The sequence below is a fragment of the Bacillus rossius genome, chromosome 1, assembly GCF_032445375.1.
Source record: "Bacillus rossius redtenbacheri isolate Brsri chromosome 1, Brsri_v3, whole genome shotgun sequence".
Classification (NCBI taxonomy): domain Eukaryota; kingdom Metazoa; phylum Arthropoda; class Insecta; order Phasmatodea; family Bacillidae; genus Bacillus; species Bacillus rossius.
Genome location: NC_086330.1, coordinates 134,159,626 through 134,303,804, shown reverse-complemented (window position 1 = coordinate 134,303,804; position 144,179 = coordinate 134,159,626). Strand labels below are relative to the sequence as shown.

Sequence of the window (144,179 nt, the reverse complement as noted above, 5' to 3'; positions counted from 1 at the left end):
CTCTCACATGCACACCATTACCCCTCCTCCATTCCTGTTTCTGTCCCTTCTAAATATTTCAAAGTGTGCTCTCTTCAGTTCCCCATCTCTAATTTCCTCGTCCAACCATGTCTCCACCGCTACAATGATATCCGCCCCATAGGCTTCCACCCTGCCCCAGAACTCCTCCACCTTCTTATATATACTTCTACAGTTTATAACTGCGACTTTTACATATTGGCATTTTCCCCCTTGCGCCTCTGTCCCTTCCGCCCTGATACGAGTACCCCTTCCCCTTAGAACCCCGATTTCCAGCACTCTTGCAGCCCTATCCAACTCCACCCCCCTCTTTCCTCCTTCCTCGCTCCCCGTCCAACCAATCTGAGTTTTGTTGACTTTAGCTGTCACCTCCTCCCTAGCATTGCTATCAGCACTATATTCACAATCACCCCCCTTCTCTCCACCTTCCTCACTATCTAGTTGCTATCTTCTTCCCTGCTGCTCAAACCTTGCCCTTTCCAAATGGCCAGAAGTCTCCCTTCCTAGCAGGTCTCCTAGCATCCATTTTCCCCTCTCTGTTAGGTGAACCTGATCCCTGCCCACATGTATGGCTAGTATTTCCATTATTGTTAGCTCCATGCATCAAACGACTGCTTTGAGTGCCGCTTGTAATAAAATACAACACATAAAACAGTATAAAACACAATAATATTATTTGAATAGCATCATCACAAAATCTCCATTTTACGTTTAGGTTACGCACGTCATGGGTTATGTGATGAACAAAAACAATTTGGCCAACTTATCTCACTTAATCGGAATTTCCATTGTATACGTGAACCTTTTTCTATTATTTTTTATTATGATTGATGTCGCTGTAATAACGAGAAGTCTTCTTTACTTTTTATTTTTACCGTATATTAACAAATATTTAACCAGGAATAAAAGTTCACGATTGCGATAGTTGGTGGTCGGTTGTAGGAATATTTCTCTTTGCGAACAAAATTAACTTTTCGAATATTGGTAATGTCTGTGTTAGTGAAGACGACTCGGCGACTGTATATTGTTTTATTGTTTAACTAATGCTAAGGTTAATTCTACTACAGGTTGGGAAGATCAATGTTATAAGTTTGGCACACTATTTGGTTTCTCCGCCAGGTAGCAGTAGTGTTCCATGAGGTGGTCACTTTCATCTATTTCAATGTATTTAAATGGGCCGTTTGCATTTTTCAAAGTGAAATAACAATATATGTAAAACTTGTCAGTTCGTTTTGAATTTAAAATTAGGATAGCTTAACTTTCATCTCTAAGTAGTTTTTAATTTAGTTTTTCAATATGCCTAAGTGTTGTTTTGTGCCCGGTTGCAAAACTGGATGTTGTAGAAAGTACGACGCAAGCATTAAAAAGTATTTAAGGCTCCTGCAGACGAAAAAATAAGAGAATTATGGAACAGAAAGATCCCAATGAGTGATAGAGACTTGAGGAAAGCTGATTATGTTTGTGAAATTAATTTCGAGGTTCGTGAAAATAAATAGTATATCCTAACCAATTCCATCCCGACTTCCAGCTTGATAGTCACGTTAGGCTCTGTAGTAGAGAGGATGAGTTCGTTGGTATCAAACCAGATATAAAAATGGTATTACAACATGCATTTGATATTTTTGTTTATGTTAAGGTTCGTGTTCGTTTCTGTATCATTATTAAAAAAAACTTCAGGTTATATCTTTTGTATGCCAATAACCCCAAAATTAAAAAAAAAAAAAAAATTGGCATTCATATTTTCAGTACGTTTTGGGCTGTTGTTAATTGTAATAGGTACTTTAAATATCAACATTTATTCACCTATTAATTAATTAAAAAATTTTCAAATAGCCTTCTAGTTTGCTATAATACTACTTACCATAAGTAATATTTCTTTCGTTTCAATTTTCATTCAGGTTATCATTTTGCTCAAGGATTCCAATCTGTTGACTATATTTAACACATTTTTTTAGATAACCAATTAGATCAAAATATTCCAATTGAAAAAGTTTTCACCAGAACTGCATGTGTGTTAATTTAAATTTAAATGCAATTGCACTTACTAGAGAAAGTTAACAGCACTTTGAAACTTTGTTGGCATTAATAACAATTCAGTCTAAATTGTTGCTCAATCTTCCAATAGACACAACACAGAGAACATACACTGTGTATTAAGGAACGTAAAAAAACACATTGTGGAAGCCAGATGTCCCAAGATGATATATTTATAGACCTGTACAATTTCATTTCACAACTAGGAAAATCTAAATGCACGTGACTTAGTACACAAGATCCTCAGTTTAATATAAAGTAGGAAAAATAGATTTAACGAGTGAGGTCATATAAAATAGTAATTGGGTAGAGGGGCTGGGGAAATCCGGGAGATAGGCTGACCCGAGGGGTGTACAGAGGGAGCAGGGATCACCAGTGCAAGACCCAGAGGGAGTGGAGACGAACTGAACCAGGAAAGCAGGTGTTTCTGGTGAGGACAGGGCGAGAGTGGAATGGGCTTGAGGGAAGGGTACTGAATGGGAGAGGAGGGACGGACTTCAGAAATTGGTAGAGTGAGCTAGAGGGGAGCTCCTTGCCAACAGGTGAAAGCCCAACCACAAGTGTATAAAGATAATAATATAATACCCAACTACCCTGAGTTTGCTCCAACCAACTGAAAAGTATATCAATGTGTGCTGTAAGTACATTATTTAATATTTAAATTCTAATGAAGCCAATGACTATTTGAAGCTCATTCAAAATCCCTTTCTTATTACCTTAATTGCATTTTGATTTTAAATATTATTTGGGTTTAAATAAATTCATGCGAAAAATATTGATGAACAAAAAGCACAGTTGATTTACAGAAAACACACATATATATATATATATATATATATATGAATGAAGTGATTTGAATAGTTCCAAACTTACAATACAAAATGAGATAACTGTTTAATTTTTGTTAGGGTGACTGTAATGTTACTCAACATTTATAGTTTTACTTATATTTTAACACAAATGAGGGCTTATTATTGTGGATTGTGTTGAAAACGAGAAAATCCATTAAAAACCACTTAGCTCGAACAATAATGTGCTCAAATTCAAAGATGCACAGTTTTTAAAGAGCACAAAGTGTTACAGGACATGAAGTGGCATGTGGCATACATGTTGAACACAGCTGTTATTACAGCTGCAATGTCAAGTAATTAGCAACTATGTATACACATTTCAGGAACAAATGATATTAAGAAATTATGTTCACAAAGTTAAAGGTGATACCATCAAGATACCAAGAGGTAAAATAACTTTAACATAATCTGCAGTGCCAACTATTTTTCCAAACTTGCCTCCATACTTGACACAGCGCAAGACATACAGAAGAAAACTAGAGATGAGTGCAAGTTCATTTTTGAATCAAACACAATACTTGCTGCAGTTATGACCATTTAAATTTAAAATTTCAAAGTAACCAAAATCTCATTTAAAACCATTTACAGTTGATGGCATTTTTACTTTTAATGAAATTTTTTTACCACACAGTACTCAGTGGTTTTCAAGATACCTAATTACTTGATTTTATGCTATAGCATAGCTGTGAATTTTGTGTGTGTGTGTTATGATAGTTTTATTGCATTAAGTCCTACAAAATATTTTTTTCTCTTCATGGCAGGGGAAATTAACTTACCTTTTTTTTTATTTCTCCACAATTTTTTGGCTCTTCAGGAACATTGGATCTGCTGTAAAACAATTATGGCAGCAAAGTGCTCTTTCATATCTTTTAAGTAAAACATAAAATTGAAAGAAATACATTTAAGTTTTATTATTAAAGGTATAGAATTGAGAATCGTAACATGAAATTCAGTTGTTCACTTAAAGACTTGACTATAATTGTCTGTTTAAAATTACCTTATTGCAGTATAATTTGCAATGTTTATTAAAACTTGGGCACCAGCGCAATTCAGAAGGAAAAAAAAATGATGAAATTCTTTAAAGATTTTGAGTGCATTACAATAGGAATAATAATAATTTTCAAAGTATTTGCTTTTCTATAAAACAAAACCTATTTGAGTTAATTTAATCACTGTTAAGTAAAACTTTAAGGGAATTTTAATTTCAATCTGAAAAATTAATTTACACTGGGCTTAGAAAATCCTATTTTATCACACAATGGTTTACACATACATACACACATCTTTAAAGAATACGCAAATGTAAATGAAGTCAAAACAATCTTCATTGGAATCTGTAATAGATCCAGTAGTTCGTAAAAGAAGGGATCATATTAAAAACTGTAGGTAAGTGTGATTAAAAAAAAATCATCTTGTGTTTTTATTAACTACTCAATTACCACCTCTGATTTGTTACTAATTGGAATACATTAGTTTTTGGCAATAATTTAAGTTATATCAGAAGCATAAAACAATGTATGAAACTAGGTAAACAGTGTACTATTATATTATTTTTTATTTATTTATTTGTATTCCATTGAGCCTTCTTTTTGGTAGAAACCATAAGGCTATGGAGCATGTCATTTACATATTTACAGTTATACATATACATACAGTTTTACATGTACACAGTTTTAAATACACATACATACTTAGTTTTACATACATATAACTTTGAAGTAAAACAAATAGTTATAAAAATTTTTCAGAATATTTATTGTTAGAAATATATAGCAAAATAATAATCATGTTTGAACATTCTTGTTAACAGAACATTGATAACAAAAATTCTGTCAATATTGCTCGCTTAGAGCCACGAAGTGCCAGCTCCCCAAGCACCACAAAAAACGAAAATGTGTGGCAGTGGCTAATATCAAGGTCTCTTGATAATGGTTGGGGCAGAAAAACAGAAAACGATGCTTCACTGACATATTTCTACTACCGAAAATCTGAGCAGAACAATGCAGATTTGTTAATTAAAGTTGTTTGGGAACGTGACAGTGCTCAGCCAAGTTTGTACATTTGCAATTGTAAAATAAATATGAGGAGGTTAAATTTTAACTATGTCCATACTACAGACAGCATTTTGTTACTTCTCAGAAAGTTGGAAATAATAGAGTTTTGCAAAGGGGTACATATCAAAGAAATAACCAGCATGAACTCACCTCAAGTGTCATTAAAAATATTAAGTAATGCAACAATATGCAATGGAATTTTGTTTAGTCCAAAATGTTGCTTTGTTTCAAATGAAGTTTTCCTACACTGCAAATGCTTCAAAACACGACTAATAAGTAAATCTAAAGTTCCACGAAGATGCTTTCTAACTAGAAATGTGAAGCGTTCGGTACTAAAAGAAAGATCTGCCATTACAATGATAAAACACTTACAAGGAAAAAACAAACAGCTTTCTACTACTGCTTTACAAGAGGCCATAAACAATTTGCCAGAAAAACAGCAAGAAGCTGTAAAACAGTGCTTTCATTCCTGTACGTTGCAGAAAAATTCTTTTAGTAAGAAATGGATACTGGAATGTATTCTTATGCGATGTAAGAGCCCTTCTTTGTACAAGCATATTCAAGAACAAAAAATTCTTTTTGTTCCCACAGTATGCACTATCAACACACACATCTGAGGTATAAAGGCAGAATGTGGCATTTCAGATTATATTCTGCAGTGCATTAAATGTAAACTGTAATCCTTGCTTATAAGAAAAGACACTATTGAACATCATGGTGTACTGCCGTTTGACGAAATAAGTTTAACACAACATTTGGATTTAAATTCAGTGTCTGGTACAATCACAGGGTTAGTGGATGTAGGTTCTAATACAACAGACACACAGTTCTCTCAGTATGCTGACCATGGTTTGGTCCTATTCTTTCGGCCATTTATTTGTAACTGGGGCCAGGTTGTTGGTCTGTATCTCACCAAAAATGCAGCCCCTGGCAATGTCCTTACAAATTTGGTTCTGGATGCTATTGTGAAACTAGATGCAGCTGGTCTGTTTGTAGACTGCGTAGTGTGTGATGGAGCAACAACAAACCGTTCAATGTGGAAAAAGTTTGGTATTGGCATAAAATATGAGAAGAACGTTTGTAATTCAGTTACCCACCCATGTAGTGACACAGGCGACAAAAAGTTATATTTCATTTCTGATGGTCCACACTTGTTTAAATGCATAAGAAACAGATGGCTTAAATCACGTGTATTTAAGGTTAGTTTTCAAATGTAAAAAAAAAATTGCTGACATTTCAATATGATTATTTGATTGTTAAAATCTGTTACGGAATTTGTTTCATTTAAGATCGGGATGGAAGCAGCATGCATGAACCACTTGGAACTTCTATTGAAGTATGACAGTAAAGCGGCAGGCCTAAGAATGGCCCCAAATTTAACATATAAACATGTGCAGCCAAAAAATTTCCAGAAAATGAGTGTTACTCTCATGAAGCAGGTAACTAAAAATTGCTGTACAAATTATGTAATTTCCATAATGCAGTTATTCATAATAAAATTTCCACACATCAAAATTTAAGCGATAATGGTACTTGTCATTGTTTTCTTTACCGACTAACTACCAGAGGCACTAATGAATTTATGAACACAATTTTCTTTTGCTTCCAAGAGCATTTTTGGGAATGAAATGGGAAATATGGGCTCGGCCAATTTATTCACATCCTGTGCACACAACACATTAAAAATTATTTTGTAAATTAAATATATATACTTGTTTTATTAAATAAGTACACAAAAATAATTTTATAGACAGCTTCTATTCATAAACTGCACTTAACAAAAATAAAGATTTTCCTGTATTGAAACATTAAAAATACTTAATGATTCTTTATTTCTTATGTAGACACTTCTTGGTTTCTTGGAGTATATTGACACGTGGGAATTATCCACCAAATATCAGCCAGAATTGTTTCTTTCACCATCAACAGCCTGTGGAATAAGAGTAATGATAACATCAATCATTGAGTTGTCACATACACTTAATTCTATTGGCTTTCGTTACCTTCTCACATCAAAGGTCAACCAAAACATATTGGAGGTATGTATTATTTAAAAAAAACATTCATTGCTGATTTTTTAAAGCAAATAATAGCTAATTAACTAATCCTTATGTGATGTCTATAGGAAAAGTTCAATATTGCAATTGGAATTTAATTTTTTTGCCTTATAAAATTTTCAATAACTATTTTTAAGACCTCAGAAAAAAATGTTATGAAATGCAGGAAAGTAATCAGTGTTGAAAATGAAAAATAGGGACAAATTTATGGACATATCAATTGTGGCATTCCTGCCTCTGAGCACCTGGCGACGACAGAGAGGGCAGGAGCAAGAGACACTACATGCCAAGGGACAAATTAATTCTAGTGCAGGCTTAGTAATACAAATACACATATTATTTCACTGATTTTTCAGCACAATTTGATATATTTAAAAACAATCAGCTAGTAATTTTAAAACGTGATAGTTACAATTGCTTATATTACTTCTCTAAAACATGTGTTTTGACTTCAGTGAAATTCCATTGAAACATAAAAAATACAGCTTTGGTACTTCATTATAAAAGTTCACAATTTTAAAACATATTACATGGATATAGAATTATATGTTTCAATTAAGTGTGGTACTTTGCAATGAGATTTCAATTTAATAAACAAATAATTAAATTGAGGCCATCACTTACAGCATAATAAATAAGTAAATTAAATATAAAAAATCCAACTTAAAACCTTTACACATATCTACATGGTGTATTCTCCACTCTTATGAAGGCAACCATGTGGTTGAAAATTTGAATTATTTTGTTTGTCCCGTTTCCATTTTAATAACTAATAGTTCTGCAACATACACATAAAACTAACCTAACCAATCATTCACTCCATTTCACAGTAATTTTAATGTAGCTAACCTAACGTTTCTACATGTTAAAACAGTATACTACAATAACATAATTTTTAAAAAATATGTCAAGAATTTTGATACTGTGAAAATGGTTGGTTAGGTTATATTTAGTAAGCTGCGTTTAAAATACTTAAATAGTGGGTGTGGACAGTTGGTTAGGTTGGTTACATTACAACGATTGAGATATTAAAATAGTCAGTTGAGTTAGGCTAACTACAAAAAAAAATAGTAAAATCGTTTAGTTAAGAACCGCCCCTTTAAACTACACATCCAATGGCATTGATCTAATTATTTAATTTTTTTAATTGAATATATTTTCCATCCTGCTTCACATAGTGCTTGAAGATTAAGCACAAAAGGAACAACCATTTACCTACCACATTTTATCCCTATTTCAAATTTCTAAACAAGCACAAATGCTGCAAGTAGATGGGTGCACCATACAAGCTCACTACACTCATAGTTTTGAAAACCAAATTTCACAGTGAAGCGATGAAAAGTTGAAAAAACAATTATTTTTCTCTTAAATATCTTAGTAAATCACCAACGTTTTGTGTCCGTAAATTTTAAATTCGGACTTGCTGTAACTGATAATGGAATATGGTATGTAAATTGTATTAGTGGCATGAATCAAAATTACGTTAAGCTTGGAAAGACTGTCGCATATCCCGAGAAATCAGTCGAATAATAACCAAGTGAAAGGTTGTTTATGTTATGCTTGCTATATTAACAAGTAAATCTGTAATTGAAGTACAAAGCTTACCTGCAGGTAAACTGAAGTAAGGTAAAGTGAGGTCATGACCTCAACTTCACTTTAGTTATTATTCGCCTAATTTCCATTAATCCGAGAATCAACAACGTTCAAAAACTAAATAGTATAGATACTGTGACATCAAACCGATAAAAACACAAACAAGCACATCTTTTTTTCATCCAGACATAACTTACCTCAAATATTTGCTTACCTTCATATGCAGATTGCTCGCGGCGAAACATAAACGCAGTATAGCTTTTATTTACGTACCCAAAAGGCACAAAGTTGTGAAATTTACACGTTCTTAACGGAAGACTTGTTCAATATAATTCTTGCAAACAAAAGGCACATAACTAAATACCATACCGACTATTTTATTTGACTTCAATGCGGTTTTCTCACGTTCACCCTCATGGCAGTGTGTAAAATGTTACCCTTTCGCTACGCCAGCGCACCTAGCGGCAGAATTTTTCCCTGTGCCAAACTCGCCCATAAGAAAACCCGTTTTCTTCCTAACCTGTAGTAGAATTAACCTTACTAATGCACGTCCATACATTACGTAAACGGAGTGACGAATTCTTTGATCAAATATTACAGTATATTTTGCTAAGTTTTCTATTTGTTGGCATTTACCAAAATAAATATTTGTTAAGAGCTGTTATACAGTGCATTCACTATTTAATGTTGCATAATAATCATGGGTATGCTAGTCGCAGTGCTGTGTGGAAATATTTTTTTTTAGGATCCGGGCCGGACGATAAAAATGCAGTGTGTAAATATTGTTCTCAAAAAATTATCGCGTGGTGGAGTACATGGAAACAAAACGTCTTTCACTACAAGTAATATGTGGAGCCACACAAAGTCAATCAGCTTGTATTTCTTCACAAAAATCTAAAAGCTATAAACTATAGCTATTAATGTTATGTGCAATGCCTTAGCTAGCTTACCAAAATCTTAAATATTTATGTAAATAAAGATTATTTTGTCTGCATTCTATACATATGTATGTACACTTATGGTCCATGCCTCCATTACATCAATTTTAATCACAATGTTGTTCTCTTTGCTTTCTTTTTTAATTTATGTATGTAATAATCGGGCAAATATAATCGGTATTCTTAATCGGTTTGGAACATCGGCTGAATTTGAATTTTTTAGTGAATCGTTAATCGTAATCGGTAACCGGTTTTTCAATATCGGTACATTCCTAATCGTGAAGAATATTAAAAACGTAGTTAAATGGCTTATGTAAATAAAACAGCTAAATATCAGAAACTATTATAAAAATATTAACGACAATAAAATAATATACAATTACAAAACTTAAGTTACTGTGACCTTGAACCTATGTACTGTATTTACCTGCTTACGGAACACACATTTTGTACTGATTTTTAGTTTAAATAAATGTAGTTCTATCCTCATGCGAGTTATTCACTTTGGGTTAAAAAATATATACGTATTGCATTATATGGTTGAATGTATGTACATAAATAACTAACTTATGGTTGGTTTTTAATATAACCCTACGAGTAAGTATAATTTGTTAAATCAAAATATCTCAGCAGTAGTGTGAAGCTCTGTGAAGGGTGCAGTTATTGTAGGTCTGCCTTCTGCCCAGTCGGCATGGGTATCCTGCGCAGGGATGGCCTGGCAGGGCGGGAGAGGGTGGGGGGGTTCTAAACATAGACCCGCCAGAGAGTGTGCATGTGTGTGAGGCCATGTGGCAGTGTTGACAGTTCTCCCTCCCTCTCATTGTTGCAAATGTCCCGTGAACTGGCACCTTAAGCAATTAACATTTCTATATTGACAGGTGTTAATGATGCAATTGTGCTCAGACATTATTGTTTTTGCATGATATTTCCCATGCTTCCAAATGAACATTCCATGACAAAACTGCATCCATCGTTGGTGTTTATAGTAGAACACCTTTTGTATTCCTCCAGCTCCGCAAAAGTTTGCCTGTAATTAAAGTGCTAGTTTTTATAGAAGGAACTGTCAAAGAGTAGCTTGCCGCCTCTTCTCTCTCTGTGGCAAAGGAATGTGTTAAAAAAAAACAGCAGACAAAATGGAAACAAGGGTATTAAAAAAAGCAGTCTTCTCCTTTGTCTTTTTGTTAGGTAGAGCGGGAATTGGTGGGTTGGTAAATATTGTGAAGGAAGGGTGTGAGATGTGGGGTATCAAACACCCTCATGTAGTAAACAGACAAAGAAGAACAGAGGATCAACACCAGTGCTGTATTTCTTACACACCAATAATTTGAGACACGGAATAAAAAGACTTCACTTGTATCCATGGAACTCTAGTGAAGACAGGTCAGTGGTGCAACCTTTATTAGAGGGTAACCCTTACAATGAAATTTTTTTTTTTCTTTGCCCAAAATTATAAAGTCGACCCATACACAGGGGCGACCTTTCTGCAGGTGAATACAGGTAAACATTATGTCATAAAAATACCCTGTAAAATTTGCGTAGGGATTGGCCTGTAAAGCCACACACTGCCTGTACTATATTGTGCATTATTACTTGTACAGTAAAAGCATTTACTTTTAAAACAGTCTGATTGTTGCAAAATAATGGAACATTCAGTACTTTTTTTTTTCCATCAAACTATACAATGCTCCGACCTAATCATCTGTACCTATTTTGGTTTTTTTAAGTTTTTCAGCTATCTTAATATGTTAATTTTTCCAGAAGCATGCTCAAGTTATTACATAAATTATTTCATTTTTTTTCTAGCATTTGTTGTAAAATCAGGTATTCATAATCTTTCTATGAGATAGTTGGATCTTAAATATTAATTTCATAAAGTATTGTGGGCCACAGGCTGCCATCAAGGAGTTCCAGGTTTGGATCCCAGTGGCATCAAACTTGTAATTTGAGCCAATAGGAAATTTGGGACAGTTGCTTTGAACCTGTGAGTTTTCTTGGGGTATTTCCACATGCTCCACCAATGCATTTGGTTGCTGCACCCTATTGCACACTTTGAGAACCATCAGACTAGATGAATGGAAGTGGAATGTCTCTTCAGTCAAACTTATAATCTACCTAATTGTTGAATGATGTAATGCAGAATGGTGTTTCGTGCTTACAGAACTTTGTGTTGCCCATCATCGATGCAGGCACCGTGGAGGCAGCTGTGCAAGTGTTTGAGAAGTGCACTCAGTTGCTCACGCTTCTGCCAGCTACGAAAGACGAGTCGACAGTGCTACAGTTCTCCAACGTCCTTGCGAAGATCATCTCGGTCGTGATGTGCTCCAATGATACATACGCACAAAGACTTACGGGAGCAATCGACAAGCTGCATGACGGAGAGTTGAAACAAGTTCTGACCATGAAACTGCAAGTGCGTCACGTAGACTCGGACATCTCGGATGTGGATTAAGTTTTGTGATTTTGAAAAGTTTGCAAGAACTAGTATCATTTGTGGTAAGATCAAATTTGGTAAAAATTTGGTTACATTATGGATTCAAACTAAACTATAATGAATTCAAAAATATTTTGTTGTTCAAGTTAAGGCCGTGTCCGAATTCAAGTACACTGTTACTAGTACTTGCAACCCCTCATACTTATCTTGCTCTGTGATGTACGAAAGCATCCTACTTTAATTTCTAGCCTCTACAAACTATATTAGATATTAGCCCGTTAACAAGTTATCATTAACATTTTTTCAACAAATAAATTTCTTTCCAACAAAAATTTTAACTTATGTTCATAATTTTGTACCAATTAAGAACCTCCTTTAAAAATATATTTTTTTTTCTTAAGTTATTATTTATTTTATATACACACACACACTCTCTCTCTCTCTCTCTCTCTCTCTCTCTCTCTCCCTCTCCCTCCTATCCTCTCCTCTCTCTCTCCTCTCTCTCTCTCTCTCTTCTCTCTCTCTCCTCTCTCTCTCCTCTCTCCTGTCTCCTCTCCTCTCTCCTCTCTCCTCTCTCCTCTCTCCTCTCTAATTATTCATTTCAGTCAATTTGTTGGTACCAGTAAAATATAAATTTAAAAGTCTTTAGATTAAATCAGAAGGCAAACAAAGAGGTTAGTTAGGATGGAGCATCAGATAATGTTTGGGGTGGGATGATGGGGAAAGTTGGGGCAAGGGGGAAGAGGGGGGGAAGTCTAGATGCAGAAAGGAGAACTAAGGAATATTTTTTTTCAAAGAGGAGAACAGTTCAGGGTATAAACTGACTGGTTATGAGAATGGAATAATGAAGTTTAGGAGAGAGTTAGTAACGAATGTGGTACAATGTGGGTGGAGGGTAAGAGAAAAGTAGGGTAGACTACTTGCCAACAGTCTTGTGGCCAGCAAGCAGAATCCAAATTCATCAAATATAATCTATAAAACACTTTTCAAAACAGCGATGATTCTTTTCCTGTAAGTACTTGAGAAATACACAGATACCTTTACTTGCATACCTGAATACTTTTTTTCTAGTTTGGAGAGCCCTTGTGATGTCACTTGCAGGGACAAGTACATATAAATAAGTACATATTTACTTCAGGTGAATTGGGACACGGCCTAATGTCTTGGCTGCTAACCCACCTAGTTGCCTGCTCGTTGATCATTATCATAATTAACATTACTAAAATAGTTGCTGATGATTGTCTTAAAAGGTTACTAAAGTGATACGTGCACTTCATAACAAATTTTGGTTTGACAAGAGAGATGGTGCAGGGAGTAAAATTTGCTCCTTGAGTTAGAAGATAGTAAGAAGGCATCTAGGTAGTAAGCAATGTAAATGTAATGAATGTAATGATATATTGTTCTGCAGTGGACAAATAAAACAAAGGAGTAGCACCTGCAACAGCCAGCCAGTGCTAGTGATGGAAAGAGATGAGGTGGCAGAATGGTACAGTGTTTATAGTATTAACTCAGCTTAAGTAGCAGGAAGGAAATAAATATTGTACGACTTAAAGCTGTTCTGAAACTTTTTCCAACACAATTAGAAAAAGTATGAAGAATGGTTTACAGCCTGATTTTTATAAATCTTTCTTGTGCATGTCATAATTTTATTACTTGTATTTATATTAATAAATTGTATACAAACTACAAAGGGAATATTGTATATCTGTACTCTTTAAAATTGTTGTGTTTCCTATTTGTAGTTGTACATTAATCAAATTGGAATTTTTCTTTCCCCTATGGTTCTTCAGTGAATGTAAGATATAAATTTTTTTCGCTAAACTGATATGTACTAGTAACTAGCTTAATCTGGAAAATATATATATAAAATACATACTATTCACAATTGCTGCATATAACGTAAATAATATTTTCTGCCTCTCTTTTCAAAATTTATTGAATGTTATAAATCTTTTTTTTTTGTTCATTGTAGCTTTTTTATGTAAAAATAATTATAGTCAATTGCATAAAATAATAAAATCTGACACTGTGGTCTCCACCCTAGCAGCTGTAAAGAAGTTTCACTTAAAAAAAATATGTAGTAACATACACCAGTACTTAACCGTAACTAATCAGGATATTGTACAACCTCAGCATACTATTAGTCTATAAGTTGGCAGTATTTTTTTTTCCTTCAAAATTTCTCCAAGTAGAGTTAAAATGTTGAACAAGTTTTTTTCATCCTAGGCATTGTTACTACCTATTTCTAACATAGGTATACCATCATGACTAGAATGCTCCAAAGTTAGGCTAGCCTAATTCTTTAAGATACTAGATCACTGTGGAAGTAGTGGTGTATTATATAAATTAAGAACTATGTAATGAGACTGCATTAAATGCATTTGTTATGAAGTTATGATTAACAGTGAGAAATGCATGTAAATACCAATATGTACTCTAGTGCACAAAATATTTATAAGATGGATGCAAAAATTCATTCAAACAAAAGTTAGTTAAATTCATGGTGCTAGAAACCTAATTATGAGACTGTTAGATTTTTACATAAAACTTTTCTGATAAATTTGTTTATAATGAAAACCATAAAAACTTGGTTTGAAAAATATTATATCATTTTGTTTATTATGTATGGTGAGTGTGCGATTAGGACCATTGACATAATACAACTCAACACACAGATAACTCTAAAAAAACTATCTACTATTTTGTCAACTCTTTCAAGTAACAATTAGAACTTACTTAAAATTTTATTCATTACACCATAAGCACAGACAATTTGAATATTTTATTTATTTATTTATTTATAAATTGTGACATGCACACCAACACTCTGAGGTCGGAGAAAAGATTACAGGGGTGTACACGGTGCAAAATCAAACAAAATACACAACGGACACCACAGACAAAGGACACAAAACAAAAAAATTAAAAAAAAAAAATTAATAAATTGAAAAATACAGAAAATTAGTGAATTTAGAATAATAGGAAATTTAGAATGCCAACAAACAAAGATACACAGTTTATTGAGTTGACTGCAAGTGCTACTAAATTAATTTACTAATTGGTTAAGCTTGTTACTATTAGGTCTAATCTATTATAATTGCTTATTAATTTAAAATTAATATAATTTTTTTTCTTGATTGTACAGAAAGTAGACGTAGGTCGACTATGATACTGGGGAACTCTTAAACCAGTATTATCTAAGATGTATTTACAATTGATTTTAGATGAATAAAAATTGGAAATAAAAAGATGGTCAAGGAGGGCACACCGATAAAAATGTGATGTTAATTCAGAAGGGGGAAATGATTTTTGAGTAATAAGTTTAATACATTTGTTTTGAATATTTTAAATTTTATCAATATCAGATGAATTAAGGTTGTTCCATATTACTGAATAATATTCTAATTTTGACCTATAAATGCTAAGAAAAGAGAAATAATGGAATCTGAATTAATGGCATTGTAAGTAATATATTTAATTAGGGCAAGTGTTCTTTGAGAACTAGAAATTAAAAATCTACATGTTGATGGAAAAAAATTTAGAATCAAGAAAAATTCCAAGATCTTTTAAAGCAGTCGTTTTTGGAATTAAATTATTTAATTTGTACTCATAGTTTATAGGAAAATATTTCCTAGTAAAGGAAATTATTTTTGTTTTATCATGATTAAGACGGACAAGATTTGATTTGCACCAAAGATTAACTGCCTTGATGTCGGATTGCAATAAAATGCAATCATTGACCGAGATGATTTTTGTACAGATTTTAAGATCATCTGCAAACAGAACACCAGTAGAGTGGGACAAGACATGTGTGATATTATCGATATATAGATTAAAAAGTAAAGGAGATAAAGTACCGCCCTGAGGAACACCTGAACAGGTATTGTGAAGAGTTGAATTACTGTTATTAATAGAGACAAAGAAACTTCTGTTACTGAAGTAACTCGAAAACCAATTAACAAAGTTGTCAGATAAACCAAAATTGGATAGTTTAACAAGTAGAAGTGGATGACTAATAGAATCAAAAGCTTTGGCTAGATCAAAGTAACAGGCATCAACCTGACCCCTGTTAGTGACTTCATAGTAGATAGGATTGAGGAAGGTAATTAAGTTTGTAACAGTAGACATTCCAATTCTAAAGCCATGTTGATTTACAGAAAGTCTATTTTTTAAGGGAAAGTTGATAATTTTGAATATAATTTTTTCAAGGATTTTAGAAAAGCCATTTAATACAGATATAGGTCGATAGTTTGAGACCTTTAATTTAGAACCACTTTTGTGAATCAGGATAACTTTGGCTATTTTCCATTCATCAGGAAATACTTGAGTTTTTAAACTCATGTTAAATAAGTGACTTAAAAGAGGAACTAAAAGATGAGAACAGCCTTCAATATGAAATTTGGTATCCCGTCCAGACCCATTGACATTGATGTTTTTAAAGTCTTAATGCCCCAAAGTACTAGACTTTCAGATATTGTAGGAACATAAATTGTGTTATGTTATAAAGATGGACAGGAAACATTGCGGGGAACACACGCGGACAAGTTTAGTACATAATCGCACGTTGAACAATTACATTAATGAGTAGAAATGTTTGAAGAATTAAATGTTACATAGTTTATGTCTGTGGGATAAAACATGTAGGTACCCTTGAATGCTATAGTCCGGCGGAAGCACATTGCCACACCCGGCGGAGTGCTTCCGCAGATGTGGCCGGTGTGGAAAGGAACTGACCAGGTGCGCTGAGTGGAATGTATGATACATAGTCCGGCATTGTGGTGGGCGAAATTTTTGCCAGAAAACTGTGACTGGCAGCGGTAATCAATTGAACCTCCATTTTGGCACACCATACATGCCATGCATTAAAAGTTCCCACTCTTAGTGTGCATGCTAATCTGTGTAGTCGTAATGCCAGAGTCTGGTACACCCTTCTCAATGGACTACATTTGATTTTTTCTGAGACACAAAGAACACACGCCACACATTGTCATGCCGTATTCACGATAATCGTAACAATTACCACACTTGTAATTTTGTAAATAATTCAGCCTTGGGTTCTCACCTGGGAATATGTCATTCAGTCCATGTCATAGAGACTTCTCCTCGCAACACTATCATTAGCTCCCAAGGGAATCTATAACAAATCATGGCTGCTGGACCATCTTGTCAGTCTGCAGTTAACTTTTTGTGGGTTCAGAATATGGGGCATGGGGCACACATAGTCGCATCATCTACGAATGCTTACACAAGGTAAGATTTCCAGTGTTCACTTGTATCATGTCACACATACATCGCCATCGAAACACGTGGCATGTTGCTTAACAACATGGGACCGAGCTAACCGACGAGACACAGCGATGATCGAAGTTGACTGGGTAAGGGCAGTTTTGATACTTGGGAGGGGGGGGAGTGGAGTAATGATAAGAAGTAGCGACAGGAGGAGAACCCCACAATGGGTGAAATTTGAGATATCTGGGGTTCGAGACAACAGCGAATGTTATCAGTGAATACATGCTGCCATCACTCGTGGTTTCGGGGTCGAAACCCACAGTGAACCTAGTGAATGCTGGTGAGAGTTGGTAAATATTAATGATCCAGAAGGGCACCAGGTTTGCTCGTGGTGTCTGAACAAAGGTGGTTGTGTGGGTCTTCAGCCTCAGTGTGGTTCACTAGGTACCTACGTAGGTGATAATTTGCACTGCAAGGATACTACTAACAAGGCTATGGTGCACTCCCTAGTCAGCATAGTCGCATAGTGCATTTTATTCTAAAAACTGAGAATTAATTACAGGTGTTTTACGACATGTATCTACTAGGGCACGTTGTCACAAATTAAACAACAGGGGCTTGAGCCTACAAAATTACATGGAAACTCAAACATGTTGCACTTTATGTTATGTAATGTTTCAGTTCTAATGGCAGGGATAAGGCCTACATCACTTGACCGACCCGGGGACACAAGGGGAGTTAAAAAGAAAGGTGTTTACGTGCGATTAATATAATTACCAGAATGAACATGCTCATTTGAAAACAAAGTTGAAGACTCTCCATAAAACATGTCCATCCCAGGCTATGAACTGATGAAGACTGCTTTTAGGGGGTGGTGCAATCACCACGTGCCAAAATCCACAACGAAAATGTAAATAGAATAAGCTACAATTCACTAAAATGGAGATGTGTCACTGGCTTATGCTGGGATGGCTGCTTGTTTTGCCGTCACCCGGCCTCTGTACAGGGCCCGGGAAGTACCTGACGGGCGCTACGGGCGTCGCGGTGCTGCTGTTGTCCGGGGGGGGGGGGGGGGGGGGGGGGCCGCCAGGCTAGTGAGACACTAGGACGTTGATGGTGGGTCGTGGGTACTCTGCCCCCGCGTGCCCCACCAGGTACGCGACTTGAAGTCTACCCTGAAATCCCCTGAGGCCGCTTGGCCGTGTGGAGGACGGGGGTGGCGCAAAATAATTGCAAGCGACACTGCTTCTGTTGATTTACGTTTAATTAACGTACTTCTCCGGTGGTATGCATGGATACGCGGTACTCCCTATGCGTACTCTATGCGGTGGCAGAACCGCTACAAACACTACGCGAAACAGTTACGTGAACATACGTTGCCGTTGTCCGGGTTCTCGTGTTCGAGATCCGGTGTGATTCCTAGCGGGAAGGCTGGTTTTTTAATGAAAGTGTATCCGGAGGGCGCCAGGCTAGCTCTGTGTCTAACCAAGAGTTGGGTCGTTGGGTGCGAATGCCCCTGCGTGGCCCGCTAGGACCGTCGGTGTAGGTCGTTGTTGGAGGGGTCCCTGGCTATTGACACGTTACAGGACATGCACAGCATAACACGCTGATTCCTGACTGGGTTAGGGAAATTCACACAATAACATACACGGGTTCAATTTTGCACTTTCGTATACACGTCGCGCACGGAGTGTGCGGAGTGGTCATTTAATTGAATCGAACAGTTACACTTGCATTTTACAGTTACACGATGCAGATTGAATTTCCCTTCAATAATTACACTAAATTGACACTGGGCGCTCTGATGCGCCGTCACTAATCTTAAATCCTCACGCCAGTCGAGGTTGAGGGGGAGTTTGATTGGAGGTGCCCAATCCCGAAAATTGCAAAACGGCGATAATTGGGTCCACCTGTGTGGACCGCGGCTTGCTATTAAATTTATCACAAGTCTTTACGTCGTCGTTGCCGGTGCCTGAGCACTCGGCGATTATCCAAAATTCATTGATGGCGGGAGTCGGCCCGTGCCGTATGCTGCACTGCCCCACATAATGCTTTGTGCGGGGAGTTTATGTTTAAGCGGCTGGGTTAGGCCCTACACCGTAAAAAGGACCGGGTGCGCACGGGGAGTTAAAGTACAAAAAGGATTTGAAGCATGACTATAATTACCAGTAGTGAATTTCAGTTGAGACAAAAGATGAGGACTCCCCGTGGGACGCACATTCGCCCCGGTCCGCGAGTCGCTCGGTACTGGCGTCTGGCTTTGCGCGAGGGGAGGCCTCAGCGTTCTCTCGCGCCAAGGTTTCTAAAGTTCCGTTATTCGGAAATTATTTTATTAACAAGAGATTGAAAGTGGCTCAAAATTCATACATGAAATAATAAAGATTAACCTAATTTGCACATATTCTCTAAGAATTAGATTTAACATCTTTACATTAATAATGTTTAAATAATACGAGGCACACTGGAGACTGTTCGTCACTTTTTGACTGCTCCGGTGGCAAGTGATGCACAAAAAACGGGGAGGTCATATTTACGTTACACAAAACTCTAATTAATTTAGGCAGAAGTAGAGGTGGGTCGAAAAGTATCAACCTGATACTTTGGCACTGATACGCGCCTGTATCAGGAACGGCAAACGAGTACACTTGAAACGTATCAGGTACTTTAGTATCAGTTCAGAATTCGCCTGGAACAACACCACGGCCAATGTGCGCAGAACCCGATCGCAGATGACGGTCACTTGGGCGGAGCTTGTGAAAGGGGAGGGAGCAGGAACGACGAATAAGGGATAAAGAAGGGAAATAATGTAGGGGAGGAAGCGCAGGGGAAGGCGTTGAAGGAAAGGCGCAAAGCGAAATTGTTAAGAGTCGTTTGGTTATTGATATTGTCCCACATCAAAGTACGCTCAGAGCGCAGTGCGTGCACAGACTCGTTCAATAATAAAACTAATGAAATTTTAATATTAAAAAGTACATTAATACAAGATATAATATTTATATTTGTGCACCTAACAGCTATGAAAATGCAAATAAATTCTCAGTTGACACTAATAACAGATGTAATCAACATTGGACTTTTTTTCCGAAAACAATTAGTAACTAGTGTTTTCATACATTAAAAGATTACGATATTATAAAAAATTAAAAATTAAAAAAAAAAAACAGATATGTACATTAGTGAGCATACTATATCAATGTTTACGTTTCAAATGTTTCTTTAGATTAGTCGATGATGATTTATAACTCAGTTTTTGTTTACACAAATTACAATTAGCAAACTCATAATTTTCCGTAAAAAAATTCCACACAAATGAAGTCTTTTTCCTGCACTTATCCATTCCTTATTTCACTATAAAGATACTAACTACAAAGCATGACAGCCCGCAACAATGTACATGGTGGTAATTAATACACTGCCAGGACGAACTGCAGTGAATGTTGAACTGATTGATACTGGCTGTATCAGGCGGGCATGAGAGTAATAGAGGTAGAGAATTACCGGGCGTGATAAATAATGTATCAGATTCTCCTTCCGGTCGCACGGTCTGCGTACGCGGAGCTTTGTTGCTTCCTGGGACCGTCTGATACAGAAGTATCAGAAACTTATAACTAGGTACATTACTGTATCAGTCTCAGGTAGGAACAGATACCGAAAATTGCTGTAACAACCCACCTCTAGGCAGAAGTCCGCAAGGGGAAAACTCATAAATGTATTGACGTAAATTCACATGTGAGTGACCCGGGCACTCCTACGTCGCACTTTCCTTGAACGGGGTTTTTAATAAAAAGTTACGTTACCATTAATTTGCGTCTGATTTATCATGAACTGGGGTCGAGGTGGCTGATTTATTAGGGCATGGTCCTTGATTCTACCTGTTGCACCGTTGCTCGCCTGACTCGGGTGGGCCATGCTTAGGGGTGCGTTCCGTTAGCGGGGTCGAATACTGGCGGTTGCAGGTCGAGCTTTGGGGTGGCCTTCGGTCGTACGATGTCAACGTTACTTACCGAACAAAACACGACACTAATATCACACTATGAATTCGCCGTGGCAGTTTCGTGGGATGCAGTTGCGAGTGTTCTGGAGACGGCCAGTACCGAAAGTCTTAGGGTGGCTCAGTGAGCATGAACTTAAATTACACTTACTTGTGGTTGCAGCCGGCAGGCGTATATGTGGCGGTTTATCGAAAGCGTTGCAGCCAAACGCCGGAAAACTGCAGTTTGGCTACTAGTGCCTCGATTACAAAGAACAAGAATGAGATATTAAAATCCCTTAGCATGGGCCAATTGTTGTGTGTATAACTAAATCTTGTTTATATGGTGCTTCAATAATACATGCGTCTATCATCAATATAAGTTTATTTATTTTTACAACCATTATCAGCATCGTACTAAGTACGAATGTTGTACATATTTGATTAACACTTTACATTTTACGGCACAAGGCAATAGTAACTGCTCTTTAATGTCTTCCTTTACGACAAGAATAAGCAAATCTATGTCCGCCTATGTGTAGAACCAATGCTATATGCATATTGCCTTATGATTTTACGTAACATGTTGCGGAAACGTTCCTAACGTACATAGGGATTGGTTACAGTGTTCTCGTAAATATGTAAGCGTATATTTTACCTACACCGGCTACGCGCTAACGTCTGAGTAATAACGAAATAGCAAACTAAATTAAATAGTGCTGGCGCACAACACGCAGTTGTAGAAAGCCGAACTAACAATATAAATAGCATACAAATAATGGCGGGCCCAACACTCAGCGATCGCCGTCACTATTACCAGCATTGACTTTGCAAAATGTTATGCCGCGGATTTACGGTTTCAAGATTTACGTAACGCGAATCTAGGTTCATGACGATCAGTACGTATTCGGGCAGCATGACGACGCTGAGTGTAGACGTAACTCGTTAGCGCTAACCGGCGGACTGTCCCCTTAGACCTACTGGGCAGACAGCAACTATAGCGAGCTGAGAGCCCGCTTAAATACTCTAAAACGAACTAAAATCACAGATGTCGCTAGTGTTGAATCTAGAGGGAAAAGAGGGGAAGGATGAGGGGCGGCAGAGGGGGAACAAGACACCTAGAGTGGGAGTAGGGGAAATGAAAGGAGGTGGCGCTGCATCGCGACTGGCGGCGACTGAGCGCAGCAACTGCTGCAATCTCCCCTCCCTTAAGACCGCGCCTATCTGATAGTCCGCCTTGGTAATTTCAACTTGCAGTAAAACCATCCTCTTCATACCAATCATCATATACGGGTAGGTCCACTCATGGACACGACTCTAACACTGTTACGTCAATGTACTCATACATAGTGCGTAGACAATAAAAAATAACAAGCACAAGGAACGCTTCTTGCAGCAGGGCTCTGGCTGGTGGCAGACAGTCCTGCGTGTCCCGCTCTTGAGGCCTCAAAGAGCCGGACACTGGAATGGGCCGCCGATGGTTATGCAGCCGTCCTATACGAAGTAGCGCCAGGATAAGCGCCCAGTCGTCCTCTGGGAGCCTAATCACGTAGCTCGTCCTCGGCGAGCTCGCAGAGCTGAGGCGTAGACTCCTTAGGCGGTCTCGCTCAGACAGGGGTCAGGGAGGGGAAGCGACGAGAAGAGCCTCGCTAGGACGTCTCCTTGCGAGGTCGGCATGGGGCCGTCGATGCAGATGCAATCAGCAGATGCAGCGGGGGGGGGGGGGGGGGGGGGTAGAGGGAAGGAAGGAGAGGCGCGCCTAGCTGTAAAAAGAATGGAAGCGACAAACACCGAACACACATAAAACACGAACACTCCTACAGTGGGGACAATCAACGAATAAATAAATTATAAATCTCACACTTTATAGCCTATAATATGTTGATATATATATATATATATATATATATATATATATATATATATATAAACTAATTACACAGAGTCTTAACTCACAAAAGGTTTTACTTGACTAACATGGCACTTTTTATATTTATTTTTAAATTTACATGAGCGTAGCAATAATGTGTTGGTGCCAAGTATCCTATCGACCACAAAGGGTCCATCGTACAATGGTAATAATTTCGAACCTACTTGGGCAGCTAAGTTGGGTAAGCGATATGAGCGACATAAAACGAGCTCACCAACCTTATAATTAGCCACCGTTCTGTTTTTGTTATAGACCTCGGCTACTGTACTGCGTGCCCATTTCAGATTACATTCAACAGAATTTAAAATTTTATCAAGCTGTTGGGCTGTGAGACTGGAGTCAATGGCAGGCAGGCCCCACTGATTTAGTAAAGGATGAATTAAATCTCGACCCAAAAATGGAAGACAAGGGGGGAAGCCAGTGGAAGAGTGATGGGCTGAATTTAAACCAACATTAATAAAGGCGATATCAGCGTCCCACATGGTCTGATCATCCCTGTAAAATGATATGAGGATGCTCTTTAAGACTTTATTTACTCGCTCCACCATATTCCCTTGGGGAAAATATGGTGAGCTAAACACGGGTTTTACCGACCACTCAAAAAGCGCATTTTTGTATATTATGGACTGAAAGTATGGAGCATTATCAGAGACTATGATATTTGGAGGTCCAAATACTTTAAAAACCTGCTCAGACAGAACCTTAACTATCGTTTCGGCCTTCATATTTCTCATTGGAGACAAAATTACAAATTTTGTAAATATATCCATAATGACCAACAAACATATGTTACCCTTTTTTGATCGTGTTAGGGGTCCATAAATGTCAATATGTATGGTATGCCAAGGGGCAACTGGCGGGTCTGCCGCATACAAGCCCACATTAGCATTACGTGGTGGTTTTGATACTTGACAATCTATGCACGAACGTACGAATTTACGGACATCATCGCGTAAATCCGGCCAAAATAGATATTTACCAATACGTTGATATGTTTTCTCAATGCCCAAATGACAACCTATGACCGACGAGTGAAAGTATGTAAGAACCATGGGACGTAAAATGCTAGGCACAACTGCTCGTCGTAATTTACCATTTATTCCTGTATAGTACAGTATACCTTGCTCTACAATGTACGGAATTGGTTTCTTTAACTTCAACTCTTTTACAATTTCACAACACGATAGGTCTTGTTGTTGACATTGCTTTATATTAAAATAGGATTCTGGAATAAATTTGAAGGCCAGTGCGTGTTCTATTTGTAATTGATTGTCAATGTCGTTCTGTTCAAACTCATCCGGGTTGTACATGCGGGAGAGTGAGTCAGCTATCAAATTTTCCTTACCGGGCACGTGATGTATAACAAATCTAAAACGTGAAAGACGTAAAATCCACCTACCTAATTTTCCCAGCTGGTGTGGATGTTTAAATAACCAGCTCAATGCTTGGTTATCTGTGTACAGATCAAATTCACGTGAATCTAAATAGCTCTCAAATTTTTCTACGGCAAACAAACAGGCAAGGGCCTCCTTTTCGTATACACCCAGTCGGCGTTCGGATTCAGATAGGCAACGACTAGCATACGCTATAGGGCGGATTGTCTTTCCTTCTTTGTGTCCGAGTACGGCGCCCAGGGCCAAACTAGATGCATCAACCTGTACAGCAAATCTGTCTTCAAAATTAGGAAGGATAAGAATTGGGGGTGTGGTCATTGCTCTTTTTAAGTTTTGAAAAGCCTTTTCCTGATCTGGCCCCCAATTAAAAACTACATCCTTTTTACGAAGTACGTTCAGGGGGGCGCATTTTGTAGCAAAGTCTTCAATAAAACGTGAATAATATCCTATCATGCCCAGAAATCGCTGTACCCCTTTTAGATTAATAGGTCGAGGAAATTGAACAACTGCAGCTATTTTTTCTGGATCAATTGTAAGTCGCCCCTGGGAAAGTTGGTAACCTAAGAATTTTACTGAGTTTTTACAAAATTCAAATTTTTCCGGATTAACTGTTAAGTGGGCTTTTCTTAAGCGTTCCAAAACCTCTTTAACATGACTTATGTGTTCTTGCAAGGTTTGACTATAAATAATAATATCGTCTATGTAATTAAATACGTATTTATACTTAAGGTCGGACAAAATATGATCTAAAATTCGGCACATGGCCTGGCTACCAAAGGTGACTCCCATCGGGATCCTGTTAAACTCATAATGGCCGAATGGCGTGGAAAAGGCAGTGAATTTACGACAATCTGGATGTAATAAACAGTGATGAAAACTGTTATTCAAATCTATAACAGAAAAATATTTTGCCTTTCCTAAATGTTGCAGAGCGGACTCCACAGTGGGCAGGGGATACACGTCCTGATAAGCTATTTTTTTTATTCAAAGGAATATAATTATGAGCTAGTCGCCAGCTTACGCCGTCTTTCTTACGAACAAGAAAGGTAGGCGTACTAAAGTCCGAAGTCGAGGGCGCTATAACTCCTGCAGCTAACAGTTTATCCACAATCTGTCGCATTGCTTGCAATTTAGGCGGAGATGCCTGATAAGGTTTACTATACACTGGCGTTTCGTCACGTAAATAGAATTTATAGGGAAGAATATCACATTTACCAATTTTCTTAGTTATGGTGTCTGCAAATTGTGACTTTAAAGATCGTAAGGTTTGCTCACGCGTAGACTCATTCACATCGCTACCAGCTACGACAATGTTACTACATACGTCGTAACGTAAGGGAATCTTAACGTTAGGAGCAAAGTCAAACCGTAATTCATGGTTACCCAAATCTACAACACTACGTGACTGACCTAAAAAATCTAAACCAATAATAAACTCAGGGGAAATTCCCGCCACTATGGCAAACTTCCACGACCATGAGAAATGTTTGATTTTAAAGTGCAGTATTACAGATTGGTCAGAGGGAACACAACTCCCATTTGCCACACACAGCTTTATAGATTCACTAACAAATGATGAGGCAGAAAATAATTTAGGAAATTTAAGCTGAAGGCTCTTTACAAAATGCTCACTCATTATAGATCGTGTGGCTCCAGTATCCACCAGTGCCGGATAGAACTTATCTTTTATCTGTATGGGCATGAAATGTAGAAAATTTCTGTAAGAGGATTTCACCAAAAAACGACGGTAACGCCCTCTTTTACGTCCCGTCACTTGTAGTTTTCCGGGCAATTCGCACGGTAGTGACCCTTTCCCTGGCATCTAAAACACTTACGCTCTTGCGCCTCAACACGCGGCCCTTTACACTTAAATGCTATGTGGCCAAATTTACTACAATTAGCGCATCGTAGGTGAGTATTTTGCGTGTCGCCCTGTAGTTGCTGGGCAGTGCGGGCGATGTGAAGCGGCCGCGACGGTGTCTGTTCACCCGGATCACTTACACAAGGCGGAGTTACCTTGTGAGGCCCCTGTTGGGTGGTCATATGATACATACTTGGACGAGAAGTTTTAGTGCCTGTAATCTTTTGGCTTTGAGCACCTTGAAATTGCCGTTGATTATATTTATAATTACTGCTTGACTGCTGCGGAAGAACCGCAGGCTGCTTATATCCTGCTGTAAGTGTATCTGGAACGAGCCGCGTATTATCGGACAAATGCCCGTGTAACCCTGTGCCGTGTAAACCTGTCTGTTTACTAAAAGTTGCTTCATACTTTGACACCGCAGCTAATCGAGCGTCCACATCCGTAGCCCAACTACGTAAATCATCCACGTCTTTGGGTGGTGACAGCATGCTAGCCATGCTAATGACGTGGGGTGCCACATTCCCTAACATTAAAGAAATTAATTCGTTGTCACCAGTGTCCAATTCTAATACCGATGCGTATGATAGAACACTATCAACGAATTGGGACACGCTCTCATCGGGTCGTTGTAATCGCAGAACGTAACTACGTTTACATGAATCCAACACATGGGGTGGGCATACAGCACGTATAACAGAGGTCTTAAAGGCCTGGTATTCCACGCCTTGAATAATTGCCTCTGTCAATCTATTGACATACACCCCTGCGCATTTAGTTAGAAGCCCCTTCATAAGGGAGGCGGAAGGGACTAATTTAAGTTTACTCAGGTGATCAGCCTCTAAAAAAAATTTCAATACTACCCCAGGGTCGGAGCTATCAAGGGTTGGTAGTGCCTTAAGCACTGAAAAATAAAGTTTTTGGGAGAATGAGTCTGGAGGTACACTTACATTAGCGGCTGCCTGCCCGCCCACTGCTCCAGCTCCGTCGCCCTCACTGGGTTCAGCCACAGACTCACGCAAATGATGCAGCAGACGTGCGCGTAAGACTGCGACGGTATCACTGGAATCTGTAGGTAGGTTGTTTTCTTCACAATATTGGACGAGGTCGGCTCGGTGCAGTTGGTAGACCCAACCGACCCCGACCGAAGACGCAGTCGAAGCCATGGAAGAAAACATACAAAAAACAACAATTAAGCTGCCGCTTCAGCAGAGTTGCGCAGAACTTGCAGCCAAACGCCGGAAAACTGCAGTTTGGCTACTAGTGCCTCGATTACAAAGAACAAGAATGAGATATTAAAATCCCTTAGCATGGGCCAATTGTTGTGTGTATAACTAAATCTTGTTTATATGGTGCTTCAATAATACATGCGTCTATCATCAATATAAGTTTATTTATTTTTACAACCATTATCAGCATCGTACTAAGTACGAATGTTGTACATATTTGATTAACACTTTACATTTTACGGCACAAGGCAATAGTAACTGCTCTTTAATGTCTTCCTTTACGACAAGAATAAGCAAATCTATGTCCGCCTATGTGTAGAACCAATGCTATATGCATATTGCCTTATGATTTTACGTAACATGTTGCGGAAACGTTCCTAACGTACATAGGGATTGGTTACAGTGTTCTCGTAAATATGTAAGCGTATATTTTACCTACACCGGCTACGCGCTAACGTCTGAGTAATAACGAAATAGCAAACTAAATTAAATAGTGCTGGCGCACAACACGCAGTTGTAGAAAGCCGAACTAACAATATAAATAGCATACAAATAATGGCGGGCCCAACACTCAGCGATCGCCGTCACTATTACCAGCATTGACTTTGCAAAATGTTATGCCGCGGATTTACGGTTTCAAGATTTACGTAACGCGAATCTAGGTTCATGACGATCAGTACGTATTCGGGCAGCATGACGACGCTGAGTGTAGACGTAACTCGTTAGCGCTAACCGGCGGACTGTCCCCTTAGACCTACTGGGCAGACAGCAACTATAGCGAGCTGAGAGCCCGTTTAAATACTCTAAAACGAACTAAAATCACAGATGTCGCTAGTGTTGAATCTAGAGGGAAAAGAGGGGAAGGATGAGGGGCGGCAGAGGGGGAACAAGACACCTAGAGTGGGAGTAGGGGAAATGAAAGGAGGTGGCGCTGCATCGCGACTGGCGGCGACTGAGCGCAGCAACTGCTGCAGCGTGTTGGCTGGAGTCAGCCAGTGCCGTACGTGGTGTGGTCCGCGACGCAGTGCGGAACCACGAACGAAGGCGGTCTGGATAAGCCCGGGCCTGCAAAATACACGCCGAGTCGACGTGAGCAGCTGTGAAATAAAAGAAAATGTTTAAGTATTAAGATAACTGCAGAATGACCGATCGGTGAAACAATGTGAAAGGCTGCTCACGGACACACGTCTTGACCCGGCGTGGAGTGGTTAGAGACTGCCAAACATGGCTGCTTCGCAGGGGAGGGAAAGATTTACCTCCTTTGTGAGTCGGCACCAAAAACTTACATTAACTTAATTTGCACTATTATAAGCTAAAAATACATTCCAGGTGCCCAATTAAAGGGTAGCGCTTGGTAATTGGGTGCTTAAGGCTTAACAATTGTTTCAGAGTATTTAATTATTCGAATTGTGGCATCAAGTTGGCGACTGTAAATTTATTAACATATTGTCTCACTGTGAATTTTTTTAGTGGGATTTCTCCTAATCCGACTTGATCATTGTCACGGGCACTTTAATTAAGGCCAGTGGCCGCGGTGAATGTTAATGAGGTTTGTTGTCTGCTCCGTGCGTGCGGTGCTCGCACGGAGTGGCTACGACGCACTTGTTTAATGCCTGTGAATTAATAATTGTTTCCTAGTGTCTCGTTCCTTAATTGTTTTATGGGGTCGAGCCCCCAGGGTTTCGTGCCCTTAAATTTATTTGAGTCTAGTGGGGTCATGCCCGAGGCGCTCGTCTGACTGGGCTAGGGGTGCTTTCCGAAAAAGGGACCTGGCACTAGCGGTGCAGAGCACGGGCTTAGAGGCCATGCTCGGGACGACGTCAACGTTTGCCCTGACTTCTCGATTCCTCTTGCTTGTCACATTAAATTCTATTCTTGACCACTGGATCCTTTTTTTTTTTTTGTTCCAGTGAGGTTCAAGAGGTGGTGCAAGAGTGCAGGGTTTTCTCCGTCTCAAGCCCATCCCGGAATTCAACTAAATTTACGCCTTTCCCTCTGGAATATATTCTACGAATATCTCTCGTTTGTAGTCACCGCCAGTAAACAGTGAACGATCAGATATTGTTAAATCAAATTATATATAGTCCCACACTGGTTGGGCTTACAAACATTTCAACTTAATCAAATTATTTATATTAGTTCTCTTGTAAAAGCTTGTTTATGTCAAAGGTGAATGTTAAATGCATATTCCAAGTAAAAGTAATTATCCATTTGTAATCCATACGTTTTAACGGCCAAGGCCCCATTAATTCTGATCTGTGTAATTTTGTAATTTCTGAAACTATCAAAAGAAAATAATGAAAACCATAACTAACAATAAAAAGTGTAAGCTTTGTGAGAACTTCTTCATTTATTTATTATTTTAATTACGATCCATTTTCTACTTCCTATTGTAATATGTTAGTTCCTTTTATATATATATATATATATATATATATATATATATATATACACATATATATATATATATAATTATATATATACACACACACACACACACACATACTTCTGTGTACTTCTGAGTATACTGTGACGCCATCCCCGCTGCCCGATTCCTGATTTAATGAATTTAAAATGTGGAATTTTAACTCGAGGGCAGGGTTCTTTGCCTCGTGGCTTCAGGCAGGTATGCGTCGACAAAGTGTCGTAGGCTGGTCGACTAGTCCCTGACAATGCTGCTGTTCTGCCGGCTACTCAGGGTTCGGTAGAGGGGGGTTCGGGCCGCGTGGCCGAGGGACTTAGTCTCCAGAGATGAAATGAGAACAACTCGACTAAAGTTTGATGGTCCTTTATACTCAAGACGCTGAACACTTTACATGGGGCTGCCGTGTTTCCGCCTGTGACTATTTCTATGTGGGTCGAAACCCGGTTCCGCGCACTAATCTGGTTAAGAAAATTACGGGACGTACCGCCCGTGACGACTATTACTTCCACAGTAAGGAACAGAATTCTTATGACCCGCGCGCGATAGGATGTCTGCCTGACTGTACTCCACACTGTCCAGAAAGAAATGAACAGCACAGAACCTATGACGGCGAATGACCAGTTTGGAAAAATGAACCGCGACTCGCCAAAATAGAGAGCAAAACACACGTGTGTAAAAATTATATGATGAGAGCTCGCGACTGAATAGCAAATTAACAAGCTCGACTGCAAAGTTGAAAAAACGTCTCCGAACGGTAAAAGTCTAAGACCACTGCTAATACCGCGCCCGCTTTTCTCACCGTCCCAGAGCGGCGTCACCAACACGTCCGTCGCCTCTCGTGCCGGGTCCATGACTGCCCTCACACTAGCGCGGAGCGGTGATAATCGCGTGACCGCTGTCTGCCGAGTCCTGGCGACGACTAACTCCCTCCCCCGCCAGGCGTGCAGGAGCGCCCGCGTCTCCCCCCCTACGCGAGCCCGCGGAACACGCTGATTGGTCACAGGCGGAAGCCACGGCCTTGGCGCCCGGTGAACAATTAAAACTTACACGAAAAACATAAGCCTTCAATACAAAATTAATTATAATAAAATATAAGCAAAATATATACAAAAAACATAAAACAAAATATATTTACAATAAAATAATAAGTCATATCCTGTAAAGAAACACAACATCTCATGTCACCGTCACTTGCGTCGCACAACACATGCAAGAGATGGCGCTGGCGAGGCATAACAGCCTGAAGGAGCCGGGGAGACACTTGGGTCGACGTCAAAAGGACCCCCGGGCTGTTTAGGCCGCCCAGGACTACATGATGATTAAGAGAAAACACTTGAATGAATTTAAAACACGTCATATGGTACATGGCGCTGTCACGCAACTGGCCGTATCATTGTCTACCTATTAATCACCGCACACGCAGCCCTCGAATGGCGGCACTGATTAACGTCTTGCGGAAAACAGCCAACTACCCAACAAAAGTTGCAGGGTGTCCTGAGACTATTGATGCGAAAGGTAGCGGCGCGTGACGCGTCTGGAGGCTAATGTTAAGAAATCGCCGGACGGCGGAGCAGATGAGTACACAAGACTAAATAATTAAAAATGCCTATAAATTAACCTAGAGAATCATAAAGTTGCAAAGTACACGTGGCGGATGCTTCCACACTTAGCTTGCCCTTGGTACAGGCGGACACTGTAAGATGTTATGTTGGCGACATGTTAACCAACATCCGGGCGGCCATGTTGTGTGGCAGGAACAATGAAAACATGTAAGCTTGTACAGACGTGCAATTAAAGACTCAAGATGATAAAACTGCAGTGAACTTCTTATTTATAACAGACACGATATGCGGCTGATGGCCGAAACTAACACTAGAATTACCTCTGTATGACTAAGCCTGACATGGAAGCGTTCTGAAGGGCGAAATGAATCCGTTAAGACCTACAGTTTAGGTTGAATTGGAAATAGTGACCAGAGATCCATCCTCGCTGTGGTGTAGCGGACACGAATGCTGGGCGCGGACACGGCGGTATCGGTGGCACGGAAAACTCACACGCGGCCACTGCACATCCCAGAAACTGAGTCGTTAATAAATGTCGCTGAAAGTGTTTAGCTACAAAGCAGCCCCGCATGGTCAAAGTCCAGACTCCTAGCGGGTTTACTACAGCGTGAAGCGCGGGTCCATCGGTGTGATACCCTTAACAAAGAGAAATTACGTAACAAAAGAAAATGCTCATGTCTGAACCACAGTCAATTATTTAAGAACCGCGTGAAATATCGCATGGTCGGTTTGGGTTCCCCGTGGAGCGGATGAAAACTGATTCAGAAAAATTACCTATTGAACACTACATGTCGGTTTTGGCGAGAAAATTATTTATCCACACGCACAGGGCTACTGGCCCTGATGAGTGCTTGACTGCAACTGCCGCTCCCTGGCGCTCCGGCCAATGTAGGGCTCGACCTCCCGTGGAAGGATACAGAGCGCTGGAAGATGGTGACGACCAGCGTTATGACGAAAATGCGCCCGAATTAACATTACTTTATTAATTAAAGTTTTTAAGAATATAAAAAGTTTTAGTTTTGTGTTTGACATAAAATTACGTGGGCACTATGTTATGATAGCGCAACGCCACTCCCGGCCGGGCGCGTCACACAACACCGCAAGCCGGTATTACTTCCCGGCATTTTGCGCACTGCCCTAACTCATTCTACACGACACGCGCGGGTACGTTCGTTTCAAACGTCCTAGTCGGGTGTTGAGGACACACAACGGCCTGTGCGACCAGAGGGAGCACCGACGGGCGGCGTCAACTGTTGTGTCTTTCGCCCACTTAAAGCATCTTACGGAGTTTTTATAACAAAATTAATATTAAGGTTTCATTAACTACACAATGGCAGTAACTACTACACACACTAATTTGTATCGAAGCACTATATCATGCCTGTGTCCGATGGCATCTTGTCCCAGAAGATAGTTGTTTCCGTACATATTCAAATGTTTCAAGAATTAAAAGAAATAATCTGATTGGTTGGCTGTGTTAAAACCATGTGATGGCAAATACAGAAATGTATAAAACCACACTTGAATTTATGCAAAAATAATATATATTAACATCCAATTTAACATCAAAATAGTTTAAATCATTAATATATCAAAATAGGTGTTCATTTTAAAAATAACATAATTTAAATACCTCCTAGAGAATGTGTACTATTGTTATATTGCATAGAACATACAGGGTATCTCTAGCATGTATAGTGTCCCTTAGTTTGTAGACAGGTACTCTGTTAACATGTTATACATTAATACATATTGATGTTTAAAAATAAATAAACAGTTTTGAATTACCCGCTGTGGCTCGCTTCGTCACACCGAAAATATTGATTCCTTTAGTTGGTATAGCAGTTTCAAGAATTGACATTTAGCCGTCTATCTTTTTTTTTCCTAACCTAACTAATTACTAAGTGTGTTTTGGAGGGGTCTAGGTAGGGAAGACTCTAAGTGCGTCTCAGGCCGAAGCCTATACGCTCTAGGCATGCAGGTTATGAACCATGCAGGAGAGGGAGCATGCATCATGTGCTAGGAGGGCATTGGCCAGCCATGGCAAAGTTTTAGCCATGACTAACTCCCCTCACTGACTATTCTAAGTTAAAACTAGATAAGTTGGGCCCAGGTAAAACCTGCATAGACACAGAGAAAACCCTGGGCACTGACATGCGGGATGCAAAATTTCATGCATTAATTACAAGAAGGTTGGTTACAGGAAACAGAAGGTTGGTTCTGGAAGAAGAGTTGGACAGAGTGCTGTCTATCAGAATGAAATTCCCTTATAATTCCGCTAAAAGAATCATTCCGACAGCGTCAAGTAAAGGCCCCCGAACTCTGGTGGTGGCTAGGGCGGTATTTGTGACCTGGATTGCCGTCGTCCGGGGTCTCGGGCTCGAGTCCCGGTGCGGCTCCTAGCGGGAGTGGCTGTTGTGAATGTAATGTGTCCGGGTGGGCGCCAGACTAGCTCTGATTCTAGTCGATAGGTGGGTCGTGGGGTCGATTGCCCTGCGTGGCCCACTAGGACCGTCGGTGATGTTGCGTGGGTCTGAGGAATTCCCTACTTGGCGGTGGTTGGGAGTCGTAGGGTTAAGTAATCATACGCTGAAGTGATGCAACAAATGACATGCGTCATTTATTCATGCGACTGTGGTTTAGGTGTAACGCCGTTGGTTACACGCCACGTCGTACAACAGGTGACGTCACACAATACAGAAATACACAATTACACAAGGGTAGTTTGAAAGTTACGTAATAAGACGTGGCACAAGTTCATAAAAAATGTTACGCGGAGACGCGTCGCACAAGTTCACAAAAGAAAACGTTTTATATTCAAGGCATCGCACAAAGTTACTAATTATTACGTATTAGTGTGGCACTAGGCGTTTCTGAGCCTGGTTGCTCAAAAGAGGGGTGAGGGCGATTGAAGGCGGCCAATCCCGTATAACGTCTCGAGGTGGTGTTCGTGTCCACTGTAGTGGAGCGCGGACCGCTTCTAAATTCGCTCAAAGTTCCCTTACGGGTTGGGGTCAGCGCCGGAGCGGCTGGTTTTAATTAAAGTTCTGTTCTTCGGGAGGCGGCCCGTGCCGTATGCTGAAACTACCCTGCAGACCAATTGTGGTGCAGGGGATTTTAAAAGTAATGCGGCCGGATTAAGTCCTGGACCGAAAATTGGACCGGGTACGCACGGAGAGATAATTAAAAAGGGGTTTCGAAGAACTGACTATAATTACCAGAAGTGAGTTCAATGCAGTCAAAGGATGATGTCTCTCCGTGGGACGTGCGTCCGCCCCGGTCCACGAGTCGCGCTGTACTGGCATCATGTCATGGCGCCCGGCCGAGGCTCGGTGGCCCTCGCGCCAGGGTTGACCTCATTATGTTAATTTCTGATGTGACGTGTTAATAAGAGAATTTAAGGGCGTTAAATTCTTGCATTAATTATTAAGGCTGGATTAAGGTGACTCGTCCCTTCTACAAATTGCCGTTCGTATGTTCAAAAATTTTTTCATTTAAATTTTACGTCACACCAGCGACTGTTCGTCTCTTGCCAGACTGCTCTGGTGGGGGTAATAACGCAATACAAGGGTTTAATAATTATGTCACATGGGTTAATTGAGTAATTCGGGCAGAAGGCCGCCAGGGGGACACTCACACACGTATCGACGTACTTACACACGTGAGTGCCCGGGCACTCCTACGTCGCACTTTCGTTAATCAACTTTGAATGTATGCATAATATTGTTTAATATTCTGTGTTTGTTTTTACACCGTGGTCGGCTGTAATGTCGGTCTGTTTTTTAGGGGGGCCGGGTTCTACCTTGGTTTCTGGTGGCTCGCCTGACTCGGGTGGGCCATGGCAAGGGGCGCGTTCCGTTAGCGGGGTTTTAATCTGGCGGTTGCAGGTCGGGCTTTAGGGTGGCCTTCGGTCGGACGACGTCAGGATGCTGTGACACCGCTTCTTTGTGGCTTTATGTACACAACTGAGCAAAGACTATATAAGAGGGTTTACTGCATTCAAGGCTGGGGCAGGACCTTTAATTAAGTACATTAGTTTTAAAAAAATTTATTGTTGACAAAAAAGAAATCGACCTCTAAGCATCTCTGTTCTTAGGGCGGTATTCCAAGACGTTTGAGTAAGGTAGCAAACATGCACTGCCTTGTTGGGCAACTGCTGTACCCTAACTCTCGGGTCATATTCCAAAACGTGTTCTAACTGAACCCCTGTAATGTATCAGATCGGCAGCCGTTTTAATAAACGAGGACTTGTGCGAGGCTATAAATAGTTGTACTTCGTGGAATCCATCGTAATTTTAGCTTATTTTTTAAAACTATGGAATTATAATGTGAAATAATATATTTAATTTTGGTTGTACAAGAATAAACGATGAATTTTTGGCCGTATTTATTTTTGCTGTTTTTTAAGTTATTTCAGGGGGGGGGGGGGAATTGTAATCGTAAAAGTTCCGTTAAAGTTCATTAAAAAGGAATATATATATATATAAAGTTAAGGATCAAATCGGCAACAGATAGGACACCAAAAATAGTGACCTAAAAATAAGGGACTGGCCGTGTCCTTTCGTGCACCTGGAATATGGTTAGGGTACAGGTATTGCATATTCAAACCTAAACCCTTATTTTTTTGTCTTGGAATACGGCCCTTAGATATAATGAAATTGAATAAGAGGTTTGGGAAAAAATGGATAGACATAATTTTTAATGTCGTTTCAATAAAAGTCCTCGAACCTTTTTATAGTTTTTAATGAATACTTTTTTAAATATTCGAAATCGAGGATGTTAGTTCGTTTGCAGTTTATGTTTTTCGTTTATTTGATATTTTAGTATGGATCCGTTTGGGACTTAATTAAACATCGGTCATCAAAGCGCATCAGAACACAATACAATTGTCTTAAGAATTCATTTTGACTGATCATTTTAAAATGTAATACTTTTATTTTGAAGTAAATGATTGTGATTGCTGTTTTTTTTTAGCTTTCATTTCAATGTTTTCAATTTTATTCTAGCTATATTGTATTAGTCCTTGTATATTTGGTAGGCTTGTCTCATTAATAGTATTTGTGTTTTCTTTGACGATGATCAAAAACATTTTGTGATTTGTGTAGTTGATGTCATTACTGAGGTAAGTTATATTTTCCACTTATTTAGTAATTCGTGGTATTTCTGAAATTAAGAAAGGAGTATGAATATGTTACTTATTCAGTGGACATTTTTGATGTGTATTTTTGTTGACAACTGTGTGACCTTTGCAGTCCTCATAGTTTTGAAAAAGGTTTTGGTAACATTATATTGGGTAATTGAGATCTGATAATTGTTTTTTTGTTTACGGTATTGTTGTTTAGTTCTTAGGTTATCTCATATTTTATTCTGTCATTCATTCCAAAGAGTTTAAAACATAATTTTTGTATAGGTTATGTGGGCAGCCTTGACATCTATGTGGGTAATAGAGGCAACACTTTTGAAGGAATAATAATAGGATAGCGAAATTACAATGCTTTAAATGGGCTATGAGAATAAATTACTGTGAGATATCTCAACTGTAAGCTACATGTTAATGTACAAATAATATGTAAACTTGCCTCTATTAACTTCTAAGAATCTGCCAATAAACTTAAAAATAATAGGTATTCACTCTACGCTTGTGTTTTATTTTCGTTTATTGTATGTTGTGGATTTTTTTAAAATTCTTAACATGTTGGCAAAGATATATTTGATAAGTTTTGTTATTCAAGCAGCTTTAAAAAAAATGTTATTATGTATAAGAGGATACATGCACTAAATAGTTAATATACATTTTTTAAATGTTAAAACTTAATATAATATATATCACATACAGTCCTTGAGAAAAAACCTCGTACCTTTTTAGAAATATAATATGATACCATGTGTAGTGTTTCGGAAGGTATTGACTTTGAATTTGTCATTTAATTAAAATAATGTTATAGTGTTTGGTCTGCCAGTTTTGACCAGATGTACAAGGCAATGATGATGAAATAAAAGATTAAAAATAATACTAAAATATCAACATTTGGGTAATTAATGGACGTAGTGGCTTTTTAGAGTTTAAAGAAAAAAATCTGTTAAAAAATTTTGTTTTCACACACACACCACACGTCCCCTAAATTTACTCGCAATAGGCCAGCCAACAAGAGGCTGCAAAGAAAGCACTTTTTACCAGCAGATCTGAAAACTTGAAATAAGGGTAATTCGAGGACGCTAAATCGAATGGTGCTAATTTTTTTGAAATCGGACGTCAAGTTTTTGGAGAAAAAGGCCAAAAATTGGTTTGACTCAGTTTTTCTCAGAATCTAGGTTTTTAAGCAAAAAATGTTTCAAACAAAAGTTGTGAAGAGTTAAAAATTACATAGAAAAGGTTCTTAGGTCCATCTTCCTATTTGCAAACATGAGCGAGATATATTGGAGAGAATGTAGTAAAGCGTAATTAAAAGTAGGGCTAGTGTGCGTGCGAGTGTATGTGTGAACTAAACACAAACGCAGGGTCTTCGGCTATTCTCGGGCCTCTCCGTCATGACTAGGGAGTGCGAGTGAGACGAAACCGTTTGTTCTTATGCGAAATCTAGATGCTCGTCGACTATGTAATGGAACGAGGCTTCGGATCAAACCCTTGGGGCAGAATATAAATGGTGCCACTATTTTAACAGGTGTCGGTAATGGGGAAAGTGTTATCATACCTCGAATCCCAATTATCCCCACTGATCTACCGTTCCAATTAGAAAGAGTTCAGTTTCCCGTCATACTTAGTTTTGCTGTTACCATCAACAAAGCGCAAGGGCAAACATTGCAGGTAGCAGGGGTACATTTGGAAAAGCCATGCTTTTCTCATGGCCAACTATATTTAGCAAGTTTGCGTGTGTCCAATGCCCGAAATCTAGGCATATTTGCACCAGACAGAAAAACATCTAACAGGAGCATCTTAGAATAAAAATACTCTGATTTAAACTTTTTTAAAAAAAATTAAATTAATAGACGTTAATACTTTGAACTTTTAAAATGTTAGTATTTAAAATAAGTTATTTTTTTATAATAGTACATATTTCAATAAAACATGTTTTCAGTTTTTTAAGCTAAATTGTATGTTGGAATTTTTAAATACTGATGATTCGTCATGCAAAAAAAATTAAAATGTTTTTTTTTTACTTTGCAATGATCTTTGATACTTATTTAAGGACATTAACGCGAGAGAAGCCGCTTGTAAAAGCTAGTTATTTAATAATTGTTGATGAATTTACTATTTATTAATATATTATTGTTTAATAATTTATTATTTAAAATAATTATAATTACAATAAATTATATTAAAATTTTCGGTTGTAAGGAATGAATTTTTCTTTACAAAATTAGCACGAAGTTGAACGTTCTATGAGCTATTTTTTGTTAATATTTTGGGAACATGGATACATTTTGCTCTGCTTCTATTTTACACGTGGTTGACACGTGGTTCTCAAAACAATTGCTGTACGCACATGTTTTTATATTGTAGGTGGGACCTTTGAAAATTCTGTTATGTCTACAATATTCTAGCCTACACATTTTAATATTCCATTTTCTTTTATTTTAGAAATCTTAAAGTTTCAAAAAAAAAACTTTTAATGATATGTTGAAATGTTTGGATAAATCTTTTTTTTATGTATAAGCAAACTTATTAAGCGAACATTTAGATACAGTTGCGCTTATCTAAGCGAGTATAGTATGAAACTATTAAAATATTATGTCTTAATTCTATTCTATGTAAATAGTAATAGAAAACACATTAAAAATAATTAACAATATTTTAAGGAAAGACTTGCCCAAATATTAGTAAACGCTTTCAACAAAAATAAAAGAATAACGTTAATTATTTGAACACTAAGATAACTATAAACAAACTCTAATGAGTTTTAATTAACAAAATTTAAGTCAAAGTTGATGACTGATTACAAATTTTAAAATAATAAAATATATGTTATTTAAAATTATTATTAAACAATTATTAATTCATCAATAGTAATTTGATTAACCATTTTTGAACAATTAAAGATTAATTACTTGAATTCATTAACCAATAATAAGGTAAATGTACCAGTAGTCGTCATGCTAAGAAGAGTTTTAGAAAAAAAAAAAAATTGTGTACATAACCTCGTAGGTGTATTACTGCCCCTACATGTTTGTTTTTAACCTCAAACTTTACTCTACAATGCTATCCAACACTCTTCGATAAACACAAATAATTTTTGTAGATTTATAATTTTGAAAAAAGTGTGATTTCGAGCCAGTAGTCGTCATGCAAATTTTTGTGTTTGCCAGTGTTCGTCACATGTTTGTGCCAGTAGTAGTCATGTGCGATTTCGGCTGCATTAGTTTTAATTCATGGATCCAGAATGATAGTATTGTACTATTTGGGCTTCAAATTTTATTTGGTAGTATATTTTAAACATCGAAATGGCAATTCATAAAGATAGTTTAGTAATATAATGAATAATCCTCATTAAATTTTGAATTTACTTGCAGCACTCACGGAACAAAGAGGGTCAGCACAACTAACATGAAAATATATAGAGCTGTAACAAACCGTATGTATTCGTTACTGAGTAATGGGTGTGCCGTCTAGTAACGAGTAACGAAACGTTACACACGGCTGCATTTTGTTACTCGCATTTCTAGTATATTTTACGCATTCGCGCGCATATTCGATGAATTTACGGTACAAATAACGATGTTTGTTTATTAATTAAAGTATAATTTGGAAATTCCTCGTCTAAGTTTTTTTACTGTTTATTAAAGGTATTATGTGTGTAGACAAAGTTTGAGATTGGAACAGAAACAACGTAACAAAGTATTTTTTTACAAATTAGAAATATGTATGTTTTTGTTTTTCACTATTGCGTATTTTCACGTTTTTTTGTTCTTATTTTAAAAGAGATATAATAAAGCCGCTCTAATGAGATTTAATTGTTTCTTGGTTAACAAAAACTGTTTAATTATCAAATATTGTTAATTGTTTATATTCTATTTATTATTATTATTTATGCGACGTCATACTGTACGCGTACGCAATACGACTCAATTCGTTGCTGCAACATAACATAGCATGTTATGCGGTATCATAAGTAAAATTTAAAAATGAATCAGGGCCCATCTTCCTACCCAAGGGCGATTTGCCTTTGTGTTTATCGGACAATGTGTTTCTTGGCACACATTTTTTTTCCGCTGCTCGTTTTATACTCATACCATTCGCTACATCTTTAAGAGCAGCTTCCATGCCTGACTTCATACAACAGTATTTTCCGTTTTGGCATTTTGCCCTGTAATTAAAGAACGAGACACATTACAATGTTTAATTTACTTATTAATGTCAAAATATATATCGAATGACCCCTAAATTAATGTAAACAGCAATGCCTACACAATTTCTGCAATCAGTAAAGTAAAGTAATTTCCGACCTAGAAGTCGTCATACACATGCATCGGAAGTTGTCATAGGTGACGACTACTGGATCTGATCATAATAATGTACTTTGTCTATCAACAACAAAGAACCAATATTATTTAAGAACTCTAGGGTGTAACTTAGCACAACTTTAAATAAAATATTAGATGTACCAGTGCTCGTCAGGTATGACGAACACTAGCAATACAAGGTTTTTATTGATCCAGTTTTCGTCACCCTAACTAAATCATACAAAGAAAACAATTTTTTTTAAATAAACACTTTCACCTCTTCAAGAACATTTTACTAACACATTCAGCACAAAACATCACGAATAAACATGAAAAATTACAGAATTAGAAGTAAAAATGTGCACTAACGTCCTTAGTGTTTTAGTATAGGAATTCCCCTATTTATCTTCACTGCTCTACGAACTTTTGATGCACGGACTTTTTTGATTGAAAATAGTGTTTGTTCCGAAAACTATTGTGGTAATTTCACAGCTAGAACGTCGACCAAATTTTTGTCAATATTTAAGTTGGCGATATATTGAGCTACTTCTCTATTATTTACATTTGAAGTTGCTAGTGACGACCATTGGAGCAGTGATGAGTACCGGTGCACTTACCTTAAATACTAATTGAAACAGAATTATTAATAAAGAATAATAATAAATTATTAAACAATAATGAATTAATCGATAACCGAAAATTTATGGAAATTCTAAGCGAGTCTAATATGTCAGAGTTCTTTCGATTACAATTATAATTGTATATAAAAATAATATATAACTTAAAATATATCTTACCTAGACATAATTTTTTGAAAAAAAAAAAAGTTTGAAGTGTGTAGATGCAGCATACAAAACTCACACAGCACAAGACTTTCGCAAACCGAGATATGTAACGTTGAAACAAATTTTCTGCTCCGAAGCATCCTACCGCTCAATACACAATTCCACAAAAAAGAAAAAAAAATGTAACAATTACGACAGTAATAACAATTTATACACGAAACGAACAGAATACAATACACAAATACGGAGTGCCCCGTTTTCGATCGGTCACCTTGTTCATTGGACTATCACTTTTTTTAAATTTATAATATTGTCAATAATTTAATTCTTAAATTAAAATTATGTATACAATTTAATGTCCCGAATTGTAATGTGAGCATTAAAATTATCTATATAATTTTATTAGAATTATAATTCTGTACATAATTTTAATTTATGAACAAAATTTCGTGGAATTAAAAAAATGCACTTAATTTAAATTTTTAATATTTGAATTATGCACATAGTGAAAATTGGCAATGAATATTTTTTGCGCGCACAATACAGATTCCGTGTGATACAACATGTATTTAAATTAATTGAATTATTATAATTGTGGTATTTAAATTTAAATTTGGAATAGCACACAGTCGTAGTATAATTTTAATTCATCACATTTAAATTCCAATTATTTTGTGTCCCATTAAATTTTTTCCTGTAATTTTAACGACTTTGAAGCTGTAAAAAATGCATTAATGTTTTCTTACATACCATTATAAAAATTAACTAAAATTATGTTGAGAAAAACAAACCGATTCCAGGTTTTTAGTATCCTTTCCTGTATATTTTGAATTTATTTTATGTTTAGACATAAAATTCTTCTTTTGAAAATATGTATTCAATTTGATATACAAATAAATATTTTATGAGGCAAAAAAACTGTAATTTAAAATTTTATTAAATGCATAATTTAATAGGAATAATATTTAAAATTTAAATTTCATCTTAAAAAGAATATGTATTCAATTTGATGTACAAATAAATTTTCTTGAGAGAAAAAATGTATATAAATAATTATATCAATTAATTTTATGTCCAGACACAAAATTAATTCATTATTTTTACTCTTGACAGCAGAAAAGTGGTTTCGGAAACTATTTGTTTCTGTTAAAAAGAAATATTTTTATTTTTTTATCATTCACTATTTTTGACAATAAATAAGAAAACGATGTGCCATAAGCATCACGATTCGATTTAAAAACAGTGCGCTTATACGCTAATATATATATAGATATATAGAACGCTCGACATTCCACGGTCAAAGACAAAAAATACTCGCTAACACATGAGAAAATAGAAAGATACAACAAACGGTTTCGTCTCATTCGCACTCCCTAGTCATGACGGAGAGGCCCGAGAATAGCTGAAGACCCTTCGTTTGTGTTTAGTTCACACATACGCTCGCACGCAAACTAGCCCCACTTTTACAATTATGCTTTACTGCTTTCTCTCCAATATTTCTCGCTCCTGTTTGCTCCTGAGAACCTTTTTTTATGTATTTTTTAATTCTCCACAACTTTTGTTAGAAACATTTTCCGCTTAAATGCCTAGATTCTGAGAAAAACGGAGTCAAACCGATTTTTAACCATTTTCTCCAAAAACTTGATGTCTGATTTCAAAAAAACTAACACCATTCGATTCAGCGTCTTAAAATTATCCTTATATCAAGTTTTCAGGTCTGCTGGTAAAAAGTGCTTATTTTGCCTCTTGTTAACTGACCTACAAGGAATGGTTTTGTTATTCCTACTAGTTTGTAAAAAAAAATAAAATACAATTATTTTATATCTTACATTACAATACCTGTGCTTTTACGCTGTTGTAGCCATTCATTATTTACCCGCAATAAATAGGATTGTATGTTTTCGATGTACTAGAGATGTTCCCCGAATTAACAATGCAAGGAAGGTTTCGTAATTGTTACTGGTTTGTGAAAAAATAACAATTTACAGCTTATATTACAATACCTGTGTATTCACACAATTGCCGACATTCATAGTTTATGATTACCTGTGTTTTTTTTCTTTTTCTTTTTCTTTTTTAAATTTTTTGGAGAAATTTAGTCAATGTAGGTGTTTGTAACACTGAAATTTGTTTAAATAACAATTGTATTGCAGTTATAAGGAATTTTTAATGCATTTATTTAGTGTGTGGTGTTTTATTAAAATTAGTATGTAATTGTATTACAAAATGTTTCTTTTGTTACATTGCATTTCAAGTACGTATTATTTTGAGTGTGGTAAACAACGAGTCTAATGGGATCCTAAAAATTGAATTGAATTGTTAACGTCATTCATTTGCTGTGAGGAATACGTACTGTTGTGCAAAGAAGTAGCTGACACATTGAATTTTGCAGTCTTTCCAGGGAATTTTTTTGATTACAGCCGTCATCTATTCTGTGCTCGTTATGGCTTGTGTTTCATGTTTCCAAGTTTATCCCTGGATCCTGAAGGCTTGATCCTGATGGCATGATCCTGGTGGCTTGATCTGATCCTGTGGTACATGATGCTTGTTGTTTTAGTTCAGTACATCGGAAGAACCTGCACATAAAATAAATTACAACATAAGAAAGAATTATGATTGTAGGTTGAAAAAAAATCCTTTTTATTCAACTTACGATCATAGATCATTATTATAGGACTTTTTTAATGTACAACAGCTTCTGACATACTGAATTAAAACAGCAAGCATCATGTACCACAGGATCCAGCCAACAGAATCATGCCATCAGGATCTTTTGACGTACTGAACTAAAACAGCAAGCATCATGTACCACAGGATCAAGCCAGCAGGATCATGCCATCAGAATCCAGGGATAAACTATAATATATGAAATGGAAGAAATAGCTTATTTTTAGTTCTTTATAGTTGGCTACAGTTGTGCTAAACAAATAAATACACAATCACAGGTAAACAAAAATGGCGGTGGCAGTTTGAAAACACAGGTATTGTTATGTAGGTTTTAAACTGTTATTTTTCACAAACCAGTAGGAATTAAGAAACCATGTTTAGAGGGCAAATTTAGGGAGGTATCAAGTACTTGAAAAACATATCTTCCTTTTTTATTTACTTCTCATTCCGCGAAGCTGCAACGTCCAATGCTGGTTTAATAATATAAGCTATAAAATATTTTATTTTTTACGAACTAGTAGGAATTAAGAAACCATCCCTTCGGGGTAAATTTAGGGACATGTGTACTGTATGGAAACCATGTTTTCTGATTTTTTTCTTTCCGTTTTAAAAAGCCACGACGTCCACTAATCACCCTGAAGTTAAGCATTGTATTCGGTTGACCTGAGGCAAGGTAACATTATTTTCACTAAGATTTCAATATGATCAAAACAATCCAATGGTCAGTCCAAAAGAGAGATAGCTGTGCACAATACTGATTACTCTGCCCTGGGAAGTTTGCAATACGAGCCAAAGCTCCCACTACGAATGTCCCATTGTGTAACAGAAGCTACTTCTGGCTTGGACAAAGCATGAGCTCACACGCGGTCATGCCGCTGGCTGATGAAGTTAGTAAGGTCCCAGTATGGGGCTGGTAAGCTATCTCAGCATACAGTGCAACCATATAATAAAATGCTGTAAAAGGTAAGAAAATGAAATTTTATATGCGGGAATTACATGTTCAAAACATATTTTAACGAAAACATTTTTTATCATTATATAGACAGTAAGCCTGTGTAAGATTATTTCATTGTGGCAATGTAGAAGCATTAATTTTACATAGCAACAATGTGATAAACTAACAGTTAATTGAAAAAATGTGAGGTGAAATAATCTTTTGTTGGAGCATAATTTCCAGGTTTTCCAAAATAGAACTACACAATTGTTTTTTTCTCTCTCGTGAATATGATACTTAATGAATATGATACTTCCATTAGTATCAAAATTATAAATTTTACTATTTTGTTTAGGAAAAAAATATCAAAATATGAAATATTTGCAGCAAATGTGCGGCTTCTTTTTATGGGGAAAAAAATGGTTGAACTTCAAAAATGGGCTACATGTAAAAAGTTTGAAAGATAAAACTAATTTCATTATAAATATTTGTTATTTTGAGCGACAGCAGTGACTGGTGCTGGGTTGCAAGTCTCACGTTTGCTCACAGCTGTACTGTCATGAACAATTAACCATTATGAACAGGTATTGTGATTAGGTCTATTTAGATTTTAAATAATGTAAAAATTCCTAGTAACTAAACTTGTGTTGCAGTAGTGAATGTGAAATACAAGAAGGTACAGAAAATATTTAAATCGTATTTTAAAGGGACAAAGAAAATTGCTCTGTCCACAACCCATAAACTCATGCTATTCCACTTGGACAGCTGACAAACCCCCTGCTGTCGGCACTGAAAGTCTTAGGTACACTTGCTACTCACACTTTTCAATCCATCAGATGCTTTTTAACTCTATAATTTAGGGTACAGATGTTATGTGTTTATTATTATTATTATTATTATTATTATTATTATTATTATTATTATTTAACCTTTTATGGTAAGCATCTATCTAGAAAAGGATCTTCAGATAAAAATTTAATAAAAATTACAAATAAACATATACTTTCTAGTATTTTTAATTATCATACCTATTGAATATTTTTATTATCATTCTTGTTTTGCCAAGCTAAAAAGTTATTTTGTTGTGAAAATGATTGTTTCTGCAAAGTTAAAAAAAAAATTTTTACTTGAATTTTAATACTTTTTTAAAAATGGAATTCAATTTGTACCAGTCATAACAAATCTTTGCGTGTTCTGCAACGCTAGCAGATGCACTGCTGGGTTTTCCTTTAACTTTCAGATATATTTATCTAGGCTGAGTCAGTTAGAGTAGAAGCTCGGCCATTCCATGCCAAAAAGGACCAAATTGTGTACAACTAAAACATGACATAAAATGTTTTTATAAGACTATAACTACCCAACATATCCTTAATTAACCAGAAATGTATACATTTTTAGATTATTTTTTATTTTAAAATAGGTACCTAATAATTACCATGTATTATGATATTGACAAGTCAAGTTGGCGCTCCTTTTAACATTGGCTATATATGTTTTTCTCTAACAGCTGTTTTTTTGGAGGGAAAAGACCAGTTCATTTAGTTTTTATCTGTATGGTGTTAATATTAATCAAGTAATTGTTTATCATACATGACTAGATACTACAACTAGATGTTAACAGATCCTCAAAGTTTAATGTTGATTATTAATTTTCTTGACTAATAAAACACTTTTTTAAGATTTGTCCTGTCCGTAACGTTTTTAAGATTTACTATAATATAAACTCATTTTGTTGTTTTTTGTAAATTATTGCGAATTTACCTAAACATGTGCTAATAACCAACATTCACATGAGAATTTCTATAATGATATTAACAAATTTAGAAGCATGTAATGTACAAAAATCTTAACTTTGAGAGTTGAAGCCAAGGAACAGAATTCCATATTATCGTAAAGTGTACACTGATTCGGAGACAGATGAATAGTGTGTTGTGCAGAAGCTTACCAAGAACAATGTTCAAGGAGGGCAGTACCTACTCATTGAGCAAGTAGGGCAGAGTAAACATAAATATGTGGTGTTGAGCCAGGGAGGAGTAAAAGATGGCAGCATTGAGATTTTCCACATGGAGCAGGTTGTACGCGATGGATGCCAGAATATTCTTTTTAAAACTGATACGAGGAAGAAATATGTTGTGAACTTTTCAGAAGTGGTAGGTTTACTTCCAGAACCTGAGTTAAAACAGCTTGGAGATAGGATTTTTTACAAATTAGAAAAGATAATTCCTGCGATTATGTAGAATCTGCTTTTCTGAACTTAAAAAAATATTTACGATACTGAAAAAATAACTGATAATGTTAGAATTTTTGCTGTTGTGTTCATTAAGGAGTAACTTTTAAACCAAATTGTTATGTTCAGTAAGGTGGTATTGTAAATTATATTTTGTCCCAGGTCATGTCCCGTCCGTACAGGTCACTCACTAACAAACATTTTAACTGTTGCTTAAAACTTAATTTTTTATGTCAGTATATAGTATACTTTTAACTTCTCGTTATCTAGATACTAAATAGTAAATTAATTGGATAAAAACCACTTAATGATTTTCAGAAAATATTTAGTATTCCTCTTTGATTCAGAGGCCAAAAGTAACTTTAAAATGGACAATTAATAGCATCATATATGCTGATATTATTAAATGTAATTATGTTCTGTTCATTAAGAAAATTATTTAAGCCAAAGTACTAAATTAAGAGTGTTATTGTCATTCAGACTTTTGTCCCATCTGTAACGTCCCGTCCGTAACGTGTCACTCTCTCAAAAACATTTTATTGATGGTTATTAAAATTAATTTTTGATTTCAGGAGATTATTCATGTTTGAACTAACTACTACTATACCATGTATCGTAATAATTGTATGTAAATCACTTTATAATTCACAGAAAATATTCGGTGAAAAACTCACCTTTGCCGTCCTGTCCAAATTGTGTCCCGTCTGTAACAATACCTAAAAGATGTATAATTGCAGGGTCAAAATTAATAATTATCTCGTACATCGACAATTAGAAGTTGTATAATACGTACTAAGGGTGACAAACTGCAGATATTGATAAAAATGTTATAATAATGTATTTGAGACAGTGTGCAACATTACTTTTAAGGTCTAAATGTCCCGTCCGTAACAATGGAATGGCTGAGCTGCTAACCTAACCTAGCTAAATAGAAAACAAAAAATTTGTAAATATATTTGGTGAGGTAGGAATAAAGTGTCTGATGTACCACCTGCACTTGTTTTGTTGCAACTAAAGCTAAAAACAAGTATATGTAATTCAAAAGAGAACAGAAAACCAATTTTATTATTTGGGCTGTATCATTTGTTAAGTTAACTCTGTATGTAATTTTTGTTTCAATATAGTAACTACTTTACCAGTTCTTTATTCTCAAAACTAAATTTATAGCTTTTTAAGTGCTTCATGGAACTAACAGTAAATTTTTAAAGTAGTGGCTTTGGAAAATAAAGGGAATGATAGCAAAAATGATAGATTAGGTTAATAACATGTAATGTATTTTAACCAAAAAAATTACTTGTTTTTCCTCTCTTAAAACCTTTCACGTAAGTTATTATTCACCATAATTCTCATTAGCCACTACTTCCAATATCTACTGTCACTATTTTAACAACTAGGTTTACCTTTTGTATTAATGTTGTTTTAAAGTTATTTTACATTTTCACTCATTTAAAACATATTGATTTTATTCTGTTTTCTTTCTATGTATACCATAGATACTGTCATATTTTCTGGAATGATTTCTATATTTTTATGTAAGATGTTTTGATGAAGAGGTTGTTCAATTTATATTTTTGAATCTTTTCTCAGGTTAGAATGGTTATCAACAAGCTGAAAGAGGTGGTGTCACTTCGTGCTCCCGACAGAGTGAAGAAGTGCTTGATTAGTGAATGTTTACGAAACAACGAACTGAACTCGAGTGAATGCCAGACCGTGTTGGAATGGGCTTTTAGGTTCGTTATAAACCTAATTGCAGTGTTGTGAACAATAGTTTTTATGGACTGATATGCTTAAATCAGATTATCATTACATGAACCTACTTTTCGTGTTTTCATTAATGAATGAAATTGTAACAAAATACACATGTACTTACAAAATATTTAAATATGTGTTTTAGTGACCAAGTGCTTTGTTACTAATGTTTTTGTATAATTCTTTTCTGGGAAAATATTGCATGAGAGTAATTTTGTGCGCTTGTAATCACATTTATAACTTTTGACAGTCTTTCAGGTCTTGAAAGCAAAACAGGAAAGAGCACAGGGTTGAGTGGGAGGAGAGAAGAATATGACACATGTCACATTTGCCTAGCTAACTTTTCTCCTGCGACACATGAAATGTCTAATCGGCAATAGTGCTTCTAATGTTAAGTGTTACGGGTGTTAATATGAGGTGCGACCACAAAGTAGGTTTTCCTGGGGCTGTTTACACATTCAGAAAACAGTTTCATGAAATTATTTATTGCAACAGATACTGCAAGTGTTCAGCTATTTTTCAACGTATTCACCATCGGAATTGAGACATTTGTAATACAGTGGGACCAACATTTAAATGCTGGTATCAGAAGTCTGCCACCTGGGGTTGGAACCACTGTGTGCCAACCATCTCTGCCTTTCTGTTATTTTCAAAAAAGCTGATGCTAACTAGACATGAATTTCTGGAGGTGAAGGAGAAGTTGAAAACCACTGGGAACGAGGTCCAGACTGTAAGGAAGATGATCAACACATCCCAGTTAAATTCTTGCAGGAGCCTTACTATTGGTTGAGCTGTGCACAGGCTAGCGTTGTTGCGCAGGAAGACAATACCGGCACTAAGCAGCCCACTTCACTTGTTCTGAATGGCCTCTCAATTTCTTTACCACTGACCTCACTTAACAGTTGACGGCAGCTGGAATAGAGCCTCCATCTTCAACAACTGCGATGACGCTATTGTGAGAATGCGAGAAGTATCATTAGTGTATGCACCATTCTACTTCATTGCTCTATCATGTACGCCAGTCTCTTCATGAATAATTGTAGCTTTGACATGAGTGGCAAACTTACTTTGTGGACGCGCCTCGTACTTACTGTCCGTAGCAAATGTCTTAGTGAAAATATTGGTTTGAAAAGAGTATCACAGAAGAAAACTGTTATGTTTTTTAGTGAAAGTTTTTGCAACAGTCTGTATAGCCTGGCCATCACAAATTTCAACTACAGCGAACCATGCCTTTGTGAGAATCAGTGAGCTAGTAGTTAGGGATGTACCCACCAAGACGTTTGGCTTGTACATTTGACATTCTTGTCCTATTGCTGATTACATAAGTTTTTATATATTTTTAATTTTATATTCACAGTGATATGGAGTTAATTTGCATTATGATCATGGTTTCCTGTCTTTCTGTACTCTTGTTTGTGCAATGAGACCCTGTAAAAAAAGACAAGGTAATGTTTCACGTTTAGTAGCACAAAAGCTATTCCATTAAAAGAGTCTTACTTGCACCCACAGAAATGAGTGGTACCAATTTGTTTTGAAAATGATAAATTATTTTGAAACAAGTACTGTTTTAACTTTGATGAAGTGTTCTGCCACCACATTTTGATGCTGATTGTTGATGCTGGTTTTCGCATGTTACTGTGCAGATCCTTATGTACTCTACCTATATAGGCTCTGTGGTCAAGATGGTGCCAGCAGGAGCATACACAAGAAAGGGGAGATGGATAAGAGTTATTCATCCTTCCCCCTTAAAAAAATTCTTTGAAAAGTATCAAAATCATTCCCTATCAAAATCATTCCCAATCAAAGGAAGGAATTTGTTAGCAAAAAGTGGTCTGTTCTCTCTCTTTCTCTCCACTCCACCTTCCCCAACCCTTTTGAAATGAAATTGTGTGCATGCTCTTGGGGACAGGGATTTTTCACTCAAAAAATGTATTTTGTCTTTGCTTCCTTTATACTGCAGTAGGCATAGTGAGACCTCTGCAGGATCATCATGCCAATTGTATCTTGGTTGTTTACCTGCTTTCAAGCTCAGTCAGTCATCCATAAAACAGTAATCCGAGAGTTGCCGACATTACGGGGTTCTGGTATCTGCAGGTGTGTGGTGAGCAGTGACTCCCTGTCCGTGGTCGCCATGGGCTGGGAGACGCTCAAGTCCCTGGAGGGCCGGGAGGACGTGCGACTGGACGTCATGATCACATGCGACCTGGTCGACCAGTTGTTCCAGGGGATATGGCCCAACAGGGCTGAGGTGCCAGCCCTGCTCACGTGGTGTGTCGAGCACAACACCAGCGAAGGTACTTCCCTGCTCTGCTGGGTGTTTGACAGTGACAGTGTTCATACGGTAGAGTCCCACTATCCCAGACTAGATGGAGCACTGTCCGGATCAAAGAAAGTCTGAATTAAACAGAATTGGCCTTAAAATGCACGTAATACAAGTTTTAAATAGCTAAAATCATTAAAAAAATCTTCATTAATACATTTCCTATAGCCCTAGCGTAATTGTAGGTTTAATAGTACAGCACAAGTAGACGTAGGTTTTTAACCTATGAACGTGTAAAAAGTTAAAAAAACAATTTTTTTTAATCACATCCGGATTATGTGCAGACAAGCGAGATTCAGATTAGTAGAACTCTAATCTATTACAAAAGTGAAAAAACAATTCTTTGTCATCCGTGACATGTGTTAATGTAAGGACTCTTAAAGTCGAGAACAATCTACATTTACTGCTAAATATGTGAAAACATTTAACTGTGCTTGGAGTTATCGTTTTGTTGAAAATACAGTAGAGATCATTAACTCATGAAGACGTAGACCAGAGATGTTGTCGGAAAAATTGGTAATAGCCTATTTTAAGGAACCACGGGTAACCAAAAGATGGCCAACCCCGGGTTCTATGGAATGAGAGTCCAGTGTTTTAAAAAATTTAAGGATGCTCAGCTTACGTGGAAGGAACTTGAACAATTTTCAAAGTAATTCTTCTACATCTTAATTTAACCTTCAGATTATATTTCACTCAAGTTTATAATGAAAACACGCAGGACAGGTGAAAAATGCTGTTATGTGATCCACACCAACTCGCCGGCTCAGCACAGACTGATCGTGGGAGTGTCGTTGCTGGATGGCAGGTGGCTGGTCCTCAGGTGACTTGCCCCATCACCACTGAATGTTTTCCAGGGACTAATGCAGTGTGTTGTTTGTGTCTTGCATGTTGACCCGTCTGTGTTACATAAACAGAACTAAATAAAATATACATTTTATCTTTCTTTACAACCTAATGTCTCACTTATAATTTTTGAGAGTTGGGTAGAATCAAAAGAATTTGGTTAAAAAAAAGTACCTACCAAACTGCAGAAATTAATGTATAATGTCAACCTACTTAAATTACAAAACCTATGTTGGTAATGGGAAAAAGGAAAATTTTCTGGGAGAATTTGTGGTTATATTTTTTCATTTTCCAAATGGAAAATTTCAGATCCTTAATACAAACACAGGTGTTAAAAAAAATAGCTGTGCACAGTTAAATTAAATCATTCAATATAACTTACTATTGGGAATGATCTTGTCAAAAATATAAAACTCACAGTTTTTAAATTAATTTTATCAGGTACCTTGAACGAACATTTTATTTGTCGTAATATTTTATATCAGCGACGGCCACCTGGATTCGGTCCGCGACTTTATATTGTGTGGCCTGTGAAGCTATGATCTTCTCACAGAACTATTGATAAATTTTTTATATATTGCATTGTTTCATTGTTTATTCTTAGTTTGGATTGATTTATTTTTTGTAAATATTGTTTCTAAGATTTATTTTTTGTTTCGTGATCACGTGCCACATATTGTGTTAATTGGTTAATAACCTAACTAATAAGACATTTAAAAAATTGTACTAGTAAGTAACTTAATATTAATTCATATGTCTCATATGATATCTGGCCTCGAAAAGAGTGGATTGACCATCACTGTTTTATGTTTTTTTTTGCTCGTAGTTGTGTGATGGTCAGTACTCGAGGCATGGAAGGAGCTATACCGGATAGTGCGTTGTTTGGCACGCAGAGCTGCTGAAGCTGATGAGGAAGCGTGCGGTGAACATGGTGATCCTGTGCACGGGCTGCAGCGCCGGCACGGTGCTGACAGTCCTCGAGTTGCTGGACAAGTTCTGCGCTCTGCCCTCGGACCCCACGCAGCTGGCTGCCCTCACGGAGGCCGTGTCATACTGCCTGGCCATGATGCCCATGCCCGCGACCAGGCCCTTGGAGGTGCAGGAGTTCTTCAGCCAGGCAGGCCGGATCACGGCCTTCCTCAGGGGTGTGTGGGCCAAGTGCAGCCAGCAGGTCTACCGGCAGATGGCCAGGACGGCGCTCAAGGTCATCTACTCTGCCATCTCCAACACAGGCAAGGGTAGCTCGTATGCAGCCCCTGCATTTCTATTGTAAATTACCTATTGCATGTTATAATTGACAAGGGCATCTTTACTTCTTCAACCAACAGATTTATACTCTTTAAATTTTGCTATCACATGAACAATGTAATAAGGTATTAATTTGTTATCAAGTTTGAAACTAAGTTAAAATTTACAAAGAATACATGTTAAACTTTGCAGTCTTACTCAATTTATATTGTTGTGAAGCAACTGAATTGGTCTTTATTTGTGTACGGTAGATATTGACATAAAAATTAGCATAGTAGACTTTTTTTTCATTACTAGCATGGGCATTTCTTGTTAGGCTGATAAGTGAGTTTTGATGCAGAATAAAGGCACTCTTAAAAAGTTTTTCTGGTTGATAGAAATTCTTAACCAGTGTCTGAATTTTGACAATTATTTACTTTTTTTTTCCCTGCTGAAATTTATTATTATAAGTTTATAATTGAATTTTTTTTTTCTAAAAAAATAGAGATTACAACTGTATTGGCCTAAAAGCATCCAGTGTGGATGGAGCACACTGAGAAAATAAAAAACTATGTGAGCTCAACCATGCACAGTACTTAAGTTGTGTGTGTGCCAGATAGTGCAGTCCATCTGCACCTTCCCATCCACCCATATCAGTTCACTAAAAATCTGAGCAAATTTTATATGCATCTTACAAAAATTTTTTTTGAAAAAGTATAACCACCTAATTTTAGCTGGAAAATAACTTTTAGAAATACTTTTTGCAAGTGATTCTGCCAGTAAAAAACAGCCTATGGTGGTGCCCAGGCACCTATGTCATGTTCGGTGCTCATGCCTATGAATATGAGTGCTGCGATCTCACATACTCTGACAGTCACATTTTTAATAACCAGCCTTAACCATTGTCATAGAAAATATTTATGTAAGTTGAAAATGAGGACATGCTTGTACCTCCACTGTAACTGCACCCTAACTGTTCCTGTTCCAACGTGATGTTCTGCCTGCAGTGTGCACAGGGGAGAACTGGCGAAACGTATTCACAGCCCTGAAGGAGAGCGGCTGCTACGTGTCCCCCGCCCTGGCCTGCCTGCTGGAGCTGGTGGGGCCCGAGGTGATGCCTGGTGTGGAGCGCGCCATGGTGCAGGGTGGGGCCCGTGACGAGGACCTGGTGCAGATGGTGACCGTGCTGTGCACCTGGCTACTGCAGGCCCCCCGCTGCTCATCGGTGCCTCGCTGGGTGCTGGCGCTCGTCGCAGCCTTGGAGGCTGAGTGCAGGCAAGCCTTGCTACTTGTTTCCGGCAGCGCTCCGTCTCTATGACGCTACTTTGATCTGAAACAGTGGTTCTCAAAGTGTGGATCAAGGTGCACTGGTGCGTTCTACAATATTTATGGATGTGCCCTGTGGTATTCCAGAAAAATATATGTGTCCAGATATAAAAATTAACATAGTTACTCAATTATACCATTTCATTACGGATATACCGCTCTTGTTGTTAACGTATTATTATTTTGTGTTATTTTAACAACTCTACAGGTTCAGTATAGTGCTTTAGTCACTCTTTACTATTTATAAACAACCTTGAGTTGACCATCAGTATATAGCTATGAGGTGTTTATTGTTATCATATTTCTCAGTGTTAAAAAGTTTGAGAACCACTGCTCAAAGGAATGTTTATATATTATAAATATATATAAATAAATAAATATATATATTTATATATATATTTATATCAAAATAGCTGTTTTGCATATTACGTAGGGATGGGCCAGTCAATGCCTCAAATCTCACCGAATCTCCAGTATTCAAAAGATTTAGGATTCGAGAAAAAGATTCTAAGAAAAAATTGGTATAAAAATAGTAAAAAAAAAAAAATTAACACTGGCAAACTCTTAAGTTTACTAGTCTTATTTATGTTTATCTTTGTACTTGTATTTATAGCGTTCTCCAAAATATTATTCTTGTTATGTATATGTATTAAGTAAATTAAATACACATCATGTACTCATCTGGAAAACTTAGTTCACAGCATGAATATAAATATATAGGTTGCCATATTTAGGAACCCAAAAATATGGTGAAGTGCGCAATTTGCGGCAAACAACAAAATTCTTCCCGTTTTTAAAGTTTTTCCCGAAATAATTGTTAATGGTATGTAAAAACATGTTACAGTGTGTTTAACGTATGTTTAGTCCTGTTCCCATGTTTTCATTTACTTAAGTTATTACAACATCTAGAAATATTCATATTGTTAGAGTTATGCCAACAGATAGAGTTGTGCTGCTTCATTTAGTACCCACCACATGTTTTAATGATTCAACAGTTAATTATTTTAATTTTTTGGTTGAATTTAAGATTGTTATGTAGATGATCTCATGTATTTTTTTTTAGTTAGTTGACTCTTGAAAACTAGATTCGGATTCGAGGGGTGGATTCAAGGCACTAAGTTTTACACCCCCATTCATTTCACCATTCCTCCATTCTCGTATCATCACCCTTCATTGTCTCTTATAATCCTAATGTCGTTTAAATGTTAAGATTTTGGGCTTTTGGAACATATTCTGACTTTATTTCTTCAGTAGAAGTTCCAAACCTGTTGAATGAGACACGTGCACATTGCAAAACCGAAAATATAGGATCCCTTCAAGTAGGGATATCTGGAAACAGAATTATGAATGAAGAGTTAACCAGCTGATTCACAGGGCAAAGCAAACTTTATTGACACATGAACAACATTTATTCAAATTTTAGGGCACGAAACATTATTTTGAAGATTAACAACGTAAAACTTGCAAAACTCGTGACATACGTGTGCAAATACATGCATACGAGGCAGGTAAAGCTTGAGAAACCTCATGCAAAAGCCCGCACGTCAGACAATGGGCAAGCTAATTTATTTAGATGAAGTTATCCATTTTGAAAACAGGATGTACCGTGTTTTCTCACATAATTGTTGCACATTTTATACTAAAATCAAGTTTGAAAAGTAGCGGTGTGACGCTTATGTAAAAAAAAAAATTTGTTAAGTAAAGTTATTCATAAAAACAAAACCCATTCATGGAAAGAACGTTTATTTAAAAAAAATTGGAGTATTCAAGACCTTGCAGAACAATTTATATTAATACTTCATGCAACAAAAACCTTTCTCAACTGTAAAAAGAAAAACAAAATCTCTGACCCGAACGCAAGCCACTTGAATCTGTGATGTGAACTAACGCGTAACTATCGTTGTAGTACACACCACGAAAGAGTGCGGGCTATCAAATGTAGTTAACAGAGAGTGCGCGTTGCATGAATCGGTGAGATACCGATATTCGACTACGTGTGCGCGCTCTATATGGGAAGCAACATAACCAAACATAAATGGTGCCAACTAGCGCTGGCTACATTATTATAAGCGGTACACCGTGGTGACGCAAACAGATAAAGGTTATAACGTTTAAAGTCTTTAAAAGAAAATTTACACATCAGACAACTTTGTATTTCCGTTAATTAAATAATTAAATGGTAATGTCAGAATAAATATTAGATTTCTACTTTAAAATGCATAGTTTTATACAGAAAAGATACCTACACAAAGTGCTCGGAATCTAATAGCGGGACCAAAAACATCATGCAACGTTTACGTAAGAGTTTATTTTTATCCAAATTTTTATGCCCTCAAATATGGGTGCGATAATTATGCGCGTGCGACTATTATGCGATAAAACAGGGTAATAAGGTTATGCAGTGAATAATTACTGAACATACAATAAGATTACTAAATCTATTTAAATAAGTCCAACAAATTTACTCAGTCAAAGGGGAAAAAATTACAAAAAAAAACTAGTATATACAGTAGAATCCCGCCGATGCGACCCCCCTCTGATGCTTCCATTCCGTTTATACGACAATTTTTTGAGGAACCGTGAAAAATTTGAGCAGAGAAAGTCGAAAATTTGAGTAAAATCAGCTGAAAAACCAGTCTGTTACACTTTGTTGGGCGCTATGTGTTCACGTTTATCTTGGCGAGCTCTGTACTGTAAGCAGGCAGGCATACAAAAGACGGCTAAAAATAGATACCACCCCTCTAGACTGTCCACGCTAGCCAATACCGTAAACTGCGCGCATCACCTGATAGCATCTACGCGCGCGTCTATTGCCGTCCCGGTCCCGTGCCGACGTATTAGGGGCTTCAAGTGTGCGTGAGAGATAGAGATAAGATAAAGAAGGTGAAGAGGGCGAGACCTGCCAGCCAATATATTTGTGGGAGGGGGAGACATAAAAGAGAGCGAGCCCTGCAGCAAGCGGAGTGGTCAAGGTCGACATTTACCGTCACTCTCTCGCTAGCTAACGATGCTGCTGGTCGCCAGCCCCCCCCCCCCCCCCCCCCCCCCCCGCCCCCCAAACCCCTTTTTCACACTCTCTTTCTCTCTCTCACACACACGTGCACACACACACGCGCTTACCCTACTTCTCGCATTCCTGCACGTCAGCTGGACGGACCAGAGCGATAAGCGCCGCCAGACCACCTGTTGTGTCAGGGGACACAACCTTTCAAACACCACACTAATACAGCCCGCAAGAGACACAATAAACCTTTAATAAAAAGTTATCATTTCAACACTAAATCGTCTGATTTTTCTATACAAAGATGGCGAAAATGGACACGCTGCACTGTGTTGAATTTTTTTTTCTCCGCAACGGGAGTTCCAATATTGCTTTTTAGGGTATCGTTTTTTTTCGGGAGACATCATGCTATTTAAATACTGTAATATGAATTTAAAAAGTTGTCTTTTTTACACCATAGACTATTTGAATTTGAAATCTATCTGAACAAATGCAATTTTTTATGTTTTTTTTTTGTTTGGTGGGGGGGGGGGGGGGGGGGGGGTTGGCCCGAATTCTCTATTGCGACCCTTCCGTTTATAAGTCCGTTTTTCCGGGAACCGTGAGGGGTCGCATCAGCGGGATTCTACTGTAGTTAAAATCCCATGACACTGCATTATCCATGGACTCCCAACAAAATGAGTTACCTTGGCCATTAAGACAAGATCAAGAGATCCGACGAGTGCAAGCAGAGGTTCTGATCATCAAAGAAACTTAATCACTGTTAATTATTTCCTTTGAGACCTTCTTGCATACAAGGACAAGCAATGTGCTGTGCCAGAAAAATATAAATGGCTCATTAAAGTTAAACTGCACATGCGCCAGGCTATCCCTGCCCATGGGAGGGGTGAATATAAGCAGATCATGATTGTTCAGGAGAGGGTTTAGATATTGTTATCAATAAACAAGTAAACACTGGATTTGAACTCAATATTGTACATTACTTGTCTTCCGACCACTTCCCAGTGCACTTAAAATTCGATGACGTCATACAATACATGAAGTTTGTTAAAATACAATTTTATGCAATATACTGAAGGTACACAATGTTCATAGTTACGTGTCAGTTGGCACCCTTAGTCAACTCTTCTCTTCCTTGCCATTCCAGTGGGTATTCAGATGCACGTACATAGTCCTACGATATTTAAGTTGCCAACCATTGAGCGAGGGCATGAGAAGGCATAATGCAGCGCCATAGCCGAACAAGTTCGATGATTGCTGAAGCATCAACACTCAGCGCAAGTACATATTGATACTGATTTCTGCCTCTGCATGATAGAGGCAAGGTTTAATGGTTTTGTTTCACATTAAAATAAATTTTGATGGATTGAAAATAATATAAATTAATTTACTAGGGATTTTCTGATATGAATTACAGGTTTATGAAAGCAGCTACCAGTATCCTTAAATTTAATTGGTGTGACTAATTATTTATGTAGTTTATCAAACGGCATGTATATACGTATAATGACTTCGCGGTTGGAATAATGTTTTAACCAAAAATAATTTACAAACTAAAAAATGCTGTTCATAGCACCAAATGAAAGCTCAAAATACAGGAAAGCTTCACTATAAAGAACATGAAGGGACCAAAAAATAGTTGAGTTTGTTATACTGAAGTTCTTTATACTGAAACATAAGCATTGTTATAAATATGTATACGATAAACACATGAAACACCTAAGTGTTTTAAGGTTCAGTATCTCAGTCATTAGTCTATGGCCGCTTGAAGAACCTGTTCACATACTCTCTGCTGATGCTTTGTCTATGGTCAGGAGACACATTGTAGGCAGAGCTGCCAACCTCAAATCACACCCATCAGTAATGACAATTATATTAAAAAAGTACGCGTAAATCATGCACAATAAATTTTTCCTGAGGAATTATGACACACACAAGAGAAAACAAAGGACAATAATATGCAAAAAAAATTAAAAATGTAGGCCTATGTATATGAATACAATGAAAATTAATGAATCGAAGAAAAAAACTATTTGAACAATACAATCATCTGAATATGTAAGAAATGTCATTAATTTTACAGGATATTTTCAACCTTCAATTCAAAGTATTCAAAGTTATACTTTTGAACAATTATATTTTTATTTGCTTCTTTTATCCTGGTTGGATAAGAACTGTCTTATAAACAAACAACAGAAGACAAACAAAAGAACTTGTAAACAATAACTCTGCGTTCGTTACTTTCGTTTTTTCAGATGTAGCGAAAAAACTACGATATGGATTTATTGCTCGTCATGACTATAAAATGTTCCGCCTGTTTCTTTAATTCAATGTGCCCTCTACAGTCATCCCTTCCACCATGTGCAATCGAAAAGTCAAACGTGCATACATTACAAAACGCGTGGTGTTCCAAAACATTTGAAGACAAGCATGGCCATTCTTTTGAATAGTTAGGTCTTAGGTCGAAAGTTTTGAAGAATTGCGTTCTTTTTTTTATCCCCCAGATACACGCTTCATTTCTACAACCGGCCGGTAGCCTACAACTCACGTAGTTTCGGTTTCCTACCACGTTCGTGCAACTTTGGATTTCACTCAAAAATTGAAATTAAAAAAATCGAAGGGTTGGGTTAGGTTAGTCACAACATGCTTGTTTTCATTGATTTAGCGGCTGAAGTGGCGTTAATACCGAAACGCAAAACTTCGGAAATCTTCGGAAATTCTTGCAGGGAACCGAAACTACGTGAGTTGTAGGCTTCCCACAACCGGCACTGAAGAACACAACACTATTGAAAAAAGGAAAAAAATTTCACGTCTGTAGACACGACAAAAACAATATGGTGAAAAAAATGAATTTCAAGAAATAAATTAAAACAGCACAGGTTAGCCAAAGTACCGTACAAAAATTATCGTGATGTAAGTAGCCAACAAACGAAAAGTCCGAGAATATGTACTATTTGTATCGTACAACGGACGTAATACCATCCCATTATTATTTCAAAACACGAGAATTAATCTACTCATGTCGACAGTACATGCGCACACATACTAGTTCCGTTATTGTTTTTGTTTACGTACACGCTGTTACGTTTGAATAAGAAAATTAAAAATAAAGTACAAGTTTTTGGATGGTAATTTTTTTCAAAATTTGCCTCAAGGTTGTTCGTTCAAGTGAATATTTTTGTTTCAGGAAGAAACGGACCGTCGTAAAATTCGTTAAGATGAAATAAAATTCAAGGTTATTATATACGTTTTTGGCGGGACCAAACAATGAGTTCGGTTAAGTGAAGTGTTCGTTTAACTGAAGTTCGTTGTACTGGTGCTTTCCTGTATATACATATTGGTGTTTATTTGTTCTCATTATATCTCTATATGTTTTGCTATCATTTTTTCACAGTATATTATGTTTATTGGTGATGATTTTTTATTTAAATTTAAATGAATGCATATACGACTATGTATGCTTTAATAATCTACAGTAAATGTTGTATAACAGAAGTGCTGGGTGAAGTGTGGATGTTGCGTGGGCTTAATACAGATTAAAGAGGCTTCTTTTATGTTTAGGGGTAGTTTTTTTCAGAATTTTGGGCAGACAGTAATTTTATTCTTATTTTGAAAAAGTTTATTTGTTACTAAGGCTACATAGTTAATGGTTAGGATGTTTAAACTGCTGGAAGAAACATAAAATAGGCCCTGGCACTGAAAGGTTTAAGGTTCAGGAAAGGGAACGGGTGATGAAGGTGGTTTTTCAAAGTCTCATGTATACAGCAACTATCCTCTTGTTGAGAAGGTGTAGTGTGCGAAATTTCGTGAAGCTCAGGTTGAATAAAACTGTACATTTGTATATGTTTTGAAGTGTTGAGTTGTGACCATTGTACATGTTGTGCACGTTACGACAGCGTCCTGTCTGGTGTGCTGGCAGGTATGAGGTACTGCTGAAGGTGGTCAGCGGCAACATCACGGAGCAGCTATTCCGGGCCTTGCAGCTACCAGCGGTACGGCCAGGCGTGGCGCCGGTGCTGTGGCACTTCCTTGCCGCCAGCCGGCGCCAGGACATCTTCGTACGGGTGGCAGGGCTGGTGCCCATGGTGGCGCAAGCCCTGCTCCGCGAGGGCTCAGAGGCCAGCCACCAGTGCCTACACACGACCCTGGACATGTGCCGTGCCTACATGGACTTGTTCCCAGGACATGATGAGCTCTACCGCCCCATCCTCGCCTTCCTGAAGGTAAGAACATACGAACAAAGACCAGGCATGTGTTGCAATGCCCTATTCAATTTTTTTGTATTTTTTTAAGGAGGTACACATACACAAAGCATCTCTCTTATGTCTCTATCTCTCTGTCTGTTTCTCTCTCTTTCTCTTTCTCTCTTTCTCTCTTTCTCTCTCTATATATATACACACACACATACATACATACATACATACATATACAATATTTCTTTATACACACACAATATATACCTATATATATATCTGTTTATATTTCGTTCTCCATACCTGTCTATCTCCCTTTGTATATTCTTATATCTCTGTGTCCCTTTAACTGTGTTTTATCACATAATTGTTGCACATTTTATACTAAAATAAAGTTTGAAAAGTAAGGGTGCGACTATTATGCATAAAAAGCATTTTTTTTTTTTTTTTAATTATTTGTAAAAACAAAACCTATGCATGATGGAAAGTACTTTTATTTAAAAAGTAGAGTATACAAATGCACACCATACAATTTAAATTAATAAGCCATGCAACAAAAACATTTTGTTCAATTTTAAATAGAAAAACCAAAACTGTAACACAAACGTAAGTCAGAATGCATACTAACTATCGTTGTAGTACACATCACGAGAAAGCGCGGGCTATCAAATGTAGTTAACCCGGCACTGGATAAAGAGCGCACAAAGCATGCAATCGATGAGCTAACTGAATCAATATTGGACTACGTGCGTGTGCTCTATGTGCAAATCAACATAACCAAACATGAATTATGCCAACTAGCGCTGACTGCATTTTTATAAGCGGTACACAGCGGCGAAGAAGATGAAAAAATAAAGGTTATAACTAGGGATGGGACGAATCCACATTTAGGTCGAATCCGAATCCTCAGTGTTTGTCATCGAATCTCGAATCCCAGTCCCACACTAAACTTCACCACATGTTATTAAAAAAAAATCACACATTTATTTTAAAAAATTACATAGGCCTATGTATTAAAAAAAATCACACGTGTATTTATAAAATTATAAAATAAGTGCATAGTGTATACACCTGATATAAAATAGAGACAAATAACCTCAAAAGCCACACACGTAAGTTTGCATCTGTCTAATTCTCTGTTAAATTAATCCTTCCTATGTTTTCAATAAAATATGTTTGTATAACAGACACCATTTAAAAAAAGTTACGTTTTTTCTGCAATGTTATATTATTGAAGATTGGAAATGATCGAGTAGTTATGCTAATTGACAAAATGCAGCGTAGTTTATCTTATGTTTGTGCTATTTCAGTTACCTTAATAATATAGTTTAGGTATACAATTTTCAATTACTACAGTATTTACTTGTATATAGCGCGCCCTCGTGTATAGTGCGCACCACGATTTTTGCAACAAATTCCAAAGAAAAAATTTATAATTTTTTTCCCCATAAATAAATTTTACTAACATTTTGTGGTACCTGTTAAGTAATTACTTATGAAACAAATGATTATTTACATTGATGTGTGGTGATGTGTCAGGAAAATACTTAAATTAAATACTCTTCCACCTGAAAGCTAAACTCTGCTGTGTAGACGGAAGATAATGAAGCGCTGTATCGTCACAACTAGTACGAGGTGGGATGGGAGGGGGAGGCAGGCAGGCAGGCAGGCAGGCAGGCAGGCAGGCAGGCAGGCAGGCAGGCAGGAACGGGACTATGACCATCAAGTAACCTTGACAGTTGACAGGACTAAACACCACCACTCCCGTCACCGTTGCTAAGCTGGCGCGGAGGACTAGATGACTCACAGGTAGCTGCTGGGATGAGGAAGCGAAGAAAGTGGGCGGGGGACTGGTGACAACATGCTTTCTCTCTCCCTCCCTCCCCCTCCCCCCCTTGCTCGCTCGCTGGAGGCGACAAGTGACGAAGTGGCATTTCTCCACCCAGCACTGTTACTAGCTGCTGTGCTGGCTTTCTCTAGAGAGGGCAGTCTAAAAATAAACATGACAGACCATGATGTGCGAGCTTGCGCGCGCACGTGTGTGTGTGTGTGTGTGTTAGCAGAGTGATTTACAGCAGAGGGGGAGGGCCATACTAAAAGGGAATGGAGAAAGAGATAGAGAGAGAAAATGAAGAGAGTGATGGAAGAGTGAGTGTTGAGAAATGCACTCTCCTGCAATTTTTCCCTTTAAACGCCACCCATCACCCGGCAGTTAACGCCTCCCCGCCTTCCCCCTCATCTTATTTTCCCCGTGTATAGCACGCATCCTTAATTTTTTCCCCTTTACTTGAGGGGAAAAACGGGCGCGCTATACACGAGTATATTCGGTAAAACTCTTAAAAACCCACTACGAATCCTTGAATCCCTAGGATTCGGTATATTCAACGAATCCAAGATTCGAAAATCCCATTTCTAGTTATAACATTTTAATACGTCTTTAAAAGAAAATTTACACATCAGACAACTTCGTATTTCTGTTAATTAAATAATTAAGCGGTATGTAATATCCGAATGAATATTAGATTTCAACTTTAAAATATATTGTTTTTTACGGGAAAACTACCTACACAAAGCACCCGGAATCTAAATAATTATGCAATGTTTATGTGAGAAATTTTTGTCTCCAAATTTTGATGTCCTAAAATAACAGTGCGACGATTATACGCTTGCGACGACTATGTGATAAAACACAGTATATTTAATTCAATACAATTATGTCATACTATAGGACTATAAAACTGAGAAATCACAACATATTTCTGTATTTTCTTCTTGTGTTAACAAAAGTGAAAAGGAAAATACCGCTTTCGTTGATGTTTAGGCGCCTTAATAATTCAGAAATGTTTAATCATGTGATTATAATTTGTTTAGGTATGCATAAATTTTAATATGAAAACGGGACATTTGAATGGCACATACAACCGTCTTTTCCTGCAGAAAAACCATCAACATCAATCAAGTGGTGCTACAGGATTGTTCGTGTCTGAAAGGTCAGGGAAATAAGTCATTTCAGCCCTGGAAAACCTGGAAAAGTCAAGGAATTATGGAATTCCAAGCTTGTAGCAACCATGAACAAAAAAAACATGAACTGCTGCTAATCTATATGAAATACGCACATTTTTTTAATCGACTCACATGTCACCTATTGTTTGTCACATACAACCTGAAATGACACTTTTATTTGATTCAATTCAATTCTGGGTATTGTTGCTGTTTGTATTTTATTAATTTCAATTCTGTCATGAGTGCACACTCTACACAGAAAACACACAAAATGCCACTAAACGGTATGAATAAACACATTTGTTGAAACGACTCGCGTGCTACGTTACTTTAATGTGTGGCAAATCATAGTTGTAGGGAGCGGAGAGAATTGGAACTTAACTCACAAAATGCAGCGATGTCTCAAGGTGTTGAGGGATCATGACTGCCTCAAAGTCCAACAGCAAAGTTGACCGCAAACTAGTGGTGCACCGATGCGGATACCGATGAATCGTAATCGGCGATAATGGGTACTTACCGATTAATCGTAATCGGCGATTATCTTAACGATTACTTTGCCGATTATTTACGTCCCGGCGTAATTAAGTAGGTTTTTACCGTGTAATATTTTGTTACAGATTTTAGGACGAAATACCGTAATATTTGTATATATTACATAATTCATCTAACTCCGTCATATCATAATTACAGATATTTCGTTAAGTTTAATAAATCTCATTGCCTCGAACAATAAAAAATACATTTTTCCTACACGTTTATTTACGTTTCGTCTTTTGTTTGTTTGGTGGCCTTGTTCATTACCTATAGCCAGAGACGTAAAATAGATGTCACGCAATCAAAATACCACAAACAGTTGCAGTGGATTCTATGACAATCAATCTCTTCGAGTCGTAGTAGCGGTTCAAAATCGTGGTCCCGATACCTTCTAGAGTTTATCACTGCATTTTACCAACTCGTTATGGGCGTCTTTGGTAACATTATCCGTTGTGTTATTTGTATGTGACGTGAAAAGTGAAAAAGTATTTATAATTTTATATTTTCAGTCAACATAAATAAAATAACTAGGGGTGTGCAAATATTCGAAATTGCAAATATTCGTGCAAATCAAATATTTGATTCGATTCAAATTCGAAACCAAATTAGGTATTTGAAAATTTCAAATATTCGAAAGTTTTCGAATGTATTAAAATATTACTTTTGTTTGACAAAACGTGTGATACAATATTATGTCAAACCTCGAGAAATCATTTTCCCGAGAGACTTAATAGAAGAAATAAAAACTGTAAGCAGACCTTTACTTGCATCAAATTTTAGGTTAGGTAAATGAGCATGCTGAGAACAGTTAAAGACAATGTAGCGTGAAAATTATCATAAATGCTTACGATTTAAATACAAACTTTACGTGATGTGTAGCATAATTTATTTATTATATCCAGTTGTCCTTAGCACAATTTTTGGGTGAGCCATGTGCCATATAAAAGTGTAAAACTATTTTAAACAATGCCAGCGCATCAGCTTTCAATAATAACCTTTAAAAACTAATGCACACATACTCTTTGATCACCATTCTATTAATTTTACTAATACAAATCTAGAGAATTTTTTTTAACGATAGAAAAGTAAACACAGCTGCCATCATGGCTACAGCAAAAAAGAAAACGTGTCCGTTTGTGGTTATGGCCAGCAGAGCGGCCCATGGCCAGAGAATTGTGTTGCTAGAATTGCTCCAGCGTAATCGCTTTTTAAACTACCGAAAATGTTACGTAAATAATTAGATAAAATTAAAAAGACACAATAAACAAAATTCATTAAAAATTATTTTGTCTTGACACGTTTGATTCCAAAAGACTCTGAGAACGGAGTATTGACCATGCTTAGGAGCAGTTTTAATAAACAACTCTTCGATATATCGATTGGTAATCGCTTGACTATTTATTGCGGAAAATAAAACTGATATTCGAACATCTGTTTACTTTCATAAACTTTTTTTTCCGTTTTTAATTTTCAGAAGAATAAGTGAAGTTCAGAACGTTGTTTTTCTGCTTCTGGGAACATTGTCACTTCCAAGAGGCAATGCCTGGATCCAGAACATGTAAAGGAATTGGTCTTTTTGCACTGCAATTTACGTAATGTTGATGGCAAGGTGTAGGCTTGGCTTTTGATGAAGACATTTCTATACCACTGATTGTGTTTTATTACTAAAACATTAGAAGAGACATAAAAATTTACATGTTACTTGAGCAATAAAAATGTATATAAAGCTAAAGAACATTACTCTTTTAAACAACAATTTATAATATGCCAAATTTTTACTGTAATTATTCAGATTTATACTTAGAACTTAATTAGAAAATATTCACAAATTATTCGCTATTCGCAAATATTTGCAATTATTTTATTCGCATTTGATTTGCATTGAAAAAGTCACATTCGCACAGCCCTAAAAATAACATGTTCTAGAATTGGTTTTTAGTCATTTTTATATAATTATAGTGAGATGGCGAGTAGGGAGGAAAAAAATGAAGTGTGGAAACATTTTTCTATAAACTCAAGTGAACAAAATAAAGCAGCATGTTTACATTGTTAAACGGTAATTTCTTGATGCAACCTTATGTGATAGTCAATAATAATGCTAGTTTTCCGCAACAAAAACTTACCCATTGTAAATTACAATTATTAGACTGTAGTACAAATTTTTTACCATAACAAATATTTAAATAGAAGTTAATTTAATTTACACTTTGCAATGACTTAATAGTGTATTTTATATATTTTTATACAGTTATTATAACTGTATTCTCAATTTTACCTAATCTTGTTATTAAATTCACATGGGAATAAAAATTTTTGTGTGCATTATTACACTTAAAAAAAAATTTGTTCATTATAATCGGTAACTGAATCGGTATCTGCCGATTATTGCTCTCATAATCAGTAATCGAATCGGTAATCGGTAAAGTCTTATCGGTGCACCACTACCGCAAACACAAGCACTCAAACGTCTTCCAGCTAAATGTTTTTTTTTTTTAAGTGTCTATACCTTATAAACATAAATTGCTACTATGATAATTTTTTAAATTGAGATTAAATAAAAAGAAATAACTTACATTTTTAACAGGTTAACATGTAGCTATTGAATGGTTCATAATAGAAGCTTAGTGCAGTAAATAAATACATACATATTGAAAGAGATGATCATAAATAAAAGTCTACATAAAATTAGTTTGATCATGATCAAAGTAAATCAAAAATAGAAACACAAAAGCTTATGTTACAGGCGGTGGTAAATGCCTCGGGTTTTATGTTTTCTCAGTGTGTGTCGTACTGTATGTTGTCATTTCTGTACTGTTTTTTTCTGTTTTCCTATATTGACATTCACTAATAATATGGTTTTGAATATGCCAAATTTAAGACCTTTTACTCTACTGTAAATTGAAGATATCAGTGATTTACGTTATCCACTGACCTTGTTTTTGCTGTTTTGCATTTAAATAGAGGTACTCTCTAAAAGTTAATCATTATTGCTAATTGTAGTTTGATAGTATAATGTAATGTCAGTGTCTTTTTTCAGGAGTTGCCTCAGTACCCTTCAAAACCTTTCCTGAAGGCGGAGTGTCCGGTCTGGTTTGTGAATCCCACCCCCATCATGTGGCAGTCACAGGGCTGCGTGGAGTCTGAGAGCCACACGCGAAGGATTGGCCTTGTAAATCTGGGAAATACCTGCTATATGAACAGTGTACTGCAGGCACTCTTCAAGACTAAAAGGTTTTAACATCTTTTTAGACATTGTAATGACTCCTTTGTATACTGCCAACTTTAGAAAATAAATCCTGAACTAAATATTATTTGAAAGCACAAAGCAACTTGTGTACCACTCTGAGTTAATCACTTTCTGTGTAAATAATTGACTGTGTTCATGAAAGATTCATTACAAATTTATAAATTTATTAGTGCATGTGGATGGTAATTTCATCTTGCTTCATTTTTTTATTGATTAAGTGCTAATAAAGACATTTTATTCTAATTAATCAAATGTAATTATCTAATTATCACATGCTGATTCTTGAATCAGTATCATGTTTCCTTGCAATATAGTTTTGGTTTTTACAATTATTGTATAAATGTTAGGCCCTTATGCACGCGAGAAAAATAAAGGTAATCTTTATTAAAAATCAAATAACCAAGTTGAGTACAAGCTTTCTTATAAAGTTTTAGTTGAGCTCAACTAAAAAAAAAAGGAAAACTTATCCCACCAAACTCTGTGAACATACAGTAAGATTATGTTAAACCATTTTTTAAGTGGATTAAAAATACATATACAATGATAACCCTTGTTTTCAATTTTTAAGAGACTGAAAGAAGATATGAAATTGAAAAAAGTATCTTTTGCAGCTTCTAAATCATTACATGCATTCAGATTTTTTTTATGCAATGAAAATAGTAGTGTGGTGATATTTTAATACAGGAGAATCCTGTTATAGCGAGCACGGTAATAGCAAGAACACGGCTATAAGGAGGTCTTTTTGAGGAATTTATGGCGTGATCGCGTGAAGCACGCCTTGGTTATTTGTCTGCTTTATCTCCACTCCTCTCGCTCGCCACTAGACATCTTGCCGTTGACACCTGTCACATTCTTCAGCCTTGCAGTCGCCACCTAAGTGCGTGGCTTTAAAAATAGAATCCCGTCCTTTCTTTCTTTTATCAAACTTCCGCTTGGCTTCAAGGCCAAGGTATGCTCTACTCGAATAAACCAAGCCTTTGAATATACATATACTTGTACGCATTTCTTATTATTTAGAAATTAGACAATCTATTTTTTCCTGCCATTAAACATAATGCGCACTTTTTTTAAAAAATATAAATGCTCTTAATTAATATGTTAGGACATTTTCATTAACGAATAATAACATTGTTTATAACTATGTTAGGGCAAAAAAGTCAGAGCCGTCTTTATACTTGTTGCTAATTGATCGCGTTAATAATACACAAATATTTATAAACTTGTTTGGAATTATTTGTCGTGACACGTTTACAAACATGTCACGTTATTTATTTTACTATCTGACAAATAGTAGGAACTACTGTATTTATTTCCGAATCGCTAGGACAGTTTTCTTGTAACTTTTGTTTCGGTCAGTTGTTGGGGTATCTGTCCGGGAAGGGGGTGGTGATGGTTTGAGTTTAATCCCAAATTTATTTTCAAAAAAAGTTTACAGGTTTCTTTAAATGAAAAAAAGTATAGTTTTCCAGCGACTATTTTTTTTGAGGCGTATGTGCCGCGGGCCAAGCAGAGTAATCGATTGCGGGCTGAGATGCTATACTTACGTGGCGTGGTAGGGTATTCTGGTTATTTTGACGCAATCGGTGATCGCATCTGTACTTGTGAGGTATCGTTTTAAAGAGAATTCACACATCTGCTCACAGAAATTAATATTCCGTTAATAAAACCTGTTATTTTCCAATTATACAGGTTCAAACACAATTTTTATGCTATTTTCTGTTAATTTTTATTTTTGGGGGGCCAAAATCTGTCCAATTCGGTTATGGCGAGGACACGGTTATAGCGAGGATCAAACCCGGAACCGTGACTTCTCGCTATAACGGGACTCTAGTGTATTTGCAATGTTGTCCTTATTAAATTAAGCTATTCGACCCTAATTTTTTGAATGCCATTTAATGGATAAGTTAAAAAAACTCTACATGAACTTTATTTTGTGCAACATGTGAAGACCTGAATGTGCTACCATTTTATTTTGCTTTCATTACAAAACTTCTATGTCAGCATCTTTATCCATGCAAAACATTAATAAATCACACCTTGAAAAATTACTTCCAGGTGTAAACTATGCAATTACCGAAAAACAAAGTGTAAACAAACTAGTAAAGTGTTTCAATCAGATTTTTATACATACAATATAAATATGCAGGGTCAATGGAAAATGATAAATAAAAATGGTCAATTTCAGTGAATAAAATGAGTTATTCTGGTGCAAAATTATGGTGGAAAAAAAAATTGTTTCATTAAAAAATATAAAAATTTGTCATAATTTTACGCGTATATATTTATTTGATGAAAATTATTGTTCTATTAGGTCAAGATTTATCAGTAGTAATGGTTTTAAGTACAACTATGGCACTTTACAGTTAAATATGGCGAAGATTAGTAACTCAAGATAATTAGAAAATCAGTTTTTATTTACCTGCTCTAAACTAGTCCCCTCCAAAATTCATTGCTATCATTACCTCCATGTTTCCCACCCCCAAATATATTAGTTTGTCACTCATTATATTTCTGTATGTTGAAGGCTCGTTCACACCATGTTTTTAAATTTTGTGATTTTGTCATAACGAAATTTGACTACCCCTAGGTATATTTACATTGTTACATTCCAGGTTGGCCTGACAAAACAACTCAGAAAAATAAGACACTTTAAAACTTTCTGTTGTTGGTAGTTACTTAAAGATTATTTTTAAGTTGCGTCTTTTATCCAAAATTAGTTATTTGGTAAATGTTTTATTTCGAAAAATTAAAGTGTTTTCAAGCTTTTTTGATTTTTACTTTCTCGAGAAAAAAAAAGAAGAAGAAAAAAAAGCAACTTGAACTTGCACACAGTACCAATCTTAGTTCAGTCCTCCGATCAAAGTTTGTTAATTGGAAAAGTTTTTATACTGGTCAGATTACTTTATAATAAAAAAAAATTACAATACCTACCAATTCAGTTTCAGTTGGACTTCGCAGCTTCCTGTCGCTTGATATTAAAAAAAAATGAATTAATTAATTAATGTCAGAAAAAAAATTTTAAAAAGTTGCAACTCGGCCTGGCGCTGACCAGCAGGCGTTAAATTGTCACTTAGTACATTCTCTCCATGAGTTCATGAGTTGCGGATATAGCAAACGTACGCGGCGACAATCGAGCAACAACTGCCTTGCACCACACAGTTACCTTTCTTTACAAAGTTGGAAACAAAGTGAGAAAATCCTGTGGGCCAACTGACCAATCAAAACACAGTATTCAATACCTGACCATATTGGGAAATTGTGTTGACAAATTTTTATTCTATGAAAATAAAGAAGTGCACATCACTCTACTGCATGGCTCGCCCTGATTGGCTGGCGAGGCAGCGCCCAGCAAAAGTTCCAGTCTATTGCTGTGCAGTCATGCGCCCATGTGCTGGGTTTTTCCAACAACACACTAACTTGAGGCATGAAAAATAACTTGCTGGTGGCAGTGTGTCGTGCCTGTCTTCCTTTCTTTTACAATCTTCTAGAATGTTCTAGAACGTTAGTCTTATTGCCCATAGTGTGATTGATAATTGTAGAAATGTAATTAATAGATATATTAATTCTGACTAACTAAACAAATTAGAGTGAAAGAATAATAATAAAATATATTACATTCAGCTTTATGTAAAACTAACCCAAATAATAATATTTAAGCACAAAGAAAATACTTCAAATGCCTATGCATTATAAAATAATCATGAGTATAAATTAATTATGAAGGAAAAATGCTATGCAAATTAGTTAAATGTTATTAACATAGAGCAGGAGTTATGCTATGTCACAACATATGTGGTTGGATTTTCTCCCCTTAAAAACTGAGAACACTTAAGAAATTTCAAAAGTGACATAATTTACTTTGAACGTAATTTTCGTAAAACAAGATTTAAATTAAAAAAGAGTATTGGTGTAGTTGTATAAACATGGTGCAGAGTGAGATGTGTGGTGCGCAGGTTCTGCCACGCCCTGCTCAGCGCCAGCTGCACCAGCTCCCAGACGCTGCTGGAGAAGCTGCAGGACCTGTTCACGCTGCTCATGTGCTCCCAGCGGCCGTCGTTGTCCCCGGACCAGGTGTTCAAGGTGTGCCGCCCCGTCGACTTCCAGACCGGCCACCAGCAGGACAGCTCCGAGTTCCTCACGTCAGTGCCTTCAGTCACCCGTCCTTCTCTGCGCGAATATTACTACATTTCAAACACAGAAACAGTTTAATTAAAATACTAAAACTTTGAAATATAGAATATTACTTTGTACTTGAAGTTTAGTAGACCTGTTTTGATTTACCTCGCGTAACAAATCAACTTTTAGGTCTTGGGTATTTCACTGTATGAATGTGTTAAAATCGGTTTTAATACATTAATAGGCCCTGATATAACTAACCAGCGTTTATTTCAACATGGGCATACTAAATGGCAGAACTGTGGACTGGGTTCAAACTGTAATCCAGTACCTGAAATTTATTTTAAAGTTGAAAATGAGGCAAGCAAACACAAGCTGTTTGCAACCACTTGGAAATTTGATAGTAGTGGTGCACCGATGCGAATACCGATGAATCGTAATCGGCGATTATGGGTACTTACCGATTAATCGTAATCGGCGATTATCTTAACGATTGTAACCCTTCTTCCTCCTTAATTGGAAGAGGGGTTGCGTCCCCGACTCACTCTGGGCGCGAAGGGAAAAAATAAATATTAAAACCAGGCATAAAAAAGCTAAACAATATAAATTCCCCACACCACTGCCCAGGGGTCAGGCCAAAAAATTTAAAGGATATAATAGCAGAGTAACCATTAAACAAACAAGAGGCAAGACTTTGGACGTATGTTATTAAAAAATAGAAATTTGCAAAAATAATTTTTACTATACATAACCATACAAGCTTAGTTACAAAAGCTGACGTTAATAATGGCAGCATCTTATCCCCATTTGCGATACTAACAATAACCTTTAAAAAATCGTAAAAATATAAATACTGATAACAACAAGTATAAAAATATATAAGGGCGTGAGGCGTGGCCACTATAAAATATCAAAATTTACTGACTGCCCTAATACCAAAAATCAAACAAGACAATCAATACAAATATATAAAAATATAAAAAAATATTACAATAATAAAACTGAAGTACAAAAAAATTTATTTAAATAAAGTTCTTAAACTCTCAATCAACGGTTTAGTCTTTCTTCAGATGTTCGTTGCTAAAGACTTGCCAAAAAAACAAAGTTAATATCCTAGGCGTGCGCTGGCTTCCTGACCTTCCTCACCAACTCCAGAGTCTAATGCCACGCCGGGCCATAGGTACGAATTCACAAAGGCGTGAACGATGACCAAAAAAAAATTATCTTATTTTTTTTTTTTTTTTTTTTTAAGGGAAATGTAGCAAAAACTCTTCACGTAACATAACTATGTTACCACCGAAGTTTTTATCATATACTTCAAACAAAGTCTTACTTCTTTATTAACTTGCCAATGATTTCATAAAAACGTAGAATGGCCGCACCAACCAACATCAGGCTGCGCATGTAGTCCAATACCGATCACATACTTTTAATAATACTGCACAAGCTGATATATTAGCTAAATGCAACTTTAAGTATGCCAATTCCGAAGACAAACTCTCAAAAACAAATTGCAAAATGTTCGTTTCTTCCAAACTTATACTTTTATTACAACTACAGGCAAACGGGCAACCTTATTAAAAAATCCCACACTGGAACAACGTGTGAAACAAATGGGCCTCTTCACCAAACAGGCTAATAAAAGTTCCGTCCAAATAAAATTTAGTATGGGAAAATACACAGTTCACTAGGTTTGCCAAAAACCAGTGCAGCACCACGAGGGTAAAAATCAAAATCGCGGCCTCTCTTTACCTTGATTTCTTCTGTACCACAGGGCAATCCATTTGCCCTGTCACCCATCGTGGAGCCTCCAACCCAATACTCTTCGTCGCCCGTTGCCGTCCGGCATACCAGTCCGCGCCGTCACATGGCTCTGTCCTCGACGGTCGCTCGGCACAAACTCTCTGCTGATTTTTTCTTCCCGGCAAGCCGAATGTCTGACGTCATCAGCCAACCGCCGGGCGCTCGCCAAGTGGTATTTACGTGAAACACAATCGATGTTCTTAAACTCATAATCGATAGCTACCAAACGGCGTATAACTAATTAACAGAAATAAATATAATTAAAAAAATGTACAGATAAATTAACATTAATTAAAAAAGGCGTAAAAATACGTGAAATAAAAAACCATATAAAACTAGAGACCAGCAACAAAAATAAATTACAAGTAAAAATGTGGCCCTGCCGGCCACAACCTCCGCCTTGAACAAAAAAAAAATTTAAACAGCAAAGAAAATTTTAAAAATAACCACAACTACAAATTATAAAAAAAAAAACATACCAGAGTAAGTTCCAAATAAAATAAAAATAAAAATATTTAGCCATATTCACCCTAAAAGGGTCATCCACATTCATTTTAGGAACTCCGCCTTACAAACATTTTCAAATGACTAACATGGGCCTTTTTTACCTTATTATTTCTTTCAACTTCTTCCAACAAGACAGTAACCGGCCCTAAAATCTTTACAATCTTATACGGTCCATCATACTTATTCTCTAACTTAGAGCTCTGATACCCTACTTTGTCACTCAAAACAAATTGCCTGCATAGCACTTCATCACCAATTTTAAATACATTATCCACTCGCCCCTTATTATAAAACTTACTCATTTTCTTTCTAACCTTTTGCAGATTTTCGGCTGCTTCTTCCCACATTTTTTCCAACAAACGGGGGCTTCGGGTTTCCAAAAGGGCTGGACGCAAACCCCAACAATTTAGTAAAGGATGGGGTACATTTCTTCCCAAAAAAATTTCCGATGGTGTGAATTTAGTACCACTGTGTATGGTCATGTTAAAAGCTAAATTTAATACGTGGATAACACTGTCCCACTTCCGTTGGTTACGTTGATGAAAAATCGTGAGGGCCACTTTGACATTTTTATTCACCCTTTCAACCAAATTAGGGTTGGGATAATAGGGGCTGGTAGTAATATGTTTTATACCCCAATCTAAACACATCACTTCAAAACACTTACTCTTAAAATATGTAGCATTATCTGATACTACTTGCTCCGGGCTACCAAACAAACCCCACACTTTAGTTTCTAAAGCCTTAATAATATTCTCGCTTTTCATATTACGCAAAGGCAAAAAAAAACAAAATTTAGAAAAACCATCTACCGCTATAAGTAAGCAATTATTCCCCCCTAATGATCTAGGTAGGGGCCCAAAAATGTCCAAATAAACCCTTTCCCAAGGTCTAGTCAGAGCTTCAACAGAGTATTTACCTATCTTACTATGTCTAGATTGCTTAGCGCGCTGGCAATCTTCACAGCTTAAAACATGATCTTTTACGTCTTTTTTCAAACCTGGCCAAAAAAATTCTTTAGAGATTTTATCTATAGTTTTTTCGATTCCGCCATGCGCGCCTATATTAGAATCATGGTAATACCGCATTATCATTTTCCTTACCCCCTTAGGAACAAAAACTTTATGTTCTCCATCTTTCATCCAACACAAAAGCCCGTCTTTCATTCCTAAGTCTATAGTAGTATCCTGTCCCAAACGCGTTATTAAATCTTTAGTCTCAGGATCCTCTTTTTGTATTTCGCGCAAATCAATAAATCCTTGAGGGAATTCCCTCAGGATGTTACATTCTTCCTTGTCTTCAGTTCTCATTTCGTCTTTACACTGAAACTCATGTTCATCAAACATGCGCGATAAGGCATCGGCCACTACATTATCCTGTCCTTTCATATGTTTGAGGTCAAAACGAAAACGCGTCAACCGCATGATCCACCGCCCTATTTTCCCTAGTTGCCGCGGGTGGGAAAAAAGCCATGTCAAAGCCTGGTTGTCAGTCCATAATTCAAATTTCTCATGTTCAAGAAAACTCTCAAATCTCTCCAACGCAAATATGCACGCTAATGCTTCCTTCTCATATACACTGTATTTTAACTCGTGCTTATTTAGGGATTTACTAGCATACATAACCGGTTTTAAACCTCCCTCACGTTCTTGCAACAAAACCGCCCCCAGACCTACTCCCGAAGCGTCCACTTGCACAATAAATTTTTGCTCAAAATCCGGAAGTATTAAAATGGGGGGTTGAGCTATGGCTTTCTTTAAATTCCTAAAGGCCTGTTCTTCCTCTTCCCCCCATACAAACTTAACATCTTTCCTTTTCAAATTATTTAAAGGCGCGCATAGGTTAGCGTAATTCGGTATAAAACGGGAAAAATAACCAAGCATTCCTAAAAAGCGCATCACTCCCTTAACATTACGGGGGGCCGGGAAATTAACTATGGGGTTTATCTTATCTTGGTCCATGACCAATTCACCTTCTCGGATTATGTATCCTAAAAATTTTATCTCGCTACGGGCCCAAACTATTTTTTCCGGATTTACGGTAAAGCCGGCTCCCTTTAGTTTCTCAAGTACTTTTCTTATATGTTCTATATGTTCTTCAAAACTATTTGAAAAAACACAAATATCATCCAAGAAACTTATTACAAATTTATACTGATATTCTTGTAATATGTGCCCTAAAATTCGTGACAAACATTGGGCCCCAAAATTCACCCCAAAAGGCACTCTAGTCCATTCAAAGTGCCCCCAAGGAGTGACAAACCCGGTAAATTTCTGACTACTTGCTTCTAATTCACATTGATGAAACGCCGAGTTCAAATCAAGCACCGTAAAAAACTTGGCTTTTCCCAAATATTGCAAAACAATTTCAACTTTAGGCATGGGAAACGGATCTAGTTTTACCCTGTCATTAAGGAGGCGATAGTCAAGGACCAAACGATATTTGCCCTTATTTTTCTTATCTACTAAAAAGGCAGGTGAGGCAAAATTGGATTTAGAAGGGACTATTACCTTATTATCAAGTAAATCATTAATAATTTCTCGAAAGGCTTTCATTTTAGGCGGGGCACATTGATACGGCACACATTTAATAGGGGTTTCATCTACCAGCACGATCTTGTATGGCATTAGCGTACATTTGCCAATTTTAGTAGTGATAACATCCTTATATTCCTCGCTTAATTGCTGTATCTGCAATTTTTCCTTCTCATCCAACCTTTGCTCTAACCCTTCGATACCACCACAAACCACCTTTCTTTTTTTTTTATTCTCCCACAATTTTATCTTAATTTTATCATTAAAATCGAACCTCATTACTTTCTCGCCACACACTATTATAGCCTTACTATCATTTAAAAAATCCATTCCCAAAACTACTTCATGGATCAAATCGGGCATTACCCAGAATTCACGTGTCCAAGATAAATGTTCCAATTTAAAATGTAAAAATACTTTTACCTTTACCTGAACCTTTTGCCCGTCCGCCATGGCCACATTAATGCCTTGACTACTTACGATCTTAGTTTTCAAAAATTTATGATCGCGCACCAAATTACTCAAAAATTTCTGCTGGATGAAACTACAACTAGCCCCCGTATCAAGTAAAGCTTCTATCTCACGATCATACAACCAAACTTTGACACATAAACCTCTTTTTGCCTGAATGACCGCCAAACTATGCTTATTGTTAAATCGATATTTCTTAACTTCCTTACGGAAATTACATTTCCCGCTATTATGACCATCTTTATTACAAAAACCACAAACTAATTTTTTCTTGCGATTACATTTTTTTATCAAATGGTCCATGCTGCTACACCTAAAACATGTCTTGTGTCTTTCCTGCTCCGGTTTCTTTTTAAAGCAAAATTTTTCTAAATGACCATATTTGCCACAAAAACCACAAACAAATTTATTAACCTCCGAAACCGAGCAATCCTTAGCAAAATGCCCTACCTTATTACACTTAAAACAAGTCTTATCAATTATTTCATTACCCGGCGTTTTAAAACAAACCGGTTTAAAATTGATTTTGCCTTTACACTTATCGAATTCACATTTAGCGTAAAAAATATTATCTACCTGGATAGCCCAAGTGTTGAGTTCCTCCACACTATTAGGTCTGCCAATAAATGCGCATTCGTGTCTGATGGCAGGATTTAGATTTTCCAAAATAATAGCTACAAAACGGTGATCATCTAACTGCAGACCAAATACATTAACGTGATTTCTAATATCCTGTATAAATTCTAAGGTGCTTTCATTTTCCCGTTGAAAACGGAAAATCAATTCCTTAATTAGATCGTCCTTCACCCTCTTAGGGCACAAATATTCCCACAAATTCTCTTTCACTACCGACCATCCAACAGACTTATTTATACCTGACGTAATCACGTCTCTAGCGATCCCGCTACATTTAGTCGAAATACACCTTAACAATTCTTGCTCATTTTGTAAACAACAATTAGTTTTCAAACTATCTACTCCCAAGCAAAACTTTATTAAATCTCTTGGCCCACCGGAACATAAAGATGGCAACCTATCCAGTTCTTTGAAAAGTAATTTACTTTGCATAGCAGTATTCAATGAATTTACTTGGCTGATCTCCGAATTCTCCACATTTTCCTCAACAGGTTTTTTCCTCCCTTCTTTAATGTGGGTACTTAATTTCCTGCGTAAGGTATCAATGTCATCCTCCAGACCACTCTCTACTCCCGCTGCTTGCAAATTAGCGTAAACCTGTTCTTTGGGAAGTTTATAAATCCAAGAAACTGCCATTATTAAAAAAATCAAAAAGGTCAGCAAAATCGCAAAAGTCCAAAGTCTCTGCCGAGCAGAGTGGCGCAGGTTGTAACCCTTCTTCCTCCTTAATTGGAAGAGGGGTTGCGTCCCCGACTCACTCTGGGCGCGAAGGGAAAAAATAAATATTAAAACCAGGCATAAAAAAAAGCTAAACAATATAAATTCCCCACACCACTGCCCAGGGGTCAGGCCAAAAAATTTAAAGGATATAATAGCAGAGTAACCATTAAACAAACAAGAGGCAAGACTTTGGACGTATGTTATTAAAAAATAGAAATTTGCAAAAATAATTTTTACTATACATAACCATACAAGCTTAGTTACAAAAGCTGACGTTAATAATGGCAGCATCTTATCCCCATTTGCGATACTAACAATAACCTTTAAAAAATCGTAAAAATATAAATACTGATAACAACAAGTATAAAAATATATAAGGGCGTGAGGCGTGGCCACTATAAAATATCAAAATTTACTGACTGCCCTAATACCAAAAATCAAACAAGACAATCAATACAAATATATAAAAATATAAAAAAATATTACAATAATAAAACTGAAGTACAAAAAAATTTATTTAAATAAAGTTCTTAAACTCTCAATCAACGGTTTAGTCTTTCTTCAGATGTTCGTTGCTAAAGACTTGCCAAAAAAACAAAGTTAATATCCTAGGCGTGCGCTGGCTTCCTGACCTTCCTCACCAACTCCAGAGTCTAATGCCACGCCGGGCCATAGGTACGAATTCACAAAGGCGTGAACGATGACCAAAAAAAAATTATCTTATTTTTTTTTTTTTTTTTTTTAAGGGAAATGTAGCAAAAACTCTTCACGTAACATAACTATGTTACCACCGAAGTTTTTATCATATACTTCAAACAAAGTCTTACTTCTTTATTAACTTGCCAATGATTTCATAAAAACGTAGAATGGCCGCACCAACCAACATCAGGCTGCGCATGTAGTCCAATACCGATCACATATTTTAATAATACTGCACAAGCTGATATATTAGCTAAATGCAACTTTAAGTATGCCAATTCCGAAGACAAACTCTCAAAAACAAATTGCAAAATGTTCGTTTCTTCCAAACTTATACTTTTATTACAACTACAGGCAAACGGGCGACCTTATTAAAAAATCCCACACTGGAACAACGTGTGAAACAAATGGGCCTCTTCACCAAACAGGCTAATAAAAGTTCCGTCCAAATAAAATTTAGTATGGGAAAATACACAGTTCACTAGGTTTGCCAAAAACCAGTGCAGCACCACGAGGGTAAAAATCAAAATCGCGGCCTCTCTTTACCTTGATTTCTTCTGTACCACAGGGCAATCCATTTGCCCTGTCACCCATCGTGGAGCCTCCAACCCAATACTCTTCGTCGCCCGTTGCCGTCCGGCATACCAGTCCGCGCCGTCACATGGCTCTGTCCTCGACGGTCGCTCGGCACAAACTCTCTGCTGATTTTTTCTTCCCGGCAAGCCGAATGTCTGACGTCATCAGCCAACCGCCGGGCGCTCGCCAAGTGGTATTTACGTGAAACACAATCGATGTTCTTAAACTCATAATCGATAGCTACCAAACGGCGTATAACTAATTAACAGAAATAAATATAATTAAAAAAATGTACAGATAAATTAACATTAATTAAAAAAGGCGTAAAAATACGTGAAATAAAAAACCATATAAAACTAGAGACCAGCAACAAAAATAAATTACAAGTAAAAATGTGGCCCTGCCGGCCACACGATTACTTTGCCGATTATTTACATCCCGGGCGTAATTAAGTAGGTTTTTACCGTGTAATATTTTGTTACACATTTTAGGACGAAATACTGTAATATTTGTAGGGTTGTGCGAATGTTCGGTATACCGATACCGAAATCGAAATTTTGCTACTTTCATTTTCGATTTCGGTAAGAATTTCATCTGTCGAAGTTCGTTTTTAGCGAAATATTTCGAGCCAAACGAAAGTTCAATAGCTTACCGAAGTTCGTTTGTTCTAGTTGAAAAAGAAATCGTAATTTAATAAAAATGTACAGTATAATACCTGTACAATAACGTTCCTTATTATAAAGTATATTTCACTTAACAAATTTTTTTTTAAGTCCCCGCCAAAAATTGTATCTTAGCCATGCAAAACGGTTTCAGTTTAAAGTATCATTTTCACTATAACGTATAAATTCTACTAGTAGCGTGGCATTACTACACCAAAATTTACTTAAACTGGTAAATAAATTTCCAGCTAAATGATTAATGTAGTAGAACAAAGATACACAAATACCAACGCAACGTATTTTCTAACCTCTAAATTCTCAAAACAAAGTTAACAAACAGTTGCGCGCACAACCATAGATTATACCGTACGTAGTATGCGACGTGAGCAACACAACACCATTCGATATATCGAAAGACGGAGGTTTGAGAGAAGTATTAATTATTTAGACAAAAGTGTTACGCTACGCTAAAAATACTGTTTGATGTCTGTGCCGGGATTGTTTATTGTTATTGTTAAGTTTATTTTCAGGTTACGTTATTTAAACACCGCATTGTATTTGCGCTACAATATGAATGATCCTGGAGATAAAAAGAAACGAAAGCAATTCACGCTTAAGGAAAAAGTGGATATACTCAGAGAACTAGACAAGGGGAAAAAAGCAAGTCGCAGTTGCGAATACATATGGCATTGCGGCTCTCCTGTAGCTATTTTTTTATATATTTTTTTCTCTTTGTAAAGATATGTATGCATGTTTCAGTGCTAAGTACAAAAACTTGAGGTACCTGTAAGTACTTAGCACTGAGATTCTATTGTAATGTCTTTATATGATTTGCTTGTTATTTCTAATAATGTAATAACATATGCAAATCATATAAAGACATTAATTAGAAAAAAGATTTCCATTAAGATTAATTTACGTGGTGATGAAAAAAACTTACGTTAATAAATATACGGTCTGCTTTATTTAAATTTTTAATACTCTGACTGGCATATAAAATCCTCATAATATACAGCCAATTAGACAAAAAGGTCAACAAGTCACTGCATGTAATGACCACTTGGCAGCAACCATTTGTTATGTTTTGTTTTGACCATGTCCATTGCCTAGTTTACAGCTTCCTGAGCTAGCCATGTGTGACAGTGGTGCAAGATGGCGGCCGTTCCGCAGTATTCACGTATTTTTTCATCAGTGCCATGCACGTGATAAATATATTATCATAGACTGTGACATTACGACTGTAAAGGAAATAGTCTGTGCGCTGAAAGATCTGGATTGATTCTTGAAATTTACGAGTGAGATGGGGCTGTGTTGTGTGGTCTAGGGCGGATGTTGATTTTATTAAATAGTAATATTTATATATACATCAAAAGGTACCAAAATGATTTATGTAATAGAATTTATTACTGAAGAGCAAATTTTGGGGCACTTTTTTCCTTTGTTAATTAAAAAATTTCGCTTAACTTTCGTTAAGAATATATTTATCTCATAGAAAAATTCATTTTCGTTTCACTTTCGCGAAACTTGATAAATTTTCTTTCACTTTCATTTCATGTGGATAAAGTCACTTTCGCACATCCCTAAATATTTGTATATATTACAAAATTCATCTAACTCCGTCATATCATGATTACAGATATTTCGTTGAGTTTAATAAATCTCATTGCCTCGAACAATAAAAAACACATTTTTCCTACACGTTTGTTTACGTTTCGTCTTTTGTTCTGTCTTTTGTCTAGTGGCCTTGTACATTACCTATTAGCCAGAGACGTAAAATAGATGGCACACAAAATACCACAAGCAGTTTCAGTCGATTCTAAGACAATCGATCTTTTCGAGTCATAGCTGTTCAAAATCGTGATCCCGATACCTTCTAGAGTTTTATCACTGCATTTTACCAACTCGTATGGGTGTCTTTGGTAACATTATCCGTTGCTGTGTTATTTGTATGTGACGTGAAAAGTGAAAAAGTATTTATAATTTTATATATTTAGTCAACATAAATAAAATCACATGTGCTAGAATTGGTTTTGAGTTTTATATATATAATTATAGTGAGATGGCGAGTAGGGAGAAAAAAGTGAAGTGTGGAAACATTTTTCTATAAACTCAAGTGAACAAAATAAAGCAACATGTTTACATTGCTAAACGGTAATTTCTCGATGCAACCTTATGTGATAGTCGATAATAATGCTAGTTTTCCGCAACAAAAACTTACCCATTGTAAATTACAATTATTAGACTGTAGTTCAAGTTCTTTACAATAACAAATATAAATAGAAGTGAATTAAATTTACACTTTGCAATGACTAAATAGTGTATATTATATATTTTTATACTGTTATTATAACTGTATTCTCAATTTTACCTAATCTTTTTAAATTCACGTGGGAATAAAAAATTTTGTGTGCATTATTACACTTAAAAAAAATTTGTTTATTATAATCGGTAACTGAATCGGTATCGCCGATTATTGCTCTCATAATCGGTAATCGAATCGGTAATCGGTAAAGTCATATCGGTGCACCACTATTTGATAGCATACTTATTTTATGATTGTGTTGTTGTATTTATAACCATTAACGTGAAATAACATACAATTATTTTTTTAAAATAGGGCATTAAATCGATTATAAAAAAGTAAAAATTTTTCCTTTTATATTTGGAGTTCTATATTTTTATTCGTATGCATTTTGATATTTGTATTCAATTTTTATTCCAACTTAAAAAAAATATTCGCACAGCCCTAGTTACTATGAGGGTGGTGGTGTTCTATTGCTCATTGTTGAGTGCATTGTCTTTGTAAAATGTTGTGTTAGCTATTCTGTAAGTTTTTTTATAAAATTATTAATTTGTTTTTTCCTACAATCTCTGTTGATAATGAAGTTCAAAGGACTAACACATCTAGTTCTGTATCCTGTGAAGGAAATATTTCAACTCTCGATCCAGCTAGGATTCAAACCCAGGATCGTTTTTACCACTGGTTAGAAATGCACTGCATGTTCTTACTTACCATTTTTTTTCTAGCTGTTATTTGTGTGCTTTATCAAAAACTCATAATTACAGTGTCTGGATTCTTTTTAGGCCGTGCGAATATCACTTTTTTAGTTTGAATCAAGTACGAATATTTAATTCGAATAGTAGGAATGTGAATTAGAATCCCATGAAAACCTTTTTCTCAGCATGTAACAAAATACATAGGTATAGAAAAAGTCAATGTGTAGTGTAGTGGCTTGTGGGAAATGAGACAAATGATACTCAAGTGAAAAAGGTTGGTTATGTTAACTCAGTTACAATAATTATATTTAAAATGTTTGTTAAAAGATTTATATTATGAATCAAAAAATTGTATTTATAATTATGCAGCTAACACAACTTAACCTAACAGAATCAACTAACCTTTCATTTCAGTTCCTGTTCTCCTTATTTTTGAAAACCTGCTACTCTACATTTTGATCTAGAAAATTTTTGCAAACTGCAAAATATGTGAAATCTAATGCAATCCATTGCATGAAAAACATAATTCTTTTTTTTTTTTTTTTTTAATGTTGTATTAGTGATTAAGTGAGCTCATATTTACATATTTAAACCCCAGTTATTCATCAATTTTTTTATTACCAGCAGCCAGCTAAACTTTAAATTAGTTCAGTAATATTATAAACACAATTTCTGCCAATTTCATCTGGGATCTGAAACCATCATTTCTATTTTTTTATATAGATTTTTTGAGTCTGAAGGTCTGTTTTGTCATAGTTAAAGACAACACGTAAGCTGCTAGTGTGTCGCATGGTGTTGGATTGATTGTGACTATCAATCATTACACTATTGAAACTATTGCATTTACTTTTAATGCCATAGCAATGGAGTGTTCGTGTTTTGTGGTATTTTAGTCCATGCTTGTTGACGTTCATTTATTTTTTCCCGCTTATGGTGTCTTACAAAATATATACAAATTGTAGTATTTTTTTTTCAAGTTTGAACTGACAAATATGCCATTTTTTGAATGTTTTGTGCAATTTTTCCATCACTGTTTAGCGAGACAGTACTAAAAAAAAACTGAATACTTGGTGCATGCTTAAAAGTCACTTTTTAATGCTTTTGATTATTAAGTCCCATTAAAACATCAAAATAAGGTATTTATATCTCAAAAATAACAAGCTCAACTGTGAAAGTTGGTATTCTACAAACTCAGGAGGTATGCTATGTCATATATTCATTAGCAAACCAATATTAATTATTTTGAAATGTTGGTATTGAAGGTCGAATGAAATACAAATAATTTATTATTTGTATTTGTATTCTAAAATTGTGGTATTTGTACAGGCCTAGTATTTTTTATTTGGGCTTAAAGTCTAGTACTCAGCAAATTTATTAGAGATAGTAACATAATGTGATATTGACCAAGGATATTGGGGAAGAAATTAGCCATAACCTATAGTAAGTAGGGTTGTGTTGTTCTGGTTTTGATTGATAGTTTCAATTCAGGTTTGGTTTTACATAAAGAACTTTGATTCTCTATGTCGGTTTCAGTCATTATAAAGTAAGAAAAAGTGCTATGCTGAATTTATGAAGTTTGCTGGCTCATTATTCAGAAATGCAGAAAAGATACACTCTTGGCACTAGCCTAGAGCTTTATTTTGTTTAAGTATTTTTAAGCCTACCTCAAACCATGAAATAATACAACACATTTTTGTGCATTATTGCATTATTGCATCACAAGACTGTGGTAGCATTGAAAGAATGTTTTTTTTTTTTTTTACCTTGCTCTTAATATGTATGTATAATTTTTTTTTTAAACGTTGCAGATTGTGAAGTAACAGAAATAAATGTTTTTTTAAAAAATAAGTTTTGTGTCACGTATTTTGAAGGAACCAAAATTTAAACCAATTAATCAGAGAATCTCAAACGTCTAGTTTGTTGTACAGCACCATCCCAGCATTTGCCAGGAGTGATATTGGGAAACCATGTAAAACATAACCTGAGTTTTCTAGAATGCGAATCAAGTGTCTCACCGCTGCACCTCCACGCTTCATTTTTCTTAGTGGAAAAAACAGCTGGTAAATGTAATGAACGTTGCCTGCAGACACTTGCTTGATGCCCTCCACGAAGAGGAGCTTCGTCAGGTTCGGGCGACCCAGCCCGTGCCGAGCAAGCTGTCTGCATTGTCGAGGAAGACTGCCGTGCCAGAGAGAATGGCAGATGAGGAAGATGCCGCGAAGAGCGAAGAGGAGGGCAGTGCTGGCACCATCACTCGCTGGACCACGGAGGAGGATCTGTCTGACTCGTCTGCTTTGCAGAAGAAGTCACGCTCCATTGCAGATTTCTCCAGTGGTAGGTTGTTCATGGCACCACACATATTGTGTTGTATGCATTGTCAGTCAGTCTTGTGTCATGTGAGTTAGTAATGTTCTTTGTGATGACTATTGGCTAGGCCTATGCGAGTATTCAAATTTTTGAATATCAAAAGAATAGTTTTTTATTCATAATTGATATGATTTCTAATAATAACACTTTGAAAAAATGAATATTCAGTTGATTATGAATACGGCTGTTCAGGAATTTCGAAAGCCTGGAAAATTTTCAGGATCACAGATTTTATCATTGTACAGGGACAAAATTTTCACAGGATATTTGTAATGTTTTAGGGTTATTTATGTGGAGATTTTTACTACATCTCGCCACGTAAATTTTAAAAAGACTAATATAGTAAAGCCGATTTAACACAGTAATTTGGAACCATTACTAACACCCACATTATCAGCTAACGTATTTTACAGAGAATACAGTCAGGTAGGTCGTTAAAAATAAATTAGAACTGACAGCATATGGATGAGAATAAATACATGTCCATAAAAATAAAAATGCTGTGCAGGTGTTAAAGTTGACAGAAACACGTCATTCCAGCTCTGTGTTTAGTTTTGTTCAGATTGGGGCGGAAAAGAAAAAAACTCTTATAGATCTCTTGTAAAACATCTGGTTGCATACTCACAGAAAAGATTCCTAAAGCCTAACAACCTATGACAATGTTTTTCTGGTGTATAATACACAATGAACGATGACCGGATACAGGCCCACACACTCACTTCTAGCATAGTGACAGCTTAAGTAATTATCTAATCCTGCGTGTCCCAAAAAACAAAAAGTCACGCTACGAAGGGGAGGGGGGGGGGGAAGATTACCTCTTGTACCCAAGCACACACACATACTGGATGGCAAGAAAATACTTGCCTATACCTGCCACACAAGTGAGCAGTGAGAGACGTTTTTCACCAGCTGGCAATATTAGGACTTGTAGAAGAGCTTCTACTCAACAAAAATTTAGAGCAGATTATGTTTCTCCACAAAAATTGAAAAACCTTAAATTTTGAGTGCTAAAATTTTTATAATTCTACATAGATAGTATCACTATGTAAATATTGTTACGAACTTATGTGGGAAGAACTGGGTTTGTAAAGGGATAGCCCAAGTAATTTTTATTACAGTTTTATTAATTATTATAGTAAATTTTGTTTAAGATGTTCCTGCATAATACGTTTTCTTGTTTATAACATTAAAATAATTATTCCCTTGATCACTTCCATATATCCCTATATTAATTTTTCCCATTCAAAAGTTTGCATTTATAGATGCTTATAGATGCTTCCCACATAAAACATTCATCATTTCAGGAATAAAATAATGTAATAAATGTAGGGATGAGTCGGGTCGGTTCTTCGGTTCCTCAGTTCCCCGGTTCAAGGCCCCCGGACCGGAACCGTTTTTGGGTACTGAAAAGACCGGTTTTTTTTATAGTTACGGGGTTAAGGTTCATTTTCAGTATTTTCACTACACTTCAAATTTAAAGCACAACCGTTCGGCATAATTATTGTTAAGACGTGTTACAATGATTTACTTAATGGTGTTTTCCATTACGTATAATCGTATAAATAATAAATAGGTTGCTGTTAGAAGTACATATTTTTCTTTATTTTTTGGTTTGAAATAAAACATTCCACATATCTAACACAGACAGACGTTACCGTACGTACATACCTCAGGCGTGACTCAATGCGCTTAAGAAAATTGATGCAATCACAGCCATAACTATGTTCTATATTACATTTAGTGCCGGGATAACTTTATTCTGTATGTAAATGTAGCACAATACAGATGATTGGAAAATTTTCCGAAATTTCCATCTTGGTCATGTTATTTTCATTTATTTACAGTAATATGCCGCGGCTGCGCTACAATGTTTTTGTGAACATAGTGACCAACTTGCCATGGATTACACAACTTATACGTTTTAACTTATAAACGGTAAACGTTATTTTACCATTCCAGAATTAAACCATATGGGTTTAAATGTAGGTATGTGAAAATTTTAGGGTTGTGCGAATGTTCGGTATACCGATACCGAAATCGAAATTTTGCTACTTTCATATTCGATTTCGGTAAGAATTTCATCTGTCGAAGTTCGTTTTTAGCTAAATATTTCGAGCCAAACGAAAGTTCAATAGCTTACCGAAGTTCGTTTGTTCTAGTTGAAAAAGAAATCGTAATTTAATAAAAATGTACAGTAGAATACCGGTACAATAACGTACCTTATTATAAAGTATATTTCACTTAACGAATTTTTTTTAAGTGCCCGCCAAAAATCGTATCTTCGCCATGCAAAACGGTTTCAGTTTAAAGTATCATATTTTCACTATAACGTATAAATTCTACTAGTAGCGTGGCATTACTACACCAAAATTTACTTAAACTGGTAAATAAATTTCCAGCTAAATGATTAATGTAGTAGAACAAAGATACACAAATACCAACGCAACGTATTTTCTAACCTCTAAATTCTCAAAACAAAGTTAACAAACAGTTGCGCGCACAACCATAGATTATACCGTACGTAGTATGCGACGTGAGCAACACAACACCATTCGATATATCGAAAGACGGAGGTTTGAGAGAAGTATTAATTATTTAGACAAAAGTGTTACGCTACGCTAAAAATACTGTTTGATGTCTGTGCCGGGATTGTTTATTGTTATTGTTGAGTTTATTTTCAGGTTACGTTATTTAGACACCGCATTATATTTGTGCTACAATATGAATGATCCTGGAGATAAAAAGAAATGAAAGCAATTTACGCTTAAGGAAAAAGTGGATATACTCAGAGAACTAGACAAGGGGAAAAAAGCAAGTCGCAGTTGCGAATACATATGGCATTGCGGCTCTCGTGTAGCTATTTTTTTTATATATTTTTTTCTCTTTGTAAAGATATGTATGCATGTTTCAGTACTAAGTACAAAAACTTGAGGTACCTGTAAGTACTTAGCACTGGGATTCTACTGTAATGTCTTTATATGATTTGCTTGTTATTACTAATAATGTAATAACATATGCAAATCATATAAAGACATTAATTAGAAAAAAGATTTCCATTAAGATTAATTTACGTGGTGATGAAAAAAACTCACGTTAATGAAAATACGGTAAAATCATAATTTGAACAAACATGGCAGATAAAGTAAACAAAATTCAACCGTGATTACAGTAGGCCTAGGTATCAAAACAAAATCATGCAATATTTGAAAAATTACCTGATTCATTTGCTTTCAAACAGTAGTGTAGGTACTATATTCGTAAAACATACTTTCCAGAACTGTTAGTACACTATTTAGTATTTACCGTATACACATAAACAAAGAACGTACCTACTTTTATTCGCGCACAGCCAAACAAAAACATTGTCGTCTGCTTTATTTAAAATTTACATACTCTGACTAGCATATAAAATCCTCATAATATACAGCCAATTAGACAAAAAGGTCAACAAGTCACTTGGCAGCAACCATTTGTTATGTTTTGTTTTGACCATGTCCCTTGCCTGGTTTACAGCTTCCTGAGCTAGCCATGTGTGACAGTGGTGCAAGATGACGGCCGTTCCGCAGTAGTCACGTGTTTTTTCATCAGTACCATGCACGTGATAAATATATTATCATAGACTGCGACATTACGACTGTAAAGGAAATAGTCTGTGCGCTGAAAGATCTGGATTGATTCTTGAAATTTACGAGTGAGATGGGGCTGTGTTGTGTGGTCTAGGGCGGATGTTGACTATATTAAATAGTAATATTTATATATACATCAAAAGGTACAAAAATGATTTATGTAATAGAATTTATTACTGAAGAGCAAATTTTGGGGCACTTTTTTTCTTTGTTAATTAAAAAATTTCGCTTAACTTTCGTTAAGAATATATTTATCTCATAGAAAAATTCATTTTCGTTTCACTTTCACGAAACTTGATAAATTTTCTTTCACTTTCATTTCGTGTGGATAAAGTCACTTTCGCACATCCCTAGAAAATTTAAGTAAACAATTAACACCCTTTTAGATGTTACTTTAACATGATACTTATTTTACCATAATTTTTCAACACATGCGAACAATAATACCGGGAGGTTGGTACACAGCCAGAACTTTGACGGTTTGTTTTGGCTACTGTCGTGGTTTAGGCGATAAATAATTTGTGTTATTGGCACGTAAATTAATAAAGGAAGTAATATTTTCAGCTTTGTGCATGAGGAGTTCGTTTCATTGCAGTAATGTCGTCTTGTGTGCGAACATTTTGTTTTTGATGCAGATGAGAAGTTTGCCATATGCGAACATTGTATAAAATACTACCGATGAGACAGTAATTTTTTCTTTTCTTAAAGATTATCCTCACAACCAATGAGACAGGAACCGGAACCAGAGAAGAACCGAACTGAATTCCAAGAACCAATATGGAACTGGAACCGAAAAAATTACAGAACCGACCCATCCCTAAATAAATGTTATCTTTATACTCTTAAACTTTATTTATCGTTAAACTTTTTGACAAATGTTTCAAAACAATAACAAACGAGACCGTCAAAACTTTTGCCGCGTGCAGCATGCTGTTACGATGTATTTTTCGACCAATCATATGCTGGCTTTCGTATCCTTTGTTAAGGCTGTTCCATCAATACACCATTTCCCTCATTCGAGGCGTAACATCGATGAATACACAAAAACAAACTGCTAGCCATTTGTTGACATGATTGCGTGACATGTGACACAAATGGTACAGCAATATGAGGTAATTCAGTTTCATTGTTTGTTGAGCACTGTGGTAAAAATTTTATATGGTGGACGTAATGATGAACATTTTAGTTTACTCATTTTGCTATGATTTCCATTTTTGACCAGGCTTATACTGTATTTACCCATAAATTTTGCACAATTTTTCGTAAAACGAATGTTGAAAAACCATGGTACGAGGCTTATTCAAAACTTGGCAATGCTGCATAATGCATAGGTTTTTTCAAGTTCTAAGGTTGGTTGTCCCGATACTGCATAAAGAAACGATGGACATCTTTGATGTTGCTTTTATGATTTTGTTTTTCTGTTAGAAGACAATGCAATGATTACCAAAGGTTTACGTTAGTGATCATCTACACCTGCTGAACAAAAAACCAAAATTATTGTTTTAACAAAGCTCAGGATATTAAAACTTGTGCCTTGGGTAGAAAAAATGTCGTGGAAAATTGTATTTGCAATTGTTCCGAGGGGGGTTGGTTTTGAGTGATGGTGTTATTGCAATAAAAAGTTTATTTAAAAGGTGAGAATTTTTAGCGTGTGCTTCCTCAGCAATTTCCAATATATTTTGATTATAATCTTTCTAATATGACATTGATTTCGGTCGTCCGTGACCAAGATGTTTATGGCGCTTCACTGATGTAAACAAAACAGCTGTGATCAGTAGCCATTACTTTAAGGTTTTTTTTCCAGTCCGTCACGGTAAACATGTTATTCAGAGTTAATCCATAAATAAAATATTTATTACCTGATATATTTAGATACATTTATTTACAACAAATTGTACTGAAAATATTTATAAATTTTGTAATACCCTTGAAGCAAAACTAAAGAATGCTGCAAAAACATAACCACAGAGGTTAACACGAGTATACCAAGAATATGCTAACTGTGCTGAAGATAGCTCTATCCGCTGGATCTATGTGCCATTGTACAGAGAGCTTGGAACAACAGCTTACGTGATTCCACGCATCTAAGGCAAATTCTGTCGCTGTTATTATTTTTTTCAATAAAATGTGCAATGATGCTGATAGACCTAAGGACTTTCGTACAGGTGTCTACTATCATTAAAAAATAAATTCAGACCCTTTTACCCTAGTAATTGTAGCTGACTGAACATAACCAACCTTTAACTTTAGTATTATTTATTTAATTTTCCAAAAGAAACTATGTTACACATTTACTTTTTCTTTCAATATGTATTTGTGATATGTGGAAAAAAAACAATTTGTATTGGGATTCTAATTCTTACTATTCAGATTCAATATTCATATTCAATAATAATTTGATATTAGTATTTGTATTTGATTTTAACTGATATTCACACAGTCTTATTATTGGGTGTTCTAAGTTATAGTGAATTTAATTTTTATGATTAACTTTTTCTTACATGCTTATGACCACATAACCTAATAACCATAACCATAACCATAACCATAACCACAACCACATACCCCTGATCATTCTTTAAATTTTACATGAAATTATTTTTGCAGCTAATATAGTTACATTTTCTGTCAGTGATGCCAAGTAACAGAATTAATGTGTGGTTCAAACATGTTTTGCAGTTTACAGACTTTAGGACACAAAATTAAAATGACAAACAGTTTTAAAGATTTGGTGGAACAGTAAAACCTCTTTAAGACAACACAGCTTAAAACGTTTTCCCACTTAAAACTTCTGACTAATATAGCACCAAAAGTTTCCCATGCTATTAACCTTAACATACCTCGTTTAATACGTTTTGGGGTTATTTGATTTACCCGCTTGAAAAGCACTAAATCAACACAAAAAATCTTTGTTTTATTTCATAAATGTTAACCCATTTCATGCCCGAATGCATTCTGAGCATAGTGACCACTCGTTTTGCATGCTAAATTTGGATTTGTTTTATATGAATGTTCGGCACGTCAAACAGTGCCGTAACATCTAACTTTCCCAATATGTATCAGGCCATTTACAGTTTCTGTGGTACTGCATCTGAGATTATTGTACTGTAACATTTAACTTGCACAATATATGTCAGACCATTTATGGTAACTATAGAACTTCGTTAGAGTTTGTTCATCACTTGCTGTTAATTTTTTTTCACTTCACATGTGTTGTGCACCATTATCAGCTAGGTTGACTGTAAATGATAAACGTATATTTTGTTTGTGTGATAATTTTTGATAATGCACGGTACAAATAAATTATGTTCATATGGATAAGAATATTTGTACCCCATTTTGAGAAACAGTTGTGAGTACACTACATTATTATAATTTTGTTTACATTAACCTACGTAAACAAAATTATAAGGATGATACATTAAATGACCACTTCCATAGTGACCCGGAAAAATTGGGTCTCATGAATTTGAGAAAACTTACTCAACACTATTTAGTAGGGATGGGGCGAATCCTGATTTCCTCGAATCCGAATCCTAACTCAAATCCTAGACTGGATTTGCCGAATCTCGAACCCAAACCCAAATATTTTAACAGATGATATCCACATATATAATTTAGTGAGATGTATTCTGCTTGCACTTAAAGTCCCTTGACTTTATTACATGTAGTTTGGTACATTTCTGGTATAAGTGTATATAAAGACAAAAAATTTTTCTGAGAAATTTCAGTTTTAGTACAGATTAGAGGTTAGGATTTTTTCTATAAATAACTAGAGGTCTGCGAGCCTAAGAATTTTATTTCGAGCCGAGCTCGAGCTTTTGTGGTACAGTTACACTTTTGGGAAATTATTTTTATCTTAAACTTAGTATAATGTTTGAATAAAGTATTAAAATGAAGTGGGCTTATTAATTTTGGGTAACTATTTACAGAGTGTGTTTACATTTTGCATTGCTAGAAAAAAAATAACATTTTTTTCCATTGAATCTTACATGTTTCCATTGGTTCATTAGTAACTGATATCATCCAACTAACATAACCAAGTATATGTTTGTGTAAAGGTAACATATCTTTGGAAAAATTTCATCCTTGTCAATTTTTCTGGAGTCCTTACTGAGCTTCAACAAACTTAGCACCAAAAATCATGTTGTTTGAAAAGTACATTCACATTGTTTCAACATTTCCACTTTTCCTCACAATAATTCTGAGAGATTGTCACAGAGTATTAAATTCTGTTCTTTAATCTATCATGCAGAACAATAATTCGTTCTGCATGTTCAGGAGTTAAATTAGCTCTACAATTGGAGATGAGATAGTGTTTCCAGCAGAAGAGAAGCATCTCTCGCTGGCAACCTGTGTGGCTGGAATGCTTTAGTAAAATTGCTTAACCTCAAAATTAGTGTCATAAATATCTGTAACTGGTCATTAAAGTTAAATCAATTGAAAATAATAAAAATAAAAGCATTTTACTTAATTCAATTTACACTTGCAAAAAAAAACATACACACACAATAAACCTACATGGAAATTAAAGTCTTTTTCAATATCCTGAAGTCTGAAATATGTTTACTCATGTCATCAAATGTAGAGCTGTACTGAAGAAGCCGATTTTGCCAATATTTAGTTGAATCGGCATTTCTACCGACTTCTGATACAGTACGCTTGTTAATTTTCGGCCGATATTACTGAAAAACGAAAGAGACTGCCATAACCTAAAAATCCACGAGTACCATTTTCACTTTTCGTAGTAGTACTGCATTCTTTCAGATAGCATTATTTCTTAGCAACATGTGCCAACCGTACATATCAAAGTTTAACATCCTTTTTTTTTCAACAATGTTCTTTAATTTAATATGTCATAAATAAATAATACATTACTGTCACGGTAAATATACATCTCGGTTGTTACGGTAACTATAGTGCAAATATGCTTCTGTAGTAATTATGGTTAGAGCTGTAGCAAACCATATGTATTCGTTACTGAGTAACGGGTGCACCGTCTATATACGAGTAACGAAACGTTACACACTGCTGCATTTCGTTACTCGCATTTTTCGTATGTTTCACGCATGTGCGCGCATATTCGATGAGTTTACGTTACAAAGAACGATGTTGTTTATTAAAAGTAAAGTATAATTTGGAAATTCGTCATCCAAGTTTTTTACTGTTTATTAAAGGTATTGTGTGTGTAGGAAAGTTTGAGATTGGAACAGAAAAAACATAAGAAAGTATCTTTTACAAATTAGAAATATGTATGTTTTTTATTATCGCGAATTTTCACGTTTTTTTATCTTAAAAGAGATAATATAATAAAGCTCTAATGAGATTTAATTGTTTCTTGGTTAACAAAAACTGTTAATTATCAAATATTGTTAATTGTTTATATTCTATTTATTATTATTATTATTATTATTATTATTATTATTATTATTATTATTATTATTTACGCAACGTCATACTGTACGCGTACGCAATACAACTCTATTCTTTCCTGCAACATAACATAGCATGTTATGCGGTATCATAAGTAACGAGTAATGATACAATAGTAACAAGTACTAATTCTTATAGTAACGAATGCATACGGGTACGCTTTTTTTCGTTACTTTTACACCTCTAATTATGGTATTATACAAAGAATCTTGTTCATTTTATGGTAATTATCTTAAAATAACTATTGGGTTTGTACAGTAGTTATGGTACATCATCCATATTTCTTCGTATGTTGTTGTTCATTTTTTTTTTCTTCATATTTACGTGCGCCATTATTTGAGACAGGAAGTTTCAGAAAAATTTTCAACGGACTTTATATCTAAACGGCGTAAATGATGAGACCTCGGGCAATTCAAACGCTTTATACGGAAAAACCTACCATGCGGGACCTCGTAAGCGAGTTTTACTGTATTATTTTTTCCGTAAATAGTAAAAAACCGAATCCTTTGACGAATCCTATATCAGACCTGCCGAAGCTTCGAATCCCTAGGATTCGGCGGATTCTGCGGATATTGGATTCGGTCGCCCCATCCCTACTATTTAGAAATGTGAAATGAGTTTTAATGCAAGTTAAATATTTCAGAAAATTTTGAACTTGCAAATTTCTTTGTAAATTATTGTATTCACAAATTTTTGTATCCATTCATAAATATTCACGAATTTTTAGTTATTTCACAAAGAGTTTTTATAATTATTGAATAGGTAATCAAGAATGCAGTGTGATGGTGTCAGATTATTACTGTAATACCACAGCCTGATTTGAACAGCATCAGGATGATAAGATTATGTAATTATTTTCTTAATTGCAGGCAGGATTTTAAAAATAATACCTCACTCTTATTTTTACAAGTTTTTTTTTCTTAAAGAAAAGAATTGTGGTTATAAAAACTTATTAGAAAGGTAAAATTTTAAATGTGATTAAACCAAACACGCATGTCAGCGCTGTTCCTTGGCAGATGCTGTCAGACAGGATGGAAAGATAACCAGATATCTCAGTGATGTGTGCTGATTCAGGCATTCAGCAGTCAAAACAAATACTTTCTTTGTTCTGTCAACTCACCCTTGCTCCCAAGCCTCATTCTTGAGTTGCTCTTGGGATATTTTCATCACTCCTACCCCTTTTTCTGGTAGGTCATATTTCCCTTCATACATCCCTCTGTAACACCTGTTCACGCTAGCCTTAGCAGTTCCACCTCTGTGAACCACATCCCAGCCATAGATTTGCAATAAACAGGGTGTCTACTGACCCTGGAAAACCTGGAAAACCTGGAAAAATCAGGGAATATTGTAATCAGGGAATAATCAGGGAAAAATCAGGGAATTTTTGTTTGGTAGGTTGTAGTTGTCAATATGTTTTTTGTTTATTGATCATTTTGCATTCACGTAGCATCAAGTGTATATCCCCTCCCGTTTTTATTTTTGAATAACAGATAACGAACAGTTCCCACGTCCATTTTCTTTTGTTTACCATCGGATTCGGAAGTGGCATCAAATCACGTGATACAAACTGGTTCAAGCTGGTTTGTTATCGTGCTGACGTGACGTGCTGCGGCATGTGCTTCCCGCGCTTTGATAAGACCAAGTTGTTTCAGCTTACTTAACATCAATGTTCTTGGGGCATACCACATCTCAGTGTTTACTGCAAGCATTTTTGGGAGCTCTCTCCTCTGTTGACATTCGAAATATTCTGCAGGTATCTATGGATGGCCCCAACGTAAAGTGGGCAATTTTTTTAGCTTTGAAAATACATATCACAGACACTTTTCATGAAGATTCACCATCATTGCTATAAATTGGTAGCTGTGAGCTTCATACGGTCCATGGTGCTTTCAAAACTGGATTTTCTGCTACACAATGGGATGTTGTTAGTTTTTAGAGGCACAGTTACTATTTGTTTAAGCATGTACCTGCAAGGAGGGCAGATTACATTATAATAACTGGATCAGAGCTTTTTCCCAAGAAATTTTGTGCAATCAGATGGTTAGAAAATACTGCAGTTGCTGAGCGTGCCATGAAAACGTTACCCCATCTAAAGAAATTTATTAGTGAAGTTTCTATTTTATCTGTCTCTTTCAATGTAGTGAAAAGTGCTCTTGAAGATAATCTTCTAGAAGTAAAATTGACATTCTTCCACTCTTTGGCATCAGAGCTGGAATTGTTTCTTACAATGTTCCAAAGTGAAGCACCCATGGCACCTTTTCTCTATGATTCACTGGTAGACAGTTTATTAGCTTTGGCAGGAAAGTTTGTGAAACCAGAGGTACTGAAGAGCTTTAGGTAGAAACACAATGTATCTCGATTGGATGTAGATAACCAGGAAAGTATATTGACTGATAACAATATCAAGTTGGGTTATGCAGTACTCCATGCCATCAAGAAAGAGAAAGTGCCAGAAAAGTCTGTCCTGTTACTGAAAAATGATGTTAGGACTTGTCTAAAGGTTATGGTAAAAAAACTTCAAGACAAAAGTCCCCTGAAGTACAAACTTACCATGGGAATTTCCTGCTTATGTCCGTCTGTGGCTTTAAATTAGGGTGTGAGGAAACAGTGTGTGAAGTACAGTTTAGAATGTTGTCTTCAAAACAGGTGGCTATCAGGACAAGAAGCTGATAACATTGAGCGATCATATGAGTTGGTATGTTCCACGCAAGATTCTGAAGCACTGTTCTCGTCTTTTTCTCGAGAAGACGGGCACCTTGATCACTTGCGAATGCTCATTCGTAAGGCACTTACAGTAGCTGCCAAAACAGGCCTTCTAAAGTTTTTGAGGCTGATGTTGGGGAAATGCATCATTGGAAAGAGGATTTTCAGTGAATTCTAATCTGCTGACTGAAAACTTGCAGGAAGAAACACTGATTGTAGAAATACAAGTGTACGACTTTGTTCAATGTTCTAGAGGTGTAGAGCATATTGATATCACCAAGTCCATGTTACAGTATGTAAGAAATGCTAGTTGTAGGCATAAGGAAGCTCTGCAAACAAAACAAAAAGAAAAGGAAGCTACAGACAAGAAGAAGGCAGAAAAAAGAATAGTTGAAGAGGTGATCAAGGCATTGCAGTTGAAGAAGGCTCGAGTGTTGGATTTGGCTCATTCTGAAGCAAGTGCAATAGACGCAAAAGTTGAGTCACTGCGAAATTGATGGAAGCTTCCTTTTACTAATGTTTTTGCAAAAATAAGTGTGTGAAATATTTGTAGCAGCATGTTTTATTTGCCATCAATTGAGTCACTTTGACCATGTCTGGAAGAAGGTAATTTTTTTACTAATTTAAGTGAGTTGAAATACTTACTTTGAAACCCGTCAATGTACTTTTATGCAGTTTTTTCAGTTTCGTGGAATGTCATAATTGTGTTAAAGAAAACCTGGAAAATTAAGTTTTAGACCTGGAAAACCTGGAAAAATCAGGGAATTTCATTTACTAGATCTGGTAGACACCCTGAATAAAGAATAATGAAATGGTTGAATGAAATAGCATCACATGCTGATCTCTATCATTTGTTTAAAATGCCTATTTAATCATAACTGCATCAACTAAACACATTTTCTGAAAGGTTATTAAGAATATCACAATTACAAAGTATATATAATCCTAGATTTCTTACGGTTTCTATCAGTGAGGTTTCACTAATGTAAAATTGTTTCCCTATATGTAATTCCATTTAGACTTTAATACTGTACTTTTTATGAAGATCACAATTATTTAACCAATAAAAATTTCATTTTATTAACCCTTTTAATAAGTTTCCCTGCTTAAGAAGCACATTTTCTTTGGTTTTTCCAATATTTTCTTGAGGATTTAACTGTAGCAATTTCTCAGCATCCTTAGCTTCAAAAATTTTGTTTAAGTGTTTAACTGGATGTGAAGTGTTTGCTGTGTACTTTCAGGTGAAGGGGATGACACACAGGACCCACAATTAGGCGGCAGTCCTACCAACCCAACCGACAGAGGCCCAGGCAGCCCATGCCTCTCCCAAGGCACGAGCCCGCCACGCCACACCATAGTCCAGCAGTGTTTCGGAGGCAAGATGCTGACCACGTACCAGTGCCACGACTGCAAGGCTGACTCCGTCCACACCGACATGTTCCGGGACATCCAGCTGTCCTTCCCCGGCGACCACGATGATGAGGAGCACAGCCTCCAGGGCCTCGTGGAGTACTTCCTGTCCCCGGAGGAGCTGTGTGGTGACAACCGCTACTGGTGCGAGAAGTGCGGTGGCTTGAGGGACGCCACGCGCTCCCTGGCTGTCCTCGATGCCCCCTACCACCTCCTGCTCACCCTGAAGCACTTCCGTTACGACTCAGCTCGGCGGCAGCGCACCAAGCTGCTTCACAGGGTCACGTACTCGGGCCGGGTGAGCGTGCCCGTGGTGGGGGACGGACGTGCCCGACGCTGCGAGAGCTACCGGCTCTATGCAGCCGTCGTCCACTCCGGCAAGAGCATGGACTCCGGACACTACTACACGTATGCCCTGGACGATGCGCATGCCCTCGACGGCTGTGACAGGTGGTTCGAGTTCAACGACGACGTGGTTCTGGCCCGGTCCGTGGACTCCCTCTCCCAGTGGCACCTGGCCGACACGCCCTACATCCTGTTCTACGTGCGGGAGTCTGCGTCCTTGCTGGACGCGCCCGGCTTCTCGGGCGTGAGCGGCCGGCTGGAGGAACTGGTCGCTAGGGACACTCTGTCGTACATCCAGGAGACGAGGGCGGAGGAGGAGAGGCGACGTAAGCAGGAGCAGAAGAACAAGACGACGGTGGTTCGTCAGCACCCGTGGAACGGCGACGACGAGGACCCGCCCGGTGGCTGCGGGGATGGCGTCCACCTCAGCACTGAGCCAAATAGGTTTATATTTTAATGTAATGTTGAACTTAGCTGTGAAATTCACACTGACAGAACCACTTACATATTTTTGCTATTGTGGCCTAGTAAGCTGATAATGGTGAACTAAAATTTGTATTAAAAAATTTGTCATGCAGTTAACATTGTATGACTTTTATAATTTTGTGGTTAGTAATTTCATCTGTGGATACAGAAAAGATCAAAAAATTACATTTCAGCTACATATGAGACTACAGGCACACTTGCAAGTGAATGTAATTAGAAATGTGACTTAAGACATGTTTTTGTAATGTTAATGACAATTTCAGTAATAATATATAGGTATTATTCAGTTATGTACATCCCAGTGCTCAGTTAGTTGTTAATTATTGGGCAGTTTCACCAATAGTATAAAGATTTACAATTAAATATTGTTTTGTTAATATTTAACTATAATCACATTTGATAAAAACTTTTTATCTATTTTCAGAACAGAATTATAAAAATTTGAGTATTGTTTTGTGTGTCCAAAGAAAGAGTTCTTGTTTTTCATGTAAATATACTTTTTTTTTTTTTATATCTTGCCACAATATTTGTAAATAAAAGAGTGTAATTTGCGTGGTCATAAAAAAAAACATTGCTTTTTGAAGTTGTACCTATGACTTACAAGGGCATGTTGGCTCGGTGTGCTACTTATTTATTAGTAACGCTGTTGGTTACTCTTTTAAGTTGGCTAGTATTAAATAGCATCCAAATTCTTCAATTTTCTTGCATTTTTATTTTAACAGTGTGCTTGTGATGCACTAGTCATGCAACCTATTCACCAATATTTTTGTTTATTAGATAAAAATTTATTTTTAACTGCCCTCAGCAATTATACCATGCTCATCAATATCCAATTACAGGTCATGGTAAATTTCATAGTTTATGCACAGTAATCTTGCAATTAAAGTTGTATTAATACACACCATTGGAAGCAATCTCTTTGTGGTATACTGCAGTTTTAAGTACGCTGTGATTAATAAATGTAGGTTCAACTTTCCAGCATAAATAGTCTGTACCTTACTTTTAGTCAAATACTAGCATACATACCAAGCATCTACACTATTTAAAAATATCTATGCAGCCCATGTTTAAATTTAAACTGTCTAATTCTGGGTATATCTTTTTGACGTGACGTCTAATAAATCAATGAACGCTGGCTGCACGCAGAAAAAATTGTCCCACTACGGATGTGTTTACGCATGCGTGGCATCTCTCTGGTATGTTGCGGACGGTACAGAGAACTCGGCCGGCACGTGGTGGCGTACTGCTCAGGTTTCACCCCGCCATGCTGCAGGGATAGGCGGGTCGCGCCGGTTGGATGACGCCTGCGCATGTCGCCACACACGGCTTGGGGCAGACGACAACATAGCGGGGTTCGAGGTTATTGTTGTGCACCGCGCCACAGGAGTATATTCGCAAGGAAATGGCATTCTTACAAGTACGTATTATTTTAATTACTAGTGTAAATCAGTATATTTAAACAGTGTTGTATGAGTATTGTTTTAGCTGTGTAACTAAATATTTATTGCTGGTATGATACTTTTCACCCTTTAGTTTGACATTGGTAATTATTTGTCATGAGTTATTACCGTATTTACTCGCATAATCGTCGCAGCAATTTTACCAAATTTTAAGGAGAAAAAGGAAAAATTGAAAAAAAAAAATTTTTAAGTAAATTTTTTTTTGTAAATCGCGTGAAAATGCTAAATTAAAGAAGTTAATATCTAGGTACATGGTACCTATACGTAATATTTATTTACAATACGCGCAAAATAAACAAAACAACTTTTGGTTACAAGAAGTTTGGCAATATAAAAATATAGTATAAACACAACATTGCGAAAAAATCAATAAAGAAAATACATTTATAAAAAACATTCAGTTTGAACACTAACCAAGTTTATCTATTCATTTTATGAACTAAATTCTGATGTATCAGATTCATTTGTCGGGACGTCAACGTCATCTTAGTCGCCGCTATCGTCACGTGTTATTCAAATTGTCTTTTTGTTTTCGCCAGTCACGAACATGTTTTTCACTTACTGAAAATTCTCTTTCCGCGGCCCGATTCTGTGCTCTTCTGCAAATGTGATTACGCGCAACTTGAAAGCGGCAGTATACAAATTGTATTTACCCATATTTTCACAAAATGAACTTTCTCAAACTCTGCAATTACCGGTACTTTCCACTCCAATGCAAACGAGATAAACAATGGCATCACAGCATCTTATCTTCCACACACATTCCTTCCTCCCACACGGCCAATTAGGACATGCCGCTCAAGGTTGGACCAATGAGAAGCGCCACACGCCATGTGAAAGCAGGCTGTTCCATTGTGTTTACGGCTGTTCCGATCGCACCACACGCCACGTGAAAGCAGGCTGTTCCATTGTGTTTACGGCTGTTCCGATCGCACCATACGCCACATGAAAGCAGGCTGTTCCATTGTGTTTACGGCTGTTCCATTCGCGCCTCGCGCCTCAGTCGCCGTCAATAAATTAGGGTGCGACGATTATGAGGAGAATCTTAAATACCAAATTCATTACCTCAAACAATAGGTGCGACGATTAAGCGATGGCGACGATTATTCGAGTAAATACAGTATTTGATCAACTAAATCACACACCGTATTATAGTTATGAGCCCACGAGCGTGTAAATATTTCGAGTTCAACAGAGAATATACTAGTTAAAAGAAATTCAAACAAATACGTATTGTGCGTGGAATATTATTCATTTATAACATCTGAAACAATTATTTTCAATATGGCCTCGTGGCCGTACGGTTAGCATGGCTGACTTCCTATCATAAAGTTGTTGGTTCAAATCCCAGCAGCTGCAAATTTTTTTTTGTATTTGTAAAAATAAATATAGCGCACACAACATTTCAAAAGTATTAAAAATATTTGAATTAATGAATGCAAATAAAAGTAAGTTTATTAATTAAATAGTACATTTCTTTCACTCCTTTGTATCAATACAGAATAGTGATAATTCAATAAAAATGATTCAATTTTATTCATAAAAGTATGCAGAGGTAGATTTTATCATACAAAAGATATAAATATTAAAAAAAAAAATTCTTCCTCAAAGAATATATTTTTAATGCCTAAATGGTTTGGTTGCAAAAACTTATTACGGCTCAGTCTCAGGCCGAATATATTATTTTCTTTTCTTCTGGATCAATAATTTCATCAATGTTTTGTTATGACGTTACGTTAAACTATCGTCCGTAAACGGACTTTACAGAAAACCAATTTTTGACATGACAACGTCTAATAAATAGATGAACGCTGGCTGCACGCACGAAAAAGTGTCCCACTACGGATGTCCCACTACGGATGTGTTCTGTTTGCTGATTGTACGCATGCGTGGCATCTCTCTTCCACTCGATTGGAACAAGCATCAATTTGACTTTTCAATCATATTTTCGTCGTTTGAATTATTAATATTATGTAATTTAACGATCGTCCACCGATTTTCAGCACAATCGGTACGGTTATTTTAAAGTAATGTTGAAAATTCAAATACGTTTTGAACCAACAATGGTGTTTTACAGTTACACATAATAATTCAAATTACACCCGGGATATTTTGCACAATGTTTTAAAAAATATTGTAACACATTATAAATAAGTTTGGTGTATTTGGGATGCGTATATGTTATAAAATCGTGTTAATATTATACCACTACTGTGAACAAAGTTTTTATAAATAAATATATATATAAAATTTAAAACTTCATTACCTAAGTATGCCCTCGTGGGCGTGTGGTTAGCGTACCGAACTCTTAATCTAAAGGTTGTCGGTTTGAAACCCGGCAGCTGCGAAATTTATTTTTGTACTTATAAAAATTAATTTGGCGCACGCAACATTTCAAAAGTAATAAATATATTTGAATTAATGAATGCAAATAAAAGTAAATTTATTAATTCAATTGCACATTTCATTCCACTCCTTTGTATCCATATAAAATAGTGATAATTCAATAAAAATGATTCAATTTTATTCATAAAAGTATGCAGAGGTATATTTTATCATGCAAAAGATTTAAAATTAAAAAAAAATTCTTCCTCAAAGAATATAATATTTTTAATGCCTAAATGGTTTGGTTGCAAAAACCTATTACGGCTCAGTCTCAGGCCGAATATGATATTTCCTTTTCTTCTGGATCAATCATTTCATCAATGTTTTGTTATGACGTTGTCTCGTTAAACTATCGTCCGTAAACCGACTTTACAGACAACCAATTTTTTTTTTTTTATCTCTTCTCTCATCTTGCTTTTCAAATTTGACTTCATACATGGTTACACTACTTATAGCATTTGCGTATACACATATATTTGGGTTCACTTTGACTTCACAATTTGGCAGATTAGATGACTAAAAATGTACTCCTTAAGGGCGCTGGAAGGCTAATGCAGTCGCCCGAATTCCGCTAGGTAGCAGAGGCTGCTCTATCCGCGGTGGCGGCTGGAAGCGCGCCTTATCTCAGTTACAATCTGCGGTTGCCCTCTCTCTCGCACCCGGGCCGTGCCGAGCCGCGCTGGGCGACAGGCAGGGATCAGCTTACCAGTGTTGTCAACTCCACTGACATCACACCTGAGAGCTTTTATCAGCGAGTCCTGTCCTTGAAGGAACACATGGCTCTTGCCGATGAGTAGGGCCTACTCGGCTTTCTGAAGCGAGTGGTTGCCACCGTATCTTAGCATATGACCTACCCGAGTTAAATATAGACAAATTTGTATGATAAAATATTCTATAATGTACATTCCTAAACTTATATACGTGCATATAACTGATAATGTATTTTGTGTTCCGTTGTTTGTATACATTAGCTATATGTGAAATTGGAAATCTAAAAACTACAACGCCATTTTGAAACGATTTATTTCAGGTTTGTTCTGTACTGTGTTTTCATCTGTCGTGACGTATTGGATTTTCCCACATACTTCGCAGTAATATTCCCACACACAGTGAAGGCCTCTCCTCGATTCATTTCGCAACCGGAGACACCCAGTTGTGCATGAAAGGGAATGTTTTCCCACTGTTTCAAGTTGAGGAAGAAGAAAACTTGGATTGACAATCCGACGTCCCTGAATAACAGAGTCTAAACTTATTTTTGTGGTATCATTTTCAACAATTAGTGGCGGAAACTCATCGTCGTCTATTTCCACGCCAACCCAATCTAAGGCTGGATTATAATCAACGCCACTACTATTAATAGAATTCGTAGGCGATGAAGGCAGGTCTTGGAGAATGATGTCAGCACTGAAAACACATAAAAAAAGTAGATATTGTTCAATAAAAATGTACGCAATGAGTCACATACATTGACTCATTCCATCATAAAGGTTTCTAGTAATTTAATAAATATATTATATCTGAACCAGATTTGTATGGGAAATATACGTGTGGTAGAATATATCTGAATTTTTTTTTTTTTTTTTAATTTTTGAGGTAAACCTTTTAGTAATTTATCAAATATATTAGAAAATATTACATTTTTGATAGAAAGTATACGTGGAGAAGATTTTTTTTTTTTTTTTTGCGGAAGATCCAAATGAAACTACTGCACTGCATCTCCATGATCCAGGACTGTCTAAAGAAACTTAAGGGCCCGGGGGCGAAAACATTTGCCGAGCCCCCTCCCCATTACTTAATGGACAACTTTTCAAACCCCAAAATTTAAAAAAACAAATACTCCAAAGACTGTAAACGTTACTGTCGCCATAATTGTAAACGCAATCTGTGCATATCGCATTACTTGTAAAGGTTTTATATGGATTATATTAACAATAGGCTTGTAATTATTGTCCTATAACAACAAAAAAATATTGAAACTCAACCAAGGCCCCTGTAGCCTGAGCCTCGAGAATTCAACTACCCCCCTCCCCCCCTTCTGGCCCTTACTCAACCTTCTCGACGACCATGTGTATCTCATAAGGTAATTTTGAGACATGCAGTCGCATGCGAACCAAAGAATTAACTGTCAGAATATTATTTTTGATTCGGATTATTTTACAGCATTGAAAAATAGCAAAACTAATTCCCTTCAAATATGCAGTCAGTCAGCCAAATTTGACTGTTATTGAAACATTTCTGCGCATTACCAGTAGGTTTCATTTTAATCTGCAGAATTACACCAATATGGAAGCTATAACTAAATTTAGATATGAATGTTTCGTTAGAAATAATATGGCAATTTCCCCTACAAACCTAGAATATATTATTTAAATGGATACCTTTGTACTGACAAACATATGTATATGTGTGTGTGTATTTATTGCTGCCACAATGCTTTATAATACACATACATAAAACAAAACATGGAAAATCGCATCAATATTTTTATCTTACATTAAACAATGGATGGCTGGCACCTAAACTAAACTTGTGTTCTCAATAGTCATACAAAATTAAAAACGAGTGGGAAATATACACACATATATGATAACTTAAGACATAAGAGAGAAGATTATTTAAATAAAAACATTAATATACAACTTTTTAAAACGGACTAAAAAGTATAAAATAATTTATCCTAGTCTCATACAGATTTATAACCCCATACAGATTCCTAACTCCACACAGATTGTCCTGTAATATTGTGATTATGAAATTTTAAAATCTATGAAAATACTTGTAAGTCATGCCTGTCCACATAAAAATTAAAACAAATTACATTAATTTAATTAGTTAAAACAACTAAACACGTACTTATAATGTAAAAATGCTTCTGGGCACATGAATAAACCTAGTCATTTCCAATATGACCCACACTACCACGGGCGCCGTTAGCGAGGGGCAGGAATTGTCCCTCCCCCTAATATTTTAAAAATTGTGCCCCCGGACCCTCCTGTGCGCAGTATTCCATATTCTCCCACTCCCCAGATTAGGTTGGTCCCCCTAATTAACTTTTCCTAACGACGCTGGTGCCCACTACTATGGAGGCACAGTTTGTTATGGTCTATAGCATAGGCGGATTTATGGGGTGTACCCTAGAAGGGTAAAATATGCACTGGATAATACGACATGCAGTAATACATAGGTACTATTATACTAGATACAGAATACCTGTGCACCCCCCCCCCCCCCCCCAACCAAAGGTCATTCCTGGATCCGCCCCTGGTCTATAGTAAGGAACCATCAGGCGTTTGCCTGGAGTTAATTCAGAAAATATTGTGGAACGGGCCTTAAAAGAAACACCGTAGCACCACGTGCCTAGTAAAAGGCAATAGGATTTACACATCAAGGTAGTCTAATTGATTTCAAACTTAAACAGCGTGGACAAAATGGATAATGGTTTCTATTAAGTACATTCTAATTATCACACTAGCCAGGAGCGAATATTAAAAAAAAAAGGGGGCAAAATATTTGACTAGAGTAAGTTAGCATTGAAAGTCAGTAGGTAAGAAAACTATGTTTATCCTAATTCTGTAGTCGTTACAATTTCCTTATATTGCTGTCAGTAATAAAATATAGTAATTACAACCAACTCTATTTTAAATGAAGCATATATTTTTTTATTCACCCTAAGATAAAATTTAAAGAAAGTAACTGACAAACCATTTTACATTATTTTGTGTAATCACTTACCGCTTATCTGCAGATTCTTGGTACATTTCACATTCACCGGAAGTAGATGCTGTAGAAACAGTTAATTTCACGCATTCGGAAGTAGATGCGGTAAGTGCGCACAATTTTGAATCCGAACCGTCACATTGTTGTGAAATATAATTTTTTAATTTTCACTCTGCGTGAAATTTCTTTTTAATCCTAGCTTTCTTGTTGTTTTTTGTTTTCTTATAAGGCCGGCCATTCACAAATTTTTGTGGGGCCATGTGGAAACAAAATAAAATAAAATCTACTCAAACGAGGAAAAAAAACCCACTAGTTTGTGTTGCACACTGAGCGATACAAGCCGCACGAGTGGAGCTACGGGCTGAGCTCGTATACCTGCTGCCCTGCTGGCAGCGCGGGCAACAGCGCCGTGCCGAGCTGCGCTGGCTCCAGACGCGATAACACCAGACACCGCGGCGCCTCCAGTGCTGCGGGCTGCATCCGATATATTCTCAGAATGCCAGGGGCAAAAAATACATGCACTGCTTGCATCCTACAAATTTGCTGCAATTTTATTACAATCCAGCATTGTGAAACATGAATAATAAAATGAAATCCAAACACATTTCGTGCATGTTCTCATTTTCTTATAAGTATTACCATGACGTTTATATAGTCTTATGAAAAATTACTTAATTACATGCCTGCACACTTTTTTCGTAACAATTTATGAGCAATTTCATTTAATCCCTTCAATAGATTACTTAACATACTTCAGTTATACCAAATTTCATTGACATATCTTACCCCGTTTTCAAGATTTGTATAATGCAAAATTGAAAAAAACCAAACTTTGATAGCGATTTATTTAAAAACTATTTGCCTAAATAATATCAAATTTGGTACAATCGATGCTCTTCGCAGGATGAATAAATGTTACAAAGAAAAACAGAAAAATTATTTTGCGAGCAGCCCCCTTAAGTGAAAATACTAAGTAACCTCCCTCTTCTTTAAGAACTAAGTAATACTGTAAATAACTAGCACAAATTGTTGCTGAAAATCTTTCCTTTCACCACTCCATCCTTAGCCTTTCTCAACCTCTTACTCTCCCAAGAAGGGCATTTGACGTAGTACACACCATTGAGATTATATGAAGTCCCTCCTATTTTATCCTCTTATACAGTAATCCTGAACGAATCAATCAAAACTCTTTTTTTTTAATATTTGTTTTGTCTTTGCCAGAAAATTTGCTATTTCTTTTATTTGAAGCTTCATTTGTGGTGCAATGGTTTAAAACATTGGAAGATTAAGATTTGCTCTTGGAAATATTTAGTTTTTTTTTTTTTATGTATTGTATATGTTTTGTTTGAATAAAGTTGGTTACTTAAAAAGTCAAAAGAAGGCACTCCATTTGTTTTTATGAATACTCAATATTAATATTATGCTTGTTTGTTGTATCATTTTATTGATGTTCTACATATATAGAGCCCAGTTTTTTAATCACATAATCATTTGAAAAATTACAAATATTTCACTTCTTTTTTTTTATTTTCTGTATTTTATAAAATGAGTAATACAACTTCACTGAGAATAATATTCACAGTTTTATTCAACTCCGGAAAATTATTTGATTTGATATTCGTTTCACTTTTATAAAAACTAGTATTCGCACAGGCCAACTACACAGCTGCTGTAGTCAAAACAATTGCCTGGCTCAATCCTGGAATTCTAACCTTACGTAACAGATGAATGTTTGGATCTCAGGTAAGTCCATAGAGTCAGCTGTGTTCACAGGTCTTTACCCAGTAATTAGAATAATTGACCGGATAGGTGAATGTCCCAGGTTCTGTACTGGGTTTTGTGTTGTTTCATTACCTTGCACTGTGGAAGGCCGTGGTTTACCACAGCGGCATCTCTCTCCAGATCTGTCATTGGACCATGGCAATGGCTGGGTGTCCCATCCAGCCTCTGGGCAGATCACCTGATCAATGTCGGCTGTAGTCTGTATTTAGGGGGTTACCATTGTGGCCACCTCCCTTTGCAAGGATATTGACAATGCATAGGGACAAGATTACGTGTATAGTTTCATTTCTGAAACAGGAGATTTTAGGTTTTTTTATTTATGAATTCTATTTATTCATGAATATACATAGCATACTATCAAAATTTACTACGGATGATTTTGGGTTTCAATATTACACTTTTACCAGGGGCGCAACAACTAAATTTCCAAAGGGGGGGCAATATACCTTTTTATAAAGAATCATCGATCCCCCCTATTGAAGCGGGGTGTCCGCGGGTCCTCCCCCGGGAAAATTTGTATTTCAAGGTGGAAAATGGTGCTATTTAAGCAGTTTTATTATCTAAAAATTGATTACACAGCACTTTCTTTGCCCCCGTTTGCCCCCACTTCAAGGTTTCAGAGGGGGGCAAAATACCCTTGCCCCCCCTGTTGTTGCGCCCCTCACATTTACAGTATAATAATTTTTAATAAGCATGTTTAACTACTTGGAACAAAACAATCATTTGCAAGATTTGTGTGTTTGAAAAATGTATCTCCGTCATAATGTAAAATTGAGTTACTAATAACAGTTGCAAAAAAAAAAAATTTCTCCACTCTATTTAATACATTTTGGTATAAACGTCCTGTTACTTTAATTGAATTTACGATATTAAAATATTAGGTTTTTGTATTTTAAGTTAATTTTTTATTAAAAATGCTGATTATTTTCATTAATTTAGTTGCAGTTCAGTGCTTTGCGTGATATTAACTTTCATTTTGGTGTCATTTTGGTTTGATCACAATTTACTGTATAATATTGTCCCTAAAAAATGCAGGAGCTACGGAATCTGTTGATTCCGGGCTGTGCTTTCATTTGGTGGATGTGACATGCAAGGAAGTTAGGAGTAAAATGACAACAGAGAACAACATGGACCAGTGGTCTTCATCCCGCGGCCTGCGGACAATATTTCAGCAAGTGTTTTTTTTTTTTGCTTACCACCTTCACAAGTTCAAGTTCTGGTAGAACTTCAGTGACTGCTCGCTATCTGCTATCTATTGATGCATTTGATAACTGATGCAAGAAATCTCTCATATGATTCTTTCAAAATAAATTGAAGAAAACATTTGTAGATACTTTTCTTGTAAACTGGTTTAATTTAAAATTTAATACGTAATGCTACATTATAATTTCTTGGTTTAAAAAAAGTATTCCATAAACTTTGATAAATATTAGTTAGAGACATAAAATTTATTTTAATATAAATTAATAAATTCATTCCAGCTTGAAAGATGCCGACGATTTTCAAAATATGGTTGAAAAAAATTATTGGGAGACAATGTCTGCATGAAATTTGTAGATAATATTGCTCATTAGACTTTTAAATTTCTTTTTAATCTGGGTTGTATTTTTAATTAAGGTAATATCTTAACAATGATACTTTAAAATGTTGTTCGTAACTAACTGTTTTTTATTTAGAGCAACTGAAAATGACAAAAATATGAATATGGCAGCACTAAATAGCTGAGCAATGGAGTTTTTATCAGGGCACATGAGAAAATGAGATGTCCAAATTTGACTTGCAAAGAACCCAAAAAGGAACCTGGTCACTAATGATGATAGCACGTACATAATTGCAACGTATTTTGAGAAAAGGTAGGCACAACCAAGAAACATCTTGGTGAGCATAAAGAGCGAAGCTAAGACGCAAGGGCTGATATTGGTGAGTACCTAACATGTTAAAAAAACAGGTAACAATTACATAAATACTTAAATGTCAACAGTGAGACATTGGATACAGATGCATAGAACAATGTAAAGAAATCTGGCATGTCCTATGACAAGGAACCTGCCTTTTGGGAGTGCTCTTTGGTAACTGTAGGGAGCATATTGAGTTTAGACCATGATTTAAACTAGGGGCTAGCTTTGTAAGACAATCTGGCTGGATCTCCAGATGGAGAAGGAAAAAAAATTAAAAACTGCCCATGGTTAGGAGCATGTATTTTTTTTTTTTTTTTTTTTTATGAAATAATCTGATCACCCATTAAACTGCAATAGAATATGCTAGTGCTAGATATTGTTTCCTTGTGATTGGCGACCATCTGCATAGCATTTGCCCTATTTGGCCGGGCCCTTCAGGACGCATTTCCTTACACACTGGATGGCTGTGATTGGTGTTCTGACAGTATAACTGTAACTTATAAAAAAAAACAGCCAACCACAAAGCACAGACTATGCTACAAAGTTTTAACACAGCTGATTTGGAAATCTGTTTGCAAAAAGGAAAAGACCTACCCATGGTTTCTGAAAGTTTTCTGCATGTGGATAGCATTTAGAATTTTTCAGTCATGTCCGTACAAAGTTCACTTTTCATTACAAATTGAATTTGTAAATTTCAAACAAATGTTACTAAATGACTTAGTATTGAATACCTATGTTTGAGAATACTGGCTCCTAGACAGTGGTGCCAGAACCGAGGATAAAGCAGGGGCAGTTGCCCCTTCACTCTTTTGTGTGTATGTTGGGGGAGGGGGAGTATGTAATTTGTACCTTCATATATTTTCCGAGACATGGTGGGAAATTATATTTAGAGTTTGTAAGTGTTCTTATGTGGGTTTACCCTGCCAAACTATTCCAAATTTAGATTTGGCATGACTGGAGAATAAAGTAAAATCGTTATATCATTATGCACGCAAGAAATAATCATGTCATTAAGGTACCAAGGAAATATCCAGCTCAAAATAGAAGCAGGCGAGGGGACAGGGAACATATCCCAGAATTAACCTCTTTGGTGGGGTAGGAAGGTCCAAGAAGCCATACAATAGTAAACAATAACAAAAGGAATTAAATTATTTAAAATATATATTTTTGAACAATAGTTAGTGAGGTTGAGTTACATATAACCTCTAATTACAATGCCTTGCTCCTTGTTTTATTTATTTATTTTTACATTTGAGAAGGGGAACAGTTGGATACGCCCATGAAGAAAACATTTAAAATGAATATCTCCATTTTGGTAATGATTCAGTTTCCCAAATGTGACCAGCAGCTGACAGGGAAGCACAGGGGGTGTTGAGAAAGGTGCGTAGCGGGCCCAACTGACAGCGTATATTGATTGCGAGGGGTCGGAAAGCGAGAGTTGCCGCCGCGGACGGAGGAAGGGGCCGCGCAGGCGTGCGCGGGGCGAGCCCAACCCCCGGGGAGGACCTCGGCCAGTCCGACGCGCGCGGCGCACCGCGGCCACCGTGCCGTAGCAGTGCGCGCGTGTGTGCGCGTGTGAGCGTGTGAGCGTGTGGCCTGTACCTGCGCAGCAGGAGGGCGCATGGCGGCGTCCCGGCGCTGAGGATGCCGTCCCGCCATGGAGCCCACCAGCTCGTCGCCCGGACCGCCGAGCCCCGCGTACTCCAGGTGCGCGCCCCTCAGTCCCCCTCGGGTGTAGTCAGGTGTTCGTTATTACGTAGAAGTGTTCAACACTAAAATATTGTATACATTTGTATACTTACATGTCACCATACCAAAGGTACATCCCCCCCCCCTTTTTTTTTTTCTTTTTTTGCAAACTATCATGTGGACGCCCTAGCCTCACTCACTCCAGGGTATCCCGAGATCTCGTACATTTGATCAAACACATGCGTGCTATCAGCTGCACTGGTTTTTTTTTTCGGTTCTAAATAACCACGATTTATCGTCTGGGTAAAACAAATCAAACGATAAGTTAAAGACGTATCAACTACACAGGGGGGAAATGTTATCAACAGTTTTACTAGCAAGCGATTTTTTTTTTTAGACAACCACAATTCATTCTCTAATTACATATGTACAAATGAAAAGAATTTGGCTAAAATAACAAAACAGCAACAAATTAAAGACGCATCGACTAAACGCCTTGTTGTACTAGCCATGATTAATTTCCCATTATTTTTGTACACACGAGAACAGGTATGCCCAAAATAACAAACTTTATTTTTTAGTAAATACTTCTGAGGAACATGTGACTCGGGGTTCGATTTCCGACTAGTTCGTTCCCGAATTCTTTAAAAAGTGGGAAACGTGAGAGACGATCCGGTCTTCCCCGTTAGCTGCTTGATCTCGTCCAACCCCCTCTTCCTCATTTCCCCACTCTAACGGCCTCGGTGTCGAAGAGACTTTGATCCCGATTCATTACTTCACTCGCTTTAATCTTAAATGTTCTCTATGGTTTGCTCCCAAAAGCAATCCAGGTAAAAATGCTGGAATGGTCCTTTTATCAAGGTCTTCTGGAGTGCCTTACGACCACCACCACTTCGCTCCACCCACTTCCTGCACAAGACATAATTTTCACCGAGCACTTGGCTTTCCGTATCTGAAAAACCGGAATACCTACTCGTTACCGTGGCGGTGCACTTTTAGGTATTCCTCGTATGCGCTCCCAGTGAAGATGTTTTTTTTTTTCCTCTGTGGAGAAGTTCCCCAACAGGGTTTTTGAAGAAGGTTCGCGGGAGATGCTCTGAAACGTCCGAAGGGCAGCGGACGGGTTTTGACGCTGCGAACTTGGGCGTAGGAGACGAGCTTCCTGCCTCTACTCCGCCAGACCGCTGGGTCCGTCTGTTTTGTCGCTGTGTTGCCAAGGTTTGCTGTTTGTATTTTCTGACCTTTCAGTTGTTGTTACAACGGTTTCGTTATTGTCAGCCCACTGTGTTGAATTTTTTTTTCTGACAAATTACTTCCAGTGAATTCTTTGTGCTGTCTATGCATTCACACATTTAACACCAGATTATTTTCGCTTGTTTTTTTGTAAGTTTGTTAATTCATCTTTCCTGTCCATTCTTGAGGTTCCTATATGACATATCTTCCATATTGCTATAATAATTCAAAACACGTCAGTTTGAGTAATTCAAACACATGACGGCGAAACCAAGAGAAAACGCGGACACGAGGAATGCAACAGGCCGCATTACCCTATTTAACTCCCGACTAAGTAAGCGTTTTCTGTACTGTCTGCACTTGTGACTGTGCCACTCATGGTATGCACCACATGTTTCAACGTGTATTTGTGTTAACGTCTCTAAAATTTAAGACGTCTTGTCAACTTCGGCAACATAATAAAACTAACTTTACCTCTTCCAGCTGTTTCCGTGCACTCAAGACTATTCCATTGGGATTTAAGTTTCGATGCAGTCTGATGTGTTTCGAACCTACTGCAATGAGAACATCGCTTCTGTTTTGCCATGCCACGCGGGGAAAACAATAAATCTGACTAAAGCGAAGGTTGCTTACGCACACAACTATTTAAAATATCAATATTAGGGCGAACTGAAAACAACCTGTTGACCGACTCAATACCCATAAATAGGGGCAGGAATTTTTCGCGAAAAAATTCTTAACGCCTATTAGACTGCAACAAGATATACCTGCATCAGCTGTTTCTTCCTTGTGATTGGCGGCTGTCTGAGAGAGAAGCCGTTGTCTTATTTCACCGAGCGTTTGCTTCCGCACGGAATTACTGTGATTGATGTTGTAACTCTCGACACGTACCTGAAAGAAACTCACCCAATTACGGAACACAGATAATGCTTCAGTGTTTCAACTGTCAGCGGGCCTCGATATCTTTTCGCGACATATGCATGGCCCTACCCCTAAATCATGAACATGCTGAGGGCAAAATTGAACGTGACGAGAAGCATAGTTCAATACACTTCTTCCCTCTACTTAATCGCAATTTATTTTTCTATCAAGCCTCTACATGGTAACCAATACAACCAGTGGCGTGAGTTTGGGAAGGGGGAAAGTAAAGCTCGTGTTCAAAAATTGTGTTTTTTTTTTCCTTAAAATAAATTGTCAATTTATACAGCGTCATACATCCCCTTGTGTTCCTCTCCTTCCTTGGATTCCACCTCTGAATACAACTGTGTATCACAACATTATCTTACCATTAGTAACCCTTCTTTGGCTCATAAAGCAATATTGGATGAAAATAAACACAATGGTATGTTTAATATGAACGGTTTCCGAGCCGTAAGTTTGTACAAATACGTACGCCCTTCTGTAAACTCCCTCACCTTGATGGGATCGCCGGTTTTACAATACATTGCTGCAGCCAATGCGGTCTGCGTTCAACTTCTTCCTACTGCTAAGCTATATTATGCTACTTCATCCAATATTTCCAATGTGCCGGAGCACTTTTTTTTTTTTTTTTTTTCATTTCCATGTATACATCATCACTTTTTTTTTTTTTTTTTTTCATGCTGCTGAAGACTGTCTACTTTCTGTCTGCAAGAAGTAACTTTTGTGCAGTAGGTACAACTTTCTTCTTGAAAATGTTTTATTTTAAAGGGAATTGGAAAAAATAACTTAATTGCACATTTAAGTGGAGCTACATGTTTGATGTACGATTTATCAGTGACGTATGTTTTCTTTATTCTCTAACTTTAATATTGGTTTCACGAAATGCTGCTTTGTTAAATTATATGTCCTACCTATTACGCGAACTGAGACTTTTTTTAAAATTTGATTTTATAAATAGGTAAACTCTTCCTTTATTCCCTCTCGATCATAATATATGTAAGTTTATGGTGAAGAGTTACATACTAATTAACTATAATTATTTGCTTACTAAAATTAACCTTACTAGCCCAAATAACATAGTTAAAATATTAAAGCATAAAATCACTATCAACTTAAAGCAGTTAGTTTGGGTAATGTGATTTGCCCTGTCGAAGTAAAAATTATAACAATAAACTAATTAAAACGAAGTTTTACTGGTTGAATAGTAATAAAGAAAATATACATGCCTTCTATTTCTCAATCTTGGTAAGTCATCGGAAAAAAAGTTATATATCTATAATATCGACTTAATAAATAACGATTTAAAAATATGTTGGCATACTCTATTAATTATTTAATTAAAACTGAAGTAAAGCAATGAAATATTTGTTTCCTTTGTGTATTAAGTGGAATGTTATTGCCTTAGATTGTTATCAAAATTAAAAAACTAAAACTTTTGTTCTTAATCCCTGACTTATTTTTGTAAAGTCAATAGGTATTTGGGGTCTTCTTTTCACCGTATGACCACGTCTGGTAAATAATAGAGCTTCAAACGTATATTTGATGTCACTTGCCGTCTACGTAATGATTATTCATGTAGCTACGTTAATCGAAATTGAGCCTTCATCTTCAGACTTATTTTAAACTATCGTCCATATTAAGATGGGTAGAAACCACGATTTTGGTTAGGAGGTGACAACATCTCGTCAAGTTGAGAACGAGGCAAAACTAATCCGTAAATGCTACTAGACATAAACGTGTTAGATGTCAGGATGCGAGTTCACTCAGCTGTAAAATATGTTCTCAGTTAATGCTTAGTGAAATACTTTATTTGTCATTTACTATGTTCAAATAAAACAAAGTGTTATAGTGGGGGGAAAATCGGTATTTAAATGTAGGTATTTAAAAAGTTCCTGAAGTAAAGTAGCCTACATATATTTTGGTTATTGAATGTTTACTTGTCGAAATTTCTGGCAGCAATATCTAGTACAAACAGTTGACTTTTCAACCAAAAAAAATATTCTCATGAAGAGTTATTAAATTAAATACGTGTTTTAAAATCTGTCTCACGAACATTACTTACATCATTCTTGTAAGGAAGCGTGGTTATACGTGATAGTAACATTTAAAATTGTGTTTAGTTATGTAGCGATAAAGTAAATTCAGGAAACATTATTATAAACTAATTTTAGCGTGTTAAAGACCCAAACCCACAAATTTAACGTGTTTTAACGGCCTCTTAGTAAATATAATTGATACTTTTAAATAAATAATCGCTTCCTGGAAAATATTTTAATAATTCCGCTAAGCTCTTTAACTATTTTTGGCACACAGATGCTGCTTTGATAGTGTCTGATATCAGGCGAGCGGCATAACTAACATGACGATGCACAAATGGGTAGCTTGGTAAATTATTTGCGTGTTAAATACTTCTACGTCAGCGAGTTATCTGCTCGTTACAGTAAGCTTAATGCTTGAGTTGCGAATAGCTTGTATTTCGATATTGTTTTCTTACATTCATTACGCTACACGTAATGAGGTTACTTTATTTTATTCCCACCTTCATGTTGCTTCGATGAATTCACACCGACTGAAAAAGAAAAGAAAAAAAGAATGAAATGCTTGTTTATCAGCGAGTTGAAGTAACGTTGGTATTAAAAAAAAGTAAGTTTAAATTTGTCACGCTAAAACCAACTAAAACGCATAACCTAGCTTCCAACAATGTTGTTTTAAAAATGCTCTCTGTATCATGAGTCTGTTAGTAACTCGTCATAGCAGGAATCGCTGAAGTAACCTCTGTCGTTCTCCCGTCTGCTCTCGCCAATCGATAATACCTCTTATGTACACTGTTGCCAGGTTACCCCCTCCCCACCCGACTACCAGCTGCAATATTCAAGGAAGTTTCAGCTCTTGGGAGAAGTCGTGGGTGAGGAATTATTTGGCACAGGCTGAACTGTGGTAGGGGTGTGGTAGGGGAGAAGAATAGTGAAAAATGTCGATTTTCCTGGTAGTGATTAAAATATCTGATGAGGATATTACTGTCGGGGCTAAAATTTCGATGATCAACTTTCTCCTTAACTAATTAAATGCTTCTAGAAACAATTAATTACTTCATCGGATGTCGCCAGGCGTCGATTATAACGTCCAGTCCAATAAATACGCGCCTGTTCTTTGGTAATAGTTTCTGCGGTCTGGATCGTAGGCTTTCACGGTCAGAGTCACTATATACTTCTTGGCTCAGGCCTCGTTGGTTTCGACGTGCCTTGCTGCAACCATCTTCAAGGATGATTCACATCTGAACTGTGTCTACCGCGCTTGAAGATGCCTGCAACAAGTCACGCAGAAACATCGGGCAAGCCAGAAGTGGCCTCCACCCAGAAGCCACTAAGGAGATCATTTCTGATCACGGCGAACTCTCCACGTTGCAGGGGTCAACAACAACAGAACATATTCAGGTCCTATACTGTATTTATTTTGTAAATGAAACAGATATATCCATGCAAAACTACAGATATGTGTACATTTGTACATTTACACGAAAACAACTGTATCACTAAAAAATAGTGTTGGTAGTTATACTGGGTTCGGATTCTTACCTGGGCATTTATTATTTATGTTGTTCCAGTACCTCCAATAGTTAAAGTTATTTGCAAACCGTTCCCTAAAAAGCCTGTCAGTATTAACTACGCACATTAATAAACATGATAAAACAAAAAAGTCACATTAATGAATATTCCATTTTCTTTACTGTTTTTTTTTTTAAATATCCTTGAATGAAACATCAATTAAAATATAAAATGATGCGCCAATTTTCGTAAGAAATACCCGTTTTTTTCTCTCAAAAATCGTATTTCATGTATGAAAAACAAACCATGGCCATGTGTTTTGTAGTATCACAAAGTATTACTTGGCAACTGGTTTCCAAAGTAATATTTGTAAATGTACAGAGAATTAATTTCTATGTAAGATAGACGTTGCTGATATATTGTCAAAGACCGTCGAATAACTTCCTGTGAGTTCATACATAGAGTGCCAGCTCCTTAAATATGTTTTTTCCCATAAGAACGTTAAACGAAGATAAAGTTTACCTGTGAATTTATTTATCGGTTGTGTGGAGGAAATCTCACCGCAGGTGCAAAAAAATCCCCGTAATCACACTTTAAGTTGGCGTGTCTGGGGTGTAAACTAATGAATTATATCCAGGTAAGGATCTCGCACGTGTTGGCCGGACGCAGTTAAAAAAAAAGCACCCTGCATAATTATGCAAAACGCTTGGTGAAACGCTTGAATTCATAATTGGTTCGTGAGCGGAGTACGCTTACAAATATGCATTTAATGCGAAAAGTGCATGGATAAACTTACTTAAGTGCTTGATCGTTACTTTTAAAAGTACGTATTTGTTGGAATCGACTTTCTACAGTCATTTCTGCAAACAAATGCCTGATTTCAACTTAAATATACTTATTACAACTTCCGGCATTTTAAAGTGTCCATGTGAGTATGAATGCACTTCAGCTGATGACTTATTCTTCGCGTTCAACACTCAGATTTCACTTTTCAAAACATTCTTATAAACGCATGAGCAAAATTTCATATTATTGTTTTCATGCCTTCCCCTCTAAGCCGTTTTCAAGTCATTTTCGTAGAAACATTTCTCATACAATTTTTATACACTGAATCACTCAAAAGCTAACAGACCTAAACATGTCATATGACTCTCTAGATAAATAATTGGTTTTGTCATGTATCGGAATCATTGCTGTTCATTTAACCTAAATGCTAAGTAAGATAACTATAGTTGGTTCACGTTCGAACTAACATTTCTGCGCGGATTCATGCGCGATTAGGAAATGTAATTTAATCTAAGAAAATGGCTTGAAAACGGCTTAAAGGGGAAAGTATGAAAACAATAATAAGAAATTTTGCTCATGCGTTTATAAGAATAAGTTATGAAAAGTGAAATCTGAGTGTTGAACGCGAAGAATACGTCATCAGCTGAAGTGCATGCATGTAACCGCCGAAAAAAAATTGATAACTTTCGGCCGCTGGAGCCACGCCTGAACCGCGCAGGCTCATCTCGCGTCTCGTGTCAGGAGCTGCGCCAGGCGTTGCGCGCCATGCACGGTCCTTGCCCGGATCCAGCCATCGCTCAGCGACCTGCACCCGGTTCTGTGACCGAGCTAACTCGCATCGCAGGCGAGCTCTTTCATTTCAGTCAAGACACCACTTGTCCTGATGTGTTGTCAGTTGGGACAGGTGCTACCCGGGCTACACTCCAGTTTAATTTTGTGCAGTTGTCGACGGAGATGACTGTCAGTTGTTTAGTAAATTCACGCTTTTCTCAACACTTCTGAGATCCGCCATAAAATAAATCACTGCCTGATACACGCTCTGTGGTTGGCAGCGAGATGAGAAACGTAGTCGATGTTTTGAATTTGGTGGTATTTATATTCAACGAAAATAAGAACAATGAATTTTTTTCCTAGCAATATTATTTTTCGCGGGAAAGATGTATGCGTGCTTCAATGTTACTGACCAGCATCGAAAATAGTTTGTGTTTACTCAAATCCTTAATTTCATGTATAACCTTTTCTTCCATCAAAAGTTGTATCGAAGTACTAACATTCAGTGTTTGAGACGGAAAATTTGCTAAGTATTCCAAGAGCAAGCTCCGACTTATCTAATGTAATATTCGTGCGACAGCCCCTCCCGGGAAGTCTTCCTGGAGCCGCCCCTGGGCGGGTGCGAGACTCATCCCTAATCTCATTCCTCTCATTTATCCTTCTCCATTCATCCAAGCGTCATTACACCTAAAGTCTTTCCTCCTAAAGTCATATCATGGAGGAATTCAAATATAGCACTTCTAGTACTATTACGTTTCAAAATACACGGGAACCTGTTTCTGCCTCTACTCAGTGCGAGCGTTCTCCAGAGGCTTCTAGCTTGGTCTGGAAAACCAGAAAGATGTGTTTAGAATGTGTTGAACATATAGGGTCCTTACCATCGTACATATCCAAAAGCGCGTTTTTTAAAATGGCCTAGCATAGTATACTAACAACAGGAGAACATAAGTGACGTAATAGCCACCATGAAACAACCCAGTGAAGTGGCGCCACCGGTAAGACGTTGAACTCGCGTCCCAAAGGTCTTGTGTTAAAATCTATCCTTTTCTCTCTTTTCCGTTTTCCGGTTTTATGATCGACTATGGCCGATCCCTTCCCTCTGTGTCGTGTTCTACCATCTATAATGACATCGCTGTTGACGAGACGTAACATCCAGAACAACAACAACAATAACACATCACCAGGCCGCAGAGATGGAGCAGGTTCCCCCGGCAGCAGGCGGGAGCCGGGCGTCGCCACGTGCTGACGTGAATCAATACTTCCTAGCCGCTCCCTTGACGGACCAGGTGGGCTCCTGCGCCCCAGGAGGTGCGGGGCTCGAGCACCGAGCACCGAGCACCGAGCACCGAGCACCGAGCACCTTGTAGGAAGCCGCACGGTAGAGGACGGCTATGCGCAAGAATAAGTTTCTGGTTCCAGCAATGAATTTCCATCTCCAACAACAACAAAGCTAGAGGGTTAATATTGGAGTTTCGATTCCTCCATCAAATATTGTTGGACAGATAACCTCAAACGTACTAAAAATACTTTTACACCATCAAATTTTTTTATATTTCACTTTTTAATTTTAATCCTACACTAAAAATACTAATGAATCACAGTTTTGAATGGAAAATTTGAACTTATGATTTTTGTGCATGCATTTCGTATTTTTTTAACAACTGTAATTTTAATATAATAAAATGGTGGCACGGCAGTAAACCGAAAGTGGTTTGACCGACAGGCACAAACCTGGAAACATGAAAATTTATCTCACTGGGAAATTGTATTGGCTATGGCAACAAACAGTTGACCGACAGGCTAGTCCGTCAGGCACTAAACCCATGTCATTTTGCCAAAACGTCATTTGGCCTACAGGCACTAGGCGGGAACATGGAAATTTATTTATTTGGGAAAATGTCTTAACTATGGCGACAGGCACTAGACCGAGATTTTGGTCAAATGACTTTCGGTCTACTGAATGATACTCAATAAATTGTCTTTTTTGCGATATATTATAAGCAAAATAATTGTTTTACATATAAATTACTTTAAGTATGAGTCTATTATTACCATTATTTTAGTTAGTGAGTTTTGGTGATTTCAATATTCCCGATATTAATTGAAACAACAATCACTCTTTTAACATTCTGCTCACGCATCTGAAAACTAAGTAGCATCGTTTACTTAATTTTACATCTAACCTTGATCTAAGACATTGCAATAAAACCCAGACAAATCGAATTTTTTTTTATCTCTGTCCAACTAATTTACTTCATTGTTTAGTGACTCCAGCAAAATATGGAATTATTTAATCTCACTGTCATCCGGGTTTAAATATCAGTATCACTTTAGATGATCTCTCCAGAAACAATTATATGTCATCTGTGTTTAGATACTACAAAGATGGCGATCCTCTTGGTTTCTATAATTCAATCAAGAATCATAACTGGTCTACTTTTTATAATACTTATGATGTTAATGAACTTGTTGAACAACTAACTAACTGCTTGTTTGATAAAATGAACACTTTTATTTCTCTATCTGTAACAAAATTGCTCCAAAAATCTTCTTTGGTTTTCTAGATAACTAATACAAGCTTTAAAATCTAAGAAGCATTTTCACAAACTTTATAAAAGAAATAATAATTTTACTATTATTCATACTGTTACTATTTCCGTCAATTAGTTAAAAATCTAACAAAACAAGAAAAAAATTCAATGGACCAGAACTACAAACATTAACATAAAAATCAACCGAATTATTTTTGGCGATATGTAAAAATAATGAAAGATGGATACTGTGAACAACATCCCCTAAATATTAATGGTGTTATATCTAGTGATCCAATTGTTCTATCAAATGATTTTGCTCAGTATTTTTCTAGTAAATATGTATATTTTAATTGTAACACAAGTATTTTGTCCAAACAGTCTTCAGTGAAATATATCCACAGGTCCGGATGTTATTCCCAATTTCATCATCAAAGGTTGTTCCCAATTATTAGTACCTCTTTTGCAACATATTTTTATTACTAGTTTGAAAATACTAGTTTTCCTTAACAAATGGTGGTTCTAAATTAAATGTCTCAAATTATTGGCCAATATCATTACTTAATGGCTTCTCCAAAATTTTTGAGAAAATAACTTTTAAATTTTTAAACTTTCAAATTAATAATAAATTATCTTGTAATCAACATAGTTTTAGAAGATGAATGTCGACAGTTACCAACTTACTCACCTTTCTTAATCCTTTACAGTAGAATCTCATTACTAATTACTTACAGGGACCTCGCATTTTTGTATTTAGTACTGAAAAAACATACATATCATTACAAAGAGAAAAAAATCATTAAATAAATCAAAAATAGCGTTATTATAAGATAATTATAATTTGGTGAACATCTGACATCAGTTTAAATATTGGTGTTTCTGCATAACTTATGTTCATTTATTTTTTAAAAAATCTGTTATTTCAATTTGTTTTTGAGTTTGAATGATGCTCTGTTTAACAAATTGTTCTATGTCATAGAAAGATTTCCTGATATCTTCTGGAACCTTTTCGTGTTTAGAGATGAACTTGTTCAGTTTTTCTAAGCTCAGAATAGCTTCCGTGCTGTCACAGGCGGCTATTCACAATCAGAATCATCATCTGATTCAGCTTTTGATTACTGTGATCGAATGACTTCACTAATTATGTCACTGTCAGTCAACACTGGTGTTGTTTCTATTTCATTACCCATAGAGACATAGTCTGTGAATGAAACAACATCAAACTGCATGGAGACTGACTCTTCTTGCCATACTTCAGGGACAATGTTATTACTTTCGCATGTTTGTGTTGTAGTGTGGCTTGCATCCTGGTCTGATGAAGTTGCAGTGAGCTCGTCAGTGTTACAGTTCACAATGCCAGACTTTCTCCGGGAGTTGGCAATAGTTTTGTTGAACATTCCACCTGTGGTCATCTCAATTTCCTGATGTTGGTGGGCACTTTAAACCTAATGTTGATGAGCAACCTCTCAACAAGGCCTCTTCAAAAATGTACCTTCGCATTTTGAATAATGTCTTGATCAAGGAGCTGCAACTGAGATGTGCAGTTCATTAGCAGAAACATCAGTTTGATGTTTTCCAGTCGAACAGCAACACTGTGTGCTGCGCAGTTGTCTATTAACAAAATAATTTTCTTCCTTATTTTTTTCATAGTCTTATCGGTTTTCACTAGCCAATTTGAGAAGAATTCTCTCGTCATCCATGCACGGGTGTTACTAGCATAATCCGCATGAAGACAAGAAACTCCCTTGAAGCACCTGGGAGTCTTGTGTTTACCAATGATTAATGACCTTATTTTTTTTGTTCCTGTGGCATTGCAACAAAACAACATAGACAACCTTTCCTTTGCTTTTTTTCCTCCAGTACATTTTTTTTCCACATTTATATGAAATTGTCTTGTTAGGCAGAAGCTTGTAAAAAAGGCAGTTTCATCAGCATTGAAAATATTGTCTAATGAGTACGACTTAAAAATACGCTCCAGATTTTCTTTCTTCCACTGGTTTAGTGCCTCTGTGTCTGCATCTTTATCCTCCCCACACACAACCTTCCATGATATATCATGTCGTTCTCGGAAGCGGTGAAAACACCCTGAACTGGCTTGAAAGTCCTTGATGTCTATAAGCAATGCAAACTGTTTTGCTTTAGCTCGTAACATTGGGCCAGTTACTGGAACATTTTTTGATAATACTTCTTTCAACCATCTGTTCGAAGTATCTCCCAGACCTTGGTGATATCCGGAAAGAAGCCTTTTGCGGTCACAACCAAACAAAGATTCTTCATACATTTTTTCAATGCCATATGCCTTCGCAACTGCGACCTGCTTTTTCCCTTTGTGCAGTTCTCTGAGCATTTCCACTTTTTCCTTAAGCGTGAATTGCTTTCGTTTCTTTTTATCTCCAGGATCACTCATTTTTGTAGCACTCATACAATGAGGTGTCTAGAAACCGTAACGTGAAAATAAATTCGAAACAATAACAATCACGGCACGGAATTCAAACAATACATTAGCGTGATACTTTCCTCTTAATTAGTACACTTTTCTCTCCAACTTCAGTGTTTCGATGTATCGAATAGTGTAGTGTTGTTCACGTCGTATATTAAGCATATTAACCTATGATATTGCGCGCAAACGTTTGTTTGTTTTGAGATTTTAAATGACATGGCTGCTGGTTCACACCATAGGCCACCCAACCAAAAAAAAAAAAAAAAATTAAATGACGTTGCGGTGGTATGATTGATTTCTGTTTGTTTGTTGTATAACATTAATCATTTATTTGGAAATATATTTACCATTTTAAGTAAATTTTGGAGTAGCAAAGCCACGCTAATAGTGGAACGTATACTTTATAATGAAAATTATGATACTTTAAACTGAAACCATTTTGCATTGAAAATATACCTATGATATTTCGGCGGAGATTTAGTAAAAAAATACGTTAAAGTGAAAAATATGTTAGGTATAGTGAGGTTTGTTGTATCGGAATTCTACTCGATACAGTTAATTATTATTTATTACTTTGTATATCATCGAAATTTTGTTTAGGCAGTAATTTTGTTAGTTGGTTTTCAAGTTACCTAAAAATTTTTTTTTTGTCTCTATTAACAATTATAACTCTTCCTTGTTTAAAGCCTTTTATGGTGTTCCTCAGGGCGGTACTTTATCACCTCTCCTTTTTAATATATTTATAAATTATATCACTCAAGTTCTAAATCACTCTATTGGAGTACTTTTTGCCGATAACCTAAAAGTATAACTTACAGGAAAATTACAACATCTAATCATTGCTTCTCAGTACAAAATGACATTATAGAAGTCAATGATTGGTACAAAAAAATTGGTAAAAGATAAACTACAATAATATCCTTTACAAGGAAATACCAGCCAGTTAAATTTAACTACCTATTACGAATCACTTAAATTGCCAAATATCTCTTTATTAAATATCTTGGTATCATTATAGACTCCAAATTATTTTTTTCATAATAATGCCGATTATTTATACTTTTATTCTCGTAGGACTCTTGCCCTTATTAAATTTATCACTTTTCATGCTAATAATCCGGATTCAGTTTCCCCCCCTCTATTTTGCATTAATTAGATCTAAAATGGAATACCGTTAAATAATCTAGAATGACATCAAGATGCTGATATAAATAAATTAGAAAATATTAAAAATATATCAATTGAATCTTCAGAACTTTCCTCCACCTAATCCGAATCCCCTTGTTAACAGTAAGTCATTTTTAATTCACCCTTTGTTCAAAATTGTTACAGTTCCAAAATTAATTGTACATATTTCCTCGATAATACTGAGCAAAAAATCCTCAATTTAATAATCGTTTACTTCTAACATTTTGCTCTCTGCACAACTATAATGACCTCATCTATAGACTCATCTCGAACCACAGTAAACAAATCATGAACTCTAGATGTTAATCACTCCATTTACTCCACTCACGTGTCTAGTAATGTTTTATTTTAGTTTTTAATTTTTGTAATATTTCTAGATATATCGACATTAAATACTTTCTAGTAGTGTTATTATAATAAATTAGTCTTTATTTTGAATTTTGAATTTTTTGTAAGTTTCCGTGTTTCTACATTTTATTACCTATAATATTTATATATTTTCTCCCTATCTATTCTTATATTTATAACTGTGACCTTAAACACGTGCGGCAGTTTGGCCCGAGCACACGACACGCGAAGCTGTTAAAAGGGGGGGGGGGATTGTACGGCCTCTCGACTGACGGAGTACAGGGGCCACTCTGTCGTCCCAACCACGCCGTATGGACTGGAGTTGCCGTGGCTTTTGTGCCCTGAGAGTTTTTCCTATTAGTATTTTTTCTATTATTATTGATTATTAATGTTATAATTTAGCTGTTCTTAAATTTTATGTTCTTATTATTACATTGTGTATGTGTCGTGTTTATGATGTCTTTTTTGATGTCTTTACCAGTCTTTATTGTTTTGGTTACTGTAAGTATCTGGTATGCTTGCTTTCGTGTGTTGGCCAACTGTGGATGTGGTTTCACCTCAGGAAGAGCTTGCCTACTTTAGTGCCGACGAGAGGGAGTGTCCAGGTACTTGCAGTGACCATTTTTGTTCCTGTTTTTGTTTTGTTTCATTTTGTATTGTCTTTTATTTTCTGTTTTATACCTGTATTTAGGTGTCGTGACCTAAGCTGTTTGGCGGGCATGTTACAAAATAAATAAAATAACCTCTTTAATCTCCCGAGTGATTCGCCATTTTAAAGATTGGTTTAGACGGAAACTCGAGCCATGATTGGTTGATTACGTCAATCAACCAACATATTTTAGTTTTATAGACTATTCGAAATATTTTATGGAAACTCCAATCATCCAACTTGTCAAACAAACATGGCTGCGCTAATATCGTTTTCGGTGTCATCATAACCAGCCAACATTATTTGACCAACTTTATTGAAAGTTGTTTGAAACGAAATCTTGACAGTCTGGTAGGATCCTTTATCTGAAAACGTTTGCAATCAACCGTTCAAAAAGGAAATGGTCCAGATAACAACCTATTTAGGCCTACGTTATGAGCAATCAAGGAAAATATTTTCTACACTTATCCTCTCAAAAATAGTCCTATTTTTGAAAGTGGGAGCTTGTAGAATTCCTTTATTTATATTTGTGTGAATAAAAATAGATTGAATGAGTAGAAACATTAAAAAAATATATTTTGAACAACGCAACAGTTTCGCCTTACTCGACGTATGCTAGGCTGATGAAAATGTTATATAGTCACGTGGCGGAAGGATACGTAAATTATACCCTAAGCAGTTATCCCGAATAACTGTCATTCAACCGTGAATCAGTTGAAACTTGTTTGTCAACATGACTTTAAAAAGATGTTTCGTGGTTTGCATTGTTGGCACATTGTTTAATTAACAATTTGTTACAATACTTCGTGTAAACGAGTTTTGACGCAAAAAGGAAGTTACTGTTTACCATGCCCTCGAACCCACGATCCCAGCCGACTAAGCGTTTTATACGGCTATCATTACGCCAGCGTGGCTAACAGTAAACAACTGCCAACTAAACACACCGTAAACAAGCTCTGGGCAGTCATGCAGTCAGTAGTCGGGTAGTCATGGATGGATGAAGTTGAACTAAGCTGTCTGCTCGACTACAATATTCTTTTGTTAGCCAAGCAGGACCCTACATATTTTTTCAACGTCATATCCTGCATGGTACCTATCCAGTATAAAGTGAGAATTTTGTGAAGAGAGGAGGTAAATCGTAGTGTGATAAAACAGTAAAAAAATAAGGTTCGCAGGCTTTCACAACCATTGTCTGAAGTACCTTGGCCTCTGGGTTTAAGCCGCGTCGAAGGCGAAGATTTCACCTACGTTTCAGTCGAACTTTCTGTAACCATCTTCAAGGGTATATTTTACCCACAGAGGTACTTGGAAATTCTCCTGCCTTTAAATGCTCTCGCCTGAGAGGTGAGTGTTTCCTTATTGGCTACACCTGTGATTGGGATGCTGTCGCAGCCAATAAGAAACGCTCCCCCCCCCCCAGGCGAAATATTAAAGGTGGGAGGATTTCCAAGATTTTCTGTAGGTAACTGCTACCCTGAAGATGGTGATTGACAGGTCAGCCGAAACGTCAGTGAAATGTTTGCCTTCGAAAAAGCTAAAACCCAGAATCCAATATGATTAAGGAAACATTGTAAACATTTTATTGACCAATTACATACCATCAAAAAATCTAGCAAATAAATATTTTAGTTCTAAAAGCCATTCAAGGATTGACTTTTAATCACTTCTCCGATCTTTTTATTTATTCGTTTACAACCACAGATACTCATTGCGAGCACCGTACTGGAAGAGGCACAGACAACCTGGGCAGTCGGCAATTGCGAGCACACAGAGGAACAGCAGGCTCGGTACTGCCACGGCACGCCGTCAGAGCGCGACTGTCGCCCGGAGGGTATGCAACAGGCTGCACGCAGGTGGCAGACGTGTTGCCTCGCGCGGGTAGTCCGGCTACTTCTTTTTTTTTTTTTTTTTTGGTGGGTGGGGTGAAAAGTCACTGCGCCTGTGTCCATGGCCGTCAACTGTTTTTTTGTCAAAGGGTTGTTCGGCTACAGAGGGACCCTGGCTGAGTTAAATATTTGTAATGCTTGCATTTACACTAGTAGAATTTAATTGCAAGTCTATTTTTAATATAATTCTTAGGGAACTTTACATTTAATGCGATATGCATATATCACAAGACATTTACAGTTATGGAAGCAGAAATGTTTAAAGTATTTTTTTTTAACTTTTGGTTTAACAATTTGTACATTAATTATTTGCCCCATGGCCCCTGGTTTCTGTCGATGGCCCCGTCTGTTTCTATCTAACTCGAGTCGACAGTAACAGGAGATGACGACCATTCACCTTCATGCCTAATAAACCACACGCAAACAAAGCAATTTACTTATTTTTGCAGGTTGGTGTATGTGCTTGAATGATTATAAAAGACGGTGCTATTTTTTCCCGCGATATATATATTTTAATTAAACTTTGTATGAAAAAACATAATATTACGTAGTACATAAATCCTCTAATAGTGTGAAATAATATGTCATTTATAGATACAGTTTTTCCAACATAAAATTATGTTTAGAGACATATGTTACAAATGTTTATTTGTTTTGTACTTTGTTAGTAGTATGTTTACGTATTTCGTGTAATCTTTGAAAGTTGTTTTAATACTCTCGATTATTGTTTATTTTCAAATTAGTTTTGCAGCAGTTTTGTTTCATTACAATCGTGTACCTGATAAAATCTTTGTGTGGTCGGGGGTTTCCCCAGCGACTGTTGAAATGAAAGATGTCTTCTGGTTTCTGTCGCTGGCCCTTGGTTCCTCAAGCGGGGGGGTCGCTGAGGCGTCCCCGTCATGAGGCGAGGGTCGTGGGTTCAATCCCCTCATCCCGGTGCCACTCAGGGTGGTAGCACTGAGTGGTTAGTGGTTCGGAGCCCACTGCTATCACGGGGGTACCTTTGCATCAAGTCTCTGTGCACAGCCACGTTAACGTTAGAAAAGTAAAGCGAGCGATTCTTTTAATACTCGCCAGAGATGTGTAATATCTAACCTCGGTAACAAGCAAATCCATGAGTTATCGTGTTGCAAATATGCTTATAATACGAAACTCGAGCATAAAACTTAAGGTAGGATTCTTTAAAATATTTCCGAGCGTGATAAATATAGGCCTCCGCAAATTTTGTGTTTCAATTAAATTTATGGACGTGAAACACACATAGTTATCGCACCTGCCGTTAGAATTCGCTGCTGGAACAGCTACGTTTACTATTGAATAAATCATTTTGCAGTCCTAAATGTTATACTTTATAGTGAAACAGCTTGGATAAAAATGAAAAAAGATTGGAAAAAAATAATAAACCCCGGCTTTGGATCTGATTTTCGACGAGGAATACTTCCCATTTTGTTAAAATTCATAAAGCAGTTGACACTATAAAGTTTCCCTTTGTCTTTGTAAACTTTGTTTCGCACCATCCGCTACAGATGGCAGCACCGTGGTATGTGGTCACAAATTTCCGTTCCATGTGACTTCCGTTCCATTCACGAAATGACTCCCACCAAATGCCGTATACCGAGAGCTAAGATGTTACACATGAAAACCCTTCCAATGAAATGAGAGGGTGGGGGAGGGGGAGGCGGCTGGTCGTCACGAGCGCGAGATGCGAACGCGGGTTGTTTCCGTTTGTTTCCAGCGTGAAGCAGGAGCCTGGTGGTTCGGAACCGTCCAGCCCCGCGCCGGCCGGCAGCCCGGGGCGTGGCTCTGGTGAGTACCGCCCCCTCCCCCCCGGTGCCCTCGCTGGCACGCTTGGCGTCGTAGAGTGAGTCTCAATTCAGCCGAAACCTCCGGGTGCAGGATCATCACGACATAATAGGTTTAAAATATCTATATATATATATATAGATATATTATTTACAATAAAGTCATTGTTCAGGTCCAGCTTCAACGAACTTCCACGTTTTCCAACCTATGTTGTCGTGATGAACCCGCAGCCGAAATTTGCGGTCGAATTCTGTCTTGGATTATCAGGTTCCGCACTGAACCGCGACTCATCGGAGAACAGGACGGATCTCCACTCGGCGTGCCGCCATCCACGATGTTCCCCCGCCCAGTTCCCACAGCAGTGCTGTGCTCTCTTGTTACTGGGACACACCAGGGCCTACCTTCATGGACACCTGCTTGGAGACACCCTGCGTCCTGTTGATGTTTGCAAGGCACAGTTGCATTTCACGTTTCATTCTGCCCCCCGTTCCGATGGGCTGTCAATAGACGCTGCTCGTAGCTAATACTGCTGCTGAAAACACATCTTGTCTCATCATTCCCTAAATAATTTTGTCAGATCCCCTAATGATTGTATATCGGATTCCCTAATGATATTTGTCTGATCCATTAATTATTTTGACCAATTTGAATGAGAGTAGATCCCCGGGGGGGGGGGGGGGGGATAGAACCCCGGCCTTCCTGGAATCAAAAAGTCCCTTTCAGAGGGTTTTCATTCGCGCTTGCAAAATCGAAACTGTAATCGGAATAATAAATGTTATCCCGCAGCCCCTCCCTTTCTGGGAATTCTACAGTGTTTCACCCATGTGTGTGTGTGTGTGTGTGTGTGTGTGTGTGTGTGTGTGTGTGGTTGTATGAACCGAGATTCTAAACTCACAAGTCTTTCATGCCGTTAACGCGGGACAACAATTACCTCAGGGGGAGGCCACGCATGCATCACCACATGGATGAGGGTGTGAAGTTATTTTTTGTTCAGCTGTTGGTCATGTCTGTGCCATGTTTGCGGGACACCCAAAAAATTTATTGGAGTTTAGCATTGTAATTGTGGAAACGATTTTAAGGGAAAGTTTCCTTTGAAATTGACTCTGATGACGATAATTCTAATCCATCATCACGCTGGAATCGCAATAACGCGACGGCGTGATGCGAAGGTAGCGTGATTGTGAACACACGGTTTCCACCCGCGCGACAACCACAAGTAAACGATTTTATATAAGTTACATAAAAAAATTATTGATGTTACATACGCACCAAACATACGACAGCCATCAATGCTTGCAGGTTATTTTTATTGAGAGAGTAATTTGTTTAATTAAAATCTAACATTCAATTGTAAAAATATCTGCGCCTTATCACAGTTCTGAGATTTCACGGATAAATTTAGTAAACAAAACCTTTGAAGTACGAGGATAATAATGCACCATTTAACATCTTTCGAAAACAAAATTCTGACATGCATTCAGTTACGCCAAGCCCGCGAAACCATGTAAACAAAAGATATTTCTAAAAGGGAAGTACATCGCGTTCGCCATGTTTGTCTAGTTGACGTCGTAGATGTGTCGAGCGAGACTGGTTGTAAGTCTTCGCGTCGTCGCTATCGCACTGTTGTGATTCCAGCTCCAGGCATGGTCCAGCACCTCGCAGTGTGTGTGGTTGTTGGCGAGGGGACAAGTGATTTGATTTGATTTGATTTTTTATTTCATTCAATAGACCATGCAATGGTATAGAATATGTCAAAAAAAAATTAAACATAAATACAAACACATAAACAGGTACAAGAACAGTATTAAAAGCATTACAAAATTAAAATATTATAATATAACAGCTGCTCTTCCATGAATAAGCACCTATTATATATTATATATAATATTAATTATATATAAAAGAAAAGTCATACATAAAAAAATAAAAAAAATTACGAAGCTAGTTCCTGTTCATAATAATCTATATTATAAAAAGCCTTATGTGATAAATAAAGAAATAATTCCTTTTTAAATAAATTATATTGGTCCATATTTTTTAGAACTGATGGTAATTTATTGAATAATCTAATACCAACATTTCTAACTGACTGTAAAGTTTTTTTCTTATGAACCCTTTGCAGATGAAAATCTGCATTAATTCGCGTGAAATGCTCATGAATATTAGTATTTTTTAAATAAATTAATTTGTTTTTATGAATAAACAATAATACTTTGTAAATATAAATACAGGGCGCAGTAAGAAGACCTAAGGACTTCAACCACGACACAGCATGCAGTCTCCTGGCAATTACCAACTCCGCTAGTTAAATTTCCCCACAAGACATGTAACTATTAGTAACTATTGGCTATAATGTTCTGTGAACGGATCATTCTGTTGCAGTTTACCGGGGTATGGTTTCTACTATAACCTATCTATCCTTAGTTTTCAGTGTGCATTTAAATGGTCATTCACTTTCTCTTTCCAACGTACGATTTCTCTTTTCCAACAATATTATCGATGTACTTGTTTCGGTGTGCTCTGTTGCCAGATGCTCTCCATAGAACGCAAAAGTTTCAGACGCAACTTTTTAATGTAATGAAAATTGGTTTAGTGAATCGGAAAATTTTTATTGTAAGGTAAAATTTAGAATGAGAATTGTGTAAATACATTTTCCTTGTGTATTTCATCAATATTATCATTTGATAATTACTCATTTATTTTTCTAAGGAGATGTAATTGAAAGAAGCCGTCTGGGTTTCGACAGTATTTGTTGACATTTTTTTTTAATATAATTTAATTTCAAGAAGTTTGGCTCTTTTCAACATTGCACATACTTTCATGGAATGTCTTGTTAGTGACTGACTGTTATAAATAGTTTCTCCTGTGAAATAAAAATTGGTGATCAGCATTTAATTATTACACGCTTTATATTAGCTTCACCTGTATGTTTGTTTGTATGTTTGTAACCGACTCCTTTGGGGGCGATTTTGACCTACTTTAAACGGCCAGATTTCATTAAAACTTTGTAGATTTATCGAGGACCGATGACAATACACTAATTTGATAAGATTATTCCATTATTCAATTTGAAAAATAAGATTTTTGTCAAATTATATAATTTCACAATATTTTATAGGCTTTGTTTATATCGCGCCAAAGACAAACTGAAAGAAAAGAGTTCGCACATTCTAAAGAAAACCATTTCGCTCATGTGTGAACTCTTTTCTTTCAGTTTGTCTTTGGCGCGATATAAAGAAAGCCTACTAAATATTGTGACATTTAATTAAATGAAAAGTGAGAGTGGGTTATGATTATTGTGAACAATATACTTTCTTGAAGAGAATATGATCTATATTTGTAAAAATATGAAGAAAAAAACTGAAATAAGGGCTTTAAATCTTTTTTCTTTCGATAAATAGAGAAACACTATTACGTCTTAGTTTCATTTTACCAATTAACCAAGAGTGAAACAAAAGTTTTGCTTGGATTTTACTTGCCTGACTCCGCAAGCAGCCCTAAGAGTATCATGAAGTCAATTCAACAAGAAATTAAGCACTGCAAAATACATCAAGGTCAGTGGTGTTTTGCATAAACGTTCATACTTCCCGCGTCAAGAATTATCGCAAGATTTACTAATAGTGGGGCAGAACGCGCCGCACTATTAGTCCACCCGCCTGACAATGACGTCGCGAGGGAGAGGGAGAGCCAGGCGCTGGCCCTGTATCTCTCATCACCGGTGGCTAACTTCTTCCAAGAAGGCATCGAGGAGCTTGTGTTGCGATATGACAAATGCCTCGATCGTTTTGGCGATTATGTAGAAAGTAAGTAAGACCCTGCTGAAGTTTTGTGCACACATGCGATGGCGCAGTTAAGAAGTATATTATCCATACATATTGTTACGAACTAGAGACCAGACAGCGATGTCAGGTTCGGAGCTGGCTGGCGGCCCCGCGCCGCCATTGATGTCACGCGCCATCCACTGACGTAAGGCATACCATGGGTGCCTGGCCGGATTACAAGGGTCGTCACAACCCCCCCCCCCTCCCCCCACCGCTTCCCGCACCTCGTCCTGCCTCGGCGCTGTTGTCCGTCGCTGAGCGGTCTTGGGAATTCCGCGGGCCGTGGCGTGAGAAGCGACGCTATTCTCGACGCTTCGGGCGTCGGGTCGACGCGGGATGATGCGATTCGCCCCAGTTGCTCTCGTCAGTTCTATAAGGGCGCCAGAGACTACTTAAGCTGGGACGACGACCTCCGCGGGAGTTCTTGGGGCGGTGAGTGTCCCACGACAGTTTTAGTGGCGAGAGTGCCGCGGGTGCGGCGAGAGTTCGGCGACAGAGTTTCACGACGGAGTTCCGCGAGGAGTGCGGTCAAGCGAGGAGGGCGGGCGTAATTGGTGATCAGGCATTTTTAAGTAAGATTATTTATTAGTGATGTAAATATTAGTAATCAATAAAACTGTAAAAAAATGTAATTGGGCTATCCCTTACGAACCCAGCCTTCCCCACAACAAAATGCGCCATTTTTAAAACTATTCTTGATTAACGAAGTCGCGGAGACAGCTGTAGCGCTTCAATAAATCTTGAGATACCTCAAGAACCTTTACCTTGCCTGTACACTCGAGTCACGAGACAGAGGCTTGTTGAGACATGGACCATATATGTAGCTGTGACAACAGTGCTGGGTAGTCGCTGTACCTGACAGTGGAGCCGCGCCATTCACCAGCACACGTCAGCTCCGCGTCTCGGGTTGTCGCGAACAGGAACAGTGGCGTCCGTGGACTACGGACACCTTCCGTCCAGGATTTAAAAGAAAAAAGCGAAGACAATAAAAAAATTACAGCAACTTTACAACATAAGATTACAGAGAGACTATTTTGTATCCTCAGTGCGCTGCAATAATGTATTTCCTCTCCAATAAATACCGGTATGCCTCACACCCGAAGCCACAGGAATTGTGTTCCCACTTAGGTATATATTTAATGCCATTTTGCACACGCGTTACTGTGAGCATTTCTTTCACACAAACCTGACATGTATTATTCATGTATTTAATAACATTAATACATGCATTTATCACGTATTTTAACGAAACCATTAAACATTGACTTAAGAACTAAACATTCAAAATAATTAAATAAAAACTAAAATATAAAATTCTCAGTTTTCTATTTTTGGGCAAAATTATTACTTAAATTTGTGTGTAAGCGTTGCGGTTTTGTAATTTTAGTACGACAGTTAATTTTCTTTTAAAATTAAACTACGAAGAACACTTTCTCATAAAAAAAATATGATGGCTATACTGGACCCTCTCTGTCACTAAATCCTGGCTACGACACTGACTGGGACGAATGCAGCTGACGCCACTGAAGCTAAAGGTCTGCCACTTAGATTCGTGTTCACTCGCTGCTGCGAGATGCCAAACGCTCTCAATACACACCCATGACGCAGAGTCAAAAGTCGCTTGCACTGCCCTCTTCAACACAGAAGTCGGCATAAGGATAACCGAGGGGGATTTGGAAAATATCAGTTCGTAATTTAGTATTTTTTTTATTTGTGAGTTATGTCAAAAAAGGAACTACGAAATACGACACTAATTTTTGTATACAGAACTGATATATGTGAACATTTCGTCTACAAAAAAATCATCCGCCGATTTGAGCACGACCTGAGCCAAAAATAAAATATTACAAAAGGAGGGGGCAAGTGTGATCGGGTTTCGGGTGACCCAACTCGAATGGGATGCCCGCTCACGAAGCCAATAATAACGTAGCTGCATTCCGAGAAATTTGAAATCAATCCGCATGTTTTGTCTCCCCTTCCCCCTCCCATTTCACTGTGGCTCTGTAATAATGAGGCGAATGTGATTTCGGACTGTTACTCGCCTTTTTCCTCCACTCCCACCCCCTCCCAACTCATTTTCCGATTGCGCTCAGCGATGGTTGGGGCTATCGATCCGGCAACGTCCTTGGGTTTGGCGTGAGTGAGGGGAGAATAAAGTTAGAAAGGGGGAGGAGGCGCAGCGTAAACTGGGGCGGCAGATAGCTCGGGCTGCATGAAGCGTCGTCTCTCCCCTCCCCACCTGCTAGCCCCCCACTCCCACCCCCTTCGCGCGCCACCAGGCCCGCTACCGGGTTCCCGTGGAATATATATAGGTGCGCGCGCAGGCGCTCAATACAGCGGCTGGCGGGCTGCCTGCCGTTGAAGGGGCGCTGTCGGTGAGAGTGGAGCACAGCCTTAAAGTGCGAGCGACGCGCGACGCGCAACAGGAAGTGCCCCGTGTTACAGTAGGAGGGGTGAGCACTGCTGGTTCCTCTGCGTTCAAAACCGATAGCTTTTTTACTGTCCGTGTTCCAGGCAACATTAGGATTTGTGAATCATTAAAAATCAATATTTGGGTTTGTGTGAATGAAGCTAGAAGTGGTGATATGTATAGCTTATATAGGACGACAATATTACTATATATGACGGTAAAATAATCTTTAGATTAATTTTAATGAAACATTTAGATGTGTTATTTATCTGTACATTAAATAAACATGTGCCCGTCTTTTTTATTTTTATTTTTAAATGGTTTGAGGTCGCATGAGTATACTGGGCGAGAGAGACAGAGACATTTCCCCTCCGCATTCTTATCCTCAAAATACATGTGAAATAATTATCTAAGTAAAAGTTTAGGATGGACTTAATTTCAGAGCACATAAAACTCAATTTATGTAGCGCAAAGATAAGTTATTTTTAATCTTTCCTTATCATTTTGATTTTGAATTGTGTTTTTGAATATATTGGTTTCTGTGTGAATAAAATAAAGGCACCTAAGCAGTTGGAGATTTCGATATGTAGAGCTTTACAAAGTTTAGCTGTAACAATGATGATCCAAACCATGTTTAAGATAAGGAGTCAGTTTCTTGACAAGTGCTTTAGCAAACATTAAGACTATAGCAGTTGACATATTTACGTAACACCAGACTAGCTTATCACGTATCAATAATTATTTTTGGGTTGAATTTAAAAAAATAATATTCAGATGCCGCAGTACAATTGTTCGCTGAATCAAATGTAAAACAAAAAATTACGTCTCGTTTCTTGAATAGAGTGCATTTGCATCGCTAAATGGAGCGGAGGCTTTGGACAACGGGACCTCCAAGATTGCAGTGGGCACCGAACCACTTGAGAACTCACTCGGTGCTCATAAATTGGAATAATGACGAGTGTTGGGAAGGGAAAATAATGTATGAAATGCGTATTGCTTTCATAACCTGTCCTAAACACAAGTGAGCAAGCGATTAAGGCCCCTACACACTATATCAGGCCAGGCCATCAGACCCTACACGCCGGCGACACGGGCTGGGTTTTCATAGAGCATAGGTACAAACCTTCAGACCATACCGGGTAGGTGGGAATATAACTAATCCATCCCTATTCCCTCAATCGAACATAACCTTTAATTTTTCCCTTCTAAAAACATTTCGCGTATTTAATATATTTTTCTTCAAATTTTAACGGTCGTGTTGTTTATCAATTTCGTGATTATCTCCATTAATAATTTGTAGGCTTCATTCCAACGTTCTCTATTTGACAAGGTATCACTTTTCGTGTTCCACAAACATCGGTATTCTCTGAAAATCTCCAAAAGCTGGGTATAGATTTTTTCGTTTCAAGATCAGAGATAGGCGTCATGGTCTTCAAAAAACGCGCAGTAACAACTGGAGTCTGGTCTGAGTGTTCTGGGCGACAACTCTACGCAGTCCCGGGCCAGGAGAAAAGAAGGCTGGGGCGGGGACAGGTTGAAATTCCAACCGAAGTTTTTTAAGTGAAATTTCTTTGGCCGCGATGGATGTAATAGTTCAAGGTCAAATTTTAATGCAAAGTTTTCGTGAAACATTGATGTAAAACGATTTATAACGCAAAAAGGACGGGAATAGATAACTCGGGCTCAGGTTGAACCCTGCCATGCTGCAGGGATAGGCGGGTCGCGGCGCGGGACCGCCTGCGCCTGACGCCATCTGACTTGCTGGGATCTAGTAAGGGAGTATTTGGGCAGAGGGCAACACAACGGGGTTTGAGCTTATTGTTGTTCACCGCGCCACGGTACGTATTCGCAAGAAAATGGCGTCCTTTCAAGTACGAATTATTTTAATTACTTGTGTAAATCATTATTGTTAAACAGTGTTATGTGAGTACATTTATCCGTGTAACTAAATATTTTTGCTGGTATAATGCTTTTCACGTTTTAGTTTGACAGTGTAATTATTTGTCACGTATTATTTTATTAACTATATCACACACCGTATTATAACTATGAGCCCACGAGCGTGTAAATATGTTAAGTCCAACTAAGAATATGCTTGTTTAAAAAAAGGTCAAACAAATTCAGCGTGTCGAATATTAATAGTTTTTATTTTAACTTCGTGACAATATTGTTCTAATGTAAAGAATTACCTTGAGGTATGTCCGTGCCGTTTACTTTTCGCGTCGCGGAGCAGCGGACATGTTGTCATTATTCATTCATTCGACGGCAGAGTACTATCAATGAATTATGAATGCAGTGCAATATGTCTATGTAGCGTATTTGCAGAATCTGTTGCACTGTATCACAATGATAAGGTGATATTTGCAGAACTACAAAATCAGTACTTTATAATCTTCAATAACATCTAACCTATACATAATAAAAATTAATTAGGAACTAATTTATTATTATAAATCCTAGCTTTGATATTTACTAAACATATTTTATTTATGATGCGAGAATTACAACAGTGAGTAGTGAGTAATATTTATTTTTCATTAATCATTATTGATTGATCAATTTTATTGATATCTTGAGATTTTATTTTGAAGTGAGTAATAATTTTGTTAATTCATGTTTGTTTCTATTTTAATAAAATTTTAAATAAATACAAAAAAAAAGATGTTTCTTAAATACTTTAAAAATAAATGAAAACAATAAAAAATCCTGCGCCGTGTTATCTTGTTATTGAATTGTATAAATGGTTGCTAAGTAATACTAAGTAATATTATAAATGTGGTTGAGAATAAAATTTATCGAAGTTGATTTACTTTTTAAAACGTGTATAAATTGTAGTTAGAATTGTTTTCATGCTATAGTTGGAGTCCTGAAAATCTTAATATACGTAACCTTTTATGGTAAGATTATTTCAACTGTGAGTAATAGTTATTGTTAATTAATGATTAAACAATAATTATTGATATACTGAGAAGTTATTTTCAAGAGAATAATAATTTTTATTAATAGTTTTTTTAATTGTCTCCTTTCGTTCTCGCTCTCTGTGCCGTTTTACCCCTTACGATATACTTACGAGTCGAGGTTAGAATTGTCAATGAAGTCTCACTTCTATCCCATATACTGAGCTACACGCGCTCTTTTTTCTTAACTTTCGCCCTAAACTAACTATAACTAAGTGTATTTGTAAGAGAGGTCCGGGTTAGGGTGGGACCCGCTCGCGTGCAATATTTACAGTCACCAGATAATAGTATCCACTAATTTACCTGCCATATTAAATATCCATAATTTTCATTAAAAAAATACGGGAAATTAAAAAAGAAAAGAAATACTTATTGATATATTGATTGACTCAAGCGATTCACGGTTTCTGTTATATCCTTGGTCTGTGAGAGAAGGTAATATATATATGCTTAAAATACTTATTCAATTAAATATGGCTAACGTCCCCAAGAAGCTTAAATTCCCCATATACCAGCATCCAGAAAGCCGACAATGTCGAAGCTTAAAATCCTAGTAAATCTGGGGATTAGCCATGCAGGGAAAGAGTCACGTGCATTGTCTGCTTCTTTTGGGGATTGGCCAGATGTGGAAGAAAATGAAGCCATGACTAACTTCCCTATCTTAAATCAAGATGAAAATTATTTTGAGTTGAACCCAGGAAAAACCTGCATAGACACTGTGAAACCCTGGTCACAGACATGCGGGGTACGATATGCATACATTAATAGTGTATAGGAGATTATAGGAGACAGAAAATGGTACGGATAAAGAGTCGAAAGAGTAGAACTGAGTGTATCATGTGAGGGTCAGACACATGGACGCTTGGACCACTATACCATTACCGTCTAGCACTTGGACACTTGGTGCTCTATCCCATCACTGTCGGGCACTTGGACGTTTGGTCCTATATCCCATTATACCGTCTGGCACCATGACACTTGGTCCTATATTCTATCAGATCATCTTGCACTGTGACGATTGGTCCTCTATTCCATCATAGCGTCTAGCAATTGGACGCTTGGTTCGCTATCCATCAGACCGTCTGGCTCGAGGATGCTTGGTCCTCTATCCCATAAGACCGGTTGACACTGGGATTCGCTGTCCTATATTCGATCAGACAGTCTTGCACTGTGAAGCCTGGTCCTCTATCCCATCAGACTGTCTGACACTGGGACACTTGGTCCTATATTCCATCAGACCGTCGTGCACTTGGACGCTTGGTCCTCTATCCCGTCAGACCCCCGTGCACTTGGACACTTGGTATTCCTACCCATCAGACCGTTGTGCACATGAACGCTTGGTCCTCCTTCCCATCAGACCGTCGTGCACTTGGACGCTTGGTACTGTATCCCATCAGACCGCCTGGCACTTGGACGCTTGGTACTCTATCCCATCAGACTGTCGTGCACTTGGATGCTTGTCCCTGTATCCCATCAGATCGTCGTGCACTTGGACGCTTGTTCCTATATCCCATAAGACCGTAGTGCACTTGGACAATTTGTATTCCAACCCATCAGACCCTCGTGACTTGGACGCTTGGTCCTCCATCCCATCAGACTGTCGTGCACTTGGATGCTTGTCCCTGTATCCCATCAGATCGTCGTGCACTTGGACGCTTGTTCCTATATCCCATAAGACCGTAGTGCACTTGGACAATTTGTATTCCAACCCATCAGACCCTCGTGACTTGGACGCTTGATCCTCCATCCCATCAGACCGTCGTGCACTTGGACGCTTGGTCCTGTATTCCATCAGACCGTCGTGCACTTGGACGCTTGGTCCTCTATCCCATCAGACTGAAGTGTACTTGGACACTTGGTATTCCAACCCATCAGTCCGTGTGCACTTGGACGCTTTGTCCTCCATCCCATCAGACCGTCGTGCACTTGGACGCTTATTCCTGTATCCCATCTGACCGTCGTGCACTTGGAATCTTGGTCCACAATCCCATCACACCGTCGTGCACTTAGACGCTTGGTCCTGTATCCCATAAGACCGTCATGCACTTGGATACTTGGTATTCCAACCCATCAGACCGTCGCGTTGCACTTGGACGCTTGGTCCTTTATCTCATCAGCCAGTCGTGCACTTGGACACTAGGTATTCCAACCCATCAGACCCTCGTGACTTGGACGCTTGGTCCTCCATCCCATCAGACCGTCGTGCACTTGGACGCTTGTCCCTGTATCCCATCAGATCGTCGTGCACTTGGACGCTTGTTCCTATATCCCATAAGACCGTAGTGCACTTGGACAATTTGTATTCCAACCCATCAGACCCTCGTGACTTGGACGCTTGGTCCTCCATCCCATCAGACCGTCGTGCACTTGGACGCTTGGTCCTGTATTCCATCAGACCGTCGTGCACTTGGACGCTTGGTCCTCTATCCCATCAGACTGAAGTGTACTTGGACACTTGGTATTCCAACCCATCAGTCCGTGTGCACTTGGACGCTTTGTCCTCCATCCCATCAGACCGTCGTGCACTTGGACGCTTATTCCTGTATCCCATCTGACCGTCGTGCACTTGGAATCTTGGTCCACAATCCCATCACACCGTCGTGCACTTAGACGCTTGGTCCTGTATCCCATAAGACCGTCATGCACTTGGACACTTGGTATTCCAACCCATCAGACCGTCACGTTGCACTTGGACGCTTGGTCCTTTATCTCATCAGCCAGTCGTGCACTTGGACACTAGGTATTCCAACCCATCAGACTGTCGTGCACTTGGACGGTTGGTCCTCCAACCTATCAGA

General features: G+C 37.0%; 2 protein-coding genes across 3 annotated transcripts in view; both read left to right on the top strand.

Moving 5' to 3' along the window:
- The window catches only part of LOC134546175 (uncharacterized), a 50,276-nt gene extending 37,708 nt beyond the window's left edge, over positions 1–12,568 (top strand). Inside the window, exon 8 of the mRNA XM_063388762.1 lies at positions 11,704–12,568. Within this exon, the coding sequence (XP_063244832.1) occupies positions 11,704–11,994 (291 nt within the window). The 3' untranslated portion in view covers positions 11,995–12,568. The remainder of the gene's footprint in view (positions 1–11,703) is intronic.
- A 23,818-nt stretch (positions 12,569–36,386) lies between these two features.
- Positions 36,387–101,858, top strand: LOC134546174 (ubiquitin carboxyl-terminal hydrolase 35). 2 transcript variants are annotated; one of them, XM_063388761.1, is made up of 10 exons: positions 36,387–36,698; positions 49,215–49,357; positions 51,471–51,670; positions 53,433–53,771; positions 54,810–55,041; positions 62,013–62,316; positions 68,861–69,054; positions 73,024–73,209; positions 86,878–87,125; positions 100,162–101,858. In XM_063388761.1, the coding sequence occupies exons 2-10, from the start codon at positions 49,221–49,223 to the stop codon at positions 101,130–101,132; spliced, it is 2,811 nt and encodes a 936-aa protein (XP_063244831.1). In that variant the 5' UTR covers positions 36,387–36,698; positions 49,215–49,220; the 3' UTR covers positions 101,133–101,858. The 2 variants fall into 2 exon arrangements, with proteins under 2 accessions (XP_063244831.1, XP_063244830.1); XM_063388760.1 differs by having other exon boundaries at positions 36,415–36,698; positions 54,774–55,041.
- Positions 101,859–144,179: the final 42,321 nt, after the last annotated feature.

What these genes read in the sequence shown, in the direction of transcription:
- LOC134546174 (XM_063388760.1), top strand. Translation starts at nt 49,221, where the DNA reads ATGGTTATCAACAAGCTGAAAGAGGTGGTGTCACTTCGTGCTCCCGAC. An exon ending in CGAGCACAACACCAGCGAAG is followed by an intron (nt 51,671 to 53,432) that starts GTACTTCCCTGC and finishes TTTGGCACGCAG; the next exon opens with AGCTGCTGAAGCTGATGAGG. An exon ending in CCATCCTCGCCTTCCTGAAG is followed by an intron (nt 62,317 to 68,860) that starts GTAAGAACATAC and finishes GTCTTTTTTCAG; the next exon opens with GAGTTGCCTCAGTACCCTTC.